Source organism: Saccostrea echinata, unplaced genomic scaffold (assembly GCF_033153115.1).
Source record: "Saccostrea echinata isolate AGI-Se365-2 ecotype Australia unplaced genomic scaffold, CSIRO_AGI_Sech_v1 ptg000012l, whole genome shotgun sequence".
Classification (NCBI taxonomy): Eukaryota; Metazoa; Mollusca; class Bivalvia; order Ostreida; family Ostreidae; genus Saccostrea; species Saccostrea echinata.
This window is the reverse complement of record NW_026889761.1, coordinates 21,635,565-21,757,143: the sequence shown is the minus strand read 5'-3', so window position 1 is coordinate 21,757,143 and position 121,579 is coordinate 21,635,565. Positions and strand designations below refer to the sequence as shown.

Here is a 121,579-nt window from a genome sequence, read left to right as displayed (position 1 = left end):
GAAAATAATGTCATAAAGAATACTTGTTGAAGAAGAGAAACTGGAGTACATTTCTACTGATATTATACAGTGGTGAAAACTGAAACGCAACATAACTTTTCTGTTTTACCATGTCTCCACGTCCTAGTCACTTCCTAGCCACATTTCCATGAATAATTTACCTTATCTCGCTGTAGTCTCGTTAATTCTCGTTAGAGCTACTGCGAACTCCTCGGGTATTATAATTTGCAGAACACCGAAAAATAAAAGGTTCAGAACACATTAGTAGGGGGTGACTAACAGCGTGACAGTTTGCTTGATGGGGCATGCTAAAAATTTGTATAATGATTTTCATTTTACTCATCGACTGGATATTTGATTTCAATGGAATCAATACTGTTTTACATATGAAACACAGAACCCAGCAATGCCACTGACAATACTGACCAATCGTATTGATTGATTGTTCACTAGTAAACAGTAAACAAGAATTACATGTGGACAGACAAAGCAAGTTTCACTTCCTATAATGATGATATCGATAGCTACATGTATATAGTACAACAGTAGCAGAATAGCCTTACCAATTCCATTCTTTATATTTTCTTATATGTATTTAAAACTCCATCCGGTCAAATCACAACAAATATGACACATGCTTTTTGAGAAAAGAAAACGGGCTTTGACTGACCACGTGTTGCTTCTGACTACAAATGTCGTACTAGTAAACCTTCATTCAATGTGATTGGCCAGTATTATCAGAGTATTGTTGTATTCTGAGTTTCATATGCAAATTATTATTGATTTCATTGAAATGAAACATCCAATCCATGAGTAAAATTATAATCAGCACACAAAATTTTAGCATGCCCCATCAAGCAAACTGTCACGCTGTTTGTAAAACGATAATAAAACTCCATCCGGTAAACAGAAAACGGGCTTTGACTGACCACGTGTTGCTGCGGACTACAATGCACTACTGGTAGAGAATCATTCAATGTGATTGGCCAGTATTATCAGGGTATTGTTCTATTCTGAGTTTCATATGCAAATATGTATTGATTTCATTGAAATCGAACATCCAATTTATGAGTAAAATGATAATCAGCATACAAAATTTTAGCACGTCCCATCAAGCAAACTGTCAGGCTGTTAGTAAAACGATAATATGGAGATAACGAATGGTATTCAAGCTCAATATGTCTTCATTTTTGGGGCAAAGTCTGTAGCGTGAATGTGTAAAATTTGTTCTAAAAATAGTAATTGAAATTCTACATTTAATATCCCTAGCATATAATGATAAGAAAAAATTCTCTGAGTAAAAATATATACGTCTAAAATTCTAAGATATTAAGTTAAACAAATTTGTAGTTTTAAAAAATCTTCTTTTAAATATCCTTAGCCGTCACGGTAGCTCCGTCGGTATAGCTCTCGCTCCGTGATCGGAAGGTCGTGTGTTCGAATCACGGCCGCGACTGACTTAAGTCGATAAAAATAGATAGCAGCTGTTCCTTCGGCCAAGCGCTCGGTACTTTGAAGTGAAAGTTGCGCAACAACTGTACAGTTTTAATCGCTTTTTCTCAGGAAAGCAGCTGAAAAGTTTGATGTACATAAATCTGCTCTGTATGACGGGGTGATAAAAAGACCTTCATACATGGACTATTGCTTCCAAACTTTTAAATTACAAGAAAACTTTACGAGCTTAGATATCTGAAACATAATCCTCCATCGTGTTCATGTTTTTCTTCACCCTAGAACTATAGTCCTGCTGGATACGTTATAACTGGTGACATAAATATAGTTAATTATGAGGAATATCACTTATATTAAGTCTTAATTTCATACATATGAATTCTGTGGAAGATTACGCCAGGCGATGGGCCAGACATGAAAAAGAAGATCTTGACATTTTGTCAGAAAGGATTAAGTGTATCATCTGTATGTTAAAATCTCGCATTAAGCAATTGAGGGGCAATATGAAAACCCATCTATCCTTCTGTGTTCAATAATTCAGAAATGAAAAAGAAGAATTAGATAGATTACACGATCAGTATGTACTTACTCCAGCTGACAAAGCAGGTAACTACATTGTCTTTGTTTGTCAGGGATATAAACAGCACTAAAGGAGAAATTACACGAGTACTGTGTAACAATATATTCGAGAAGTGGTGTAAATCAGATGTGGATTCTTAAAAATCCCAGGGAACGTTTGGAAAAATTGAAAAAACAAAATTTTACAAAAACGAATAACATCAAAATGTACGACTTTTCAACTCTATATACAACCATTCTCCACGAAAAATTAAAGCCCAGGCTTTTTGACATCATTGACAGCTGCTTTTTCAATAAAAGTGGAACTCGTAAATTTACTTACCTTGTCATTGGTCCTTTACAAAATCATTTTGTTAAAAAAAACATTCTGATTGTACACACAAGTTCTCTGAAAATAATATCAAGAAGATGCTTTAGTTTCTGGGGCCGATTTTACAAAATAACTTACGACTTAGACAAAATACTTTAGTTGATTGTAAAATTTTTCAAAATTAATTATGCTATTTAAAATTAATGGCATCAACGTATCTTTTTAAATTCTGTTCAAAACCATTAAAACCATTTTCAAATTAATGTTCCAAAGAAAGCAATAAGTGGAATTATATGTTGATACTAGTCGTAAGTTCTTTTATAAAACGGGCCCCTGATTGACAATATCTAGAGACCAGGTCTTCCAACAATCTGTTGGAATTCCCATGGGTACCAATTGCGCCCCGATATTAGCAGACCCATTTTTGTATTCATATGAAGCAGAATTTATTCACAATCTTATACATGAGAAGAAGAAAACACTTGCTGTGACCTTCAACTCGACATTTAGATATATCGACGACATCTGTTTCATATTTGGACATTTTACTAATAAAGTGACCTAATAGTAACTTAACAACTAAGCTTTATGATAAACGTGATGACATTAAGTTTTCAATCGTCAGCTTCACTCACTTATGTAGCAATATACCATTATCACCTGCATACGGCATGGCATCGAACTCGATGTTAAAATGAAAAACGAGGCGATTATCACTATATGAATATACTTTGATGTGAATGGGCATTGAATAATGGTAAACAAATGATAATACTAAAGTTGTATTTATATATTTATATCTTGAAAGACTATTAGTAATTTAAGTTTTACAGTAAAAATGTGTATATTCGCCACAGAGAGAGCACAACGTCAACGAACCGAGTACAATTTTACATACATTGTATTAATATTGTTCACATTTCACTAATGTGGTTAAAATTTGTTGTTTACAAAATACATTTCAGTGGGTTTTTCTGCATACAGTCTTTTGTATTAAATATTAGACCATACCTAAGGGGTGAAAAAATAATTTTCATCCCCCTAAAAAAATGTGCTGACAAATTCAGTAAAATATGCACATTCACTTCTTTAATACTTGATGGAAATGGAATCAGAGCACCCAAAGTACAATATGTAGAATATAATACAAAAGGCATCAATATAAAGTTGCTAACATGTAAAGAGAAAATACAATTGATGAAACTGATATTTTCAAGGTTGAAAACAGAAATAAAAGGCGGGGGGGGGGGGGGGGGCGTAGATCTACTTCAAACTGCTCCTAAACTAACTGCGGGATTCTGAACGAAGTGGTATTTCTACCTCTATAAGCCTGTAATTAATTGTCAGTAGAAACCAAGTAGTCCAAGATTAATAGAACATATTTCTCACCTTCAAATGCTCCAATTCAATGTTGTTTACAAGTTTACGATAAAAATAAAAGTTGGGTGACCTTGACATGCATAACACGAAACAGTAGATATAACCATTGTTTTTCTGGCACATATTTTGCAGTCTTTTCTTGCTTTGCAGTACAGTCGAGTTTGTCAAATTTTCGCTATACTCATACATGTATTTTTCATAAAGTGTCGCTTTATGATACATATATTTTAAGAAACGCATGATTTTGACACATCATATAACTTTAATTTAAATGAACCCATTTGTAATGTGTCTATTTCTAAAAATCATAACTTCGTTTGATTTACCAAAAAAATGAATTAGCAGTAAAACACAAGTCTGCTTAAGTTGGTTCAACTTGGGTATAATAACAATCGTGAACTTTTTATGCTTGCCCAGTCAAAATGTTAATTCTAGTAAAACATCTGACAATTGGTAGTTTCATAATAGGTTCATCACTAATATTAACAGGGTCAATTAATTATGGTAAAGTACTCTGTTGAATCCTGATATCTCTGACTATATAATTATGTCCAACTTTTCTGCACATGCGTACAATAAAGAGGAAGAAGTGAAGCAATATTTTTGTGTTGGGGCAAACAAAAATTATTTTTTCTTTTATTTTTCTCCAAAAAAGTATATTTTTTAGGTTCTGAAACCTGTAATTTTCTGAAACCTAATATCTTCAAGAATTGAATAAAATTTGCATGTGTCATCCAAAAATTCTACTTTTGTCAGTTTTCCCCTTTTTCCGTCACAGTGTCACTTTAAGATATTTGCTTTACTTAAAGCTTTGCTGAGGAAAATATTCACAATTTCGCATTTCCATCAAACATTTCACACTTCTTGCAGCCCCTAGACAGAACCAGGGGCTTTTCAACAAATCCTACAGAAGGATATGTTCCAAATTCTTTTCAGATTATCCGTGAAATATAATTAATAAATTGACTTTCAAAATGATTAAACTTTCTTTGGAAGCAACATTTACAAAGAATAACAATTTTGGTGGTTTCAGGGCATATGGGAGCTTCCCATATAATTCAAATGCCATTTTAAATTAGTCTCATTAGCCAAGTTTTGCATTTGATTATCCCCTCTCCCAAGATTTAATAAAGAAAATAAGATTCTTATCAATCATGCCCCTCCCAGGCAAAGTCGCTATCTAAAATTTCAGAACATGAGTGTAACGAAGTTTTGACAAATCCAACTGCGCTGTAAAGCAAGCAGGGTGTTCAAAATATGTGTCGGAAAAGCAAAGTTTGTATCTACCATAGGGGCTTGTCTTCCGGATTGTTAAATATAAAACAAATTTTAAAAAATTGGTGAAAAAAAAGGTGAATGTATGAGCCGATGGTAGAGAGTGGTATATAGGTGTGGTACGTCTTTTTTAAACGTGGTTTTTCTTGACTGAAAGTGTCAGAATCTCTATTTTATTAACTTTTAAGTGTATTTAAAGAAGATTCAAATTTTTTAAAATTTATTTTATATTTAACAATCCGGAAGACAAGTCCCTATGGTATCTACTGCATCTCTGTTATCGTGCATGTCAAGGTCAGGTGACTTTTATTTATATAGTGCTAAATGCGTAAACAACATTGAACTGGAGCATGCAAAGGTAAGGGATATCTTTTTCGAAGATTGTAACTAAATCCTTGGTCTACCGAAACTTGTTCAATTTTTCTGCGCACGCGTACAATAGGAAGGAAGTAGTGAAGCAATATTTTCGTTTTGGGTCAGACAAAGATAATTTTTCTCCATTAAGGGGGACCAAGCCTCTGATAAGAGATATAACTTTCCGAGTAAAAATCATAATATTACTCATAGTTTACTTCATCATAGTTTAATAATTAAGACCTTTCAATAGTCAATTCGTTTAAACCTGTCATATGATGGAAACACTAACTTCTATTTCTTTTCCCTTTACTTTTCAAATTGTTTTATTATATTTGACAAAAAACAACAAAACAAAACACACACACACACTCTCTCTCTCACACACACACACACACACACCAATTAAATCAGGTTATGAAGCCCTTACAAATTGTATAAGTTCTATCTTTTAACAGCCTGTCTCAGAGAAAAACATGCAAAATCTGAAATATCGTTCAGAAAGGTATATAGAACTTTTCATTTTGTCAAATATTTTTAAGATCTAGGTTATATCAGGATATAAAAATAAATTTAAAAAGTGTGTCATTTGCTTCTATTTTTAGTAACAAGCCACTTTCTATATTTAGCAATAATTGGCAAAAAATAGTAGGTGAAAACAGGGAAATTTGAGACCTAATAAAATCGCTGCATGCTGTTCAGCTAGCTGTTCATCTTTCTGAAACAAAAACTATAACTTTGGTCATAACCTCTAAATGACCTTCCATATGACAGTGATCTTATTAATTGTGTTACATTTTGCAAAGTAAAGAATAAACTGTGCTTAATATTTTCATCAAACGTCAAAACATACAACAAATAATAAAATAAAGTGGATTGCGGTATCCTTGCGGTGGAAAAATTATAAACTACTTTGTACTAAAGTTTACATTATTTTTATCATACCTAAGCCGCTATCAAATAGTAGTAAATATTACTGTCAGTGATGTAATGATAAAACCGACGTTCGCTCCTAATATAAAAATAACCTTCTAAAATGGTCACGTGATCAAAATGAACCAATGAATAATTGTCCTTTCTTGAGACCCTCAGAACTACATTACGTACATTTTGTGTAATACAAAGAAAATAATGTAGCTAAATATGCCCTTTCTACATGTAAGATAACAGCTATATATTCTAATTGATATGCTGTTGAGTCACGTTTTTTTTGTTGTGCCTAATAAAATAAGTTCAACAATCTGTAATAAAACGGACACATACAATCCACGGCGTTATAATACAGGATAATAATACATACACATCAGTCTAACGCCACACATTCAAGTTCCAAAATATTTCATCAAATAAAACATTATTAAATCACAATTCTGCAATAAAGTAACATTCAAGTATCAATATACATTTATTGATTGGGTTCTCGGGCAACATGCGTTTTGTCGGACCCAAGAACCAAACTGTTTGCCTGAGGCTGTTAGGCCGAAGACAAACGGTTTGGTTCGAAGGTCGACAAAACGCATGTTGCCCGAGAACACAATCAATAAATGTTTTGTTATACCTTTTTCACCCGCACTGTGGTTCTGTCGAACTCCAACGAACGCAAATAAGATATAGCTGATCCCGCTCACCCTGTGACGTAAGCGGTCCAGCGTCTCATCGACAGGTCCAACATCTCACTCTGCGGTCAAATATCGATTTTTTTTATGCCCGCTCAGTGAAATATTGGAAATGTTAGACTTTCTTTAGTAAAGAATTATAAAGGACACATTTTTAAAGGTATAACAATATATCTTCATCACCTGCATACGGGGTTTATATCTCTCAGTTGATTCCATACGCAAGTGCATGCTCTACGAATGAACAATTTCTAAAACGAGGTAAGTTATTGACAAACAATAAGCTGAAACCCACCCCCATATATAACATAGTACAGAATTAAGTCCTAAAATATTACAATATGTTCCAATAGTAAGTAATTTGTTTTTAACTCCATTGCATTATGAGATTATTAGTAAAGGTAATATTTCACTCTCGCTATTATTTATAGACCCATGTATCATCTCTTATTTTTTAAAAAAAGGACAGTTCCCGGCATATTCACGTAGACATGCACATTTCAACATTGGACAGTCTTTTTTCTAAAATTTTGCTTTTGTTTCCGGGGAAATACGGTGGTAAGCTTCAGAGTAAATGAAACAAATGAAATGTTCCAAAGGGAAGTAAATTGTGTTTAAAGTTTCTATTATATTATAAGATTATGCATGAAAGTAATATTTCAGTCTCGGTGTTATTTATAGATCCACATGTCCTCCCTTATTTTTAAAATAGGACAGTTTCCGGCATATTCACGTTGACATGCACAGGTCCATGCATCACGTATACTCATTTCAACATTGGACAGTCTTTTTTTCTAAAATTTCAGCCTTTGTTTCCGGGGAAATATGTTTATATGCTTCAGAGTAATTTAATGACATCAGAAAATCGTACTTTGTGATGATGTCAAAAAGGTTGCTACGGAGATCGTTAAGATGATAATCGTCTGCAATTGTCAACCATTCAATCAGATAATTAAGATCCTGACTTCTGTTGCCCCTCCACACGAAAGCATTTTCTTTACTTTTCTTTACAGATAGTCTTGATATCATCCAGGCTTCACAGTCTTTCACTATTTGTGCTGTTTCATACTCTCTTGCTAACGGAAGGATCCTTTTGACCTTGTCTTCAGTGAAATACATTATAAACGTATTTTAGAAGATTAAAAATTTTATGCATTAAATCAACCAAATAAATTGAATTCCACTTCGAGAGTTTTTCACTCACATATTGACTTCACCATACACCGGGGAAGGGCTTCAAATTTAGACACAGTGCCAATGCGAAGTGAGAGTTCTTTTTCGTGCCAACGCCTGTCGTGACACGAGGCCTCGGTTTTTAAAGTCTCATCCGAAAGACCCAAAACGTTCACTTCAAAGTGCCGAGCGCTTGGCGAAGGAACAGTTGCTACCTATATTTTTATCGATTATTTTCTTTAGAGGAATTTCTGGTAAATAACATATGACCATAAAAAATGTCGATGAAAAATTCTGTTGTTTATGTTTACGTAAACGTAATTTATTCGAAACAAAAGTATTTCCATTAGTATGATTATTTGGAAAATATCTTGAGTAATAGTAACGTAAAAGAAGCACACTAATATCTCACCATCCAGTTCTAAGTATTCCTTGTGGTGTAACTTCTTCAAAAACAACACGAAATCATCGTACTTTTTCTCTGGAAACTGTATCCTTTGTTCTGATTTTTCTCTAAATTTCGAGGTGAACATGGCCTTTAATACTGGAGAAACACTCATTAGGAAGGCTTTAATAGTGTGGATTTCTCTATCCTCCACGATAAGTGCTATGTCAGTAATCCCCGGCTCCTCGGGGAAAGGATCCTCCACAGCATTTTCATCCTCCTCCATTTCTTCTTCATATAAATTAAAACTTTTTATAAAATTCGTCCTTCTTACAGAAGACGAGAAAGTTGCTAGTTGTTACCTGAAATATACTGTTTATACACATAAACGCATATTGCTCGTTCTATGCGGTTTTGTTCGGATAATAGCAGATCTAAAGGACTCTGTTCAAAACCAAAGAACTGATTCAAAGATCTTTTAGATTAATAAACAATGGACATTGATCTAATCTTGTATACATTTTTATCTGTGTTGCCTTAGACTACCGCGGGTCTATTAACTGTTTTACTGTCTACTCTGTGTATGTGACATACTCTTAATATGGAGATAACGAACAGCAATCATGCTCAAAAGTCCATTTAAACAACAAAAATGAGAAGCTGAGAAAATATCACAGACTACGTCAGAAAACCGTCCCTGCTATCCTCACAAAGAGTACCCCGATTTTCACTAATCTTAACATTCACTAGACCCTAGTGATCGGCACCCCCACCCCATCCTTTGTGAAACAGTAGACTGAAATGTTAATAAATGCGTAGATTAAATATTATTTTAGGAATCTCTTCAATTCTTGAATTGTAATGTTTGTCAACGTTTGTGTAATGTTTGTCAACGTTTGTGGGAATTTCCTTTGTGTAATTAGTATTTCTATATGAGAAGAAAACACTTGCTGTGGCCTTCAATTCGACATTTCGAAATATCGACGAACAATTATCAATTAACAAAAGTTACTTCCATTTAAATGTCGACTCGATATATCCTAGAGAGCTTGAAATAAAAGACATCACAGAGTCTGATACATCTGTTTCATATTTTGATATATTACTAGCAAAAGACGTTGATGGTAACCTAACAACAAAGCATTATGATAAACGTGATGACTTCAACTTTTCAATCGTCAACTTATCTTACTCATGTAGCAATAAACCCTTATCACTTGCATATGGGGTTTATATCTCTCAGTTGATTCGATACGCAAGAACATGCCCTATGTTTGAACAAATTCTAAAAAGAGGCAAGTTTTTAACCAACAAGTTGATGAAACAAAGATATCAACAATCTCGTTTGAAGTCATCATTTTGCAAATTCTAGGGTCGATACAATGATAATGTCAGCAAATACGACCTATCAATAGGTCATATGCATACTGACGTTTTTCATATTAACTGTTAGGCCATTATTTACACACTGAAATTTCTACGGATTTTTCCGTTTACCAGTTTATTACAAGCAGCTCAAGACGGATTCGACCATTCGACAGGGGATGCTTACTCCTCCATGATACCTGATCCCACCTCTAATGTTTTTGGAGGTCCGTGTTTGCTCTGCTCCGGATTTGTATTGTTTAAATGGACTTTAAGCTTGAATACTGCTTGTTATTCCCATATCCCATTTTTGAAAATTCAAAACTTTTTATCAAATTTTGCATTTTTATTTCAATTTCTTTTTAGAATACGTAATTATATAATGATTGTTATATATATATATTATATGTGTTTGAAAGTTTTATCACGGTTTCATGTCTTATACCCTGTTCACTAATTTGTATTGTTTAAAAAGACTTTAATTTGAAATCGATCATTGTTTTATTTTTTTTTCATTCACGGCTCTGCAAAACTTAGGATTTCTTTGCGTAAGACTTTTACATAGGGAATGTTTTTAAGCTTTTTTCAGTAAAGTTTTGTATATACGTATAAAACCCATATATCACGTGCTTTATAATAACACATAATCACCACACCGACATTTTTAATGAACGTATGTGTAATTAACAAAAAATGAGATTTCTTACAAATGAATTGAATAACTACATTGTCAATTGTCATATTAAGGGAAAAATATATTATAACCACTATTATTACATTAAGTTAATTAACATATATATACTGTGATAAGTACAAGCTCCATTTCATTTTATCAGATATCATTTTTCAAGCACTAGAAAATACCGAATTTATATACAATGCAGAAATTTCGTTTTGTACAATGTCTTGTGTTCCTCATCCTACAAAATGTGTTTTTCGGTCTTTCTGTATTGACAGTTAATAACACAGAAACTGATGTTTCCTCTTTAAGCCCCACCAGAATGAAGGAGTCTGGAATTCTGCTGAATATATTGAATCAGGAGAGCGTGGTGAGATTTTCCATGGTCCAGAAAATGCAGGAGTTTACTATGGACGTGATTGAAATAAAGAAAAATAACGATTTATTGATAAGGAAACTTCAGGTTTTGACAGAGGAACAAATTACTTCAAAGGAGAAAATAACCGAATTAAGAAAAGAAAATGAAAATATGAAACAACAGTTAAGTGCCTTACAGAATGATGTGAATGGCATGAACATTACTTTGGAGAAAGTGAGTATTATTTGTGAGACACACGGGAAAGAAATAAGTGATCTGAAGCGAATACGTCTGAACCAGCGTAAAGATGTCACAGATATCAAAGCAAATCTTGCTGAAAATAAACAGGAGATGGATCACCAAAGAACAGACTTGAAAATTATGGAAGATGAACTCCAAACATGGTCCCTGTCAGTGAACTCAACAATACAGGAGATTATTAGGGATTTAAATGGATCTTATATAGATTACGTATCTATTCACGGAAAAGGTAGGATTCATATTGCATTTTTTATCCTGTAAGTAATAAACAGTACATGTGATATTTTTCATCATTTGATTCATAACAGGTGCGCGTGATATTGCAATTTCATTTTACATTATTCAATACATATATATAAATCAAAGTTAAAAAAAACCCACTTTTTTGTTTTTGTTTGATTCTTATTGTATAAAGAACGAGAGTGCTTTTGATTTGTTAGGAATTTGGACGCACTTGATTTCAAAGTGAAAATTTCATTGATGCGACACATGATACTTTTGCATTCTCTCAATTGGTTCGATACACAAGAGCATGCTCTACGTATGTACAATTTCTAAAACGAGGCAAATTATTGACAAACAAGTTGATGAAACAAGAATATCAGCAGTCTCGTTTAAAGTCATCATTTCGTAAGTTCTATTGTCGATACAATGACCTTGTCAGCAAATACAATTTATCATTATCGTTTTTCATACTTATTGTTAGGCCATTATTTACACACTGAATTGTCTACGGATTTTTCTGTTATTTCCCGATCATGACAAGGAGCACACGGCGGGTGTGACCGGTCGTCAGGGAATGCTCACTCCTCCATGGCACCTGATCCCACCTCTGATGTTTTGGAGGTCTGTGTTTGCTCTGCTCCTATTTTGTATTGTTTAATGGACTTTTGAGATTGAATACTGTTCGTTATCTCCATATATTTCATTGATGAATCGGGTTCTTGTGATATAGGAAAGAGAAATATTTTCCAGATATTTTGTTTTGATTTGCTTAAATGAATAGGCGAGACATAGGTGAGTTTGGTATAAAATATTACATTTTTACATAAACTATAAATCTGCTATCTCTGGGTCATCGCTCTGCGATTTTAAACCGTTTTTTGTGTGTGTGTGTGTGTGTGCAATTTTATTCAAACAAACATTTGCACGAAATGGAAAGAAGAACCAGAGAGCTTAAAAAAAGTAAGGTTTTCCAAAAAAAGAGTTGTCCTTCATTGTAGTTTTACAACTTTCTTCCGATGTGTAGCGATGTTAGGACAGTCGATTGTGTACATTACCTGTCCATCACGGCGAGGAATCAATATGCTTTGGTTTGATCTTCGCTTGGGGCTTTTGAAAAAAAGAAAATAAAAAACAAACAGTCTAGTCATTTGTCATTTTGATTTTTTACTGATTTTTTGAGAATTTTAAAATAAAGTTAAATTTTGATTCTGTCGCACCGAAATCAAAAGCAATTACATGTACTTATTCATGTATTCCGATCCACTTATTTTAATGCATTAATTTTGAATTTAACAATACCGTTTAATTTGAAAGCTGTTTATTAAAGGTGCTTGGACACAGATTTGAAGTTAATATTTTCTCAAATTTTCTGTATAATTTCATGACTTATATGTTGCTATAGCATTTCATACTAAAATACAATAAAAATCTTATTTCATGTCGAAGTTATTAAAACTTCGAATTTCTGGACGCATTGGATTGACACATCCTTGCGCTTTCACATATTTTAATTTTATTCTTAATACTTAAGAAAAGTAGCAATTTTGTTGTGTATTAATGAAAAATATTAAAACTATAACCCAGAAAATCCAGAGCAGAAATGTTCGAAAGCAAAACCCACTCACAGTATTGTAAGTCCGTGCTCAGTGGTGTGTGCAGAGTTTAACAATTGAACACACCCGGTGAATCGTAAACATTAACAATAACAGAGCTCGTGCCCTGTTTACAAAAACAGTTTACCTTTCACGGGTGTGTTCAATTCGTTAAACTCTGCACACATCACAGAGCAAGGACTGACCAATACTGGCGAGTTGGTTTTGCTTTCGAACATTTCTACTCTGAATTTTCTGGATTATAGATGTAATATTTTTCATTAATACGTAACAAAATCGCTTCTTTTCTTAAATATTAAGGATAAAGTTAAAATTTGTGTAAGTGCAAAGATGTGTTAATCAAACGCGTCCCGGAATTCGTAGTTCCAATAATTTACAGATAAAATAAGTTTTTAATTATATTTTCGAGTGAAATGCTATTGCAATATATAAGTCGTGATATTATACAGAAAATTTGAGAAAATATTAAGTTCAAATCTGTGTCTAAGCACCTTTAATTATATGATATGTTATATCTGTTATTGTAACAGTTAAGAAAGAATTAAATATGACATTTTTTTCATAGTATTTCATTATGTAATTAATATGTAACATTTTCCTATCTGCGTAGCTTTCGTATAGTCTGTCTAGATGTGGTCAGCCGAGCAAATCGTCTGGTTGACTTGGGCATTTAAACTATAAATGCTTCGTATATTTGATTCCTGCAGATTACACACCAAAAACGCCCATGTTCTTTGCATCCCCGGTTAATTTGGGGGGAAGGGGTCGTTCCACTATTTTGAAGAAATCGGTTTTCCTCTTTTTCCTATTGAAAACCGTTTGATTTTAAATCACACGCCACTTAAACCTGATGCAGATGTATCAGAATCTAAATCATAACGATAGTTTGCAGATAAGAAACGAAATAATGTGTTTATATTTCAGTGACGATGAACAGCAAAAATTTACAAGAACAGCGTTCCGAACTTGATGTTATCCACTCTGACCTCACAACAGTTCGAAGACAACTAGAGAAGTTCGACAGATTTAAAATAAAAAGTAATCTGATTGATCCCAGCGGAACTAAAATAGATGAAGGGGTTTCCCGCCGTGAATCCTTCAAAGAAACAGACAATTTATGGAATATCAGCGTCAGTAAAGGTAAAGGCAGTCCCTCCAACCGACAAGGAGTAGATAATTAAAACGTTTTGACATGGTATGTTTTTCTTTCCATCTGTCCGTCTGTTTGTTACAAAATCGTGTCCGAGCATTAACTATGTATGGATGAAAACTTGAGTGTGTTGTTGCTTTTTACCCATTGGTCTGTAGAGTGTGTCATGATCTTGATATATCAAGGTGGAAGTTCAAGTGGCTTATGGTCATAACTTCGGTACTCTTGATTGGCATTATTTCTTGCCCATAGCCTTCAGGAATGAAATGACCGATCATTACTGAGATGCTGAAAAGATAATATAAATTTGTAACATTGATAACTGTAACCATCTATTCATTCTTTGCATGCCTTGAAACATTTTATACTGATTCATAGACATTTAGCATTCTAGTGAATGCCAGGGGTGTTACTGGAGACAAGGGAGTTAGACTTCAGTATCGCATAAAAATACAAAGTATTGCAAAGACTTCAGTGTTATATAACGTTAACAAAGTTAGTATTGCAAAGACTTCAGTATTGCATAACTTTAACAAAGTAAGTATTGCAAAGACTTCAGTGTTGCATAACGTTAACAAAGTAAGTATTGTAAAAGACTTCAGTGTTACATAACGTTAACAAAGTAATTATTGTAAAAGAATTAAATCTTGCATACATGTAACGTTAACAATGTAAGTATTGCAAAGACTTCAGTCTTGCATAACGTTAACAAAGTAAATACTTCAGTTGCATAACGTTAACAAAGTAAGTATTGTAAAAGACTTCAGTGTTGCATAACGTTAACAAAGTAAGTATTGTAAAAGACTTCAGTGTTGCATAACGTTAACAAAGTAGGTATTGCAAAGACTTCAGTGTTGCTTAACGTTAACAAAGTAAGTATTGCAAAGACTTCAGTATTGCATAACGTTAACAAAGTAAGAATTGTAAAAGACTTCAGTCTTACTTTAAGATGCAAAGTTAGTTAAAAAAAACTTCATTATTATGTGAAGTCAAAGTTATTTCAACATATTTACATCGACTGATCAATGAAACATACTCTGAAGTACATATCAATAATACGATATTTAATGTACTTGAACCTTTTTTGAATGATTATTTATATAGACATAAATATAAAAAATAATTTGTCCCTTCTCGTAGATTACGCGGGCTACGTATTTTTCTTCAACAAATGCAACGTTAATTCCCGTACTAACAAATCCTTATTGACATATCTAGAGCAAAATTCCTATCTTCCAATATATATAGGATCTCCCATGGGCTGTGATATGATTTTTAATTAACTCGTTGTGTGTTTTCCATCACCAGGCCTTGGCGAGTTGGATACAAATCATATCCAACAACAAACCACGAGAAATTGATTTTATCATTTGCTTTACATAGCTATCGCATGTTTTACACTGTTTTATATGTATGAATCCACTTAATTGGTCCTCATTTCCACGTAAGATCTCAGTATGACGTCACAACTGTTTGATATTAAAACGAAATCATATGACCGATATCCAATATATAAAGGAGTAAACATGTGACAAAAGTTAATATCAGATATAACGTCACTTCTAAGCATCACTGATTTACAGATGGTGTTCGACTGGTTAATGGGGAGTCTTGGATGGAAGGCCGTGTTGAAATCTACGAAGGTGGACACTGGGGCACGATATGTGATCAGAACTGGAATACCAGGGATGCTAGCGTTGTTTGTAAAACGATAGGATTCTCCTACGGGTGACCCTCTCTCTCTCTTTCTCCCATTAAAACACAACCAAAGACACAAAATAGTTAATAATTACACAATTCCTAATATTTCTCAGGATTCCGGTTGTATCTGGACGCTTTGGATCAAGTATGGAACCTGTTGTGATGGGGAATGTTTCTTGTGATGGCTCGGAGATGAACATCCGAACTTGTCTACATAGTTCAGCTCAAATTTGTGAGAACAAGAACACAGCAGGAGTGGTTTGTACAGACAGTAAGCACGAAATAAGAAGACATGTATAGTACATGTATATTCAAAAAGAATTATATAACAGTATGTCTACATTATGTCAATAAACTGTAAACCACCTATATTTTTCGCGACAACTTTTATTCGCTTTTTGTCAGTCTGAAATCTATCCGCAAGGACTGATTTTCGCGACTGAGTAATTATTCATCAAAAACACATTGAAATAAGTAGTTTGCGGCGAGAAATATTCGCAAGCTAAATAATATTGCAAAACTCGCTGATATTTCTTGAATAAAGCTGGTTTACAATACCAAATTCTTTACAAAACGGCACATCAATGCAATGCAATTTTTAATGCTTTTACATAAGTGCTAATATTCTTTATGGTTTCATTAGATCCCCCAATCCGCTTGGTTAATGGACCATCTGAATTTGAAGGTCGAGTCGAAATATACACAGACTCAGATTGGGGAACCGTCTGCGACGAAGGCTGGGATAATAGGGAAGCGTCTGTTGTCTGTCGTATTCTGGGATACAAAGAGTACGTAATTATAATGTTTGTTCACATACGTTTCAATTCATATCACGAATAACATTCAAAGCAATGTTAGTCTATTATATAAGTTCTCTACTCCAAAAATATTGATGACGCCTCTTCTTCTTCTATGTAGGCATAATGCATTAGCTAGATTTGGAGGATATTTTGGTCTAGAAATTAGGCGTTCCTCTGTTTTTGGCATACACTGTGAGGGAACTGAAAACGACGTACAGAAATGTGGAAACAACACTCTAAATAAAGTCTCTTGCAGTAATGGAACGCATGCAGGAGTCAGTTGTAAGTACAACAAGCATTCTGAGAGTATTGCATTAGCAATAATAGTCCCCTACCGGCAAGTGTAGCCTGGTTCTTGTTAAAAATTTAAATTGCCATAATTCCGTCAAAAATCAATGATGCGGAACGAAATGCAAACATACCAAAAATCAGCTCAATATCCGCAAGCGTTTAGAAGAAAATTGCGGAAAACCCTCAAAAATTGAAAAGGCCATATTTCCGTCAAAAATCAATGAAGCGAAACGAAATGCATACTTGATCTGTAACTCATCAAGATACACTCACATACCAAAAATCAGCTCAATATCTGCAAGAGTTTAGGGAAAAAAGTGCAGAAAACCAAGTGGGACAGACTGACAGACAGACAGAGGGACAGACAGACAAACGGACAGCTAAACAGACAGACAGACGGATGGACAGACGCAGAGGAAACCTATAGTCCCCTTCCGGTTTCACCGGTAGGGGACTAATAACTTTAAAAGTGATTCTGCTAGTTATTCAGTGTATTTTTGACAATATGGTGTACATAAAAAGACGATTCCGGTTGATATAATTATTTTGTTGTTAACCAAGATTTGATTAATATTCATTATCGGAAGACCTAAGATTTCCAAATTAACATCTTTTCTACTTCTACAACTACTACTGTATGACCAAGCTTTTCTGTGGCGTAAAAAATGTTCTAAATCGTATTCATACCTTAATGAATTTATGTGTATAGTATTTTACTTTTATAACATGTATGGCTAGGAAATACGAGTGGTCGCTTAAATGTGTTTTAACTAATTTAATTTCCCTTTCCCATGTTACCCGAGTCGTTTCAATTCAATTTTTAAAAGTACATTTATAGCCCAGAAAACTTCCCCGAAAAGACATGCTAAATTCTCATCAAGTGAATTACCATTTTAATGAATATTAATATTATTTCTAAGATAAAAATGCAATTTATTCAAGTTTTTTTTTCAAATTCAATTTTCAATCTATGTTTTTTAAGTCTTTTACTATAATACAAAATTTTTCCTGCAATTTTTTTTTATTTCACTAAGAATAAACAAAGATAAAATTTAAACATAGTCCTTATGGAAAACTGATAACAAGACATAGTTTTTCACCTTTAGGTCTGCCAATTAGACTTGTGAATGGACGTGATACTACAGAAGGTCGAGTAGAAGTTTTAATTAACAATGAATGGGGGACAGTGTGTAACAATGGATGGGACGTTAACGACGCCAAAGTTGTCTGTCGTAATTTGGGACTCCCCAGGTTTATTTAACATACAAAAATTGGAAATGTCAACTTTGTCATGCAATATTTTAATAATAAATTAACATATACGAATGTATTAATACTTTTGAGGGATAAATTTTCTTGCAGTGCAAATGCTGTAGCTCGAAGTTCGTCATACTTTGGTCAAGGCGATGGTAAAATATGGTTTGACAATTTGGATTGCCTTGGTACGGAACATGAAGTACTGAATTGCAGTCATGGTGGAATCGGAGTTCACAACTGTACTCACGACAACGATGCCGGAGTCAGCTGTAATATTCTAGATATTTTTTTTTAATTACACCTTTACCATCGCAATAACATAGTTTGTTCTATGTTTACCCGATCGTGTTAAGGAGCAAACGGCGGTTGTGATCGGTCGACAGGGGATGCTTACTCCTCCAAGGCACCTGATCCCGCCTCTGATGTTTTTGGAGGTCCATATTTGTTCTGCTCCCGATTTGTAATGTTTAAATGGACTATGAGCTTGAATACTGTTCGTTGTCTCCATATTTCATTCTATTCTAATTCATTTGCCATCAAAATGAGTGAATAAAACATATATTTCTTGAAAACCAGCTTTATGTATGCTCCTAGTCGGGTTATAAGATACGATCAAAGACGCATCTGACATTCCATGTTTTTATACTAACACTATTATATTCCAAACTATAACAAAGTACTTAAATATTAACCCATGGATAACCCATACATGGAAGCATGTGTCATTGTATCGATATAATATTGAGCAATGATACAAAATATAGTTCTTCCTATGTTATAAGGCTTACATACCCGCCTGATGGGAGGACGCGATGAAACAGAGGGTCGAGTTGAGGTTTACATCAACGATGAATGGGGGACAGTCTGTGATGATGACTGGGATAACAGCGACGCTCAGGTTGTCTGCAGAAGTGTGGGATTCCCCAGGTATAAAATCAAAATTGTGACTGAATAGCATACAACAAATATCCTACCTCAACAGGGAATTACACGCAAAAATTTGAATCCATTGACCTAAATAAAGCCATTGAATTAATTCCACACAAAAAAATCAGGAACTAAATTATTATGAATTTTACATCCTATCACAATATGATTTTGGCTAGATACATAACAAAAACATAAGGATGGTTCTTTTAAATTAATATTTTTCGGAAAAGATAACTGGAGAACAATTCTTTACACTATTATGGAAATCATACAAAAACGTAATCCAGATATAGTATGTTGTCTAGAATGGATAGAATTCAATTTTATTTAAGAAAAAAACTTCCGTTTATAGCTATACGGGAGTAGCTATTGGGTCTGCCTCTTTTGGACAAGGTAGTGGGCGTATCTGGCTGGATAATGTTGGATGTACGGGACGGGAAGACGATATACGGAAGTGTCGTCATAGTAGCTTTGGAACAAGTGATTGTCATCACAGCGAAGATGCTGGCGTCAGATGTAAGCGAGAGCTTAAATATTCTAGTGATCTTCTTTATCTTTGACTACTCAAAACTGGTCCCTAATAGCCTAATAACTTAATCATTTTATGAAAGAAAATTTGTTTGTGTTTACTATCAAATAAATGTCTCAAGTAAAATTTAAATTTTAAAATTTTAAATTTTCTTCAAGATCATTTCAGGCACATTATTCTATTTTGTGAAAATAATGACCTTTTAGTGCAAGTCTATAATTTTTTTTTTTTAAAAAAGCTTGTTAAAGCTCTAAGTTCTATATTTATATGAATGAACCACATGTACATATATGTATGTGAATGCAGGTGTACCCCTGCGCCTGGTGAATGGATCTTCCAAGAGAGAAGGTCGAGTTGAGGTACACATTAACAACCAGTGGGGGACCGTCTGTGACACCGATTGGACCCAAAATGACGCCCAAGTTGTGTGCGAAACCTTGGGATACTCTGGGTTTGTAACAGTTATTTTTATACCAATTAAATCAGGATTGAATGCCATAACAATTAATCCACAAAATTCATTCATCTTATGTAACAGAGGTCGCCAAAATATCACAGGTACTTGTGGACAGGACCCCACCCCCTTCCCGATATTCCACCCCGGGGCTTGTTGGACATTTGTTTCACAAATTATATTTATTGCACTTATTTATCATGTGTACCATAGGAAATAGTCGTGATAACCCCAAAATAATTCTTTCTACACAAATAATATCCCACTATACATTGAGTCTCTTTATTATTATTTGTGTAGAAAGAATTATTTTGGGGTTTTCACGATTTTTTTCCTATGGTACACATGATGAATAAGTGTAATAAATATAATTTGTGAAAAAAATGTCCAACAAGCCCCGGGATTAAATATCGGGAAGGGGGGGGGGTCGGATCCTGTCCACAAGTACCTGTGCAAAATATATGTAAATGTGTCAGGTCTGCAAAAAATGGGATGGACGACCAGAAAGCTACAGATCAACCCACTGAAAAAGTGTACATCTTTTGCCTTTCTCGATTTATTTCTCGGTATAATTAAGTTGCCGTCTCTAAATATTACCAACAGTGTGTTCCTATCATATATCAACATTCCCTACAACTGTTCTTAATAGCCCTCCCAGGCCTGATATTGAGACCATCGAATATTTTGCCTATTTATACTACCATTTTGGGTGATAGGACACTCCAGTCTAACGTGCATCGTGCATGACTTGAACACACATTTTAACCGCCAAATATTGTTTACGTCTTTTGAGTCTATAAGTCTAATATTTTTCTCCTCTAAAGGAGTTAGACATGTTTATATTTTGTACAAAATGTTCGTATATATCTAATTCATGATTTGAACATTTTAAGATCAAATTGAGGGAATTTTGCACCAATCATGTACACATCGCTTTATTAGCTTAAATTTCTATTTAAGCGACGAAAAATAAATTAATTTCCTTATGATTAATTCAATTTTGATAACATTTGGCTGGTTAAAATTAAATGTTTTGCATCTGAAAAAAAATCACGCGGTAGAAGTCATTAAATGTAGAAATCGACTGTGGGTCGAATAATTGTTACCCATGATGATAGTAAAAATGGTCTGAATTTCAGGCCCAGGAGGGGCTTTAAGCAACGGTTTGGGAGAATATTTTGTATAGTCGAAGTAGTAAAAGAAAATATTAGGAACACACGATTAGTAATATTTTGAGACGGCAGCTTCAACATACAGAGAAATATATATATAAAAAAAAAGTGTGCACAATATACGCTATTTTTCAATGGGTGGATCTGGAGCTCTCTGGTCATCAACACCAAATATTTCAGACCAGCGAGCTACAGATCAGTAGCTATATGAAATATAGATAAATTATTAAAATAATAATATAGAGACCAGTCTTATAGACGCAAGTATCAAAAGTTTTAAAATTTATATGAAACTTAAAAGATGTTTCAAAACCAAAGTTTGGTCCGAAATACCACCGCTCCAGGAGATTAAAGAACATTATATACAGCGATAATGACAAAGCTGAAGCGTTAAATAACTATTTTGCTTTGATTTCGTCATCGCACGATGACGAACCTGCATTGCCAGGTTTTTCTTTATTCTGTAATGGTGCACTTAATAGTATCGAAATAGTTTAGGAAGACATGATTAATATGATTTCTATTTCCCCGGTAAACAAGGCCATAGGACCAGATAATATTAGCACAAAATATTCAAAGCTAACAATTTCAGCGTCTCAATTCCTTTGTGTATTTTGTCCAATAGATTTTTAAAAGAATGTGCATTTCCTAAACAGTGGAAGGTGACTTATGTAATTTCCTTATTTAGGGTATCGCATAGGAACAAAATGTCTAATTTTTAGTCCTTTATATTTTGGAGTCCCTCAAGGGTCTGTATTAGGACCTCTTTTATTTTTAATGTGTGTCAATGATGTTGCTGAAAATATGTCGAGATTGCACGCTGATGCTAACTCTCTGCAGAATCGTCTTGACAATATACATGATATCCATGGAATTAAGATTGAATAATGATTTACATCAACTTGAACGGTGGCCTAAACAGTGGCTATTGAAATTTAATCCTATCCTTCGAAAACCCAAAGCTATCTTTTTAGTACAAAGAAAAATGTAGATTTTCTATGTCTAAATTTCAAGACTGTAACTTAGATTTTTTATCATCACACATACATGTACACTTATAGATTTTTTTTCACACAACCTCACATGGTCAACGTTCATTGATTCTCTGGTGGTCAATGCTAATAAAAGATTAGGACTACTTAAAAATTACAGCTCAAGGTCAGTGTGAAAAGTATATCTCTTTTATATATTAGTTATAAAAAAATCAGTTCAGAATATGACTCTGAGGTATTGTGTATGTTTCAAGTCAAGATTCTGAAAAACTAGAAAAATTACAGTTAGCAGCAGCAAGAATAGTCACTGGTTTAACTTCATTGCCATCACGGGATTCTCTCTATTTCGAAACTGGATAGGAATTACTTATTGATAGAAGAATGTCCATGCTAGTTTAGAACAATTTTGTATAATTTTTTTCATAACATGGCACTCGAATAACTGAAAGAAATATTTCCAAACATTCGATCACAAGAGTCGCCCGCGTGGCGCAGTGGTTAGAGCGTTTGCTCTAGAGTCGTGGTGTAAGGAGTTGATCCTTACGTCGCAGGTTCGAATCCCACTGCGGGACGTGGAGGTCGGTCCTTCGGATGAGACCGTATAAACCGAGGTGCTGGCACGAAAAAGATCTTTTACTGCTCAATGGCCCAGAGTTCCGAGTATAGGTCAAAATTTACAACTCTCCACCGGCAAGTGGTAGCGTCTACATATGAGTGAAAAATTCTCGAGAGGTACGTTAAACAACAAACAAACAAACAAATCAATCTCAAGAATCAAAATGACTAGACAACCACAAAATTACTGGATCCCAAGAGTAGATTAAGCATTTACAAATCATCTTTTGTCATACAAGGGAATGGAACTATTTACCTCTTGAAACAAGACAATCCACTACTATGAGATCCTTCAAAAATTGTACATGTATATACTCTCCAAAAAAACAAACTCCATCCTTCTTTTCTTTTTATCCATTCTGACAAAGGGGCAAGGTCTTCTTTATCATATTTGGCCCATAATCTAAACATCTAAACAATCACTTATGTTCAAATGTTCAGTCTTGTTTTCTGTTTAAACTCTGTTGTAGCCACAATGTTGTAGAGCGTCATTCCGCATACTTCGGGGAGGGCAGTGGAGACATTTTATTGCACCAAGTGCATTGTACCGGAAAAGAGAGCAACCTACTTACGTGTAGTCATGGAAATGTGCCCACCAATAACTGTAGCCATAGTAAAGACGCAGGAGTCAGCTGTAATTATTCTTTTTTAATAATTCAAAACTTATACAAAACATCGAGTTACTGGAGTACTTGATAAGAGTTTGGCAATGGCAATCAGCATTATACTACTTTGTTTCATACTGAAGGCCCTGATAAAACTTCTCACATTTTAAACTCTTTCACCAAGTAGATAATTTTTACATTTGTTAATAACCTATTCTCTCACCCAGCAAATAATTTGATAGGTCAGTTTCACTTAGCTGTGCTTGGTACATATCGAACGTAAATTTTTCATCATTATAGGCCTTTCCGTTCGTCTGGTTGGAGGAAAAACTCGGATGGAAGGTCGTGTAGAGGTCTTGATAAGGAACGAGTGGGGGACAATTTGTGACACAAACTGGGACAAGAAAGATGCTGCAGTCATCTGTCGTACTTTAGGATTTGACGGGTGAGTAGAGTTTGTTTGACTTTTAAACATGTAATCAGAAAAAAAAAAATCTTGTATCAAGACACTGAAAAAAGATTTTGTAAATTCAACGAAACAGATATCTGTGATATGCAAATAATATTTCTATCGAAAGAAAACGAATGACCTTCTCAACCATCTTTCTGGTCGTTGATCTTTTATAACATGAATCCATACATCATTTAAGAATGCTTGACTAAATGACCACATTATGGCTTTACAGTTGCTTTATAATTAACCTTTTTAAAAGATTGATCTTGTCAGTACTGCTTGCAATGATCTGAAGAGATTAAATTTGATTTGTAAAATATGAAAACATTAAAGTGGCTGACCACTTGTATCTGTTCGTAAGTGCATTTGAGATAGTGCGTAATCTTGTATCAAACGATAACTTTCAGGGTTTAAGCAAGCCTCTATCCTAACTTCTTACCAAGATATACTTCTTTCTATGGGAGGCAGGCTACTGACAAATAAGTTGATGTTATCGGGTTTTCATATATGTTTAAAGTCATTATTTCGCAAATTCTATCCTACCAAAAATTGATTATAGTCAACTATAGTTTATTATAGTTACTTTGATTTACTTTGAAACTTTACTCTAGAACTTTTTAAAAAATTTTGAACCTCAAAGTCTCTTAAACTCAACACCCATAAGATAAAATTTGGAAATAGTATGTGCATATGTAAGCAGTATTTCCATTTAGTATCACAAACGTGCATCTGTGACTTTGAGAACATAAAATATAGTAATCTGAATTTCATAGAAAAAATAGTTGGATTAACTATAATAAAACTTTGATTTACTATTATAATAGTTAAAAATTTGATACTATTGTAAGCTATAGAAATTTTTTTTTAACTATAATAGTATTTTTTGTTAGGGTATTATGGTTGTGATGACCGTGTACACAAATACAACCATCGTTGGGTCGTATTTTAACTGATCAATTGTTAGGCAATTGTTTTACACCACGTTGAATACGAATTACTCCGTTTATCTGAATAATACGCAGGGGACACGTTGAATGTAACCTGTCGACAGGAGATGCTTATTCTTCCCGGGCACCAGATCCCACATCTGGTATTTTCAGAGGTCGGTTACTTTTGTCCTGTTCTTTGCGGATTCATGATATTGGTCACTGTTCGTTATCTTCACCTTTTACACTCTGACATTTAACAGTTTATTTATGCTACTAATAGAAATTGTTCTATCTAACGTATCCGTATACGTATCCGTACCCGTATACGGTTCCGTACCCGTATACGGTTCGAAGTATGAGAGATTTAACCGTTGGATAACATTTCCATCGTTTCTTGTTTGATATTAACCTCATTCATTGGAAAATAATATATATAGTAATATTTCTAATGAAACGTATCAAGTTGCTGTTCACACCTATCATTTTATGGAAGGATTTTAAAAAAAATAAAATTAGTAAAAAAAAAAAATACGTATATTTTTATTAAATTGTTAAAAAATAAAAAAAAAGGTTCAAAAAGGGACTTCTCTCTCTCTCTCTCTCTCTCAATATCAGGATATATCATTGTTTCATTCTAGAAGTAACCTTTACCAGTGCAAGACAGTGCTCGACTCGTCATCTCAAACTTGATTGGACCAATTAAAACTTCGATATATCCAAGGGTTTGAGTTAACAAAGTTTAACTGTACGAGGTGTCAGAGATCAAACATTCTAGATGAGTGTAAGTTTGTCTACATCAAGCAGACACTTAAAATTGACTAACAAAGTGGAGAAGGGCGAAGCTGGGCTGAAGCAGGGAGAAACTAAAAAATGACAAGTCACCTTATCAAAACTTTGACAATAAAAAGGTGACCATACTGCATACTCTCTGTGTGTGTTTGGGTGGGTGGGGGGGGGGGGGGGTTCACTGAAAATTTCCATCCTCATTTTCATTTTTATCTTTATCAACATTCTGTATATCATTTGATTATATTTGATGGACATATTTCTCCAGAAAAGCTTTGGAAAACTGGTAATTCTGGGGTGGTTTGAAGACTCTAAATTCCCTAAATTGTTAGGTGATAGCCGTATCCGAAATTCCAGAGAGCTTGAGAAAGGACTATGATTTCCGAAACTGATGCAATTACACGCAGTTTTTCTCGGGGATGAATTAACAATTGTCGATAAAAGGAGATAAACGGAGACATTTTTTTATGTCTTATACATTACTTTATATACATGTTGACTAAATTTACTTAAATGATTTATTTATTGAAATTAAGATGACTGTAATTCCTTGTGTACAAGCGGGATCAAAACTCTGAAAAATGCTGATATTTTATCAATCAAATGTTTTGTATAAACTTTATCCTTTATTCTGTGTTTTTTTTTTTATTTCTCTGCTACGTTGAAGCAGCCTCTTCTATTGAATTCTATGAACTGCGTGTTGAATTGACTCACACTTGTCCCAATCTGGGCCAAAATGCATAAATAAATAAATAAATAAAAATAAATAAAAATCAGCTGGATGGACGAGGTAGCATAGAAGAAATAGATATGTCTATTGTTTTGGCATTTTTTTAGCCTAATGTTCTTTTCTTTCTTATAAAAAGAGAGTTAAGATAATGAATACCGTATTCTGAAACAGTTTCTATATCAAACATGAATTATAATACACATGTACGACAACAAGAGAACTATAAAGAAAAATCAAATTTAACAATTGAATTTTCATTTCATTACGTATTTTTGTCGCCATGAAGTCTTTTCAAGTTATTACTGCTGAAAGGACAAAATATAAAACAAAATCTAGCCGTATAAGAATAGGCCCGAAAGTAGCAATTTCATTTGGGGAGGGGAAGGGGAGACATATAGGTATTTGTCAAATAGTTCATTGAAAAAAAAAGAATGAAGAAAGCCAACAGACGCTATGAAAGTGTGTGTGTTCCCGGGGGGGGGGGGAGGGGGGCTGGCATTTTTAAGCATATACTGGTAAGGGTCTGGAAGCAAATTCTCTTTAGAAAACTGCTACACGGTTTTATTGATCGTGTGGATATCAACGTCTTTTGCATTTAGTGTGTGAGTGAGGGGGTTAACTTTTACGTCATCTAATGTTATATAATTACAGAATCAATCAATAAAAATGTCCTGATGTTAAGAGGGAGAGGGGGGGATCCCGATAAATGTTTTTAAATAAAATTGCAATTAAAGTTTTAAACAACATAATGAAAACAAATACAAATTTATTGAATTTCATTATCTATTTTTTTTTTTAATTTTCCAGCAAAATAACAAACTTTTACAGCAGCTTAAAACATTTTTTATTAGAAAAAATACCATATGCTATTCTTAAATGAATGGGGCTGCTTTAAAACCAAACAAATAACGATGGAAATTATAGTAAATAGTTTAGACATCGGGATCGAGATGCCTCTCTCACCTCGATACGTATACGGATACGGATACGTCAGATAGAACAATCTCTATTGCCACCACTTAATGACAAATTAAGGTAAAAGCTATAAGGTGATCATTTAGTAAGAATCTAGAATGGGGTCTTTTAGGTAAACAACACCCTAAATGAAATATGAAGATAACCATAGTAATCATGGTCAAAAGTCCATTGAAATAGTTCAAATTGAGAGCATCTAGCAATATCATACCATTTACATGGAAAACATTTTTAAAAATCTTCTCAGGAGTACTGGGGCTAATGTGACTCAGATGAAAATTGTGACCCAATGTCACTTGTTTAGTCACTCGCTTGAGCTTTTTTGATCTAATTTGTGTTATATCTTTCTTGCAAGGAGCGTCAAACCTAAGACGTTAACATAGGTAGTGACTGTTCCTTCGCCAAGCGCCCGGCATTAGAAGTGAAAGTTCTTTTGGATGAGACCTTAAACACCCAATCTTAACTTAACGCCCCAAAAATCTTCGTTATTCAACATCAAAAATATACCGCCTGTCAATCAGATTATAATAAAACAATAGCTAATGATTTGACTGACAGTTTTGCTACCTATGGTACTTGATAATCTCAGTATGCATGTTTTGAAAACAATCACCTGGTCACGCATCAAATGCAATCATGTACAGCGTGAATAGTAGCTGCAGTAATGTAGCCCTCTCCGATTTATTATTTTTTGGGGTGAGGGGGCTACAACTCCTTAGGATTTCCGTAATGGTGCAAGTGCGGGAGTGATTCACTACCGCACAGATTTCGGCTCAAATTATCAGTAAGTGGGTATTTTATTAACATATCTTACCTGAACTCATAAAATGTAGTTATGCAAGACATGAATTGATCCAAAAATATACAGAACAATCCGTGTATCGGTTATTTTTCGTGTATGTCAACATCACAACTTGAATTTATCCGCCATGTTTTCTGACCTTGATCGATTTTATTTTGGGTCAACCAATTAGAATTCGGGATCTAGGGGAGCGGATCGTTTAGGATTTCCCTTATTTTAAGCATAAATAGCACTGTTTATGAAAAAAATATCCCATGGAATTCTTTTATTTATCGATGTTTAGTGATATCATACAACACAAACATTTATCAACACTGACATTTACTCTTTCAAGTGATTCTAAATTTCAAGCGCAAGTCTCAGACTGTCATGGCTGCTGAGGAGAACCACTGGTAAACATGCAGATTTATTTTACTTGGTTTTCGCGTATAAAGGGCTATGGTGTTGATAGGGAATAAAAAATCCGTCTCATCGGAAGTAAGTTGAATACAAAAACAAATTATTTTGCCTGCAGTCGCCCGTATCTAAAAAATATATTTGCACCATTACGGAGATGCAGTGGAATTGTAGCCCTCTCCTGAAAATATCAGATTAAAAAATCGGAGATGCTTACATTATTGCAGCTACGTGAATAGTCGCTTTGTATACTCTGGTGAAAAAAATCAAATCGCTATAATATTGTTTGGTAATTTTATTTCAAAAACATTGAGAGTAGATAATTAAATCTTGACTTCATGAATTATATTTTTTCAATCTTTACTGCTGTGGTACTTGTAAGCGTTATGACGTCCAAGATAACTAGCGGTTTTTCGAGCCCTATCCTCCAATGACTGGGACTGGGATCCGGTGAAAGAAGAAGAAGTTACTGTAAAATCACAGACTGATAACTCTTCCGAGCCGTGCCTCAAACTTATTGTCCAAATTTCCTCTTACGTCTATATTCGTAATGAAAAGGGTGAAGATAACGAACAATTACTTTGATCGATTTTTCAACAGTTATAAACCGTTCACGGTAGCTCAGTCGGTAGAGCGCTCGCTCCGTGATCGGGAGGTCGTGAGTTCGAATCTCGGCCGCGACAGACCCAGGTCGATAAAAAATGGGTAGCAACTGTCTCTTCGCCATGCGCTCGGCACTTTGAAGTGAAAGTTGCGGGTCCTTCGGATGAGACCTTAAAAACCGAGACCCCGTGTCACGGCAGGCGTTGGCACGATAAAAATCCCTCACTGCTCAATGGCCCTGAGTGCCGAGTAAAGGTCAAAATTTGAAGCCCTTCACCGGTATATGGTGACGTCTCTATATGAGTGAAAAATTCTCGAATGGGACGTAAAACAACATACATACAATCAATCAATCAATGTACTGTTCTTAAAAAAGTCTACAAACAAACACAGACCCCCGGAAATTGCAGAGGTGAATATTTTGGACTTTATTGTTGATCTGAGAAATAAATAATATTCCGATGATATATATCAACACAATAAATTGAATCTTTTTATTTCAATATATATACACTTATTTGATAATTATATCTTTTACCAACGATGAAAAAAATATTGATATGCAAGCTGTGAAGTTTTCACTCGTGCTTTTTTTTTTTAAATGATATTTCTTTTATTAATTATTTTATCCTATGATTAAAAGATATCGATTAAGACATTAAGTTGACCAATTTTATATTAAAGTATATAAATTATCTACAGTAGTTTCATTCAAAATTAGGACAAGAAACGCGTAACGTTGACCCTAGTTATCAAAGAGAGACTTCCTGTGTAATGCAATGTGTAAATGGATTTTCAGTGATATCTTGAGTATTGGGGCTCTCCAGGTAAATAACATCAGTACTACCAAGACCACTCCCCCTCCTCAGGCTAACGTACGGTAAAAAAAAAATGGGTCTTTAAAAACCTAGGTCCCGTGTCACGGCAGATGTTGGCCCTATAAAGAACCCTCACTGTTCAATGACCCTGATTACCGAGTAAAGGTCTAAATTTGAAGCCCTTCACCGATATCTGGTGACGTCTCTATATGACTGAAAAATTCTCGAATGGGAAGTGAAACAACATATAATCAATCATAATCAATCATGCAAGGACAGGACAGGGGTATAGCCCATTTCATTTCCCGTTTTGGCTTGGCCTACACTTTGATTGCTAATTTTGATTTAATTGTTGCTAAATATGTATGCAGACAGTTTAAATTGCAGAACATAAGATGAAATGTTTCAATTAACAAACATGTTTCACTATTTCACCTCTTTAAAATTATATTCGCTCACTAAATCAAAATTTCCCGATATTTTTATCCCGGAATTTTAGAGTACTTTACCGGGAAAGTTAATCAAAACTCTAATATAGAAAACAAGAGGCCCATGGGCCTTAACGGCCACCTGAGTATAATACAACAATTTAGAAGTTAAATACACTGATAGATAAAGCTTTGTTGCCCTAAAGCAAGAGAAGTAGGAAGATCAGGATCAACAAAATAATTAGTCTAGTATTCAGTATCAACTCATAAATTAAGTTCTAATCTGTCCCCCACTTAACACTATCACCATGCAGACTATAAACAAACTATTAGTGCTTCTGTACTATTTTTAAACCCATATTAAGACCTCTAGCATTGACCTCTCTTATGGTCTTTGAAGAACTTTTAATAAGATAAGTTATTTTTGTCTCATTTTTATTTATCTATTACTTACAGGTCTACCTGATTATTAAAACTAAGAAAATACTTTTTGAATTATATGATAAACATTCTTGCATAATTATCTTATTCTATTAACCTTTCAAATACATTATTTACAGTGATTAATTATATCAAAGGTGAATGGAAAAGGGGAATAACTTCTCTCAGTAAAATACAAATTAATAGAGCCCTGCCCAGGACTAGAATGCTTAGACAAATGGTCCAGATGTTCAAAAATCTGGTAGATACACGCTTACTTATATTATTTAAACTTTTACTCAGTTTTCTTCCAATATGTCCAGATGTAGAGAAGAATTTCACAGGTACAATGCATTTTCACTACAGATTCAACAAAGCCTTACCCTAACACCAGAACCCAAGACCAAAGTCAAGAAATTTACAAATTTGGAAGAGTTACCCTCATCATCATAACTATGGACTTCAAAGAATTAACACTTTTCCACTATATTATCAAAAGCCCCCCTCCCCCTCTTATGCCAGAACCCCTGACCCTAGGACCACAAGATTTAAAAATTCTGTTCGAAGTTCCCATTTTCATCATAGCTAAGCAATTTATTTATCAGCTCAATGCTAAGGAGCAGACAGGATTAATTAATGATTAATTAATAGAATTAATGCTTTTTCACTATATAATTAATAGAACCCCCCCCCCCCCTCTTCCTCAAGAACCCCAAAAACTGAGGCCATATATTTGAAAATTTTGGAAGAGGCATCCTTGCCTATCATAATCAAGTACTTGGTTTGTTTAAATAATCTCCAGTAGCAGAGAAGAAGATTTTCAAAGAATCATTGCATTTTCACTATATAATCAATAGAGCCCCGACCTAACACCAGAACCCCTGACCCTGGGGCCATGAAATTCACAATTTTTGAAAATGCATCCTTATGCATCATAACCATGCACTTAGTTTGTTTAAATAATACCCAGGAGCAGAGAAGAAGATTTTCAAAGAATTAATGCATTTTCACTATATAATCGATAGCCCCGCCCTAACATCAGAACCTCTGACCCAGGGGCCATGGCTTTCACAATTCTGGAAGAGGCTCTCTTGCTCATCATAACTATGTACTTAGTTTTTCACCTTAATGCCCAGGAGCAGAGGAGAAGATTTTCAAAGAATTAATGCATTTTCACTATATAGTCGATAGAGCCCAACCCTAACACCAGAACCCCTGACCCTGGGGCCATGAAATTCACAATTTTGGAAGAGATACTCTTGCTCATCATAACTATGTACTTAGTTACTTTATTAAATATCCAGGAACAGAGAAGAAGATTTTCAAAGAATTAATGCATTTTCACTATATAATCAATAGAGCCCCGCCCTTACACCAGAACCCCTGACCCTGGGGCCATGAATTTCACAATTTTGGAAGAGGCACTCTTGCTCTTCATAACTATGTACTTAGTTACTTTATTTAATACCCAGGAGCAGAGAATAAAATTTTCAAAGAAATAATGCACTTTCACTATATGATCTATATAGCCCCATGCTGGGGCCAGAACGCCTGACCCAGGGGCCATGAATTTCACAATTTTGGAAGAGTCACTCTTGCGCATCACAACTATGTACTTAGTTACTTTATTTAATATGCAGGAGCAGAGAAGAGGATTTTCAAAGAATTAATGCTTTTTCACTATATAATCAATGGAGCCCCGCCCTAACACCAGGGCGGGGCCCTGGGGCCATGAATTTCACTATTTTGGAAGAGGCACTCTTGCTCTTCATAACTATATTCTTAGATACTTTATTTAATACCCAGGAGCAGAAAAGAAGATTTTCAAAGAAATAATGCACTTTTACTATATGATCTATATAGCCCCACCCTGGGGCCAGAACCCCTGACCCAGGGGCCATGAATTTCACAATTTTGGTAGAGGGCTCAATGCTTATTACAATGATGCCAACAGTTTGACTGCTTGATGTCCTGGAGTAAAGAAGAAGATTTTTAAAGATCGCATTATTTTTGGTGGTTTTAGCCCCACCCCTCAGGCCCCAGGGGGGCAGGGACCATGAAATTCAAAATTTTTGTTCCCCTTCACCCATAGATGCTATATGCCAAATTTGGTTGAAATTGGTTAAGCGGTTTCAGAGAAGAAGCTAAAAATGTTCAAATGTTAACACACGACGCACGCCGACGGACGAGAACGGATAGCAATAGGTCACCTGAGTGACTCAGGTGACCTAAAAAAGTCCTCTTTGAAAACATGCTATATACAAAAGCTTAAAACATTCAAAGCAAAGCACAGTTTTCTCCTGATTTTCCTTTTTTGCAGGAAAAGGACGCTCTAAATATGATAAATATGTTTAGCTGTATGTTAGTTGTATGGATGATAATTTTTGACGACTCTTTGAAAAATACAAATGGTTTTTACTTTCATAATGACGTCATTCCTACATTTTTGAGTAAACAAAAAGACAAACAAACAAAACAAAAACAAAAACAATGCTACCATGAAATTGTCATCTCACTCTGCTATCTGAACTTTCATCTACAGGTATCACAGATTAATTAGCAATTCCCATAATTCATTATTTTCTTAAATTTTTTTCCTCGTATGCGAATAAGAATTAAATATTTGCTTTCCGCTTATGTTGATTGCAAGGAATTAATCAATTATAGAACTAATTTAAAAAACAAAACAAAATATTTTTTGCTTTAAAATTGGAAAATAATTGTGAATAACATTGAAAAATATTTTTGTATAAAAATTGATTGATAGTGACTAAATATTAGCTCCACAACCTTTATATTGTACAATACAGATTCTCGGGTGTAGCTCGTTCTTCTTCGTATTACGGAAAAGGAAGTGGGAGGATATGGCTGGACAATGTTGGTTGCCATGGTAATGAAATGGACATCTTTAAATGCAGAAATAAAGGAGTTGGAATTCATAACTGTCAACATTCAAATGACGCAGGAGTGAGTTGTAGGTGTCATAACAACATACAATCAATCAATCTTTTTTTCTTAAATTGATCTTACGTCATAATTCCATTTTAATATAAAGCCTTATCTTTTACCAAATACAATATGTCCAAAATAACAGGAACATTATCAACCAGTATTACAAAACATTTGTGGGATGTTTAATGAACTAAAGTCTTGTTGTAATATATCTTGTTGTATATATATACAGAAATAATTCATGCAAATAATCATTCGTATGACTACAGTTTTGTGAGGTTAAAATATGGCAAAGACCGAATAATCCACCGATCTCGACATTTACGGATTAAAAAAAATACTGAACTTGTACACACTTTTAAAAAAAAAAAGTTTTTGTTTGATATATATGGAGAGTTGAAGGGGATAAGTAACTGCTTGATTCACAGATGTGCTTATTGTACGGGATGCCCATGTGTTTTTCTTTATAAATTATAAAGAATTTCCTCGAAGGACCTAAAGAAAAGTACTCTTAAAAGGTGTCATTCTGGATGAAAACTACTATGAATGATGTGTTCTTAGTAAGCAAAAGATGATGTACAAATTTGTGCAATGAGATGCTAGGACTATTGCATCGATGCATTCAATATTTAAAAGAACAACTTATTTCAAAAAAGAATTTTTAATGATGAATTAATCTGCATATATACAATAATTTTAAACTACATTACCTTTTAACAAAGGCGTCCCAACTCGTCTCGTGGGAGGAAAAGCTGATTATGAGGGTCGAGTAGAGGTCTACATTAACAAAGAATGGGGTACAATATGTGATGATGGCTGGGACGATACTGATGCTGGCGTGGTCTGTCGTAGTCTGGGATATTTAGAGTAAGCTACGCTACTGATGTTACATCAGTGAATGATTCAAAAACTGAAGGAATCCTAAAATAAGATTTTCTTTTGCTGATATAGTGGTTCAAATCCGAACGTGTATTACATTATGATAAAAAAAAATGTGTTTACTGATAGGAATTTAGGAAAAGTCATCAATGCGTCGTCATTCAAACAAGGAAGTGAACAAATTTGGATGACCAATGTTGCATGTTTCGGATCTGAAAATGATGTCATTTCCTGTCGCCATGACAGTATGGACTCACGTGACTGCAGTCATGATAACAAAGCTGCTATTAGCTGTGAGCTACGAGAGTATAAAATTATTCGTTAATTTTTTTCAGTAATTTTATCATTTTCATTAACATCAGAGTTTCTATCGGTAATTTTCTCAAGACTTTGATTCTATTGAAATTTTTATCTTTTTAAGGCAGCAACAGAATTCGTTTGATGAATGGCCGTCGTTCTGGTGAGGGTCGTGTGGAGGTTTTCATTAACAACGAGTGGGGGACAGTTTGTGATGATGATTGGGACAATGATGATGCCAAAGTTGTCTGTCGTAGTCTGGGATTGCAAAGGTTAATGCAAAATTTACTTTTTTAATTTTTTTTTTCTAAAAATAAAAGTCATACATTCATTCTTATCCTCCTGATTTCAAAATATCTTAATTAATTTTATTGACTATTTCTGAGCATATTTGGAATTGCTGCATTTTTATACACCTATATTTCGACGTAATCATTGCTAATTTTCTTTTCTGATGTTAACATTTTTAATTAAATCATCCCCTCCCTTCCTAATAGCATATCCTTACTCTTCAATATTTTTAACAGCTTTCAGTTAACTCAAAATTTGCGTTGTATGTCATTTGTTGGAAAAGAAGACAGAAGGCACTATAACATTATATTGCCAGAAGGAAATATTTCTATGTTATGAATAAGCGCATTTTGAAAATTGTACGCACTACTCATGACTTTGTAGGCATATCTCGTAATATTGAACGTTAAAACATACATGCATTTTCTAAATGGCAAAATTATGAATAGATGGATGAATCACGGCATTTTTTGTGTGTGATTATCAAAATTCAATAAACAGTAATGCAGATTTAGTCATCTTGTTTCACCATCATTTACAAATCATAATTTGAAAATACTGTTCAAAATTCTATTCTTTTGTTTTAAAGAATACCTTAGGAGGTTGAATTCTGTTATCAAAAGAATTTTTTGTCAAGTATAGTTTTAATATCTACACACATAGCTTCATTTAAAAATCAGAACAAAAAATAGGGGTCAATGGGCTTCCTTTGGCGCCATGGTGCATTGAATGACCTTTTTTCACTGTAATTGTGTCTTACACTTAAATTACTTTGTCGAAGTTTTCCCTCTAATATTTCTTATCCAACTGAATTATGGGACTAAAAATAGTCTTGTGCTATCTTGAATAGACATATTAATTAAAAAAGAAAAAGTTTCAAATTCATGATCAAGTATTTGACCTTTCTGCACTCAAAAAATGCCATTTTTTTTCTGGCATTAAAAATTTAACAAGCAATAAAATTTTTAAAGAGTCTTAAGCTTTTACTAAATTTAAGCAGAGTGGTCAAAGTTATCATATATATTCAATAATAAAAATTAAAATTGGGGGTCTATGATGTACGTTTTAAGAGATTATTTTAAAAAATGTAATTTTTAAGCAAAAATTAGGGTTATTTTTTCTGTAGTGTGCAATATATTTGCTATATTTGTTTTAATATGATGATAGAATTCATAATAGTTAATTTAATATATATAATTCAGGACCGAAATAAAACATTTCAGTGCATAAAATAACTCTGTGTGCAGCCTGCATGGAAAAATAGAAATCCAAACTTTACACTACTGCAAATACTTCGAAAGAGAAAGATTGATGATTTTTTTTCTGAAAACCTTCCGCCACAAAATTTAGTTCTTATGCTTTTCTATGTTATTTAACAGTGGGTATTTAATGGAATATAGTTTAATTGGCATTGTAGAATCCAAATTAATTGTAAGAACGGAAATATTATGCAGAATTTTACAAATAGAGGTCCAGACAAAAATATGCTCAAATGCTCAGGATCAACCTTCCTTTATAATCTAAAAGATGTGTGTTTATACAGTGGTGTCTTTTGTACTCTTTGTAGTTCTAACGCAGTGGCTCGAATAGAATCATATTTTGGAGCAGGTTCAGGACAAATTCTTTTGGACAATGTACATTGTACCGGTTTTGAAAAGGATATAATGAACTGTCGCCACCCAGGGGTTGGTATTCACGACTGTGGAGCTAGCGAACATGCTGGAGTAACATGTGGATGATATTTACACATTTCCAGTTTAAATTCATGTCTGTATTACTATATCTATATTTGTTAAGTATGCTATAAATACGAAGTTATAAGAAAAACTACGATTTCCATTTATTAAAGTTTTTTAAAGATCATTTTATGTTATTTCGTCACAATTTTTACTAGATAAATATAGCATATTAGATGCTTGTTACACTACCTATACTGGATTCCTAAACTTCCTAAATTTATGTCTATGAATTCTTGGCCTAAGAGTTCAGAACTCTGCAGAACGCTGGGGTTTTATTTGGATAAATACTTTTTTTTTTAACATTGTATGTATATTTGGAATAGTTTAGCCCAGATTATCATTTGCACTAGTGCATACAAGGATTTGTGAAACTTTTATCAAATGGTCGTTTGTTTGTTTGTTTGTTTTTTACTTTGTTTACAAATCATGTGCTTTGTTCGATTCTTCCCTTGTGTATTTATTATCTGTGCTACAGAGCGGATAAGATGCCCCTGTTATCGAACTGTTTTGTGTTCTGGTCCGAATATTAGCCTGACATACATGTATCTAAAAGCGGAAGAGATTGTAAAATTTAAAATATCCAGATGCAAACTCAGCATTTTAAAGAGTCATTTTCGTTGATTATTAACTAATTAACCCTGAAAGAGAAAAAATAGGTTACGATTTGAAAAACTTCTGTTAAGTACAATGTTCAAAACATTTAAACCAAAATTCAGTTCTCTCCAGATTTACTGGCATTAAAGCACAAAAAATCGAGACCATATTCTTCATGACACATGTTACCTACTATATAGTGTGCCCCTTTTAGTATGATGTACGCATATACTTATTCGAGTTGGTTGTGGTATAATCATTACCATATATGAATTATGAATGGTTAAGACACCTGAATGTGAGATACAAGGATTCATTGTGACAGATGTATCTTCTCTGGAGATTCGAAATTACCAAATGCCATTTCTTCTGGCAGACAGTTTTCTTTATCTTATTTGTAAGGAGCATTTGAAGTATATTTTGCATATATATATATATATATATATATATATATATATATATATATATATATATATATATATATATATATATATATATATATATATATATATATATATTCCAAAAAAATAAAACGAAATGGATAGAGGATAAGATATAACGTGACATGCAGATATTGTTGGTTACATGCAGATATATTGTTGGTTACTATTTGTCCCCCGCTTTCACTGAAAGTGGGAGATATTAATTTGGGTCTGTCTGTCCGTCCGTCCCTCTGTATTTCTGTCTGTCTGAAACGCTTTCGTTTCCGTGCGATATCTCGAGAACCCTTTGAGCTTTCGCAATGAAATTTCGCATAGCAACTCCCTATGGCCTAAAGAAGAACCGTATTGATTTTGAGGTCAAAAAAGGTCAAAGGTCAAGGTCATAAATTCATACATTCTGTCTGTTTTAACAATTTCGTTTCCACGTGATATCTCGAGAATCCTTTGAGCTTTTGCTATGAAGTTTTACATAACAACTCCCTGTGGCCTAAGGAAGACCTCTATTGATTTTGTGGTCAAAACGTCAGAGTTCAAGGCCGTAAATTTATACATTCCGTCTTTGTGTAACACTTTTGTTTTCGGGCGATATCTCAAGAAGCTTTTGAGCTTTTGCAATGAAATTTTATACCATTACTCCCTAGGGCCTCTCTCACCCATCTCAAAGTGTCCCGCCCGTTTTTTAATTATTATTTACATGTATTAAAAGTCGCATGGCACTATTTTTAGCACAGGGGCTTGTGGAGAGTTATTACGTATAATACAGGTTGTCGGCGGACATTATATTCTTATTACATCTATTAGAACTGTTTAGTAAAGGCTAAATTAGACACCATGTATTGATTAAAATTTGGACAATATCAAACGTCAATATAAACATTATATGTGAGTTAATATTTGCGTTTAATTTGCTTTATGATCAAGTTCCTCCGTGATCTAGTGATATGTTGCTCACTTAGCAAGCGAGAGACCCGGGTTCAATTCCCGGACGATTCTCTTTTTTAGGTCACCTGAGTCACTCAGGTGACCTATTGCTATCTGTTTTCGTCCGTCGTCGTGCGTCGTGCGACGTGCGTTAACATTTGAACATTTTTAGCTTCTTCTCTGAAACCGCTTTACCAATTTCAACCAAATTTGGCATAAAGCATCTATGGGTAAAGTGGAACAAAAATTGTGAATTTCATGGTCCCTGCCCCCCGGGGCCTGAGGGATGGGGCTAAAACCACCAAAATTAATGCAATCTTTAAAAATCTTCTTCTTTACTCCTGGACATCAAGCAGTCAAACTGTTGGCATGATTGTAATTAGCATTGAGCCCTCTACCAAAATTGTGAAATTCATGGCCCCGGGGTCAGGGGTTTTGGTGCTAGGGCGGGGCTATATAGAGCATATAGTGAAAATGCATTATTATTTTGAAAATCTTCTTCTCTGCTCCTGGGTATCAAATAAACTAACTAAGTACATAGTTATGATGAGCAAGAGTGCCTCTTCCAAAATTGTGAATTTCATGGCCCCAGGGTCAGGAGTTCTGGTGAAAAAAAGAGGGGTCTATTGATTATAAATTGAAAATGCATTAATTCTTTGAAAATCTTCTTCTCTGTTCCTGGGTATCAAATAAAGTAACTAAGTACATAGTTATGATGAGCAAGAGTGCCTCTTCCAAAATTGTGAATTTCATGGCCCCAGGGTCAGGGGTTCTGGTGAAAAGGGGGGGGGGGTCTATTGATTATATAGTGAAAATGCACTAGTTCTTTGAAAATCTTCTTCTCTGTTTCTGGGTATTAAATAAACTAACCAAGTATATAGTTATGATGAGCAAGAGTATCTCTTCCAAAATTGTGAATTTTATGGCCCCTGGGTCAGGGGTTCTGGTGAAAAGGGGGGGGGCTCTATTTATTATATTGTGAAAATGCACTAATTCTATGGAAATCTTCTTCTCTGTTCCTGGGTATTAAATAAACTAACCAAGTATATAGTTATGATGAGCAAGAGTGCCTCTTCCAAAATTGTGAAATTCATGGCCCCAGGGTCAGGGGTTCTGGTGTTAGGGTGGGGCTCTATTGATTATCTAGTGAAAATGCACTAATTCTTTGAAAATCTTCTTCTCCGCTCCTGGGTATTAAATTAAGTAACTAAGTACATAGTTATGATGAACAAGAGTGCCTCTTCCAAAATTGTGAATTTCCTGGCCCCAGGGTCAGGGGTTCTGGTGAAAAGGGGGGGGGGTCTATTGATTATATAGTGAAAATGCATTAATTCTTTGAAAATCTTCTTCTCTGTTCCTGGGTATTAAATAAACTAACCAAGTATATAGTTATGATGAGCAAGAGTGCCTCTTCCAAAATTGTGAATTTCATGGCCCGTCAGGGGTTCTGGTGTTAGGGCGGAGCTCTGTTGATTATATAGTGAAAATGCACTAATTCTTTGAAAATCTTCTTCTCCGCTCTTGGGTATTAAATAAAGTAACTAAGTGCATAGTTATGATAAGCAAGAGTGTCTCCTTCAAAATTGTGAATTTTCTGGCCCCAGGGTCAGGTGTTCTGGTGAAAAGGGGGGGGGGGGGAGGCTCTATTGATTATATAGTGAAAATGCATTAATTCTTTGAAAATCTTCTTCTCTGCTCCTGGGTATTAAATAAAGTAACTAAGTACATAGTTATAATGAGCAAGAGTGCCTCTACCAAAATTGTGAAATTCATGTCCCCAGGGTCAGGGGTTCTGGTGTTAGGACAGGGCTATATAGATTTTATAGTGAAAGTGCATTATTATTTTGAAAATCTTCTTCTCTGTTACTGGGTATCAAATAAATTAACTAAGTACATAGTTATGATGAGCAAGAGAGCCTCTTCCAAAATTGTGAATTTCATGGCCCCAGGGTCAGGGGTTCTGGTGAAAAGGGGGGGGGGTCTATTGATTATATTGTGAAAATGCATTAATTCTTTGAAAATCTTCTTCTCTGCTCCTGGGTATTAAATAAAGTAACTAAGTACATAGTTATGATGAGCAAGAGTGCCTCTTCCAAAATTGTGAAAATCATGGCCCCAGGGTCAGGGGTTCTGGTGTTAGGGTGGGGCTCTATGGATTATATAGTGAAAATGCATTAATTCTTTGAAAATTTTCTTCTCCGCTCCTGGGTATTAAATAAAGTAACTAAGTACATAGTTATGATGAGCAAGAGTGCCTCTTCCAAAATTGTGAATTTCATGGCCCCAGGGTCAGGGGTTCTGGTGAAAAGGGGGGGTCTATTGATTATATAGTGAAAATGCACTAGTTCTTTGAAAATCTTCTTCTCCGCTCCTAGGTATTATTGAAACAAATTAAATACATAGTTATGATAAGCAAGAGTGACTCTACCAAAATTGTGAAATTCATAGCCCCAGGGTCAGGGGTTCTGGTGCTAGGGTGGGGCTATATAGATCATATAGTGAAAGTGCATTATTTTTTTTTTGAAAATCTTCTTCTCTACTCCTGGGTATTATTTAAACAAATTAAATACATAGTTTTGTTAAGCAAGAGTGACTCTACCAAAATTGTAAAATTCATAGCCTCAGGGTCAGGGGTTCTGGTGCTAGGGTGGGGCTATGTAGATCATATAGTGAAAGTGCATTATTTCTTTGAAAATCTTCTTCTCTACTCCTGGGTATTATTTAAACAAACTATGTACATTTTTATGATACTCAAGATTGCCTCTTCCAAAATTGTGATTTTCATGGCCCCAGGGTCAAGGATTCTGATAAGGGGGGGGGGGGCTCTATTGATTTTATTGTGAAAATGCATTAATTCTTTGAAAATCTTCTATGTTCCTGGGTATTAAATAAACTAAGTAAGTACATAGTTATAATGAGCAAGAGTGCCTCTTCCAAAATTGTGATTTTCATGGCCCCAGGGTCAGGGGTTCTGGTGTTAGGGCGGAGCTCTATTGTTTATATAGTGAAAATGCATTAATTCTGTTAAAAAATCCTGTCTGCTCCTTAGTGTTAATCAGATAAACAAAGTGATTACTTACATGTATGATGAGCAAACTTCTGGTCCCAGGGTGAGAGGCTCTGGTGTTTCTCGGTGGGGACGGGGGGCGGGGGGGGGGGGGCTCTATAGATAATATAGTGAATCTGTAGAAAAAAATGCATAATTTCTTTGAAAATCTTCTCTGCACCTGGGCATATCAGAGGCAAAAAGAGTAAAAGTTTTAATAAAGATTTTTGAACATCTGGACAATTTTGTCAAGCGTTCTGGTCCTGGCCAGGGCTCTGTTAATTTGTATGCTACTGAGAGGAGTTATTCCCCTTTGCCATTTGCTTTTGATAATTAGTCACTGTAAATAATGTACTTGAAAGGTTAATAGAATAAGAGAATTATGCAAGATTTTTTATCGTATAATACAAAAAGTACTTTCATAGTTTTTATGATCAGGTAGACTTGTAAGTAATAGATAAATAAAAATGAGACAAAAATAACTTGTGTTATTCAATGCTCATCAAAGACCAAGAGAGTCCAATGTAAGAGATTTCAACAAGGAATTAATATAGTACAGAAGCACTGATAAAACGTTTGTTAATATACTGTTTGGTGTTAGTGATAAATGGGGAACAGATCAGAACATAATTTATGAACTGATAATGAACACTAGACTAATTATTTTGTTGATCCTGATCACCCTATATTTCTTGCTTTTGGGCAACAAAGCTTCCCCTTTCAGTTCATTTTATACTCTATGGATCCTCTAAATTGTTGTATTATACTCAGGTGACCGTTAAGGCCCTCGGGCCTCTTGTTTTTTTTTATTTTTTTTTTTTATTTTTTTTTTTGGGGGGGGGGGGGGATTTACTAAATGATACTATTCAACATGTGAAATGAAAAAGTTATGATGTCTGGCGTGTACAAACTCATAAAATCATTATTACAGTGTGATAAATATTCTGTATATTAAAAATAATCTTCTATACACATATTAAAGAATAAGCAATGAAATCTTTATATCCATATTGGCATTTTTTTTTTAAATTTGCTTCAATATACATTTATACATTTAATAATTCTACAAATACAGGGGGCAGTGTGAACCCCCCCCCCCATGCTCTTCTTTTTTTCCCTAAGCGGAGGACACAAATTCTCTAAATTAGCTTGTTATATTATAAATGGGAGTATTCTAAAGTGATATTTCATAATGTTTTTTAAATTACTGAAGTGTGCTACAATTATTAACAAAGATCAGAGCAGTACGTACCCAGTTATAGGATGTTTTATGATAATGATGTTGTTGATGCTGTCCAGTATGGAATCCGGATAGGGCCATGCAGTTCACTATCGCATCATCGCACCATCGAGGTTTGAGTCGATAGTGCGATGACGCGATAATGCGATGACGATGAAGCGATGGTGCGATAACGATGAAGCGATGGTGCGATAGCGCGATGGCGATGATGCAATGGCACGACAATGCGATGACGATGATGCGATGGTACGATGAAGCGATAGCGCGATGGCACGATAGCGATGGTGCGATAGCGATGATGCGATGGCGCGATAGTGATGACGCGATGCTATATCGTGACATCGTTATTGCTTTATCGCACTATCGTCATCGTGTCATCGCACTATCGCTCTATCGACTAGTACTTTCTATAACCGGATAACATTCCCAGCAGTCATTGCACAACATGGCGTTTGTTGACGAAAAGATTCAAGAATATTTCTTCAACGGATACGATAATAAAGAAATCATATTCCTTCTTTGGAGTAATTATGGTGTGAAAATAAGGTAGGTATTATTAATTGTCAGAAGTTATGATAATATAAGTACCTGTATAGGCTAATATTTTCTCTAAGAGTAATAAAGGTACTATACATTAAATTTGTAGTCTCATTCAAAGATTGTTTATATGCGTGTTCTGCTTGTATGTATATATCTGTTATTTAGTGATTGAAGTTAAAATCTCCCATTTTAAGATACAGTATATTTTATGCATTATTTTTTTAAAATAATTAAGCTGTAGACATTTGAAAAGACGCATGACCAGACTTAATTTGAGAAGACGGAGATCATACAATGTGGATATGGCAATAAGGGCTATTCAGGTAATATTGCTTGTGTTTTATTTCATCTTTCTTTTTTGATAGATTGATCAAATCTAGAAAAATCGTCAGTAACATCTACATTTTGATGATAGCTCATTATTTTTAGTTAACTCATACAAATGTTCAAAATTTCATATGATTTACATATATTCTACTCAAAGGAAGAAATGATGTTCAGTGGACAGACTCTTGGGTGTCGTTCGATGAAACGAAGGCTTCTTCAGAAACATGGCATCTTTATAGGAAGGTATATTATCTTATTATGATTAATAAAGAGAATTCAAACGATGTGCCTATTGCTTATAATGAGTTTTATATAAATAAGATATTTATAATAATTTCATTGAATTTATTTTTTTTGTTAAAATGTAATGGTTAGATTTAAAATGGTTGATGATTAATTATATATATATATACTGTTCCAGGGATAACATGTGTTTATTGAGAATAATCGATCCTGATGGAGTTGATCTAAGAGCAAGTCACTGCTTGACAAGAAGAATGTATCTAAGCAATGGACCAAATTATCTTGCACATGTTGATGGGTACGACAAGTTGAAGCCATTTGGCTTCGCTATACATGGTGCAATGTGTGGGTAAGTTAATGTGCATCAGTTTTTAGTGTTCATTTGAGTCATGTAAGATTACAAGAATTTATGAAGTTATAGAATTTATGATTGTTATATACTGTTGTAGCTACATATCAGAAAACAATATCAACTATTAATCTAAATGATCAAATTCCTATCCTTTCAGATTTTCAAGACGAATACTATGGCTTAAAGTTGCAAAAACAAACAATGACTCTTTTGTTGTAGCATCATATTTCTTGAAATACCTGGAGGAAATAAATAGTTGAGTATATAATTTTTACAAATCAATGATAAATATATTCCTGAAACTGTAAATGCAGTTTAATTTTCACAAGTTAATTTTCTACTAAGTAACATTCTAAATACATTATTTTGTATTGATACAGAATAAATACACATAAAATGCATTATTTTGTAAAAAATATTTACTTGAACAAAGAAACCATATTTGTCTCAGTTCATGGTAGTATGAGTTTTCCAATACATAGGTGCTCCAAGGTGTGTCAGACTTGATGCTGGAACTGAGAATATATACATTGAGGGCATTCAAAAATCCTTCCGTTGGTACGATAATGATGACATGTGTGGAGAAAAGAGTTTATCAAAGGAAGATCAATGTCTAACCAGGTATGAATATGAAGTTTTTTTTTAAATAACAATATGATTTAGTAACTTATGTTGTATAAACAAATCAGATGAGTTTAATAACCTTCTAAAATCTGCACACCTAGGACTGAGTTCCAATTCCAGTTAACACTCCTGCAGTAGAAGTTAGAGTAATTTGCCCTTTGATTTGAAAATTGGGGGGGGGGGGGACTTGATCAAATCTGAATGGTCTACTACTCCAATCACAGTCAATTCAGTTAGTCCCAACTTAAGGACATACATAACGTAGTTTGAACTTTATTGTCTATTTCCCTGGAGTTGAAGAGTTATAATACTTAAAAGAACTGTGTGCTAAACTTTAATGTCCATATTTTCTGTTGTACACTTCTTCTTCAACAATTTTGGGTAAACAAAACATTTAGAATATATGTTTAGTTATTTTTGTATATTTTTCTTTGCATTATACAAGAATTTTCATCATTTGATAATATCTTTTTAAAACCCCTGGTAATGCATGCTAATTTTTTGTCTATGAACATCTGATGACACTATAATCTTAAATTAAGAATATCTTGAAAAATTATCAGTAGGTAAGGTATGTAGCGTATGTCCTTAATATAAGATAAAATAACTGAAGTAATTGAATACTTTAAAGATTTGTATGTGTAATCCTCATTTAAGTTTCTTTTCAAACTCTCTACTTTTCTGAACATTTTTCCTGAGGGAAAATAGATCAACTGATTATTTTCACTATTACTTTTCAAAGACCAAAATAATTCTTCATATTATTATCTTTCATAGGCGTCATTGTGTAATCTGATACCACAGATAATTTTAGAAATAATAAGTTTTGCAAACTTCATACTTTCATTATTTGCATCCGTTTCATTTAATAGAGTTCAAGGTGACACAGTTCTTTTTATAGTATTAGTTATACTACAGAGCCATCGGAGGGGGGGGGGGGGAGATGCAATTGCAACCCCTGAAAACACCAATATTTTGTTTAAAGTTTTGCTATTTATTTGTTTATTTCATATTTGAAAAAAAATGACCCCCAGAATGCAACAGACTTGTATGCATTTTTATTATAAATTTTCTGGCCCAGGGGAGGGATAACCCTCCCATACCCCTCTCCATATCCCTTTCTAGAAACCTGTTGTCAAATATTTGAAAATGAAGTCAGTTTAATGATTTAAAATATCTCTGCACATAATTTGATATACATATTATTGTTTCTGTATCATTATGAAATTAATATATGACTAATTTATGTGATTGTTTTATGCCCCTATGATTAAAGATTCGGGGTCCTTATCCATATAGCTTTGGGTCTGTCTGTATTTTTATCTGCAAAGACTTTAATGCACCAACATTTTTTGACGTAATGACCTTGACCATAGGGTTCGACCTACTTATGAAAAAACTTTAATTTTGGACATAACTTCTGAATGGTTGATGTTAGAGATTTCGTATTTCTCAAGTGTATTTCTTGTAAAAAAAAATCTGTCTTGGAGTTTAACCTACTTTTGTAAAACTTTGACCTTGGCCATAACTTTGAACGGTTGATCCTAGGGAAGTTGTGTATTCCTTGTGACAGTACCAACATTTGTACTCAATAACCTTGAAGTTTGACCTACTTTTGAAAAATCAGCCTTCAGTTTTTCAAAAACACATTTTGATTTAAGAGAATTGAACGCTGGTGGAGAACACTGAGAGAGATGGGCATCTCCTTCTGGATAGACTTGTTCAAAGACATGGAAGACCAAGGGATGTTCTCATCAGCAAATAACGAGCACATGTAAGAAGAGAAATAAATTCTTTATTTATACTTTAAAAAATTAAGAATTTACGCATTTATAACCTATTATGATATTTCTGCATGTTACCTAAATCCTTATGACTAAGACTAAACCAACCATTTATAAGTGTTTTTCTAATTAAAGAAATATTAAGAAATATAAACATTTTTTTACAGGAAAAATTTCACCCTGATTTTTTTTCTTGTTTTCAAAATTGACCTTTAAAATTTACCAATTTAGAGAATGCCTTCGCTTCTGTTTTATGAAAATCATCCAACAAGAACTTGATCAAATAAAAACAGAATGGAATAACCATTACATCAGAGCACAAAGACGCTATGATGATGATGGAAATCTCCCAGGAAAACCAGAAATGATGTTTTTCCACCCTCAAATTTTTGGTATTTTTCCTAGCAAAGATTTGTCTAATCACTAACTTTAATTTGAATATTTTTCTGTGTTTACCTTTCTCCTTCGATACCTTGGTTGTTTTTCAGTACTCAAATTTAAAACAGTATCAACACATCATGACTTCATTTTTTTATGTACAGGTGCAGTAGATTATAAATTTCCAGTGGATATTCATGACGTGCTAGAGTTTCAAAGACTATTTCCTAGTCCAAGCTCGACAGGATGTTGGGAGGACTATGCAGCATACTTTGATCATTTGCTTTTGGAGGGTGGGAGAATTGTTCCAAACACCACTGAGAAGGTCATGGAGGCTTTGAAGTACTTGGTTGAAAAGTTGTAAAATCCAAATTAAGATTAGAGAATAAATCATCACCTGATGTTTCACTTGACTTTTTTTCAATTTTCATGAAAAATATTGTACACTAATCATCAAAGTGTATGAATTAAAAGTCACAAACAGAAATTATTACTATGTTTATTGGGTCACCATACATGACACATTCATTAGAACAACTATTAATGAAAATTGCAAAATGAGGATATAAGGAAAGCAAACTGCTCTGAGAAAAACTTTTTTGGCATACAGATGCAACAATCTAGAATTTAAAATTCAAAAGCATGCTTACTACCACAAATACACCAAATATCAATTAATATTCCCATACAAAAATCAATGTCTTTTTGTATTATCTTTCCCTGAAGAAATACTCCTCATATGATTATCAATGTCCTTTAGTATTATCTTTCCCTTAAGAAATACTCTTATTCGTTAATATGACTATCATTGCCATTATTGAGTTTAAAAATTAATTGAATGAAAACTTTCAAAACATAGATATAGCATTGAATACATAAAGTTATTTTCTTAAGCAAGATGGAATCCCCCCCCCCCAAGTCATTGCCAACTACATTTTTCTGTGAAATTCCTCAGGGGGTTCTCCCCTAGATATTTCCAACAAAAGATCGCAGGTATGTGCACTTGGCAAACAGATAGGGTCTTCCACAAATTTAATTTCAAGCTTTTTGTGAAATCCTAGTGGAGGGATTGTTTCAGCTCCAGTCCAAAACGCCAAGAGCATGTTTAGATTAATTTTAGATGTACCTTCTGAAAGAAAAGGAAAATAAAGAGATGAGTTAGAAATACATGTCAAGTAGTATAGAAGTTGCAAATTTTGACTAAGAAAAGCATTATTGCCTCTTAAGGTCATCTTGCATTTACGTGTACCTTACCAACTATTTTCCAGGATATTCCTAATTTAAAATTATAGAGTCTCATCAGGTGTTTTAAGACAAAAAAAAAAACAGCATACATTACCAGGAGTTTTCAAAAGATGTAATATGATGAAAATCATTGTATTTTCTCAAAGAAAAAAATAACAAAAATATAGTGTTAGCTGGTATTTCCTCAACATTTGCTTCAGAGGAGGTAACGGCATTTACAGGCATCATTAAATTGTACAAAGGTTTTTCAATTATTGAACTCTTAATTAAATCAACAAGGGAATAAGAAAATAAAATTCCAACACTATGTTGTGTATGTCCTTAAGCTCATAAAAGTAATGTCAGCAAATATTCTGTATAATTGGCATTCTGGTGAAATTAAAGAAATAAAATTAATACTTTGAACAAGAAACCTGAATTCTGTTTATTAATCATAATAAGATAATATACCTTCCTATAAAGATGCCATGTTTCTGAAGAAGTCTTCGTTTCATCGAACGACACCCAAGAATCTGTCCACTGAACATCATTTCTTCCTTTGAGTAGAATATATGTAAATCATATGAAATTTTTAACATTTGTATGAGTTAACTAAAAATAATGAGCTATCATCAAAATGTAGATGATACTGACGATTTTTCTAGATTTGATCAATCTATCAAAAAAGAAAGATGAAATAAAACACAAGCAATATAACCTGAATAGCCCTTATTGCCATATCCACATTGTATGATCTCCGTCTTCTCAAATTAAGTCTGGTCATGCGCCTTTTCAAATGTCTACAGCTTAATTATTTTAAAAAATAATGCATAAAATATATCTTAAAATGGGAGATTTTAACTTCAATCACTATTTCTTAAATAACAGATATATACATACAAGTAGAACACGCACATAAACAATCTTTGAATGAGACTATAAATTTAATGTATAGTACCTTTATTACTCTTAGAGAAAATATTAGCCTATACAGGTACTTATATTATCATAACTTCTGACAATTAATAATACCTACCTTATTTTCACACCATAATTACTCCAAAGAAGGAATATGATTTCTTTATTATCTTTTCGTCAACAAACGCCATGTTGTGCAATGACTGCTGGGAATGTTATCCGGTTATAGAAAGTACTAGTCGATAGAGCGATGGTGCGATGACACGATGACGATAGTGCGATAAAGCAATAACGATGACACGATATAGCATTGCGTCATCACTATCGCGCCATCGCATCATCGCTATCGCACCATCGCATCATCGCTATCGTGCCATCGCGTCATCGCGCTATCGCTTCATCGTATCATCGTCATTGCATTGTCGTGCCATCGCATCATCGCCATCGCGCTATCGCACCATCGCTTCAACGTTATCGCACCATCGCTTCATCGTCATCGCATTATCGCGTCATCGCACTATCGACCCAAACCTCGATGGTGCGATGATGCGATAGTGAACTGCATGGCCCTATCCGGATTCCATAGTCCAGCGCGTCATATACATATATAGAATGATTCAGTGTATCACATTCCAATACATGATTTATATTCTGTAAATGGCGCGATACACAGTCCAGATTCTGTTATTGATGCTGTGATACACAGTCCAGATTCTGTTATTGATGTTGTGATACACAGTCCAGATTCTGTTATTGATGTTGTGATACACAGTCCAGATTACCTACATCTTGGTCCATTAGCGTACATATTTTTTATTTATGTTAAGTTATTTTTTACTCAGATAAATATGGAATCCTGATAGGGCCATGCAGTTCACTATCGCATCATCGTACCATCAAGGTTTGAGTCGATAGTGCGATGACGCGATAATGCGATGACGATGTAGCGATGGTGCGATAGCGCGATGACGATGATGCGATGGCATGACAATGCGATGACGATGATGCGATGGTACGATGAAACGATAGGCCGATGACGCGATGGCACGATAGGGATGACGCAATGGTGCGATAGCGATGATGCGATGGCGCGATAGTGATGGCGCGATGCTATATCGTGTCATCGTTATTGCTTTATCGCACTATCGTCACCGTGTCATCGCACCATCGCTCTATCGACTAGTACTTTCTATAACCGGATAACATTCCCAGCAGATATTGCACAACATCGCGTTTGTTGACGAAAAGATTCAAGAATATTTCTTTAACGGATACGATAATAAAGAAATCATATTCCTTCTTTGGAGTAATTATGGTGTGAAAATAAGGTAGGTATTACTAATTGTCATAAGTTATGATAATATAAGTACCTGCATAGGATAATATTTTCTCTAAGAGTAATAAAGTTACTATACATTATATTTATAGTCTCATTCAAAGATTGTTTATATGCGTGTTCTACTTGTATGTATATATCTGTTATTTAAGAAATAGTGATTGAAGTTAACATCTCCCATTTTAAGATATATTTTATGCATTATTTTTTTTAAATAATTTGAGAAGACGGAGATTGTACAATGTGGATATGGCAATAAGGGCTATTCAGGTAATATTGCTTGTGTTTTATTTCATCTTTCGTTTTTGATAGATTGATCAAATTTAGAAAAATCGTCAGTAACATCAACATTTTGATGATAGCTTATTATTTTTAGTTAACTCATACAAATGTTCAAAATTTCATATGATTTACATATATTCTACTCAAAGGAAGAAATGATGTTCAGTGGACAGACTCTTGGGTGTCGTTCGATGAAATGAAGACTTCTTCAGAAACATGGCATCTTTATAGGAAGGTATATTATCTTATTATGATTAATAAACAGAATTCAAACGATGTGCTTATTGCTTATAATGAGTTTTATATCAATATGATATTTATAATAATTTCATTGAATTCATTTTTTTTTTGTTAAAATGTAATGGTTAGATTTAAAATCGTTGATGATTAATTATATATATACTGTTCCAGGGATAACATGTTGTGTTTATTGAGAATAATCGATCCTGATGGAGTTGATCTAAGAGCAAGTCACTGCTTGATAAGAAGAATGTATCTAAACAATGGACCAAATTATCTTGCACATGTTGATGGGTACGACAAGTTGAAGCCATTTGGCTTCGCTACTCGGCTATGTTAAGGAAGGAAATGGAAAATTCGATCTTACGCACATACTTAATACGTATTATTTTTAAAAATCTTTGTAACAAAATAACTGTAAAAATGTAGGACAGGTAATATAGATATCCATAATGGATAGGTTTGTGGCTTACTCAGTACCAGTTACATCGCATGTATCAGCTGTGTGTCACGTGACTTGTATAAAAATAGAATTGTTCAGCTTAATGTAGAAAATGGAGCTAGTGCAAGGGCATACGCATGTTTTTAGAGAAAAAAATTGATACATATTAAAAAAGATTAACATTGGCTTCCCGAAAAGTGCTGGGAGCTAGTTTGAGCTGTTTCGGAAATACTCGTAATTTTGCCGAAAATGCGTTTAATAGCCCAGAATTACCACTTCGCTTAAATTCTGTCATGAATAAAAATAATGTTATGCCGACCAGAATCAGCTCCCAGCACTTTTCAAAATATACATGAAATAAGGAATTGATATTCCATATTTCAGCTCAAACAGTCTAGTCTATGCCCTTGCACTTTTGAGCTTAATCAGGTATACACTCATCGTGTTAGCGATATTCTTTACATACTTTGTCTTTGTGCAGCTCCATAGCACCTAGATATATTAATAATCTACATTATTGTTTTAAATAAATCATTTCCATTTAATTTTATTTATTAGATTTAAACATTAGCAACGGTTTAATATTTATTTAAGCATTTTTTTAATTATCAAACCAATGGATCCACGCCTCTAGATCACTTGTACTGCGTCAAGTCAAGGCTAGTGACGTCATTTATGAAGCAAGATTTGCTTCTAATAACTCGGCAGTATAGTTATCAGAGGTTGTGATTTTACATGCTATTATAATTAATTGATAAAATAAAAGAATGCAAGATGTTATTTACGCATTATCATGTGGTTAAATAGATTTTTATCGCTTGTTAAATTTTCAATGACGTCACAATGAAACTTCACATACAGTGCATCACAGATGTGAACTCAGACCTTCCTTAACATAGCTGAGTATACATGGTGCAATGTGTGGGTAAGTTAATGTGCATCAGTTTTTAGTGTTCATTTGAGTCATGTAAGATTACAAGAATTTATGAAGTTATAGAATTTATGATTGTTATTTAAGAAATAAGGTATCATTTTAAAAGTTTTATCGGGATGTATATACGGGTTGGTCATGTGATCAAATCCCATAAAGCCCGAAGGGCTATTTGATCACATGCCAACCCGTATTTACATCCCGATAAAACTTTTAAAATGATACCTTATTACTTATATTTACATTTGTGACTGATTTATAACAGATAGTAAGGTACTAAAGTTTTAAACCCATAAATGATTTATTTTTTTCAAAACTCAACGGTATAACTTGAATGTGTTTAACACGTCGATCACTTATGACGTCACTATGAAATTACGTAGATCGTTTATGACTAAACAATGAATTTATGGTCACATGACGAACGTGTTTTACACAGGTGTAAAAACGCCTTGTTCAAATAGTGTTATATAAGGGAAAACATTTGCAAATGTAAATATATACTGTTGTAGCTACATATCAGAAAACAATATTAATCATTAATCTAAATGATCAAATTCCTATTCTTTCAGATTTTCAAGACGAATACTATGGCTTAAAGTTGCAAGAACAGACAATGACTCCTTTGTTGTAGCATCATATTTCTTGAAATACCTGGAGGAAATAAATAGTTGAGTATATAATTTTTACAAATCATTGATAAATATATTCCTGAAAACTGTAAATGCAGTTTAATTTTCACAAGTTAATTTTCTACTAAGTAACATTCTAAATACATTATTTTGTATTGATACAGAATAAATACACATAAAATGCATTATTTTGTAAAAAATATTTACTTGAACAAAGAAACCATATTTGTCTCAGTTCATGGTAGTATGAGTTTTCCAATACATAGGTGCTCCAAGGTGTGTGATACTTGATGCTGGAACTGAGAATATATACATTGAGGACATTCAAAAATCCTTCCGTTGGTACGATAATGATGACATGTGTGGAGAAAAGAGTGTAATCAAAGGAAGATCAATGTCTAACCAGGTATGAATATGAAGTTTTTTTTTAAATAACAATATGATTCAGTAACTTATATTGTATAAACAAATCAGATGAGTTTAATAACCTTCTAAAATCTGCACACCTAGGATTGAGTTCCAATTCCAGTTAACACTCCTGCAGTAGAAGTGAGAGTAATTTGCCCTTTGATTTGAAAATGGGGGGGGGGGGGAGAGAGAGAGACTTGATCAAATATGAATAGTCTACTAATCACAGTCAATTCAGTAAGTCCCAACTACATGTAAATATAAGATCAAATAATTGAAGTAATTGAATACTTTAAAAATTCGTATGTGTAATCCTCATTTAAGTTTCTTTTCAAACTCTCTACTTTTCTGAACATTTTTCCTGAAGGAAAATAGATCAACTGATTATTTTCACTATTACTTTTCAAAGACCCAAAAAAAAAAATTCTTAATATTATTACCTTTCATAGGCGTCATTGTGTAATCTGATACCACAGATAATTTTAAAAATAATAAGTTTTGCAAACTTCATACTTTCATTATTTGCATCAGTTTCATTTAATAGAGTTCAAGGTGACACAGTTCTTTTTATAGTATTAGTTATACTACAGAGTCATTAAGGGGGGGGGGGGTGGGGCATGGATGCAATTGCAACCCCTGAAAACACCAATCTTTTGTTTAAAGTTTTGCTATGTATTTGTTTATTATATATTTGAAAAAAATGACCCCCTGAATGCAACAGACTTGTATGCATTTTTATTATAAATTTTCTGACCTAGGGGAGGGATAACCCTCCCATACCCCTCTCTGTACCCCTTTCAAGAAACCTGTTGTCAAATATTTGAAAATGAAGTCCGTTTAATGATTTAAAATATTTCTGCACATAATCTGATATACAAATTATTGTTTCTGTATCATTATGAATTTATATATGACATATTTATGTGATTGTTTTATGCCCCTATGATTCAAGATTCGGGGGCCTTATCCATATAGCTTTGGGACTGTCTGTATTTTTATCTGCAAAGACTTAAATGCACCAACATTTTTTGACGTAATGACCTTGACCATAGGGTTCGACCTTCTTGTGAAAAAACTTTAATTTTGGACATAACTTCTGAATGGTTGACGTTAGAGACTTCATATTTCTCAAGTGTATTTCTTGTAAAAAAAAAAATCTGTCTTTGAGTACCAACATTATAATAATTGACCTTGGAGTTTAACCTACTTTTGTAAAACTTTGACCTTGGCCATAACTTTGAACGGTTGATCCTAGGGAAGTTGTGTATTCCTTGTGACAGTACCAACATTTGTACTCAATAACCTTGAAGTTTGACCTACTTTTGAAAAATCAGCCTTCTGTTTTTCAAAAACACATTTTGATTTAAGAGAATTGAACGCTGGTGGAGAGCACTGAGAGAGATGGGCATCTCCTTCTGGATACACTTGTTCAAAAACATGGAAGACCAAGGGATGTTCTCATCAGCAAATAACGAGCACATGTAAGAAGAGAAATAAACTCTTTATTTATACTTTAAGAATTTATGCGATTATAACCTATTATGATATTTCTGCATGCAATTTAGAGAATGCATTCGCTTTTGTTTTATGAAAATCATCCAACAAGAACTTGATCAAATAAAAACAGAATGGAATAACCATTACATCAGAGCACAAAGACGCTATGATGATGATGGAAGTCTCCCAGGAAAACCAGAAATGATGTTTTTCCACCCTCAAATTTTTAGTATTTCTCCTAGCAAAGATTTGTTTAATCACTAACTTTTATTTGAATATTTTTCTGTGTTTACCTTTCTCCTTCGATACCTTGGTTGTTTTTCAGTGCTCAAATTTAAAACAGTATCAACACATTATGACTTCATTTTTTTATGTACAGGTGCAGTAGATTATAAATTTCCAGTGGATATTCATGACGTGCTAGAGTTTCAAAGATTATTTCCTAGTCCAAGCTCAACAGGATGTTGTGAGGACAATGCAGCATACTTTGATCATTTGCTTTTGGAGGGTGGGAGAACTGTTCCAAACACCACTGAGAAGGCCATGGAGGCTTTGAAGTACTTGGTTGGAAAGTTGTAAAATCCAAATCAAGATTAGAGAATAAATCATCACCTGATGTTTCACTTGACTTTTTTTCAATTTTCATGAAAAATGTTGTACACTAATCATCTAAGTGTATGAATTAAAAGTCACAAACAGAAATTATTACTATGTTTATTGGGTCACCATACATGCCATATTCATTAGAACAACTATTAATGAAAATTGCAAAATGAGGATATAAGGAAAGCAAACTGCTCTGAGAAAAACTTTTTTGGCATACAGATGCAACAATCTAGAATTTGAAATTCAAAAGCATGCTTACTACCACAAATACACCAAATATCAATTAATATTCCCATACAAAAATCAATGTCTTTTTGTATTATCTTTCCCTGAAGAAATGCTCCTCATATGATTATCAATATCCTTTATTATTACCTTTCCCTTAAGAAATACTCTTATTCCTTAAAATGACTATCACTGCCATTATTGAGTTCAAAAATTAATTGAATGAAAACTTTCAAAACATAGATATAGCATTGAATACATAAAGTTATTTTCTTAAGCAAGATGGAATCCCCCCCCCCCCCCCAAGTCATTGCCAACTACATTTTTCTGTGAAATTCCTCAGGGGGGTTCTCCCCTAGATATTTCCAACAAAAGATCGCAGGTATGTGCAACTGGCAAACAGGCAGGGTCTTCCACAAATTTAATTTCAAGCTTTTTGTGAAATCCTAGTGGAGGGATTGTGTCAGCTCCAGTCCAATACGCCAAGAGCATGTTTAGATTAATTTCAGACGTATCTTCTGAAAGAAAAGGAAACTAAAGGGTTGAGTTAGAAATACATGTCAAGTAGTATAGAAATTGCAAATTTTGACTAAGAAAAGCATTATTGCCTCTTAAGGTCATATGCAACTTGCATTTACATGTACCTTACCAACTATTTTCCAGGATATTCCTAATTTAAAATTATAGAATCTCAGCAGGTGTTTTAAGACCAAAAAAAAAAAGAAAAAAAAGAAAGAAAGAAAAAGAAAAAAAAAGCATACATTACCAGGTGTTTTTAAAAGATGTCAAATGATGAAAATCATTGTATTTTCTCAAAGAAAAAAATAACAAAAATATAGTTTTAGCTGGTATTTCCTCAACATTTGCTTCAGAGGAGGTAACGGCATTTACAGGCACCATTAAATTGTACAAAGGTTTTTCAATTATTGAACTCTTAATTAAATGAACAAGGGAATAAGAAAATAAAATTCCAACACTATGCTGTGTATGTCCTTAAGCTCATAAAAGTAATGTCAGCAAATATTCTGTATAATTGGCATTCTGCTGAATTAAAGAAATAAAATTAATACTTTGAACAAGAAACTTGAATTCTGTTTATTAATCATAATAAGATAATATACCTTCCTATAAAGATGCCATGTTTCTGAAGAAGTCTTCGTTTCATCGAACGACACCCAAGAGTCTGTCCACTGAACATCATTTCTTCCTTTGAGTAGAATATATGTAAATCATATGAAATTTTGAACATTTGTATGAGTTAACTAAAAAATAATAAGCTATCATCAAAATGTTGATGTTACTGACGATTTTTCTAAATTTGATCAATCTATCAAAAAAGAAAGATGAAATAAAACACAAGCAATATTACCTGAATAGCCCTTATTACCATATCCACATTGTACAATCTCCGTCTTCTCAAATTAAGTCTGGTCATGTGCCTTTTCAAATGTCTACAGCTTAATTATTTTAAAAAAAATAATGCATAAAATATATCTTAAAATGGGAGATGTTAACTTCAATCACTATTTCTTAAATAACAGATATATACATACAAGTAGAACACGCATATAAACAATCTTTGAATGAGACTATAAATATAATGTATAGTAACTTTATTACTCTTAGAGAAAATATTAGCCTATACAGGTACTTATATTATCATAACTTATGACAATTAATAATACCTACCTTATTTTCACACCATAATTACTCCAAAGAAGGAATATGATTTCTTTATTATCGTATCCGTTAAAGAAATATTCTTGAATCTTTTCGTCAACAAACGCGATGTTGTGCAATGACTGCTGGGAATGTTATCCGGTTATAGAAAGTATTAGTCGATAGAGCGATGGTACGATGACGATAGTGCGATAAAGCAATAACGATGACACGATATAGCATCGCGCCATCACTATCGCACCATTGCATCATCGCTATCGTGCCATCGCGTCATCGCGCTATCGCTTCATCGTACCATCGCATTGTCGTGCCATCGCATCATCGTCATCGCGCTATCGCACCATCGCTTCATCGTCATCGCACCATCGCTTCATCGTATTATCGCGTCATCGCACTATCGACTCAAACCTCGATGGTGCGATGATGCGATAGTGAACTGCATGGCCCTATCCGGATTCCATAGATAAAGTTTATCTTAACACTAGAAAAGCCTTCTTAGGCTATGAAATGTATTCTGCTCATTTGCCAATATATTTCACTAATATTTAGAAGTACATGTCCATTTGTTTATAAGTTTTATTAAAACATTTTTGTTCCAGATTTTATCTTATCAATGACAGTCTATACCCATAGTGCCACCAACTTAAGATAAAACTTAATGCTCATAAACGTATTCAAGAAATGTTTATCATATCAAATCATAAAAGTACTCAAGAAATGTTTTTCATATCAAATCATAAAAGTATTCAAGAAATGTTTATCATATCAAATCATAAAAGTACTCAAGAAATGTTTATCATATCAATATTATAAAAGAACTCATAACATGTCTACTGCTTCCAACTCAATAAATATCGAATAAAATATTCTAGAGTAAACAACATCTATTAGATGTCATTCATTTGATACTCTTTTAGAAGGACATTATTCACTGGGTGCATATAAACGTCTTTAATTGTCATCCCTATTATTGTGTTTAATAGGTGTTTTATATCTCTACTATTGTCACCCATGGTCACTAACTTACAGTGGAGCATCCTAGCACTGCATCTAGGACCATTTGAATTATCTTCTCTTGATTAACTACATTTGTTGATACTCTATCATATTTTACTCTTTTATTTGAATTAGTTCAAACAAACAAAATTCTAATATCCAAAGTTTATAATGTTGCATAATATAACAAAAACTCAAATAAAAAAAATATTTTGATTGTTGAGCCACGTTTAGAATCTCTCTGGTACCACAAATATCTTTTTGTTTACATTTAATATGTTTTTCCATTATAACAACTAACAAGGCCATAGCTAGACTCAAAAAGTGTTAGTAAGGCAGGGAATCTGGGGGCTACTTAAGTTTCAAGGGTAGTGTCCTGATGGGGGTTCCCGAAACCTGAGTTTTAGTAAATTAAAGACTTAATCTTTGAAATCTTTCAGGATTTGAATTTTTTTTTTTTAAATCCGTTTAAACTATAATGATGATCGATTTACAGAAATTGAAACAAAAGCTGAAAGTGTTAATTTAGTACAAAGACACACATAATTAATTGAAGTTCAAAGTAAAACGGTTTCACTTTTCGGAAAACTTTGAAATTTTAGTAAGGCATTTGCCTCACTTGCCTCAATTCTAGTTACGGTCTTGACTAATAAACTGTGAAGAAAACTTTACTATCATATGATGGCTTATGAATTTATTAAAGTAATCTTTTTGGTGTTTGGAGTGATAATCAAAACTCTGTACTTTCTTATTCAACTTAGTAAAACGAAAATTTAAGATGACAAAAGATATAAGACAACTCTTAATTCAAAATTAAAGCTCGCACAAAGGCTGTATTTTCACCAATAGCAGAAAGCAAAGCGGTAATTGTTTAACACCATTCCGGTTTTTCCATATATCAAAAAATGTTAATTCAATGGTAAAATAACATTGTTGCTAGTTCCAGTGCAATCACTTTACTAGCATTAACCTGCATTTTAGACAGCAAAAAAATATGACTAACATGGCTAAGCATAGCATATATAGCTAGCATTCAAATTAAACAAGAAATGTTAAGAGAAAATTATTATTAAGAAAATAAGTATAAGCTTCTAAAATTAACGGTTCTTATTATAGTCTTTCTTGGAAGTCGGTATACAGAGTTGAAGTACTTTACAGTCTTCGGACTTCGAACTTCCTTTTTTCTGCTATTAGTAGAAAAAACATGATGTGAAAATTTTCAATTATTTTATTGGTTGAAATGCTGTGCTAGGCAAGGGAGATAATTTTCTGGCGATTTAAGTTTTGTACAACTTAACAATTTTTCAAGATTTTTCAATCTTTAAAAAAAATCGACAAAACGAACAAAAGAAAATTGCAGTTAAGGAAAATGACACTTTAACTTTTCACAGCAACAATTAATAAACTTTGTCTATATTTTCATGATTCACAGAAAGTTCTTTTTCTGCATGCAAACATTGAAATGTGTGTTCATTCTCTTTTCCTCGTTTATATAGTACACACTGTATGGGTTATTTACGTAAAAAGCTGTTGAAGAAATGCAAAGCCAAGAACTACAGTGTCACTCAAAAGTAATACGGCCTTATAAGTGTATGTCAGTTTACAGCTTAAGGTTGTTGCCAAAGACGGCAAACTTGTTGAAAAAAGCTTTACTTGTACTAAATAAGACACCAAGAAAATGATAATGCATTTTGTAATCTTCTTATTGTAATTATTCTGTAAACCAGTTGGTAAGGTTGATCTGGTAAATCTCTGGAGAATCTCTCGGTATTAGCATCACAGTTAGTGTCAAATTTTGTTAGCAATTCACTAATATGTACATTAATTCCTACAAAAGAGTCAATCTTGTATAGTCCGATTACAAGCAAGCTAAAAATTAGTTTTTCACCAACTCAAGTACTCTTTCTTATTAATAGCTCTTCCCATGATTGATGTAAAAAAAAAAAAAGATGTATAATATATCAGAATTTTTATTCCGATTTACGCATCATTTCTTATTATTCAAACATTTATTACTGAAAGCAAGTCAGCTGCACAGAGCAATTCACACTGATTTCCTAATCATTCCGAAGTTACTCTTCTTACTGCATGTTTTCAATATGTTTGATATCTTGTGTACTTAGGATGTTGAGGATCTGAAACTCGTGTTTAAATTCAACTAAGAGATACAGAGTATCAAACTCTTCAATTTCCGAAAAAATATTAAAAAGCATTTTTTGTAAGCAAAATATTGTACATCACCCAAGAAAGCCGAGTTAATGTCATTTAATATATTCTTTCTTAGATTAATCTTATATTCTTTTTTGTCTCGGTTGCATATGGGTGTATAAGGACCACTTTGTGTCAAGGTTTTGTCTGGCTGACCGAGGAGTCACCATATCAAAATCTAGAATACCTGCTGGCGACAACTGTATTTCTTCACTCTCATTCAAGCCAAGATTCACCACTTAAAGCACCAGTGTAGGGATAATTGTCTACTGCTTTCAGAAAAGCGCCAGGACATTATATCTCATTCGTCCGTCCGTCTATCTGTATATTAGTCCGTTACAAAAAAATTTATTTCGGTCATAGTTTTGGAAGGAGAAAAGATAAATCATATATAACATTCAACATTACCTATTGTGTCTGCGAAAGATCTTGAGAATATTTTGATCTACAAAACTGATCGTCAAAAATGTACAAGAGATGATAAAAACGACAGATATGAAGATATTACTGAGAAGAAAGAGATGGAGATGGGTCGGCCTTCTTAAGGAAGCCAACAAATGATATAAAAAGAGTGGTACTCAGATGGACCCCTGAAAGAAAAAGAAGGAAAAGCCATGGAAAAAGAACAATGAATATTTGAACAAGAATTTGAGGACATGAAGCTTACCAGGGCAGAACGAAGAAAATAGCTAAGGATTTTGCCCTATCTGCCTCCGGTTGCAATAAGTGCTCGGTAGTTATTACCTGTGACAAGAAATTCCAGAAAATACTATCATTTTTTACTTCATGAACTTGACTTTGAAGTTTGACCTACTTTTCAAAAATTTTAACTTTGGTAATACATGTTACCTTTGTCAAAATTTTTCCAAGTGTACTATGATTTTTGACCCCCTAACCCTAACCTTGAAGTATGACCTTCTTTTAAAAAAATATCTTTTAACAAAGACTTTCTGAATGTGGTATGATTGTGACCTCATGACCTTGCAATGATTTACGGCATATATATTTTTACCGTCTTGTCTGTCTTGTCTTTTTTGTATATCAAGCTAAAAGAATTTTTCTATTTTCACCCGCAAATTCTAAATTCTCAGATTGCATGCATAATTTCTTCTTAATCCAGTAGGTTTTTAATTGTTTTACTCCTTATTCAAGTTTTTAAGTAATAAAAAATGCAGAAAGAATGCAGACATTCATTACTCCAATGTGTCCTTAAAATCATTTCAATTGTGTTTTAAAAAAATAATATTCTTTCTACTGTTCGAGTTAACTTTTACTGTTGTATCTAAAGAAAAAGACTTTATAGGTGACACAATCAATACCTGTAAAGGAATTATGAACAAGAAATTCCATTCTTGAAGTTTTAATGATATGTAAGGTCTACAATATATATATAAATATATATATATATATATATATATATATATATATATATATATATATATATATATATATATATATATATATATATATATATATATATATATATATATTAGGGATGGCAATCGAATACAGAATTGCTAATCAGTTAACCGCAAGACGTTCCGACCAATTAGTCGGTTAATCGTATCAAAATACACATTTTTTTTCAAGTAGCTTTTTTCATATACACAAGAAGACAAAAAAACATTAGACGTTTGAAACATTCTGTTTTTCTTGATTAGGAAACTACATTTATATATATATATTTTATTTTAATTTTAATAGACAATAAAAAATTAAGAAAAACATAAAACATGCATGCCTGTAAAATCTGACATTGATAATTTTCCAGTGCAAATGTCACACAAGTTCATTCTGTATTGTCACCATAATCAAAACTATGTCTGAACTTTCACTCAATTTACAATGCTTGTCTACTAATACAATTTAATAAATAACGGCAAAAGATAGACGTACTCATTCACAGTGCTCAACGGTGGTTAATATCATTTAAGAAGTGCAGGACATGGTGTTTTTAAAAATAGTAATTAACACTTCACAAACTGCCCCCGCGATCTCAATCTGGAGAGCCATAATTTCCTCCAAATAAGCTTTAAAAATGCTAAAATATCAACCTGTATGCAGAGGTTTCTTTTTTTAGAAATGAATTTTAAGAAAATTTCGTTCAAATTTACATAGATTTTATTCTTTCAAATTTTATATAATTATATATTATTATAACAGTAACTTGATCCGAAGAGTCGTATCACGTCGAGTTGACAGGCGCAGATCATCAGATCAAACTCGATGCTTCGCGTCTCGTTTGATCTGATGATCCGCGCCTATCAACTCGACGTGATACGACTCTTCGGATCAAGTTACTGTTATAATGATAAATTTATTATATACCTCCTTACAACTAACAAGATATAGTTTTAAAAACTTCTGAGATCAATTATTTAATATTTTTCCATTAAACAAAGCATTCTGTCAAGGGACTTTTTGATGCGCAAGAAAAATAACGTCATGTTTCTGTGTACTACGTCATCAATTTCAGAGAGGGCTGATATGGATTCAGAAAACCACAGTGTGGTGATCCGGAAAGTCGGATCACACCGTCACGTGATTGTACAAAATCTACAGTAAAATTGAGTGATACACTGTTGGGTATATAATAAATATATATTATTATAACAGTAACTTGATCCGAAGAGCCGTATCACGTCAAGTTGACAGGCGCGGATCATCAGATCAAACGAGACGCGAAGCGTCGAGTTTGATCTGATGATCCGCGCCTGTCAACGAGACGTGATACGGCTCTTCGGATCAAGTTACTGTTATAATGATAAATTTATTATATACCCCTTAACAACTAGCAAAATATGATAAAAGAAAAAAACTTTTTGGATCAATTACATAACTTTTATCCATTAAACAAACCATTTTATCGAGGAACTTTTTGATGCGCGAGAATAAAAACGTCATTTATCTGTGTACTACGTCATCAGTTTCAGAGAGGGGTGATATGGATTCAGAAAACCACAGTGTGGTGATCCGGAACGTCGGATCACATCGTCTCGTGATTGCGTAAATTCATCAGTAAAACTGAGTGACAAACAGTTGGGTATATAATAAAACCGATTACCATCGTTCCGACAGAGTAATCGGTTAACCGGTTACAACTTGTCATCCCTAAAATATATATATATATATATATATAGATGGATCACAATTTAGCTATTTCATAACGCGTGTAGACGGAACAAAAATTAACGTAAGAGGTTTTTAAACTTTACCTGCATTGCAGTAGATCAATACAAGATCTTTTCCTTATAATGTATAACGTTTACAAAACTTTATTCAGGAAAATCATTAGCGCATACGTTATGTAGCTTGAACCTTTTTGGTTTTAAGGAAATACAGCGACTCTTTCTCTCTTTATTTTTCTTTCCGCAGACAAACTAGTCATGTTAAAGTAGATAAAAATAAATGTTAACAAACTACCAGTGACCATAAAAATAAAACACAAATTGCTGGTAGAACATAATGGCCTTAGTTTGGAGTGAAACTTTTGCCTTTACGAGACAATGTCACTTATATTATGATTAAGTGTGCCCTTGAAAGTATTGATGCAAGCAATTCTATTAAAATGATCATCCACGGAAAAATTAACATTTAGAAAGATATGACTAGGTTTTGTGATATGTATTGCCATATGAGAGTTGTAAATGGTGAAGACAGCTGATTATGAGAAATGGATCCATTATGACAGTTGTATTATCAACTCTATCTCTGGGGATTCGAAATTACCAAAGTTCATTTCTGTTGGCAGACATTTTCCTTTCGTAATTTCGTTAAGAGGATTTGAAGTACATGTATATACCAAATCATATTGCGATCAACATATATATTCCATTTGTCAAAAAAGAAGAACAAAAGATTAGAAAACGTTAGTGACATTCTTAATCTTGAAAAAAAGTTCATTCTTGCATTCCACCAAATTTCAAGTTGAAGTTACACCCTGCATTTCCTATAGATATTCCCAAAATCTTGCTTCCAAACTTTCCATTTATAAACAAACCTTGAAATGGCTAGGCTATGAACATCTAAAACATAATCCTTCTTAGTATTCTTGCTTTTCCTCTTCTCTCATTTATAGCCCCGCCATCCTCAGAATGTCAGGTGTTTTTGTTTGTTTGTTTGTATGTTGTTTAACGTCCCTCTCGAGAATTTTTCACTCATTTCCGCGACGCCATTACTTGACGGTGGAGGGCTGCACATTTTAAATTGTGCTCGGCACTCAGGGTCATTGAGCAGTGAGGAATCTTTTTCGTGACAACACCTACTGCGACACGGGACCTCGGTTTATACGGTCTCATCCGAAGGAATGGTCTCCACGTCCCGCAGTGGATTCGAACCCGCGACGTAAGGATCAACTCCTTACTCCGCGACTCTAGAGCCACTGCGCCACACTGGTGACTAAAGTTGAAACTTATATGAAAGCTTCCTGACATGTGTAGATTCAAATATGTTCAAATCATGCCCCCCTGGGGTAGGATGGGACCACAGAAGAGGATCAAAGTTTACATAGAAATACATAGGATGTATAGGATCTTCTGAGTCCTCTCGTTGCTGCTGTACCCCTGACAAACTCCATTCGATATTCTACGGGCTGACTGCAGCGATGTCTTTCGAGGAAATTACAAATTTTGTTTTTCTTTTCTCTCGACAAAACACATTAAACCTTTCGGTGACAAACACGCTGTAACACGTGCATTTCAACTGCTTACTTTCTGTCTTTCGTTGTATATCAACCAATGAATGCCCCTATCTGATTGGTGCCTCTCAGTGATAGATGTTTGGTTCTTTAATGTCCCTTCGAGAATTTTCCACTCATGTTGAGAGGTAGAGGGCTGGAAATTTAGACATGTACTTGGCACTTACGGCCTTTGAGTAAGTGAGGGATCTTTTTCGTGCCAATACCTAACGCGACACGGGACTTCGGTGTATGCTGTTTCATTTGAAGGACCGGTCATCACGTCGCACTGTGGATACGAACCTGCGACGTAAGGATCAACTTCTTATGCCGCGACTCTAGAGCAAACACTCTAACCCTTCGCTACGCTGGCGATTCAATGAGAGAAGCAAGCCCGTAAAAATCGAACGAAATTTGTCAGGGGTCCAACGGCCACGAGTGGATTCAGGACTCCTGACGTTGTGAGAATGTAGTCCAACTGGACGTCATTGTTCATAAAGTTGAAATTGTCGACCTAAAAGCGATCATTTTAAAGGTCCTAAATGAAGGAAGCTCTGATCTTTCAATTGGTGGCAGAACTTCATTTCTATTATGAATTCTGTCAAAGATTATGCTTGATGGGTGAAATATGAAGGGGAAGGCCTGAACACTTTGTCAGAATGCATTATGTTAAAGTATATATAAAAGAATTGTGTTAGAAAGTTAAAAGGCAATGAACAGCATGTTATGGCTCCAGCAGACAAGGTTTGTACATAACAGCATCTTCTTTGTAAGACTCATTATTACAACTTTATTTTAGAAGAAATTGGTTTTAGTTCTACATCTGGAAATCCTACTGATACTCACAGTTCCCTTTCTGAGGATGAATTCTTCAAAATCACATTTCATTATTTAATATTTATAACATTCCAGTCAACGAAGGTGAGTTCGATCTACCCTACCTATAATGGATTCCTAAACTTCATAAAAATCTTTAAAAACAATTGCCGGATCCAGCAAATGTTCTACTAAGCCCCTATCTTTACTCTTCAATATTAACTGCTGTGAAGGAGAATCTTCAGACATTCTCTGATACACCACATTCTAGAAGTGGTGTAAATCAAATGTGAATTCTCAAAAACTCCAAAGGAACTTTTAGAAAATTTAAAATCACATTTTTTTTCAATAAACATGGAACTTAAAAATGTTCATATCATGTGATTGGTCCTCAACAAAATTGCTTTGTTAAAAATCACTCTGATTCTAAACACAATTACATGTACATAAGTTGATATTAAAAGGCTGCTGGTGTTCCATATTAACAACATTTATGTAGTCTTTGGACACCCCAAGGTCTTCCAACAATCTGTTGGATTTTCGATGGGCACTAATTATACTCCTTTATTAGATGATTCCTGTGAAGCAGAATTTATTCAAAAACTTCCAACGAGAAGAAACTTGTTGAGGCCTTCAGCTCGACATTCAGATATATCGACGACATTTTATCAATTAACAATATTTACTTCCATTCATATGTCGATTCGATATATCCCAGTGAACTTGAAATAAAAGACACCACAGAGTCTGCCACATTTGTTTTATATTTGGATGTTTACCCTTTGTTTAGACTATAGAGGGTACGAGCCAAGTAACAACTATATGACAAACGAGATGACTTCGTCATTTCCATCGTTAACTTTCCCTATTTTTATATAGTAATATTCCACTATCATCTGCTAATGGTGTTTATGTCTCCCCACTTATTCGATACTCAAGAGCATGCACTGAGTACGATCAACTTTTCAAACCGACGCAGGCTACAGACAGATAAGTTATGTTACAGGGATTTCAAAGACCTCGTTTAAAGCCAATATTTCGTAATTTCTATGGTCGTTATAATTATCTTGTCAGCAAATAATACCTATCATTGGGTCGTATTTTGACTAGCATATTTCATACCAATTGTTATTCCTTTGATTTATACTAATGGAACACTTCGTTATTATTGGAGTTTGGACCCATAGTGTCGGGATTGGTTTTAGTCTTTACGAAAAGTTTGTCGACTTGGTCAATGACCTTAGGCTACGTACATGTGCATGTACGAATTCGTTTTTCATAAATCATTTTATTTCAGTGTGAATAGATGCAGATATAGGAGGAACCTTTCCATAGACATACATTTAAACTATGAAGCATGATATTGTCAACGCAATTTTTTCTACATTTAAAAACACATTTCCATGTACATATTAAAAATGTTGTCATAATGTATACAAATTATATATAAATGAAATCCAAGGGAATGCAGTTACTGAAATGTATCCCAACTGTTTCAAACTTGAAATCTGAATTCAGAATTTAGAACATTGACTACAAATGTACATGTATGTAATTGTAATTATATTGAGCTTGAAAATAATACAAACAATTATACGTATATTTTCCAGCGCAATAACCCAGACAAGTACAAATACAGACGGAATAAAAGCAATTTATTACATTTTCAACAGTGAAATACTGTGATTTATTTATTGAATAAAAGTGATATTCTCTCAGAGTGTGAAAGGATACCAAAAATGATATTCTCTCACAATGTGAAAGGATATCAAAGTAAGTAAAAAATAATTTCTGGCCTGTCATAAGATAGAAATAGTAACTAAGCATCTTGATAGAGCTAAAACTGCAAATTTCTTCCCAAATATGTTGCTAAAATCCTTGCTATGTAATGTTTTCAATCACACAACTTCTAAGCTATGACGTCTCAACCGTTCAACTATGACGTCAAGCCTATGACACTGTGTTAGGAAAAGACTGAAGCAAAGGGAAAATCAAAGAAAATGTAATAAACAGAAAATTCAATGTTTTGTAGATGAATATGGAATTTATTTCACTCGTGAGACAGGATTTTTTGATATTTTCACTCGTGCTTCGCACTCGTGAAAATATCAAAAAATCCTGTCCCACTCGTGAAATAAATTCCATATTCATCTACAAAACATTGAATATCCTCTATGTAATACACTGAATTGATTAAATTCTAAGGAATTTATTTACAATAGAAATCCATCGCAGCTCATTGCAGACGAGAATACCTGTATCGAGTAACACAGAGTGAATAAGTCTTGTCCTCGAAGAAAGTGTGCTATACTGAGGTATAGTTCCGCCTGACTGTGTTTTAGTTACATTGGAATTTACTATTTAGTGTCTTTTATATCAAGAATGAAGATGCATAACTGATAGATAATTGAAGGTAAATACACAAGCTCCAATAAAAAAAAATTGAAATAGTCTTTGAAAAGGTGAGAATTTAAAACTATAAATTAAAGTGTGGCACCAGGTTGATTCGAAACATGACTCTAAAAAAAGTATCCGCTATGTTAATAGTCAGGTTTTTTTTTTTTAATCTTTTATAATAGTCAGATGTTATACCATTCGAGCTATTCAGGCTATGAAAATTGATGATGTAAATATGAACCAGGTTGTCAAAAACAGCTTTCCTTATTTTTGCACGATTTTTGTGAATGTTGACTCAGGGGCACGGTGGCCCTTAAAAAATCATACCTTGGCTTAAATTATTCCTTAGATCACAACCAATCAAAATTTTATGTAGGGGCAGGCCTGCCCTGAAGGACTTGTTTAATGTTTTAATTAATTTAATGTTTTCTTCATTTCTCAATATTACACTTTCACACGGAAGTTAAAGGTTCTCCAAACTTGATCCATTGAATATATTCTTTTATTTTTATTCATCTATTTTTTTTTATTATTATTAGATATTTTTGTCATTTTCTATTTATTTATATTTAAGTTTTAATATTTATTTATTTTTGTAATTCATGAAAATATTTGGGTTTTTAGACTATTTTATAGATTCTGTCTTATCAATGAAAGTTTATATCCAACATTGCCACCAACTGAAAATAGACCTAAATGCTCATAAAAGGAAGCATGCTAGAAATATTCATTAAATCAAGCTTAATTTATATTCATATTCCGGGGAAATAAACTACGTCTATTATATGTCATTCCCTTGATACTCTAGAAGGAAACTAAGTCATTATTCAGCGAGTGCATATAAACTTCTATGTCAGTCCTGATTCTTTTGGCGTTTTATATCTGTAATAACCAATTTAAGTTTCCCCACTCATGGTCAGTAACTTACAATGGAGCATCCTGGCACTGCATCTAGGACCATTTGATGTGTCTCATTTTGATTAATTGCATTTGTTGATATTCTATCTCATTTCACTCTAAATTTCGGATTAGGTATTCAGAAAAGGATTTCATAATTTGTAAACTGTCTATAAAGATGAATATCAAATATAAAAACAAAAACAAAAAAAGCAATAAAAATTTATTTTGATAGGTTCATCCAGGAAGCGTTACGAGAAATTCAGTAAGCATCATTGCAAATTAAAATGTTCTTATACTGAATAAGACACCCACAAAATACCGATGCTTTTCGTAATCTTTTTATTGTCAGTGAATCAGTTCGGCTAAGTTGATATGGTGGACGTGGAATCTAAACTCTCACGGTATCATCCTCACAATCGGTGTCTCATCTTGTTAGCAACTCACTGATGCGTTCATTAATTCTACAAAAAACAAAAAGCCAATCTTGTCTAATCAAAGAATTGTCTGCGAGTCGGCTTCTCCTGTAACTGGTCATTGTATCCAGCAGATAATTGGAAAACCATAAAACTTTAGCTAAACTAATAACCCCTCTTGGTTTGGAGAAGCGCTCGAGACGTGATTAGTAGCTGGCGGGGACTCGTTTGTGAACTATGGAGGCTATCTTCTGTAAAGTAGCACGGAAATAGATTTGCATGCTGGGAAACAAAACATATTTCAAGATCTGATCCCTTCGCAAATTAGAGTAACAGATAAATCTGATAAACTAATAATTGCTGGAATTGCAGACTTACTTTCAATCTCGATCTAAGAACCAAAAATACTTTTCTGGTTTTTTTTTTTCAAGTGAATTGTTGTTATCTTAATCGTAAAAATGGCAATTTGTGGTCATTAATAGAAAAGATCACAAATTTAACGAGTTATGGGTTTAGAGTATCAACATTGATATAATTATTTTTAAGAAATGTCTTCATGCCTTCTTGTGCAAGATAGTAAATACAGCAAATTGTCGCTAAGTAACAGGGTGTCCTTGGAGATTGACATTAACATGATTAAGAATCGTATAGTTAGAGCAAAGTAATTTGATGGGCAGATGTTTCTTTCGTGCGTGTATATCTGCCCCAGCTTTATTTATTCGGATTAATTCATGTACAATGGAAATTTAAGGAAAGAAAATGCAAGTTGTATATATTATGATATGCAACATTTTATATTGCCTTCAGCATAATTAGCATTATTGAAAATCTTACTTTTGATACCCAGGTGAAAAATAATTTTGGAAAAATGCATGTGCAAATGCATATGAATTTGACAAAGGATAAATTCTAACAATCAATATCAATGACTTTATCAAATCATTTTAAATATTTCACTCTACTAACACTACAGTAAAAAGTCAAATAAATAAGACAATGAGGTGAGAGGTCCAACAATTTTTATAATGATCCGGTCAAACATAAAAAGTAAAGCTTACGTCACAACTTATAAGTCCTTGATTTCCGGTGTGACAAAAGTAACAGAAGTGAATGCACACGATTGTTCTTTAACTGTTCCTGTAACATACCCGGTTTATTAGTTCTAATTTATAAATGGTATATTAGTCCTAGAATATGCCACGTTTTTTAAAATGTTGTTTTTATTTTTAAGTCCCCGTAATCAACGATTCAGGGGTATATATTTTTGTCCTGTCCATCCGTCTGTCTGTTTATCTGTTTGTTTGTCCGCAAAAACTTTTACATTGCCCATAACTTTTTATTGGTTTGAACTATGCCTCTCATATTTCACATGCGTAATTCTTGTGACAAGACATTTCTTTGGGTACCAACATATATTTGACCTCTTGACCTTGACCCAATTTTGCAAGAATTTACCCAACCTTAACCTTGGCCATAACTTTTGAACAGTTGGGGCTAGGAATTCCATACTTCACATGTGTATTCATTGTGATAAGACCTTTCCATGAATATGAATATTTTTGACCTTTTGACCTTGGAGTTTGACCCACTTTCAAAAACTTTAATATTGAACATAACTTTTGAACAGTTAGTACTAGGGCTTTCATATTTCACAGGTATATTCCATGAAATATGTGGAGATAACGAACAGTATTCGAGATCAGAAGTCCATTTTTAACATTACAAAATAGGAGCAGAACAAACACGGACCTCTAAGACATCAGAGGTGGGATCAGGTGCCTTGGAAGAGTGAGCATCCCCTGCCGACCGGTCACACCCGCAGTGTACTCCTTGTCATGACCGGGAAATAACGGAAAAATCCGTCGACAATTCAGTGTGTAAATAATGGCCTAACAATAAGTATGAAAAAAGTCAGTCAGCATTTGACTTAATGATAGATTGTATTTGCTGACAAGGTCATTGTATCGACCATAGAACTTACGAAATGATGACTTTAAACGAGACTGCTGATATTCTTGTTTCATCAACTTGTTTGTCAATAACTTACGTCGTTTTAGAAATTGTCATTACGTAGAGTATGTTCTGGTGTATCGAATCAACTGAGAGATATAAAACTCGTTTGCAGGTGATAATGGTATATTGCTGCATAAGTAAGGGAAATTGACGATTGAAAAGTTAAAGTCATCATGCTTATCAGAAAGCTTTGTTGTTAGATTACCATTAACGTCTTTTTCTAATAAAATATCCAAATATGAAACAGATGTGTCAGATTCTGTGGTATCTTTTATCTCAAGCTCACCGGGATATATCATGTCGACATAAGAATAGAAATAACCATTGTTAATTGACAATACGTCGTCGATATATCTAAATGTCGAGTTGAAGGCCACAGCAAGTGTTTTCTTCTTTTCGCGTAAAAGATTTTGAACAAATTCTGTTCATATGAATACAAAAATAGATCTGCTAATAACGGGGCGCAGTTGATACCCATGGAAATTCCAAGAGAATGTTGGAAGACCTGGTCTCCAAAAGCCACATCGATATTATCAATCAGAAACTCGAGCATCTTTTAAATGTCAAATTCAGAGTATTTGTATGTACAATCAGATTGTTTTTTAACAAACTTTAAGTAATTTTGCAAATGACAAGGTAAGTAAATTTACGAGTTCCATTTTTATTGAAAAAGGAGCTGTCAACGATGTCAGAAAGTCTGGAGTTTGATCTACTTTTGATAAAAAAAAGATTGGCCATAACTTTTGAACAGTTGGTGCCAGGGCTTTAATATTTCACATATGTATTTCTTATGACAGGGCCCTCCCCTGGCTACCATTAATTTGACCCTTTGACCTTGGTGTTTGACCCACATTTTAAAAAGTTTACCCTTGACCATAACTTTTTTATGGTTAGTGCTTGGGCTTTCATATTTCACAGGTATATTCATTGAGAACAAGTCCTTTCTTTGGGTAACAATATTTTTCATTCCTTGACCTTGGAGTTTGACTTGCATTTGAGAAACTTCAACCATCGCCAAAAGCTGTCATACGGGGGCATCAGTGTTTCACAAACACATCTTGTTTAATTTCAGATTTTGGAAGTAATGCTTAATGTTGTTTTCACACTTAGTCTTACACTGGGCTACAGCAAAGTTACACGCTATTTCAACTCCAGTAATCCCCACAAAAAGTCATGATTTAGCTCTTAGAAATTCATAATAAATACAAGGAAACCTTGGCCGTTTGTCTTTTACAATTATTATTCAGTCACGCGAATTATCCATATTCTGTTTAGTTATGGCATCTCGTTTACTTGCATGATTGCTCAAGGACAAAAGGCTTCATATATCAATAAATTAATAGTAGATTTATGGTTTTTCAGCATTATTCGTTGCAGATTTTGGACGTTTTGAGTCGTCTCTATTATTACATGGGCACCATTTCTTACGGCAATAACGGTCCATGACAGGTCGCGGAATTCTACGCCTGCTGGATCAATAATGGAGTAATCAAGAGTATTATCGGCTGCTTTTTTTACCCTAAAGATTAATCTCAGTTAGACCACTTCAAAGCTGGTCAATTTTAGAGAAAAAAGTGCAGGAAAATAATACGGCTGTAAGCAGTATACAGCTTTTTTAAAGCATTGTTCTTGTCCATGAATAACTATGGGCGTCGTTAAAGTCAATTAGAGTCTCGACATTTCATTTGAAGAGCGAATCCAATTTTCCACAGATTCATAGGAACTTCTCCTTTTGGATGAAATAATGTTGTGACAAATAGCACATTTGAGTATCTATTTCAAAATGCAAAGATCATGCAGGATATAAGCTCAAGAAAAACGCACACACGTTGTGGGACGTTCGCCAGCTGAAGAACACGTGCCTCCATGGGTTTACTCCAGATTCTCAAAATCATAAAAAAAAATTAAAGCTGCTGTGAAATTCGGCAGTGGTAAATAGGATAAATGGAAAAACCGACGCCGATTGTTTTTCCAAGCTGTTTTGTAGAGGTAAGTTGAGTAAATTTCTGTAAAACATATTGACAAAGTAAACAAGCCTTGTTTTCTGTAGATTAAGTAGGCTCTTGATTTTAGAAGATGTTACCACTATTCTGACAGGAAATCTCTCACACAGTGAGATACAGCGCTGTTAAAGCACCTGATTCTAGACCAACTTAAGAAGCAAAAGTATTCACTAATTATCAAAAGCACATTTCTATTTGAAGTCAGATGCTTTCATTTAATATTTGTAAGATCTTACGTAAAAGGTTTTTGGGGATGTTTTTAAGTAGTGTTTACTGGGTGATTTACACATCTGCTTGATTTTTTTTAACCCAATCGCGAATTTACATGAATCTGAATTTATGTTCTTATTCGAACAATCTCAAACGAACATAAAATATTTACCAGCCTTATTCAAAATCATAACAACACTGATTATGGGTATATGCTCCAAGATATGGGCATTGTTTCACATATAAAGTACTTAGAACACGCGAATATCTGCTTCGATTTCTTGAAATAGAACTCTATTACGTATATCTGCAATATAAAGACATTTAAAATTCATATTCAGTTCATTTAATAATGAACATATCAAAACCTGCTTAATTAAATAATATGCAAATAGAGGGTGGGTGGCCGGGCGTAAAGCGTGTGAAAAGCGCAAAATCTTGAGCTCGAATGAATAAAAAACACAGAGCATGCCAGTCATGCTCCACATATATCTGTCTAACAGGGGTGCGTTCAACACGGTAGCTGCTACGTAGCCGCTACCCTCTTGGACGGAGAGCTATAGCCTAGCCGCTACGTAAGGAAAGCTAGCATAAATATTTGATGCTAAGTACCAAATCCAAGATGGCCACCTTAGTTACAACTTCGCAGCGCACATGATTTTAACAAAAAGGGGAATTATTTTTTACACCTGAGCAAATTAAATGATAATTTACATACACATTTTCGCTTGAAATAAACTTTTTTGTTCCAAAAATAAGTTTATACTGATATATTTTTATTCGAAATCTAACATTTAGCGGCTAGGCTAACTTTCCGTTCAATATCCACCACCTAGCTGCTAGGTTAGCCGCCACGGTCTAGAACGCAGCCCAGGTATTACTACGCGCTACCTCTTACCCACTATGAGTAGCAACCGCGTGTTCGATAAAAACATGTTAGATTTATCAACGTGCAGTAAATATATTTTTATAATATCATATATTTACATGTACCATCAAGTATAAAATAAACAAAATGTCATTTTAAGAATGCCTCAAAGGATTCACAAAAAAAAAGTTTTCTATCGTGACAACAAATGGTATCTATTAAGAACATTCTCATACAGTGAAATTCTTATAGAAGTCTTGCATGTACGGGTAAATGAACTAAAGTGATGTCAGTCGGTGTAATAAAAACGCTTTATTTTTGTAACACCCAACAGACAAAACAACTGCCAAGGGGAAAACCTTTGTTAACACGGATTGGAGACCGCTTTACGGTTTTCCTGAGTGGGCTCAAACTGACAGGCAGCACGCAGTAGAGATGAAGTTTGGATTACGGAATTTCGTTGGACCTTTTCTACTTACGACATTCTTAGTGGCGGGATGGCTTACTTAAAGCTTGATTATAGGTTTTCCCCGTGCCATTACATTGCACGATAAATCATATTTCTTCCAATTAAGCCTTCAATGCTCCCGCTTTGGGAAACCTAAGGATGATAAATAATGGCTTTGGTATTATGGAGATTTAAAAATAGAATTAGGCTTATCTATAGAATTGGGCTTTTTTTATCTTTGTGTTTCTTTTCTATTGTCTCAAAAGCAACGTCTCCTTGTTTAGTTATAATTTCATGAAATGCAAATTCTTTAAAGTAGGTGTTCAAATGTTTCTTGAGTAGTTTACATTGGTTTATATGGTTACTCAAATATTCTGATTAATTCAAAAAAGCAAACTAGATTTTTATTTTTTTTTTTTTTTGGGGGGGGGGGGGTCCACTCTCGTTTCATCACTTTATACCTTATGTCATCAAGGACAACAGACTAAGTTTAAATTCAAATTAATTTCTTATAAGAGTTCTAAAGTTCTGGCCGGAGGGCCACATTTTACCTTGATACACTTTTTTGTCATGACCAACGGCCTACTTTAGGCCATCTTTGCTCTCTCTCTCTCTCTCTTCAAGATAAAAAATGGGTCGGTAGGTAGGTAGTAAAAAATATTCCAGAAAAATTCAAAATTAGTGCTGAATTTTCTAAATGTACTGAAAATGAAGTTGTTTTAAGTAATTGTTGACGGGATGAGAAAAATCCGGAATTGATTTAAAAAAAATAGTTTTTTATTAAAAAAAGTTTCTTATAGCTAGGTTTTTTTTTAGTTTTGCGTCGGGTCATTTTAGGTCAGTCGGTCGGCAGAGAATTTTGAAAGATGGCTTTTATTAGTTTGAATCCAATCCAGTCAAAGATTTGAAAGTTATTGTTGGAATATGACAGCTAAGCTAGAGTTATATGTGTTACATTAAAGTTTTAGAATTCAGAGAATTTAAAACTAACTGTAACAATCTCATACTTATAACATACTGAGCATTCCAAAAGCAATAGGTTTCCTCCCCCTGTGTGAACATTTTGAAATGGACTATCCTCTAAACTTTCTCGAATTTGCCAACAGAAAATAATCAGGAGGTTTTGATGGTCTTTCGAGTGTTTTGTAGGATATTGTTTTCAGATCTATAATCTGACCAACAAAAAATCTTTTAATTTATATGAATATGACTTCTAAATCCCCGGTCTTCGATGTAAAGTCTTTTCAGAAAAATTCAGCTACTCTTCATTTGATTTCCAGAGCTACATTTACAGAACTATGAACACAATTTATTCTGTAGCCTCCGATATCAGTGTCAGTGTTGTTACATGTTTTAAGATGTGCTCAGATCATGTTGAAGCTTTTGTAACATAGAAGCATATCATTAGATAAACCAACACTGTATTGTCTTCGGAGTGATCAGTCTCGGTGCCTAATGGAATTCTATGATTTCTATGTACAAAAATTAACGAAGCGAAACATAAAAGTCATTTGAAGATGTTTGTGAATTGTGTTTTTGTCGTATGATGTCTCCGTTAACACTTTCGTTTTAAGGATGTATTCTTCTGATAGTGCTAAGGTGCCATCTATTTTTACGGAACTTCTCTGATTTTATCCATCAAAATACTTTTTGCCCATAACCCCCTATTATTTATTCACATTTTGATTCTTTGTAGTTTGAAAAGTCTTCTCAAAAAATAAAAAGAAAAGTTTCATTCCAGAACGCAAAGTTTTCATTGTATATGAAAATCCCAGGAAGGTTGGTTTACCGTCATGTTTTTCAATGCCGTGCATCTTAAAAACATGCATCCTTATTCATATTTTTCTATTTTTGTTTTGTTCCTTGTAGTAAATACGTCGATTTTAAGGTACCAATCTTGAAAAGTTTAATGCAGGTTATCTCAGCAGAATATATTCTTAACAAGAATTTGTAGTCTATTCATTGATTGATGCTGGATAAACCGACTCTCGGGAGATCGAACAATTTGCCGAAAAGGAGTAAACAAGATAAAGCAATAAACGGGATTTTCATATTATATGTATCTATGATGCCACGGAAATGAATTAAGAAACTGTATAAGATACCGAAACGCTAAATTTCATATATGTCGACGAACTGTACACTAAACCAATTTTCAATTTTACTTATAAAAGTCCTTTTTTTAAGGAGATAAAAGCCATATATGTTTACGTAAAAATCACCTCCATTGAAGGAAACGTAGGTGGGTTGTGATTGACCTGTTAGTTATTGAGAAGACGTCGAAAAATTAAGACCGGACTTACATATATACAAACGTACATAGAGATATGTAAAATAAACATACATATTAAACCTCGAAGAATATTTGATCAGAAGAAAATCATTTAATCCTCATGCAGGGCTATGTGAACTATAAACTTACACTGATTGCGTCATTGTGTAAAGTTCTACAATCTAATCAGGATGACACTTCCTCTGGGAATAGGACCAATGAACGCTTGCCTCTGACTCAGATCAAGGGTAAAACTAGTATTTTCAATTCTAAACCCTGTTAATCTTCACAAACTTGTTACTTAAGAGGTCAGAAATCATCTCCATACAGAATTTGGAATAAATAATGATTATGTATTAATGTTCATTCATTCATTCATTTATGTTTCCTACATCTGATGAGAGATTGCAAAAATATAAAGCATAAAAATCTGAGTCGGATTTATATCGGGCAACCAATCATCGCAAAACTCTATCGTAGAAAGACGTGCACACAAAGTCTATTCTGTTTATTCACGCGAAAGTTCCCATAAAGTTTTAAATGAAGTCAAAAAGTTTTGAGATTTGTATTTTCTTGCATAAAAGAAATAACACTTGGAAAATATTAGTTGATACTTCAATAAAATTACAAATATGGACAAATCACACTCAGTTAAGGTTTACAGATGAAAATAAATTTCAGAATATGTTAGCTTGGTGCTAAAAGTGTAATATAATTTAATCTTTTAAAAAATATACCAAGCCAGGTGAATTTTATGTGGAAAAACAAAATGGTAAAAATCATACAGGCTGATTTTTACCATTTTGCTTTCCTCATAAAATTCAACTGTTATTTCTTTTATGCAAGAAAATACAACAGGTTATTGAGTAAATGTAATATCAGTTCACTCTGTGCTCCTTTAGAAAACATTTTTGAAGAAAAAAAAGAGGGTAAATGAATAAAGATTAAAAATTTTTACCATGATTACTCTAGTTGTGTACTCTCTAAGGGAAATATGGAAGGCATTTCATTCTACACGTCTAAGGAGAACAAAATCAAAGAATTATCCACTTTTCTAAAACTGTGACATGATATTAAGTTTCCTCCAAAGAGAAAAAATGTTTGTATCATCTGTCCTTAAAAGAAGAGGAAATTATTTCAAGCAATGGAAATGTCGTGTTTTCTTAGTCACGTCATGGGTCCCTATGTTGATTACTACTAACTTTTTAAGTTGGTGCCTTAAAAATAATTGTCTGGGCGACTAAAAATTTGAATTGGTAACTGAATTTTTTTGATAAGGCGCCAGCTAAATTTTAGACGCCTGCCTTCACCAGTAACTGAGTACCACATAGCACAAATTATACAATAAGCATTCCAAGACTATTTTTAGCATGAATTTGTTTCTTGATTTTATTATTTTACAGATAACTAAGGCCATCAATAAAAATATCTTTGTTTCCCCTAACCCGACCCTAAAATTTCAAGTTGAGTAGGTAGGTAGGTAAATTATTTTTTTTTTCTGACAGCAGTTTTGAAAATACATTCTGAAAATTGAATAATATCTGTATTAATAAGAAAAAACAAAAGAAAAGAAACCGATTTTTAAACCGAATATCATACAAATGAAATTTAACATGTATGGTAAATTAATTCACAAATATTTTTCATTTGAACTTAATTTTAAATTTATTGAAATTGAATTTTTACAAAAAGACAAGATTCGCAAATACTCAACCATCGGCCATCCGAGTATACTTTTTTAAACCTACCATCATCTTTGAGTGCTTACACAGATAAATTAAATGTCAAGGGCCTCGCGTGGCGCAGTAATTATAGTGTTTCGTTTTGGAGTCACGACGTAATTCAGGAGCTTATTCTAAGTCACAGGTCCCGAAGTGGGGCGTGGAAACTGGTCAGTCAAATGAGATCGCAAAAAACGTAGGGCAATGCAGTGTCACAGTATACATGTAGATGTTGGCACGATAAAGATCCCTTACTGATGCTTTTTATGTATGATCAATGGCCATAAGTGCCGAGAAAAAGTCTAAATTAGGAGCCCTCCACAAGGCAGCTGTTCAAATGTTGTCCACCCAGCAATTTTTAAAAGTATTTTAAAGCAAAGAAACAACCTATTTTCAAGGGTCCAACTAAAGAAAAGAAAAATACACTGGACTTCTCAGGAAGCCGTACCATAAGCCAACTTTAAAGATTATAACACTATTTGAAAAGAGAGTACCTGTATAAACAAAATTTAATTCAACCAAACCATATCTAAAATGATTAAAATTTCATATATCTAATGTTATAGTCACTAAGTTTACCCCATAAATAAAAGGAATGAAGAAACGACATACATTATATTTATAAAGATGAGATAATTATACAAAGATATATTTACAAATCCTATGGTCCTATATAATAAAAATAGAATCATACATGAAGTGTTTTTTTTTAGATCAAAACGAATGAAATGCAGTGAAATTTATTGATATGCATACACAAAGTGGGCCCCTCATCTGCTCATGAGGCAGGCTTTGTCGTGCTTACTACGTACGTTAAATTTAGAAGACACATTTGTAAATACCATCTTAACACTCCTTAGTCATGCTATATTTAATTCACGAAATGTTTGAAGAGTGTAGGATTGTGCTAATAAGTTAAAGATGTATATTAAGACTGATACATCGCCGTTGTTTTATAACACTAAATAACCCTCTGTGGCCATATGTTGTGGGCGCCAAATGAGAGTAGAACAAAAGCCGCCATTCTGATAAAAAACGAATTTTGATGAAATTATATTTTATAAAGTTGATCAACAATAAAAATAAATATTTGAATAATCTTTTTAAAAAACTTTTCAGTCGGCACGATTTAAGTGGGTCGGTCGCGTTAGGGGAAACAAACCTATTTTTTATTTTGGCCTAATGACATTAATTTTTGAAGTATTCAAAAGGTAAGGAATTTGAAAAATAAAGTGTATTACATATAAATATATTAAAATCTTAAAAATAATCTTCCCAGACGGGGAATCGAACCCCGGCCGCCGCGGTGAGAGCGCGGAATCCTAACCACTAGACTACCTGGGAATTACGACTTAGCCTGCTACCTAAATAAATCATTGTTACTGAATTCATTCAACACTGGGGTGTTTAAATCTCGCTATGATAAGGGCAGTAAAACTATGTCGGTTTTTGTTTGTAATAAAATCAGTAAATATATATTTCAGAAATGAACTGATGAAAGTATTTGGTATTAAAATAAATAAATAGATAAAACAAGTTTTATGAGGATACAATATACATGTGTATTAGATAATTATAAATCTATAAACATGGCCGTAGGAACCGGGGGGGGGGGGGGCGTGCCCCCCCAATAATTTTCCCGATATATTAGATTACTATAGTAAACATAGATACTATAAGCTTGTGCCCCCTCAATAAAAACGTCTGATGACCTTTTTTTTCTTTTCTTTTCTTTTTTTTTTGCTTGTCAGGAAATTTTTGGTAGTGCCCCCTCAAATGTTTGGTTGTGCCTCTCAAATTGCTTCCTACGGGCCTGATAAATATGTGTTATGAGTGCATTTGGCATGATTAATATTTTTATTTCGGGAGCATTTTACATTTAACTGATTTTTACTGTTTAAAGGTTACTGATTATTCAAAATTTCTCATGATTTATTAAACAACTTTTTGGATATTGTTTAATGAATTCAAAGAACCACAACTCCCATTGAATTCTTCGGTGATTGCTCTTTGGTTATACAAGGAATGTGTTTTATGGGTGACACAACAACATCTTGAAACCTCGTTATAAGTTTTCCTTGTCTAATTACATGTATCAGGGTATCAGGGACCTATATACAGATATAGGTCCCTGCATGTATAATTATCAGAAATAACTCAAATATATATTGTTGAATCAAAGCAGGGACCTACATGAATATAGACAGTAAACATACGTCCTAGATCAAAGAAAATTTATATGTAAGCTATTTGAAATATAGGAATAATATATTTTAAATAGTAAAGAATGAACGTGTTATATAAGTTTAATTGAATAAGCCCAGTGTTGCGCTATTACATGTACTAGTATATGAAATTTTGATTAAAAAAAATTGTGATTGTTGTGTGTTTTTTTTTTTTTAAGATAGACCACTGGACTAATTTTGTCGTGCTGTGTCCTGCCTGCTGGAGATAAAAAAGATCAATGGGTAATCATTATATAAAACACATGTGATCAATGAACTCGACCTGTCCGATCCCCGGGTGGGCCCCGGGCTTATCAACACGACTCCTTCCTCGGCTGTTGCTCCCCCGGGGGAAAGAATTCAATTTGACACACAGTTGGGTGTCTCCCCAATAAACCACGGTGACAGTCTGTCAGTGTATATATACACAGTCTTGGGGTGTTGATGTACAGTGGCGTCATTAGCATAAAAGTTTATTACCCAGTGTTTCTATAGATACGTACCATTTGTAAAGGAAAAGACTCTGCTCTTTAATTCCAGGATCATGAAACAGATCTAACTAAGACTTAAGTAAAATTTCAATCATCTGGAAGATTTTTGTTACTTGTGAACTGAAACTCGTAATTTCCATACAACAACTGTTTGATAATGCAAGATTGAAAATAGTTTTTATTTTGGAATGTTTGTCTTCTAAATCATTTCAGAGCAATATACATGCAGATTTTGTCTGAAGCTTAAGATGTTTAAATATGATTCCACGTCCTGATCCCAGTATTTTTTTTTAATTTCCACTTTCAATATTGCGCAATTTAATCAAATCATTATACCCGTCTATATTTTTCCTAGTGATACTGAGAAAAAATTTTGATTTCTGATTGCAGTTGTTTTACAGTGATCTGAAAACCATTTTTTCAGCATTGCACAATTCGATCGCATTGCATTTGCAATTTTACGTTTGTACAAAGTATCATATTTATTTTGATAAAATTACGTATTTGATACATATAGTGCTAAGCATTAATAAAGGTCAGGTATGCGTTGATGATTTATCAATTAAGCTACTCAATGGGTCTGGATTGTTAAATCTAATTAAAATCAGTTCTGTTCATTGTAATCAAACTTTATACAAACTCATCGGACAACATATCTACATAATAAAAAGTTTAAATCTCTTATTGTTGGGGATGTGTTACTAATACGATTATATTGGGGCAATATCGCCCCCAAATCAATGAACAATTGTGTACATTTATAACCTTAATTTTATTAAGATTAAACTTTGCATCATAAAAGTGATCGCTTCTTCGTTCTGCTATAGACATAATATATTTTGCTTTTTATTATCGAAATTGTCAAGGAACATAAGGCTGTTTCTTTGACAAACGATAAAGAACAAGATATTATCGTTTATAATGGGATGCCTGGATGCATTCCTATTGTGTAGTACACAGAAAACTCAAGTTATATTGAAGCGACATTATTTGCCCTGGAATCTCTAGCTGAATATCACCCTCCGTTTCGAATGACACCAGATTTTATGTATTGATCTGAATATAAATATAATTTCCTACATCGATACAAGATCTTCCCCGATAACGATTAGGACCACGTGAAATCCGACCCCTGCTGTCTTACGGGGGAACTTCGGAAGGCTTCTAGTTTATTCTGTTTTCAGCGGGAGCGCAATTTCATCGAAGGATTAATTTGATTTTAGTGCCGTTAACAAAATATTTGTGTAATTTTGAAATGAGTTCTGTTTGATTCAACAGCTCTTGGCGGATATCGCTACTGTTTACTAATCCTCGCCTTGCTGTTACACAGTGCATGGAATCCGCCTCCCGAACAAGAAGGAAAAATAACGGAAAACATTTGTATACGAGATTTAATATAATTTAAACTTGTAAGTTTACCACAAACATAAATTTGCTACTTTATTTTGACGCTTTAATTGACAGTAACTTTTAAAGCTCGGTTTTAAAATGTCACATGGATCTGTGAAGTTTTTTGGTGAAGTTTTATAATGTTTTCTTATTTTCAGATGCCAACGAGAAGAGGCGCCTTGTGAGATGAGCATTGTTTGTGAATTTTAATGACGCCACACTCGTGGCTTCTCATAGAGATCGTTAGCTCTGTATGGAGGAGGGGCCAGTCGGAGGGTAGGAGAAGAGCTGCACACCGTGTGTTCTGTGTGATAGTCTTCTTTCCTTGATTTGGAGATGTATAAGCACGGATGTGTACTTTTTCTGTCATTTGTGATATTCTATTTAATCAGTTTCTGTGAAACTCAGCAATACCCGAACACGATCAGAATTGGTGAGTACTCTTACACTTTCTATCAGTAACACAGGTTTGCTTTTTAGGTTTAGGATAATGAACGTCAAAACGTTTTTATATTTTTTTTATCATAAGATGAGAAACTCGCGTGTTGCTGATTACAGAGGCGACAAAGAGCTTAGTGCGGTTTACTGCGTTCATGTCGGAGATGGTTCTTGGATTATGATATTTAAGGTATAAACTGTCTTGGGAATTTTTTATTTGTAATCCCCAGTTTTCCATTTCGCCACTGACTTGTAGTTTACCTCCCCGAGTTTCGGTAGAGCTCGATATAACCCACTGCCATGTGTGAGGGGTCTGGTGTGGCGTTAACGAGAACTGATGTAAGTTTCACTGAGTCAATATTTACACACTCATCATCCCCTAACATAATGCCTATCCCCTGAAAACAAAGGAAATTTACCGTACTTCGATTCATTATAAACAATGACAATGAACTTTATTCTCATAACTGAAAAACAGTGTAGAGAAAATACAATTTTAACAAGGTGTACGTACAATATGATAAACATGAGATCATGTCTTTAAACTTGAAAATGTTTTCTACATTTCAGGGTTCCGGAATGTTAACGTTGCGAATAATTGATTGCACAATTACTAAGACCATTTACATATTGTGACCTTTAACTTCCTCAAATATTTTCAAATGTAAATCTTCATTTAAAACTCTTGAAATTATCAAATTATGTATACCAGAGCAGTGCCTAATTATTATATTGTCGTGGTTAATATTAATTAAGGGGGTAGCTATCCATTCATTCATTTAAAAATCTGTGTAAAAGCCAGACACAGGGGATTTAGAATTAGTATCGAGTAACACAGGACGAATATTAAAACAGAAATTGATCTCTGGCCAGATGCCGCCTCACTTTGTACATTATAAGTCATGACCGATGGAGATCGTTTTCTCGAGACTTCACGATCCCGATTTTAATTATCAAATGATTATAATTTGTGCGAGTCAGTAAATACAGCGGTGTTGCATTCAAATCTGGTTGTATACAGATGGAGGAATATCAATTAGAAATCAGAATCTCATTTGAATTTTAACACCCAGAACCTTCAAAATATTGAATTTTAATCATATTTAAATAGTGTGGTTGAATGGAAATTCTTTTATCAGATTTAAAGACATTTTACTGCCTATTAAAGTTCCTTTTCAATTTAAACCCATTTATTTAGCGTTGACAACTGAAATAATATCACAAAGATTGACAATGCTGTCGGAAAAACCGCCCAGCACAAAACTTTTTTTTATATATAAACATAGGTACTCGATGCTCTTTCCTCTTTGTGGCGTACATTATGAATTGTTGATATTAGATTTGTTAAATTGTATTTACCCTTAACAGTACTTAAAAGGCAATGTTTTTGGAGTACACACGATTTTCAATCGCTTTTCATACTGGAGAGGTAAAGTAAATGTTTATACATAACACCGAAAAATCCAAAAAGTGCTAAAAGAAATCACCGATTGCTACACTGTGGACAAAGTTTTTGCCAGCCAGAACTAAATGTACAAAGTTAAAAAATGTCAGCAAATGCAGATATTTATATATGTTATTTAAACAATGTATACACAGAACACATTCAATAAGATCTATCACAATTGCATATTTTTATTTTTAATTTACTAAAACAAAAACTAAAGCCTAATTCAATCAAACAATGCATTTGTTCAATTTAAGAATATTTTGCAAACACTAGACTTATGATGAATAATAATGTTCCGTCCTCTGCAGCAGATAATTTCTTTTCTTTAATAAGAAATATCGACTTTGAAAAAAAAAATACGAAACAAAAACACATGCATTCCTATTTTTTTTAAAAGACAATTTTCAAGAAAACCCAGAGAGCCGAGCAATCAATTCGAAGTTAATGGAGAAACTTAGGCTCATACCTCATTTTATTATTGCCGGAGGTGGGTTAGCATCCCGAAATTAACCATATTAAAACACAGAGACGACTTGTAATCTAATCAGAGTCTCAAATTAACGTTGTATCGACACTCAAAATTGAAAACAAAATCGGCCTTTGGGGAAACGATAACTCTGTAATTTATAACATTAAACTTTTTTAAAAAGACAATACCATGGAGAAATAATAACAGAGCAGTATAAGCTGAAATTTCAGCTGATGTTCCCTACACAACGATACTGGGGTGTCCATTCTCCCAGGGGCACGGGTTCAATGAGCTTAGGTTATAAAAAAGCTTCTCTTTCGACACGATGATAACCCTCAAATAAAATAAAAACAAATATTATAATAAGAGTGCATTATAGGACACCAGAAAAGGGTCAGAGTTCAGTGGTGAACCAACAAAGACGATTGATTTTGGCACTTACACAATAAAGCTATTACAACTTTGTAATTGAAAGTGATGTTTTTGTCTGGGTTTTTTTCTTTAAAAAGATCCTTTTTCTTCATACTATAACTACACTCATACTCTCATATGTCCAAAAGCAGGGTTTGACTTGATGGTTCAATGCAGAGTATGACCCTGACAGACAATGTATTAACAATATGTTAAATGACGGAGACTTTGTGTTCACGCTGTTTAGGTATTGAACAGTTACCTATCTCTTATATCAATCTGAAGTCAAACAAACGAACACAGACAAAGGCCAATGGAGTTACATAATCTCAGTAAGATTACAACTGTAATTAACATTTGGATTAGTCAAGAGCTAGTTGAAAACATTTTATACGCCATGTGGCGCACGTGTGTCTATTTTGCAGACCATTAATCTTCTACAGAAAAATGCCTTTTAAAAATGACAGATCTTAATTATAAATGTCTTTTTTGTTCTCATCATTCTTAACTTTTTTTTTTAATAAAAGTAACATATCATGTTTTATTAATTATAACACAAGAACAATAATGCCCGGTGAGACATTGTGTACAACAAGGAAGACAAAATTGTTCGGCCGGTTTTCAGTGGATTTATCCCAAATATTGTTTTGAACATGTGGAACCTCGTTAATCATGTTAATCCGGATACCAATTATTCGGACTTTCACCTTCCGTATGAAATCTGATGGGAACTTGATATACCAAGTATGTTTCATGATCAGTAATCCAGACCCTTTAATAATCCGGACAGTACATTCGGAAATATAGTTACACATGTAACGAGGCTCGACTGTAAATCAAAGTTCTTACAACTTACTGGCTCCTCTCCATAAATACGAGGGGTGATCAAAAAGTTCGCGAACTATCTCTATATTTACAAAACCATAGTTGAGATCAGAATGAAATTTGGCACACATATAGTCATACACATGTTCTATAAATAACAGATGTTATATAATGTTTTGCTCCGTGTTTGTGACGTCACAATGGGAAAATGACGTCAATATGTAGGTGACGTGACAAAAAATGGTTGACTCAGTCGGACTCGAGCAACGAACGGTTGTAAAGTTTAACGTATATCTTGGAAATTCCTTTGCAGTAGAATATGATAATTTGTACAAGGTTTATGAAGACGAAAGACTTACCAGAAGTTCAATCATTAATTGGATTGATTGTTTTAGTAAAGGCAAGGAGATGGTTAAAAATGATGTTTGTTCTGTTGCCCAGCGAAAGCAAGCTGGGGAAGAGATATGTCCTTAGTTGAGCAATTTGTTATGACAGATCGCCAAGTTACAATTAAAAAAATAGTTGAATATCTTAACAATAATATAATAATTAAATCCCTAAAATATCGTTTACTTTAGACTTTAAACATATGAGATATTATAGATAAAAAAGGTCGTCCATACTTTATCCACATGGGATAAACGACGCTCCCGAGACAGAGGACTCGGGTTTTGATGACCACCATGCTAAATCTTGGAAGGGATGTCCTTATCCACCCATCCTATTGCAGAGATTTGGCCATTTCTGACAGATAGACTGTTTTTGTTATAAAAAAATAACTTGCGTACGCATGGTAAGAAATATAAGACTCGGAAAAATCTTCTAGCTTCTGTGAACAGAACGCCACGGAGCGTGTCACGTGACCGCCTGGATCACGTGATTCGCGCATGGGCAGAACAATGGCTGATGTACATTATAATCGGAGAGGCCTACTTATATAATGAGCACTGAAACCTCATTTTATTTCTTTTAAGGAAGTAATTCAATTAGTTCGTGAACTTTCTGATCACCCCTCGTATAACAATATGTCATGCAAACTAATTCTTAGAACTGCAAGTACAAGAAATACAAGTGGAATTTCGTTATATAACATAGCAATTTAAAATCTGCAGGTTTTATCAATAAATATAAGGACAGCAGCAAAAATAGTGTTAAAAATAATCATGTCCTGGCAATCTTGCATGACCGTAATTGTTGTGATGTTCACGAATATTTTAGTGATCGACAGATAAGGTTGGATCTATATTAAACGAGCACATATTACTTTTTCTCTGTAAATACTAGCGCTTGGACTTGCAGTATGGAAACTTACTTTAACAACAGCTTCACAGTCGCATCTTCTCGTGACTTTCCAATGAGCATTATCGAGCAAACGGACAGCTTTTCAAACGACAAGAATTTCTTTTGAAGGAAACAAATGGGGAGTAAAAATAAGTTTATTTTTTCCCTTTCAACCTTTTAGGCACTGAAAAATAACCCTGAAGTTTCCATCTTAAAATTAGCGTAATGACGTTGACGTAAAATAAAAATTATCGAGTTATATTTTAAACTTCAAAAGTAAGCTAATTCTTGTGCACATATAAAATTATTTATCACATATTTACTCTTTTATACAGTTGATATAGCTCATAGGATATCGTTTTCATATCCACGGTTGTGACGTCACAATGATTTTTGCGTAAATGTGGATTTCCATATATAGACAGTGTAAAACAAGTGATAGCTTTGTGTAAAACATGTGATAAAATGCATCTCCGATGGTTTTGTGGTTAGATATGATTTTTTTATCCAACTCGTCTGTTTTATCCCCTTGCCAAGACTCGGGGATAAAACACACACAACTCGATGGATAAAAAATCATATCCTACCACAAACCTTGGGAGATCCTATACTTATTTTTTTTCCATCCAGTACGAAACATATATTGTAATAAAATAAATGTATGAAGCATGTTAAAATTCTATAAATAATGATACATGTATTAAGAAAGTTCTTAATGGGGTGATCTCTTCTTTTACTCATCTTTTACTCATCAAGAGGATATCACCCGGGAATATCCGAAGATGGCTGTTAAATAAAAAAAAGTTAAATATAACTTTGGTAAGGTAAATCTTAAATTTCTATATATGGTGGTGCGTCAGCAATTTTATATAGTGTACTTAATCATCATTTCAGTATTTCTGTATTAACTTTCTGTACCAGAATTAGAACACAAATCATTAAGTCGGATTTGATATGGAGCATGGTAACATTTGTTAATGATTTTATTTCTCCACAAAATTATTCTGACAAACCAGTGGTGTATCCATTGTGTGTTGTTGTGATTACATAAACTGGGTGGGAAATCTATAATTCCTATACAATTTACACGATAAACAGACAAATTTTACAGATTTACAAACAGAGAACATTATTAACAACTGAAAATCTAAAGCTATTCAGAATGAAGCTAGCAAGTTTTATATATAATAATTGTGTAATAATTACACTTTAGATGGATTTTTCGAGCCCGAACACAAGAGTGCAGAGCTGGCCTTCAAATGGACGATGCAGAAGGTTAACCTGAGAAATGACATTCTGAGCCAGGTCCTCGTAGCCTACATTGTGAAAGAAGTCACTCCGGACGACAGCTTCGACGTCTCCAAGAAAGGTAGCTATAGATCTACTCCAGCTGTTTTTATTCTGCTTTATACGAATTATGTGTACACATTGGTGATTTGTTTTGTCAGAAGATTGTTTTCCCTCTAGAAACAGGTTGATTTAGTGGAATCTTTTCAAATCTATGACAAAACGCACAAATATAAAATTAACTATTTTCTCTTAGTTTGAAAGTTTTGTTTTTAATTTATTATACATTACAATTTCATATTTTTTGCTTGTTTGTGGTTGTTTGTTTATTTTTTTTTTTTAAAATTCAAAACCAGAAGTTGGAGTTAGACTTATATACAATCAGTTCTGGACCGTAACGCAACTCCTTTCAGTGAATGATAACTCTAAAAACAAATTAGATCAAATGCTGTGCCCCAGATGTTTCAAAACGTCAATGGCTTAACCCATAATTTAAACCAAAAGTCTATGACGAGACTGTGGCTCTACTGTTGTGTATTTAATAATAAAGAAATATATATCTTAGTGTAGTCTACCTACGTAAAAAATCTAATCATACCAGAACTGAAGGAAGATTAGCGTTTTAAAAAAAATCAAAGAAATTTCTTTTTTAGCAACCATGGCAACATCGTTTGTAGACTCAAAAACCGACAAACAGAATTAAGTGTCTTAGTATAGTCTACTTGTGCACGAAATTGAAATTGAAATTGGACCAAAACTGAAAGAGAAGTAGCATTTTGAAAGAATGTTTTTAGTAACCATGGCAACACCGTTTGACAAAGTCAAAAACCGATAGAAAGAATTATGTATCTTAGTATATTCTACTTGCGCGCCAAGTCTTATTGGATCAAAACTGTACGAGGGGTAGCGTCTTGAAAAATTGTTTAGAGACAGAAAGTTGACGGAAGGACGACATGTATCTTACCTATTTATAAGCTCATCTGGTCTCTGACCAGAATAGTTTTAAAATCATGAATTATATTTTTTTCCTTTGCAAAATAAACAACTATAGTGCACACGTCCCTGGTGTGAAAGTACAGTAGCAGATACAGCGCCTCCTATCTGGAATAACAGGGTTATATCAGATAGCCAAGCGATGAATTCGAGATAATGGCTAGATGATTGAGTTGGCATCTGGATGTCATTAATTCCACATACACAACACACGAGCATTTGAAATACAACATTCGCCTTCTCTTTCATTTTACATTCTGTACATGTAAAAGCGAGTGTTCCAATGGGAATTTGCCTTTTGTTTTTTGTACTGATGGAACGTTATGACAGTCTTTTCCATGTTTCTGTGATGAACCGATATTTATAATTATCTTTCCAGTTGTTTATAGATAAATAACATCAGGTTTTTTTGGGTTGCTCAGTTATGATAAACAACGAAACTGTCAATTCTAGAAATGGGATTTTTCCTGCAAGTCCCCCTCATTCCGATAGATAATTCCCAGCTGTAGATTATGCAATACATTTATCTCAGCACATCTGAAGCGTTTACACGTGCTTCGATATTACTTAATTTTTTACCATCTAAAATTAATCAATGATTATTTTTCATCTTTCATACAATGTGAATGCGCCTCTAATTGTTTCATATATTGAACAAAAAGTAGTCACGTGTAAGTAATTATAAGTTCTTGTAAATCATGCCAGTCCTGATTAAGAATGCGCTTTTTCTTGACACGTTCAAGGCAGAACAGTTCGTCATGCTAGAAGAGGTCTAAATTTTCGTGGAAAACTGAAATTAATAGGGATTTGAGGGAAGAGGCTCTTGGTACAGGAGTTTAATGAAGAAAAAGTAACACATTTCATCTGGCAGTGATTTGCCCCGTTACACGTATCTTTGAACCACATTTACCAGTGAATGGGTAATATGCATAAACATTTGCTATTAAAATAAAGTTTAATTAAAAATATAAATAAATTAAAAAAAAATAAATGAATAAATTAATAAACAAACAATCAAATAAAAAACACAGTAATGAGAAAAATCCTCCACTACGGGCAATAAGGATTGTAAAGATGCTATTGCAATTTCTTTCAGTCTTAAAGAAAATTTGTCTATCAATGAGAAAATCCCCCCACTCAAAACAGGTTCACTGTACACTTATTAGAGGGTCTTAAGGAAGCTATAAACACTGCCTCCTAAAGAGCTGATTCCACGGTAGTTTTATGCAGCTAGGGTGATCTGCCCTTTGGGGTAAAACGGAATGAAATAAAATACAACTGTATACAGTAAATGACACAATATGAAATAGATAAAAGTATTCTTATCTTTATTTTAGATGAAAATAAAGTAATTGAATACTTTCTTTGCTTACATTTTCACAATGTATACTAATACATGTACTTATCTATGCTACTTTTATGCAGTTAGAGTGATCTGCCCTTAGAACAAAAAAAGTGCATTCAATTCTCAGTTTTTAATCGATTAGCATTCCGTTATATTAGGCCAAACCAAATTAAAAGAATATTTTATTCGCAATTATTTTCTACCAAAACAAACGTGATTTCTATCTATCAATACTTCGTTGAATTTATATATTTTGTCTGTGGCTTAATAGACAGGACCCCTATCCCCCACCCCCTACCCCTGTTATAAACCCAACCCTTTTCCCTTTTTTCATAAATTATCTTCATGTGATATATTGTGATATAATCCATGTCAACAATCCGAAAAATTACCCAAAACAAACAATTCATAATAAATTCCTATCCCATTCTATACACGTATATATGGTATAAAAAGATGATTAAAAATAGTTGAAAAGGCCCGAGGTCTATAACAGAGGTGGGGTTGTAAGGTCTTTGTGAGGGGTTAGATTGTTGGTAGTCTATGTTTTGAATGGAATATAAATAAACCCAGTAAGGGTTCTTAATGTAGTAGCTGTCCTTATTATGAAAAAAAGCATATACAGCACTTGCCATTAGAAAGACATCAAACTGCAGACAAAAGTTTCTAGATTCACATTTCTCCAGGATCTGGCTACCTTGTCAAGATTCTTTTGTTTTTAAAGAAAGATAAGTAATATACCTAAATCCAATATTTTTTATGTAACAGTATGTCGAGAAATTGCTGCTGGGTGTAAGGTTATTTTTGGACCTGGATCCCGTGTGTCATCCAGTCACGTGCAGTCCATATGTAAATTCCTGGCCATTCCTCACATCCAGGCGCATTGGGATCCCCGTGACGTCATCACAGATACCAGAGACCCGGATAAGGATCATTTCTCTATAAATTTGTATCCACACTACCTGTCTCTGAGCTCTGCCTTCCGAAATTTGATTGACTTCTGGAAATGGAAACAGTTTACCGTAATCTATGAGGACAATGACGGTAAGTTTTAAATTGTACACAATTACTTGATGTATTCGTATTCATTTGAATAAAGGTAGAGAGCTGGTTACCGATGAAGACATTGCTATGGTTGGATACTAATATGGAAACAAGTATATAAATTATTCAGTTCTAATGAAGATTTTGGTTGGATGACATAAATAAATCAGATAAGTAAGAGAGGAAGACTGAGGATATTGGGTGAATAATTGATGGGTAGAGTGAGTGAGGAAGACTGAGGATATTGGGTGAATAATTGATGAATAGAGTGAGTGAGGAAGACTGAGGATATTGGGTGAATAATTGATGGAAAGAGTGAGTGAGGAAGACTGAGGATATTGGGTGAATAATTGATGAATAGAGTGAGTGAGGAAGACTGAGGATATTGGGTGAATAATTGATGGAAAGAGTGAGCAAGGAAGATTGAGGATATTGGATGAATAATTGATGAATAGAGTGAGTGAGGAAGACTGAGGATATTGGGTAAATGACTAATGAATAAATCAAATGAGTGAGTGAGGAAGACTGAGGATATTGGGTGAATAATTGATTAATAGAGTGAGTGAGGAAGACTGAGGATATTGGATGAATAATTGATGGATAAAGTGAGTGAGGAAGACTGGGGATATTAGGTGAATGCTCTATGGATAGAGTGAGTGAGGAAGACTGGGGATATTGGGTAGTGAGTGCTGAAAATTGAGGATATTGGGTGGATGACTGATAAATAAATCAGATTAGTGAGTGAGGAAGATTGAGGATATTAGGTGAATGCTCTATGGATAGAGTGAGTGAGGAAGACAGGATATTGGGTAAATGACTGATAAATAAATCAGATTAGTAAGTGAGGAAGACTTAGGATATTAGGTGAATGCTCTATGGATAGAGTGAGTGAGGAAGACTGACAGAGGATATTGGGTAAATGACTGATGAATAAATCAGATGAGTTAGTGAGGAAATATGAGGATATTTGGTGGATGACTGACTAATAAATCAGATTAGTGAGTGAGGAAGACTTAGGATATTAGGTGAATGCTCTATGGATAGAGTGAGTGAGGAAGACTGAGGATATTGGGTAAATGACGGATGAATAAATCAGATGAGTAAGTGAGGAAAATTGAGGATATTGGGTGGATGACTGATATAGAGTGATTGCATGAGGAAGATCAGGATATTGGGTGGATGACATAAATTGATCAGAAGTGTAAATGAGGAAGATATTGGGTGTGACTGATATATTCATTGAGCGATTGAGTGATGAAAACGTTGTTTAGGTTATAAATGAAGACATCGTATTGGTAAGATGACTGCAGAATAGGCGTCGGAACCGAGTGGGGAGGGGGGGGGGGGCTAGAAGGATTTTCGGGTTTGGACAATTTTCAATTTTCCTTTTTTTCTTTTGTTTTTGTTTTTGTTTTTGTTTTTTTTTTGTTGTTTTTTTTTTTTTTTTGGGGGGGGGGGTTGTCAAGTTTTTTTCAGGTTTGATTTTTTTCTCTTTCAAGTAGCCCCCCCCCCCCACTTTCAATTTGCTTCCGACGCCTATGTGCAGAATATGATACGGTGAGAGAATCAGTAATAAAGACATTAGGTGGAGGACTGAGTGACTAAGTCCGCCCGTGGAATAAGGACATTGATATCATGTCAGACAATGAATACGATTCTATTTCATATATTTCTCAAGTTATGTTAAACTATTCTTCGGAACAGCTGAAAAAATCAGACCGAGCAATTTTACTGGACTTTCTCAATCTTAAACCATGCAGTACGTGTCTAAATGGATCTCTGTGTTAGGGGTTAGTTGATGTGATAGTTTCTTGTGGCAGTTATATTGCGTGTGATGAAAATGTCAGACAGGTTATGAATTTGCACTTCAGAAAGAAAGAAAACAAGCTGCAGAATCAAATAGAGATATCAGGGATAAGAATCGTAAATCATGTCATTTTTATTGTACATGTTTTTGATTTGTTGTGAAAGCTTTTGAGACTTTGTTGGTCATTCCTTTAGTATCAGCATAATTTATATCCTTTCTGTACTGATAAAGTATTTTGTTGCCATTTGATTTTTTTTCTTAGGTTTAATACGGCTACAGGAAGTTTTAAAAGCGTCCAATGTCCCAGAAACCAAAGTTACCGTCCGTAGAATCAATAACAATCCGGAAACGTACATCAGTTTATTTAAAGATCTTAAGGAAAAGGGGGAATACAGAATAATAATTGACTGCCATGTCTCCAGGGTCGGGATCATACTGGAAAAAGTGAGTGTCACAGCAGCTTTAGCAAGAGCGGATCCAAGAATTTTTCTTTAATGGGTCCATGGGATCATTTCTCGTCATTAAAAAATAACATCAAAAAAAATGTTTACTTGCGGGAAAAAGGGACAAAAAGATTGAAAGAAAAGAACACAAAAAGTTCGCAAAAACTCGAAATAAAAAACCTAGGATTGGGGGCATCTATCCCTATCAAAGACAAAATTGCATCCACTTCATTTACAATCTTATTTCAAACATCTTTCGAGGGGTTCATTTTTTTTCTAAAAAGGGTGGTTGGGTGTCTAAAGTCATATATGTTAATTACACTGAAAATGCGGGGGGGGGGGGGGGGGGGACCTGGACACCCCTCATCTCTCTGCTGGATTAACCCTGTTTGAAATATTTTAACATTAAGCACCATATTTGTGTGTTTATTCTTTCTCTAATTATTTCATATTAAATGTGAAAAACGCAAACAGAAACCACCCAATAAAGATTTTTATTGTCATAAAATTATTCAACATATTTGGTCTAATATTTGGTGATAGCTCGGTCTTTTATCATTGTAGGCCCTTCAAGTCAATGCCGCATCGGAATATTTTCATTATTTGTTTACTACGCTGGTAAGTAACTGTAATTCGTCCCTTTGATATTTACCGTTTTGAGTAAAATGAGATTCTTGATCCTACTGACACATTTATGAAAGCCCAAGAATGGGAACATTTCTTGATCAGTACTGAAGATTTTTATCTCCATTACTCGATGAAAAGATTTTTAAATGTCATGATATAGGCATTCTATACAAGATTTTGAAGAAATAAATTTATAGAAGAATCTGTTTAGATTACATAATTGACTTATCTTATCAGGATCTTGGATTGGTTGATTTGGAGCAATTTAAGCACGCAGGTGCAAACATCACTGGCATGCGATTGGTGGATCCTGATCGCCCACTGGTGACGGCGGTAACTGGCGAATGGAAGTACGAGATGTTCAGCAGCAGTTCAAAGACGTCACCCCTCGTGGACCAATCAGGAATTCCTGTAAGAATGATTTCTATTGTATGAAAAGAATGTATGAATAAGGAAAGCCAGCTCTAAATACTAACCTGAATAATAAAATTGAATGTTTTTAAACTATATGTGTTTATAATCTGTAAGTAATGAAATTTCCTAGGGTAGTGTGTTTATTAACTTTTTCTTCCTTTTTATAACTTACGATGCTTCCTTTTTGGAAAGAAGGCAAATGATTTTTATCCACGAAATGATTCATATCTACCATTGGTAGGTTATAGTTTTTGTTGAGTATACTACAATTTCTGTTGTCATTCCATTAATTTTTTTAAGCGATTATATTATTTGAGAGGGTGTACACAATATGCATGATTACCTGTAATCTACATTTCTCACATTTTCTTCCAAAACGCTAATTCTTCCTTGGCGAAGGATATTAATTTTTTTTCATAAATTTTGCTTTATGCACACATAAGGAAAGATGAAATATTAAAGCACCTGTTTAATAATAAATATTTCAAACTTTGTTGGATAATAAAAAAAAAAAATATTTACAAAAAAAATAATTTTTATCATATGAAATCTGATAAAATTTAATCAGGAATAGTCTAACCTGTTTTTATTTACTATTGAATAAATTTTGTGTGTTTTGCTACACGTATTTTCATTTAAAACTTTTCATAAGATTTTGTAATTTGCTATTATTTTTCTTAGAATTTTTATCTTATTTCAGAATGTTTTGCTTTGTACAATCTGTTGTGCGTTTGCTATTACTCACTTATTTGACGTGTAGTCAATGTCTGTATTCTGAACGAAAAGAATGCGTATTTGAGCTTTAAGTCGCACAATTTTCTGCACTTTGGAATGACAAGATTCATGTACAATGAATTTGAAATATTTTTTGTTAAAAAAAAGCATCTTGTCAAGGAAGAACCACAGCGTAAAACTTCCATTTTTTTCAGACGGAGACGGCGCTGATTTATGACGCGGTCTATCTGTTTGCACGTGGTCTTGACGGGGTTCAGAAGGCCAAGAACATGAACTTCCGGCAAAACATCCGGTGTAACTCATCCGTGTCTTGGGAGGACGGTCTAAGTCTGCTCAATTACATGAAAACGGTCAGCTCAAAAACAATCAAAAAGTCAACTCTCTCTCATCAATTTCAATAAATATTGTATTTGATTATGCTTTCTGACAAATACATGCAAAAATTAAAAATATCCATCAAATGTTTTCTAATTATATTATCTATTTGTAAAACATAAATACTCCTTTCCGTATTTGCACACAATAATATTCATTTGTTTTTGGTACAGATGGATTTCGAGGGACTTACAGGAAGAATTCACTTCGGAAAATATGGCGAACGGAGTGACTTTACACTAGATATAACTAAACTCGACAAAATGGGGCTCAAAAAGGTATAAATGTAGTTCAATACATTTAAAAAAATTACCTTCTTATAAGAACAATCTATAGATTTTGTGATATTTTGTTTTGGTCAGATTGGTACCTGGGATCCTAAAAATTTGGTGAATATTACTGAGGATGTCAAAGAAAACACAAAGAAGATGAGTGACCAGTTAGCCAACAAGACCCTCGTAGTCACCACCGTTCTCGTATGTATATCAGTTAGCCAACATGACCCTTATAGTCACCACTCGTATGTATATCAGTTAGCCATGAAGACCCTTATAGTCACCACCGCTCTCGTATATATATCAGTTAGCCAACAAGACCTTTGCAGTCACCACCGTTCTCGTATGTACATGTATATCAGTTAGCCAAAAAGACCCTCGTAGTCACCACTGTTCTCGTACATATATCAGTTAGCCAACAAGACTCTTATAGTCACCACTATTCTCATATGTTTATCAGATAGAGACCCTTATAGTCACCGTTATCAACAAATCTGTATTAGTTTTCTGAGTTCATCATATAACAAAATATAGTTTGCTAAGAAAACTTTTCATAACCACAACCAAAGTGAATTTGTCTTGGAAATAGAATATCTTAGTGGTCACATGACACTCTTTAACCAATCTTGTCGAAATATTACGTCAAAGCAGCGTATAAGACAAAAACATTCAACTTCTTTTAACAAAAAAGTCTTAATTTATTTATAGGATGCTCCTTACGTCTTCCAAAAAGTAGATGAGAACGGAATCGTGACGTATGAAGGCTTCTGTATAGACCTCCTTAACGAGATCTCCCAAAACCTAGGCTTCAAGTACGAGATACAGGTGTCTCCCAAAAACGAGTACGGCAACTGTGATGAACACGGGGTCTGCAATGGGATGGTCAAAGAACTCGTGGAGAGGGTAAGATTTTAAAACAAAAATGGGTTTTAAACTAGTATATTTGGATGTGTGAAGATCGTAGAAAAATTGGCTGTTATATTCGTTAAAAAATGAACAAAGTTTAATTTGTATTTTGCAAAGGCTGATTTGGGAAAGCTTTCATGACAATGATAATGAAGAAATGTACCATTTTTTAGTGTGATTAATAGAACATAAAAAAAGAAACCACAAGGATTTAAATGCAGGTGCTTTATGAAGAAATGCGTCTATCAAATTGACATCAGCTTGATAAATATGGCTGCCATTTATTGTAGTGTTAGCATCGGATGTATAGGGAGCATCAGAAGATTTAAAAAAGAATTCCATGTGTACATGTCATGACATTGTAACATTAGTCTGCAGCGTAATGATGATCTTTGTATCATTATAAAGTCCAACTTGTCTTTAGTTGAGTTGTCAAAGAAGAAAAAAAATGAGATTGTTAAAATCCGTATTATGATGATTCCCTACCGATCAGACGTCAGAAAAATTAAGTATTTCTTTTTCTTTTTTCCCTAGCGAGCTGATTTGGCTGTAGCGGGTATGACAATAACATATGAGAGAGAAAGAGTGATAGACTTCACTAAACCATTCTGGAATATCGGAATCACTATCCTATTCCGGAAGCCTAAGCCAGAACCTCCCGAGTTGTTTTCGTTCCTGTCGCCCCTGGATACACAGGTGTGGATATACGTCATTGCTGTTTACCTGTGTGTTAGTTTCATGATGTTCGTCATTGCGCGATTTACGCCTTATGAATGGTGTAATCCGCACCCATGTGATCCCAACACGGACGTGGTGGAGAACCAGTTTTCTGTACTCAACAGTCTTTGGTTTACGATTGGGGCTTTCATGCAGCAAGGTAATTTACAGTTAGTAACACTTAACTGCAAATTGTTTGATTTTAATTTTGTTCTATTCTTGCAGATTCCTATAGTTTGCTGAAACTGACAAACATCCCAAACAGTTTTTTAGACTTATTGTGTCATTTTGATAACATTGTTGCAGTAGATGTTGAACGTATTACATTCCAGGTTGTGAGATCGCCCCTCGGGCTGTGTCCACCAGAATGGTGGCCGGAGTGTGGTGGTTTTTCACTCTCATCATCATCTCCTCATATACAGCTAATCTAGCGGCATTCCTAACCATCGAGAAAATGGTGTCCCCGATAGAGGGCGCTGAAGATCTCTCCAAACAGACCAAAATTAAATACGGAAGTCTCGGGTCTGGAAGCACAAAGTCATTCTTTGAGGTTCGAAAATTTAACATAAAATGATATTTGTTAGCTCTCTGCGGCGTTTGAGAAAAAAGAATTGAATAAAGCGTACTTGATTTATGGAACTGCAAATTCAAAAAATGTATTTTCAAGAGGTTTTAAATTGCAAAATTACATTTGTGCAGCTGGATGATAAGTTTATTTCATTAATAATACAAGAAACAGCGCGGGGTTGTTCAGTTCACATAAAGATGAAATGTCTTAATTGTAGTTTTTAAGGAAAAAATGTCAATTGAATGTAAATATATTTCCATAAACAACAATGCATACACTTATTATTTTCCATTGGAAATCCTTAATGTACCTGAAAATTTCGTAGGTATCTCACATGTAAATGACAAAGTTTTCCCTGGTTTTTCCAGCGTTCCAAATTCCCCACATACCAGAGGATGTGGGGGTTTATGAAGTCGGCCACGCCCTCTGTGTTTGTCGCCAGTAACAAGGACGGAGAAACACGTGTCCTGGAAGGGGACTACGCTTACTTCGCGGAGTCTTCCACTATAGAGTACATGGTGGAACGTAACTGTGATTTGATGCAAGTGGGCCAATGGCTCGATTCCAAGGGTTATGGAATTGGTCTTCCTCAAGGTGATTACGCATGCGTGTTGGGAATAGAGAAGAATTTTTTGAGTAAAATAATGTTTGTGTTGGATGTTTTATTTTTGTACAAAAAAAAAACATTTTGTAACTCACTGAATTTAGTGTACCTTAGAAAGTTGAATCCTTTAGGACAATTGAGTTGTGTGTAATCTAATGAAGCGTGAATGAAGTAATACATGTATGTGTAAAAGTACAATTACCGTATAGAAACCTGATTCAGTACATGTTTCATATCTCTCTTCAGATTCGCCATACAGAGACAAAATTTCTAGTGTCATTTTAAAATTACAAGAAGATCAGATGATTCAGAAATTTTACAACACGTGGTGGAAGGAAAAGAATAAAGACGGGGAGTGCATAGACTCCACCCAGAAAAAGACTAACGCCCTCACTATAAGAAATGTGGGCGGTATATTTGTGGTGCTGATAGCAGGCACAATGGCGGGAGCTGTAGTGGCCTTCTTTGAATTTCTGTGGAAAGCACGGAAAAACGCCAAAGTAGATAAGGTTAGTATACTTAAGGCAGGCTGGTGATTTATCCTTAATTTTAATTTTTATTGCAATGTGAAAAACAGGTGGACAATTTTAAAGTATTTGTGTGGCGAATCTGGGGAAGATTTTCGGAGGCGGGATTGTTACGCCTTTCTTTACGATGCAGAATCCAATCTGATATGAAATTTGACTCTTTTTATCATATTAGAAAGATTTCCCATCCTTCCAAGGGAGATTTCGTGAACTCGCTAAAAGCAAGATGAGCTGGAATCCTTTTTATTTCCAGTCACTGGTATCTGGTTCAAATCCAAACAAATGGGGCATAACATAATTATCAAGATACAATAATTTCGAAAAAGTTCTTGGATTGCGTGTTTTGATTTTCAGTTGATCATTATTCATTAATATATTTTTTTTCTGAAGCAGTCCCTAATGTTTTCTTGAAGAAGACTGTAAATGCCCATTACTTCAATTAATCTAATTAATCTCTGCATGTTCTTTTTAAAAAAATGACATAATGGGTTAAATGTTTTAATATTATATGTTTGCATGTTTACAATGTGTGCTGCTATCATGATGGAATCTAATTGTGTCTACACGAGTTTTTATCTAATAAATCATACATAATTTGTTAGTTATGTTAAGGGGTAGAAGATATCTTCTGTAATCAAACGCCAAAAGATAGCAGTCAATCTACTCTGATTTTTGCCCTTTTGATCGATTACGTAACAATAACCAATTCCGTATACTGTTTTTCAAAAAACTCTATAGAATTAAGTAACGAATTCTCGGTGGAGATACTTAATTTATCATTTGTTATTAATCCTCAATGTAGTGGAATTTATGTTTCCATTCTTCTATAGATACAAATAACTAGTACATGTATTTACGTTCAAATATTCGAACTTTATTACAAATTCAAATTTGCGATAAGGATAGCTTTAAAACGACATCTGTTTAAAGTTGGTCAATAAAACTCGTAAAACTACATTTCACTTGATGACGGTGGCCTCTTCTGTTCTGAATTTGAATATATATATATATATATATATATATATATATATATATATATATATATATATATATATATATATATATATATATATATATATATATATATTTAAGAAATGAAGCCGATTTGAATTATATTGTATAACTTTCGCCTAAATACATAGTTTATCATGTTTCCTGTATTTCTCAGAAAGGGCCCGCTACGTAAGCATTTAAATATTCAAGAAGCTTGTAAAAAGGGTAAATGGATCTTTTTTTTATACACTTACTTTCCGTCATTTTGAAAATCACACTAAAATGTATGGAACTATTTTGCTCAAATTTCTAATATAGCTATATATGTGATGCTGTGAATACTTTGCAAAACATAACAGAGGTAAGTGAAGCATCTGAAGCGCGCCCTCTGGTGAGAGATTGAGATATCCTTTGATTTTTGTGAAGCCATCAATTTCAACATTGATGTGAAGATTGGTAAGACGTGATCTCTTCTTCAATTATGTCACAGTCCATAATATATTGTATGATTACATTTTACAGCAATCCCTGTGTTCGGAAATTGGCGAGGAACTCAGATTTGCAGTTCGATGTTTTGACTCTGCTTCCAAACCCGTGCACCGGAAACCCAGTTCTGACGTCACAGACAATGGTTTACAGAGCATGCCTCTTAACAGTTATAAAAACAATGGACGCCAAGATGTATACTCGTAGCCATTAATGTTTGAACGTTTTGTGTAAAACCATCACGTAGACAATCATTTAGAAGGGGATTTTATACTTTTTGTTTAATATGATAATTTACACGAGTACATCATTTACAATGATTATACATGTACATATATATACATTGTATGAGAGTATGGATTCGGTTTCATTATATATCAATTCATGTTTTACATTTCTGCCTACATATTTTTTTTTTAACAAAGAAAACATGTGCATCAAAAGTGAATGTCAACATTATCTGTTGTATTTGAAAACTTTGAAGAATTATGACCTAATTGAATGTCAAAAGTGCCTTACTACTTCATTTGCATATATAAACATCTAATTTGTGTGCAATGTGACATTCCGATCTAGATATTTAGAGATATTTTTTCATACAATTTGTCTCATAATTTATACCATGTACATACATTTTAGCACATATACATAAACAAGCAGATATATATGTCTCTAATGTTCTGTTTCGACCCTATTATTTGTGTTCTTATGTGCATGGTTTTTTTAACTATTAATTCGACTATGCACGCGAGTTTACTTGAGAAGTTCTTCAAGATTAACTTCTATGCATACTGATAATTGTATAATACAAATGTATGGATTCTTAGACAGAGTTTATAATACAAATTTACTACATTTTGATCTATAGTTTGGATTTTCAAATTGCCTGCCTTTGCAGAGCTGTCAAGATAGGGGTGTGCTGCACATTTTGATACAGAGAAAGCTGAAAGGAAATGTAAATTCCCAGATTTTGGTCGATGCATAATGTACTGTAACAGCGTTTCGATGATTAATAGTTTAGGGCTACGTCTTTTTTTTCTTTGTTAACAACACCTATAGGTCAAAATACCATGAAAATTGCACAAAATTCAATTATTTTTAATTTTTTTTCTCGAAACAGACTTTTTAAGAATTGATAATGCCGATCATTTTATTTCTTCTAATTTGTACCCTTTTCTTGAAATTTCTTTTGAGAGAAGTGAGTTTTGTGCTATAGTAGCTATATGCCAATAAATTAATTTTGTATTGTAGAATCTGTTGTCGTTATATGTATTATATAGTGTACAAGTGGCAGTTACTTTTATGGTCAAGGTCTATTTACAATAAAGTTGGAGTGTAGTAATACAAGTTTGATGGAACTTTGATTAGATATGGAGGGGCTTTGTGTTAAACAATTCAAAATGCTTTCTTTAGTTGTTAGTATAGGAATTAATGTTGCAGAAAAAGTACGTGGGTTTGTATTTTTTCTGCTTTAGCTGCAACGTTAACAAAGAAAGACATTTTATTGGTTATATTAGTATTCATATATAATAGGATCGAGTAGTTGTTGTACTGTTATCTCCCCCCCCCCCCCCGCAAATGAAGTTTAGAGGTGTACATTGGAATGAACATGTCCGACTGTCTGTAGACTTGATTTCTTGGAGACTACTGCATGGATCTGTCTGAATTTTTCCACGCGTATCATTCACCACATAAAGTTGTGCACGTAGTTTTTCATCCTGATTGGATAATTTTTCTTCAGATTACAGTTTTTTTTTTTCAATTTTATAGAGAGTCATTTTGGGTTCATGTAGACTTGAGACATACAATCAAGAAGTTGCTAGTTGGTACACTTATAGAAAAAACGCCAATTGCAAAACCAAATCATTAACCTTAAAAAAAATCACCAAGTATCACAGTTTAATCTCTACAAATTTAAAGGAGTTATGCAGTAACCTTTTAAAAAATGTTTCATCAGGATTAGTTATTTTCATTTAAACAGCTTTATATCAAAATTTTATTATTATTTTTTTTAAATCTCAACAAACAAATTTCAGAGAGCCATGTCTCTCAAATATAACAGATGGTTGCAATCAAATTTTTCAATCTAATAAAAAAAAATACATAATTATTATTAGTATTTTAATGTTTTATTAGGCTGTACTTGATTAGTCCACCATTCAGGAAATTTTAATTAGATTTCATTTAACTTGTGACTGTCAGTGTTAAAAAATTTTGAAGACCTCTTGACTAGATCTATGAAATACTTTTAGTGACTTGATACCACTTTTGAAAAAACAAAACAAAAAAAACAACTCCTCCCCCCCCCCAAAAAAAAAAACAAACAAACAAACAAAAACAGCGGGGGTATTTGTCCACTTTGGACAGTTCTAGTGAAACCTCTTATTTTATTGTTTGAAAAAAATAATAGTATAGTTATAGCTATATGTAAGTTATACTTTTAATACCAGGTATCAAACAAACAAACAAACAAAAAAATCATACCACCATCAGTAAAATGTACACTTTTTGGCAGGTTTAAGGGTCCTACTTCTGTAAGTAATGATTGGGTAAGAGTTATAACTCGTACAGTAACGCACTGATAGTTGCCAAGTATCTCAATAAAGAAGATAAATTTTACTTGTCTGAAGCCAGTTTTAAGCAATTCTTATATTTCAATTCAATTTCAATTTTTTATTCTCTCAGGGACTATAATATATATCAGGTAAGGATAAGAAACGATTTCAAAAATGCAATCACGGCAATTCTTTCGAGTTGAAATGTGCATTTTAGTTTGGACTTTGGAGGTTGCTAACAATCAATAAAATCATATGATCTTCGCTGGAGACACATTCTAAGGATAGATTAAACTCGATACAAAAATCGAAGAAAAAATTATCATTATCGAATTTATTGTCATAGATAATTGACAAATATATTTTTTATGCCCCCTGTAATCGTCAATTCGGGGTATTTGGTCTCTCCTTCCGTCTCTCAGTCTAACTGTTCAGAAACTTAACCTTGCCCATAACTTTTGAATGGTTGGTGCAAAGGCTTTCGTATTTCACATGCGTTTTCCTTGTGATGAGACCTTTCTTTCAGTACCAACATATTTGACCTATTCATCTCGGAGTTTGACCTTCTTTTGCAAAAAATTACTAAACTTTAACCTTCTCCATAACTTTTGAATGGTTGGTACTAGGACTTTCATATTTCACAGATGTATTTCTTATGACAAAACACTTCTTCGGGAACCAAAGTTTTGACCTTTCGACCTTGACCCTTGTGTTTGACCTACTTTTGAAAAACTATAACCTTGACATGCCCATAACGTTAGGCGGTGCACATGGGTGTTAGGGCTATGATATTTCACTTACGTATTCCTTTGTTTGGGTGCCAATATTTTTTTTCCTCATGACCTTGACCTTTTAGTTTGACCTAAATTTGGAAAAAAAAACTAACCTTGCCTATATAACTTTTGAACAGTTTGTACTAGGACTTTTACATTTCATGATCACTTATGCATTCCTTTTGACAAGATCTTTCCGTAGGTAACATTATTTTTTGACCTTATATCATCGTCCTTGGAGTATGACCTACTTTTTGAAAAAAAATTAATCTTGGCGATATAAATGGTTGGTACTAGGGTTATTATGTTTGACATGTGTATTCCATGTGACAAGACCTTTCTCTGGATATCAACATTTTTTAAACTCTTGACATTGAAGTTTGACCTACAGTTGAAAAACTTTGAACTTGGCCTTCAGCTGCCATACGGGGGCATCAGTGTTTCACAAACACATCTCGTTTTTTATAATTGATATCTCTTGTTTATAAAAATAGATTAAGCACATCTGTGTTTGCCATAAAGTTGAGGTGGTTATTTATTGATTATGTCTTGTAAAAATAAACCTTTTGGTTATTAACCTAATACTGTATTTATAAATTTACATTTGGTAGTGCTTTGTCAGTAATAAACAGACTAAAAAACTAAAGGCCGTATGTTCATAACGATTTTGCATCACGTGTGACCTCTGAACTATATTTCCTTGTTTGCTATTACGTCAAAAGACGTACTTAATATAAAAGTTACAATGTCCAGAGAAAGTTAAATGGAAAAACACGAAGTATTTGTTCTGTGAAGAAAGTATGCGAGATTAAATTGAGGATTAATTGTGTTTTTATTATTTTTTTTTAAACTTTTTAATTTATTTTTAAATTTATTTATTTATTTTGTGAGGATGGTAATAAGAAAAAAATTACAACAACATTAACTTTTAATAATTAATTTATATTTATAGTAAATGATTACATTTGTTGAAAACTGACACTATTTTGCACCTTAACATCAGGTAGAAGTATCAATGCTAAAAATAAATTTGTAAGTGCAACTGTTGGATAAGTAGGAAACGATGTTTTGTTGTATATGATTTATCAATGTCTATGCTAATGACTGCACATCTGTAACCAGTAAACAACTACCATACCGAACACGCTCATCGGCAGAGAAAATCCTGGAGAGGTCCCAAAACACAGTCTTTAAAGAACGGGGATCTAACTGCGTGTGATATCTTGTTTTTAATTCTTATTTCTAATCCGATTATTTAAAGATCGGGGTTGATAGTGATTTACCAGACTGATGAATGTTTTTGAGATGTTTGATATTATGATAAATGAGTGATGTTTATGTGAAGTATGCCTGTAACACGCTTGTATTCTCTGTCTTGTTTATGACGATAAACACCAGGATGTACAGAATTGTGTTGCTGATTTTTATTTCTTTGTCCACAGTAGTCACCGGGATTAACACTATACAGCAATTCAGAGTGGGTAGGTATAATCATTGAATTTAATTGATTAAAACCTTATATGCCCCTCACTCTTAAACACTGGATATTATTTTCATAGTTCATTCGAACGCTTCAGATAAAATGCGTGCCTTTGCAATACTTTAAAATAAATAGATAAACCTAATAATCCGCTTTAAAATGCTTTATCAGCGAGAGTTAATTCCTACATAATCAGGAACTAAAGTCATCTAGGTGGTTTAAATCATTAGTTTTAAGAATTACAAAGACATTTCTTTTTCTTCTCTATGTAAACTGGGAATCAAAATATATCTGTCCATCTTTCTGTATCCCAAGGAAGGAGTCGTACTGATATAAAATATACACATTATTTTTGTAGCTACAATACCTGCTTACATTGATACAATAACTATGATTTCTGTATGGCGCACATGATATGTGCTCTTTCTCTACTGGAGATCCACTAATGACTTATGTATATGGGTAATGCACGTGTTTCGTCTTACAGTCAATAGGCACCAGCAACATGTGTTGTTTAACCCTCAGCACGAAAACCCTGCTGCAGCTATCTTTTATATTATGTGTGTTATCCATCAGGAATCAGCTGGTGAAAATTGGAAATCGATTTTTCAGCTGTTTAAAAACGTGCATTATTTTATCATTTATATACAAACAATAAAACAAAATAGTTCCAAAATAAAGATGGATGACGTTCTTAAAGTATCATCTGTTCGGCATTATTGTATAAGGACAGTGTCACAGTGTATAAAAGGGATGTGATAAATGTCATTTGGAAAGAAATGAAAATTTATGGAAAATATACAAACATTGAAATTATTTGCTGCATATGATAAATGCATTATAAAAAAACTGTTTACTACCTATATGATGAAACTCCTCATTTATAGATCATTTATACATGATTCTTAGTGAAATGCAAACATAGTGTCTCACCCAGAGATAAATCCCCAAGCATTTATCAAATAAAAAGACATATCATTTTGAAATAGTTAATGACAAACGAATTAATGAAAACATATCATATTGCGCCAACAACTTCCCATGTTCATCAATTTATTTTGTACACTCACCTCCCATACATGGGATTTCCGGCGTCATGATATGATTATTTTTATGCTTAATTAACAACCAGAATTCAAATTTGTCAAATAAACAAATTATAATAAATTCAACTGTTCTTAGGTTTTTCTTTTAGATTTTATTTATATGCTACAAAAAATATAAAATAAAAATTTTTAACCTAAACACCAATATTACATTATTTTTCACTTCATAAAACATAAAGACTACATTGTAAAACCCTTCGGTCTGCTGTTTCATAATTTGCCGGGCCTGCGGGAAGCTTTCCCCTGCATACGGGGACACGCATTATACATTAACATGCAAGAAAAGACAAACATTTTAAATACAGCACCAAGATCAGGATTGGATCCTATTCCACCTGGGGGTGAATGTAAAGGGATGGGGTGGGTGGATTCAACATCTGTCTATGCTTTTACCCAACAATGCAACAAAACAAAATTACACATTGTCAAAATTAAATATAGGGAAACCATTGTATAAGACATTGTAAATTGTGTAGAGACTCTTGGTGCTCTGAGTTCTCATACAAATGTACATTATACCGGGATTGATGGTTATCCCATTCCCTCCTCCCTTCATGATTGTGCTTTGGAGAAAAAATCCTCTAAATATGTTTCATTTGCATTCCATTGTCTCACATGTATGTGTTGTTTTCTTTCTGTCAGATGGGTTCTTCGGAGACTACAGTATCGGTGCCATTAATATGTTCAAATGGGCGATGAAGGAACTAAATATGGACAGCTTAAAGAACCCGGGGGTGCCCACGGCGAACTTCCTGTCTCAATCAGTGGTTGGCGATGATCCATTTGAGTCGGGAAGGCAAGGTTAAATACATGTACACAGAATGAAATAACATTAACAATTTGTGATTTTCTTTTTGCTTCATTATAATCAGATATAAACACAGTTGTTTTACACATTAAGGTTTATTTATCATACGACTCTACCAATTTGTTTGAACAAAGCTTTTCAAAGTTTTAAAAACAAAATTTTTACTTTGTTTTCAGTATGTGAATCTATACAGAACGGTAGTCGAGTAATCTTTGGTCCATTCAGTAGGGCTTCAGCCAATCACGTTCAGTCAATAGGGCGTAGTCTCCAGATACCAGTAATACAGGCCCACTGGGACCCCCGGGACTTGATTACGAATTCCTTCTCCAGAGATAAAATCCCCTCCTATGTCAATTTGTACCCCAGTTACGCCAACCTTAGTCAGGGGTACCGGTATATCGTCCGGGAATTCCACTGGAAAAATCTTACATTACTCTATGAGGACGACAACGGTGAGAATTTATTAATTGATTGATTATTTGATTGATAGATGGATTCATTCCAGAAAGTGTTCGTTGCGTTAATAATGCAAATGAATGTAAGCAACTATTTATCCTTTCATTATCAACCTACAGTAAACCCAGGTAGGAAAGATCACTATCTTTAAAGGAAACAAGATGTGTTTTTGAAACACTGATGCCCCCGTATGGCAATTTATAGCAAAGGTTAGACTTTCTCAAATGCAAATCAAATATGTTGGTACCCAAAGTAAGGTCTTGTCTCGAGGAATAAACCTGTGAAATATGAAAGCCCTAGCAGCAACCATTGAATAGATATGGAAAAGGTTGAAAAAAAAATTGAAAAGTATGTCAAACATCAAGGTCAGATGGTCAAAATCCATGGTGCCCAAGGAAAGGCCTATTCCCAAGAAATACACAGGTGAAATATGAAAGCTGAAGCACCAATCGTTCAAAAGTTATGACCAAGGTCAAAGTTTTCCAAATGACAGGTCAAACTCCAAGGTCCAAGATGAAAGCCCTACCACCAACCGTTCAAAAGTTATGGCCAAGGTTAAAGTTTTCTAGAAGTAGGTCAAACTCCAAGGTCAAAGGGTCAAAGTTGTTGGTATCCAAAGGAAGGTCTTGTCACAAGGATTAAACATGTGAAGTATGAAAGCCCTAGTATCAATTTTTCAAAAGTTATGGCCAATGTTAAAGTTTGGTAAAATTTTGCAAAACTGGGTAAAACTCCAAGGTCAAGGTCAAAAGGTCAAACATGGTGGTACCCAAAGAAAGGTCTTGTCACAAGGAATACACATGTGAAATATGAAAGCCATAGCTCCAACCAATCAAAAGTTATGGGCAAGTGTAAAGTTTTTGCGGACAAACAGACAGACAGACAGACGGACGGACAGGACAAAAACTATATACCCCTGAATCTTCGATACGGGGGCATAACTAGCAACTTTCAGATTGGAAAGGGGTACCTTTACCACCTTATCAATTTTCACCAAACAGTTTTCAAAATTTCGAACAATTTTGGTTAAAATAAATGTTAAATATACTTGAAGAGGGCTTACTTTGGACAAAGAGCGTACCAAGACAGACAACACATAATTATATATCAACTTCATACTTCAGAAGCGGGTTAAAAACTGACTGAAATGTCACAGTGTTGCGACCACGACAGCAATCGGCAGCCAGCTCGTTTTCTGACAATAGTTTTTAGTCTAATATTTTATTAGTAAAATTGTTGCACGTCTAGAATAAAATTAAAGCATGCTTCTTTTTAACACTAATATATTAAGATCAGATTATTAAGAAGAATGAATATAAAACTTAAGACTATCATTAGCTTTAGAAGTAAATTGCTTTCATCAATGTGCAACCAAAACAAGTATAAACATCTTTGCCATAAAAGATAACCCTCAAATGCCAGAGAGTATAAAAGTGATAATGAAATCTAAGGATAAAATATTACAGGATTAATCCGAGCACAAGAAATAATGAAGTTAGAACCAACAACAGAAGTGTATCTCCGGAAGTTAGAGGATAATCCAGAAAGTTTGTACAGCATGTTTACAGAAATGAAGGACAAAGAAGAGTATAGAGTTGTCCTCGACTGCAAAACCTCCAGCATTGTATCTATATTACATAGGGTAAGATCTCCAATGTCATACCTATATTACACAGGGTAAGATCTCCAATATCATACCTATATTACACGGAGTAAGATCATCTCCAATATCATACCTATATTACACAGGGTAAGATCTCCAATATCATACCTATATTACACAGGGTAAGATCTCCAATATCATACCTATATTACACTGAGTAAGATCTCCAATATCATACCTCTATTACACAGGGTAAGATCTCCAATATCATACCTATATTCCACGGGGTAAGATCTCCAATATCATACCTATATTACACAGCGTAAGATCTCCAATATCATACCTATATTAAACAGCGTAAGATCTCCAATATCATCTTCAGTACCTGTAGAATACAGGGTAACATCTCCAGTTTTATACCTAATAGATTATACAGGGTAACTTCTCCAGTATTGTACCTAAATTATACAGAGTAACATCTTCAGTACCTATAGAATACAGGGTAACATCTCCAGTATTGTACCTATATTACACAGGGTAACATCTCCAGTATTGTACCTATATTACTCAGGGTAACATCTCCAGTATCGTACCTAAATTACTCAGGGTAACATCTCCAGTATCCGACTTCCGTACATATATTACTCAGGGTAACATTTCCAGTATTGTACCTATTACACAGGGCAACATCTCTATTATCCGACTATCGTACCTATATAACATAGGGTAATTAAGATCTACTGTATCGTACCTATATTACACAGGGTAACATCTCCAGTATCTTACCTATATTATACAGGGTAACACCTCCAGTATCGTACCTATATTATACAGGGTAACACCTCCAGTATCTTACCTATATTATACAGGGTAACACCTCCAGTATCGTACCTATAATATACAGGGTAACACCTCCAGTATCGTACCTATATTATACAGGGTAACATCCCCAGTATCTTACCTATATTATACAGGGTAACACCTCCAGTATCGTACCTATATTATACAGGGTAACACCTCCAGTATCGTACCTATATTATACAGGGTAACACCTCCAGTATCGTACCTATATTATACAGGGTAACACCTCCAGTATCGTACCTATATTATACAGGGTAACACCTCCAGTATCGTACCTATATTATACAGGGTAACATCCCCAGTATCTTACCTATATTATACAGGGTAACACCTCCAGTATCGTACCTATATTATACAGGGTAACATCCCCAGTATCTTACCTATATTATACAGGGTAACACCTCCAGTATCGTACCTATATTATACAGGGTAACATCCCCAGTATCTTACCTATATTATACAGGGTAACATCTCCAGTATCTTACCTATATTATACAGGGTAACACCTCCAGTATCGTACCTATATTATACAGGGTAACATCCCCAGTATCTTACCTATATTATACAGGGTAACACCTCCAGTATCGTACCTATATTATACAGGGTAACATCCCCAGTATCTTACCTATATTATACAGGGTAACATCTCCAGTATCTTACCTATATTATACAGGGTAACACCTCCAGTATCGTACCTATATTATACAGGGTAACATCCCCAGTATCTTACCTATATTATACAGGGTAACACCTCCAGTATCGTACCTATATTATACAGGGTAACATCCCCAGTATCTTACCTATATTATACAGGGTAACATCCCCAGTATCGTACCTATATTATACAGGGTAACATCTCCAGTATCGTACCTATAATATACAGGGTGATATCTCCAGTACCTATATAACACAGGGTACCATCTCCAATATCGTTACACAGGGTTAGATATTCAGTATCACACCAGGAAAAATCCCTAGTATTATATCCATATTTCATAGGGTAAGATCTACAGTATCGTACAGGTCTATATTATATAGGGTAAGATCTATTGTATTGTACCTATATCACACATTGAAGATCATAAAAATGGCGAGCGCAAACACCAGAGGTGTAGCTCATATTGTAGGAATTTGAACCACAGAGAATAATTCAGGATCTAGATTAAGTGTTATTTATTCAAGTGTCTGTTTTCAGCATATTTACTCTGTTTGCAGGCATTGCAGTGTAACGCACTGACAGAGAATTTTCACTACTTCATTACAAATTTAGTAAGTATATTTCAATATCCTAAAAGCAACACATAAATAAAGATGAAATGGGTGGAAAACATGTTGAAACATGAATACTGTACATTTTCACTGTAGGACCTCCATATGGTGGACTTGTCACCATTTAAGTATTCAGGAGCCAACATTACCGGGGTTAGTCTTATCAACGTAAATAGTCCAGTTCTTGCGGAAGTCAAGTCTAAATTATTGACGTCATTTCCGGGTAATAAGGATCCCTACTCTCCTTTTTATAATGGACCTCAACAGATCTCAGTGAGTTTTTTTTTAATTGGACAGTGTGTGCCTATTTAAGTAGGCTCTGAACTGGAATTCAATTTTTATCCATATATTTTCGAAGTCGAGAAAGGCAAAAAAAAAACAAAAAAAAAAACAAAAAACAAAAAAAAACAAAAAAAAAAAACAGCGCTATTGAATTCTAATTTGCCTTTTTTCATAGATAAATTATATATACAACGATGTATATACAGTGTAAATTATAAATGTATTTTAAGAGAGACTTGGCTCTAACATACGACAATGTACTTGTATATCTGTTGGAAGTACTGTTTATTTCTAATTTGGTTTTTCAGACAGAGCTAGCTTTTATATACGACAGTGTGCTGTTATTGAGAGAGGCCCTGAACGTGACTCTATCCAGCAAAAAACATTTGAATTTCAGTCAGAGCGTGCGTTGTGACAGGGCGACGCCATGGGAAGATGGACGAGACTTCTATGATTATATCAGATCGGTAGGCCTGGTTAAACACGATAGATTGAAAAGAAATAAAAAAATTCACTTCTTCTTTAGTCCTTAAAGTTTTGAGAATGTTGATCAATTTTACCCTAATAGCACCGTTAAAAAGAGCAAGTGAGATGCTTATATATGAATATATTGGGTACATGCACGTAATTTTCAGGTCCTTAAAGATAACTTAGGAAACTTAGATATAAACCTCTAGGTCCAAGTGTCTCTTGGTACTTTTCTCTCACTATTGTTTATTTTTCAAGACCCTAATTTTCAAAGTTTCGAACAAAATCTCTTTTTCAGATCACACTATTTGACGGTCTAACTGGAATGGTACAATTTGGTCGGTTTGGAGAAAGAAACATGTTTATGCTGAATGTATATCAACTCACCAGGAGTCAACTTAAACGTGTAAGACTTCTCACGTTATAAATAATTTTACAGGATAACTCTTCATATGTAACAGTTTGATAAGTATAGTTGAGAGAAGCTTTTATTTTTCTTATTTTTTTATTTGTTCATTTTTCTTGTATACAATGACGATCTTTCGCCCATTTGCAGTGTTGTTCTATTTCATGACTTGTAAAATTTTGAGTTGATTGCAAATAAGTTAATTAAAAAAATTACAGATCGAAACTAGAAACAGTAGATTTGAGAATGAATTTGGTACAAATATACAGACTTGAAATATTTTTTCATTCCCCCGCAATAGATTTTTTTTTATTAAAAAAAGTGACACGATTTTTTTTGCATATTTCAAAAGTTCTTGAATTTTTTGAAAACTTGTATTTCTGATATATGCAACATAAATGGCTTTTTGGTTTTAAAACTGATTTTAGATCGGGTCCTGGGATCCTGTACAATCCGTTAATATGAAGCTGATACACAGGAACGAAACCCGAATACGAGGCGTCAAGACCTATAAAGTGGCAGTTGTGGTGGTGAGTAGTATAAAGTGATGGTGGTGGAGAGTAGTATAAAGTGGCAGTTGTGGTGGTGAGTAGTATAAAGTGGCAATTGTGGTGGTGAGTAATATAGAGTGATGGTGGTGGTGAGTAGTATAAAGTGGCAGTTGTGGTGGTGAGTAGTATAAAGTGGCAGTTGTGGTGGTGAGTAGTATAGAGTGATGGTGGTGGTGAGTAGTATAAAGGGATGGTGGTGGTGAGTAGTATAAAGTGATGGTGGTGGTGAGTAGTATCAAGTGGCAGTGGTGGTGTGAGTAGTATACAGTGGCAGTGGTCATGAGTAAATTAAAGTGGCATTTATAGTAGTGAGTAGTAGAAAATGGCAGTGGTGGTGGTGAGTACTATAAAGTGACAGTGGTGGCAGTGAGGACTGTAAAGTGATGGTGGTGGCAGTGAGTACTATAAAGTGACAGTGGTGGCAGTGAGGACTATAAAGTGATGGTGGTGGCAGTGAGTACTATAAAGTGACAGTGGTGGTTGTTAGTAGTAAAAAATGGCAATTCTTTTCAGATAATGCGCTCAAACATATCACATATTGTAAACAAACGATAACTACAAGTCATTTAGAGAATATAAACCTTTAATTATGAAAATCTGATATTACGAACTAGATTTTTCTCATTAATTTATGCCCCTGCAATCATTTCTTACTGGATTTCCCAAGCAAATCTAGGTGGTTCGTCTTTGACTCTCCCCCTTCTCCTTTACTAACCTTTTTCAAACTTTATTGAAATTTGTTGATCATATTTTGAGATGTCGTGTGGACAAATAGTCAGGAGTGTAAAGTATAACCTCCATGTATCTTTTTTTTGTAGAGGTAACCAAAGTTACCAAAGCTGTATGACCTCATATAAGCTTGAAAGATTTTTTTCTGTTATAAATGTGCTTCTGTAGTAATAGTTTTACTAATTAGCTGGTTTACTGTAAAGCAAATCAAGCTCCGCATTTCGTGCCGTCTAGATGTAATCTTTATAACTGGATATGATGATTTTCCAGGTAAAGCCCTATGTCATTTTAAAAGACGGTGAATATGAGGGATTTTGTATCGACATAATGGACGCCCTGGCGGAACGACTGAATTTTAAGTACGAGGTCGTTCAACCCCCGGACGGGGAATACGGGAACTGTGAAGAGCTGGCTAATGGTACAATCAAGTGCTGGGGAATGGTCAAGATGTTAGTTGAGAACGTAAGTAAGCAGCGTTAGGACTTTCAAACAGTACATAGGGAGTGTGAAAGGTGCTAGTATGAGGCATATATTAAAAGGCAGAATTTCACCACTTACATTCTTTCCTTCTGCTCAATTTGATACATTAAATGAAACAATATATGATTTATAAATGTATAGATATTAAATTTGATTATTTGAATGTTTTATGACGTTAGAAAGTGGATATGGCAATCACTGGATTTACAATAACACACACAAGAGCGAGATACATAGACTTTACTAAACCGTTTATGAATTTGGGGATCACAGTTCTGTTCCGGAAGCCAAAACCCGACCCTCCGGAACTCATGTCCTTCTTAGCTCCCCTTGACAACACAGTGTGGGCAGGGATTATATCGGTGTTTCTCGGGGTTAGTTTGGTGCTTCTTATTACGGCTCGATTCACGCCCTATGAATGGATTAATCCGCACCCATGTGATCCAACAACAGAGGAAGTGGAAAACCAGTTCACTCCCCTTAGTTCCCTGTGGTACGTGATAGCGGCGCTTATGCAACAGGGTAGGTATTACCAGCATACATTATATTAGAAAAATGCGATCTTTTATTCTTAAACGGAATTTATTTGAAATGATCCTGTTCGATTGGTTTTCTAATTTTGATTTTTAGGTTGTGAGTTGGCCCCTGTGGCGATTTCTACCCGGACATTGGCAGCATGTTGGTGGTTCTTTACACTGATCCTGATCTCGTCCTACACTGCCAATCTAGCTGCCTTTCTGACAGTGGAGAATGTAGTCTCACCAATCGAGAGTGCCGAAGATCTTGCCAGACAGTCTAAGATCAAATACGGAACCACCGAAGGAGGAAGTACGTTAGAGTTCTTCAAGGTCGGTCAGATTACAAAACGTATAGTGAATAGATGTGAAATAATATTAGCTTAAAGATTTATAAAGCAGAAAAGACGAGGATTCTTCCTTTGCTTTCAATGCTTCAGACGTGCAAATGTAACACTCTTGTTTGACAGTTTGATGTGACACGAGTATGAAGCATGTCACTGCTCATTAAAAACCCCAAAAATATTGATGAAATTGAAAGAAAATCTTATAAATTTGTACTTTTCACAGACTTCTAGCAATCCTACATACGTCCAAATGTATAACGTTATGGAGAGTGCAGATCCCCCAGTGTGGGCCAAAATAGAGGAGGGGGAGAGACGAGTCCTACAAGGGGACTACGCCTACTTATCAGAATCATCCTCCATCGAATACCGTGTGGAACGTAACTGTGATTTGATGCAGGTCGGGAACTGGCTGGATTCCAAAGGATACGGGATCGGCCTTCCAAAGGGTGTCGTACAAAATTTTTATTTTAGCTCTTAATTGTTGTCCTATGGGCGATTCCTTGGAAAAATAATTGTTACGTGAAAGATAATTTCATCGTTTTATGTAAAAAGTATTACCGAGAGAGTCAGTGCATGCAATTTATAGATTTTTAAATCCCATTTCCAGGTTCAGAATTAACAGACAGAGTATCAAGGGAGATAATAAAACTCCAAGAAGAGCAGAAAATTCAAAGTATGTATGACAAGTGGTGGAAACAGAAGAAAGCTGTAGATTGCTCAGGGGGGACGACGAAAACGACAAATCCACTTACCATGGAGAACGTTGGTGGGATATTCCTCGTGCTGATTATAGGAACGTTTTGTGGACTGATTGTAGCCCTTGGAGAATTCCTGTGGATAGCACGGCAAAATGCCAGGAAATACAATGTAATTTTAAATCACTGTTTTCTGAGGCATATATATAAGCACATTATCAAAAATTAAGTAATAATATTTCAAATTTAATTATTCCAAATAATTTTTTTTAACATAAATGCACTAATATCCTACTGAATTGTTCTTAAACAGAGTATAATGAATTAAGGTAAAGATCTTTTACAGTCTCCATGGCGGTCGGAAATTTGTAAGGAGTTTCGATTTGAATGGAAATGTGGACGGGCTTTCCATAAGTCTGACTCTAGTGTGGCAGAAAATGGACTCCAAAGCATCCCACTTACTAAGAGCTACCCAAAAGCAAATGGTGGGCAAGATATTGCATATGACAGAGGGAAAGGCGAAGACGTCACGTGACGTCAGTAAAAAGACATCTCATCTAACAACACTCATTGGATATCTTGCATGTCATTCATATTTCATCGTTTTTTAAAATTTATTAATTGTGTAAAGGGTTGATTTTTTTATCGTTAATTTATTGTTCAATATTATGTGATGTATGAATGTTGATTGACTAATTGAAATATTTTGAATTGAAAATTACAATTTTGTTTTTGTTTGGTTCAATGAGTAGTAAGTACCACTTGCATTTTCGCCGTATGCTTCTACAAAATGAAACTATTTTTCATTTCTTTAAAGTTTCATTGCACACCGTTTATAAGTTTTTGAGATATATTTCGGAAATGTATTGGATTTTTAAATAAAACCGAAAATTTTCAGCATTCAATGCGTTATCCAGATCTGACTCGGTATATTTATTTTTTCTCTTTTCTCGACTAAAGCTCATTAAAATCTCATCACAATTCACTTAAAAGGTAAAACAAACAGACAGACACGGGTAAAAATCGCTATAACCTCCCTGTTTGAGTTTAAAAATAGAAATAAAAAAAAAAATAAACGAAAATGGCATTCGTATCGTGTATCCTGGATCCCACTCCAATTTTATTATTATTTATAAAGCTCATTCAGATATGTTAAAAAAAAATAATTAATTAATATTACAACAATTTATAAATAAATTACTGTCAGGTACAAGTAATAGACAGATAAAGATGAAAAAATAATTTTCTTTTAACTTTTTGTACAGTATTAAAATAAAGTTTAAAATAAATTAAACGTTGTAGATATCCAAATTACATAATACATATACATAAATTTAACTAAATGAATAAAAAAAATATGAAGCTCTCACTTAAAAAAAAAACATGCAGAATTTCTATTCATAAATAAATGTAGTTGAAATAGATCGGACAAGAAGAGAAAAGTAAAGGGAAATTCCACCTCTGTAAATCACATGTATCGAATTCCATAGGAAGATATTCAAGTGATTTTTTGTTTTCTGTTCAGAAGCTTTTTTTCTTTTATACGGAAATTGCCTTGTCGTGTAATTACTGACAGAAAGATAAGCCTTTGTAAAGAATTTTGAAACAGCTCATGTATTGGTTTCCATTGAAAGGAATTCATTATAATGTATTCTGTCGAAACAATCGTTGAGTGTTGATAAATACAGTGACGAATCACAATTAAAAAATGTTCCATAGCCAATAACAATTAAGATAATAATCATACCTATATATTCTAAAGAAACTGAAACAATGTCCCGATTTACGTCACATAACAGTAATTAGAATATGAACAAACTTTTTAATTTACAATTGAAGGAAAAAGTAGACGGAAGTCTTTTGGATATAAAACTTCCGATGCCATTTTATGTCGCCATTTTTACCGATTGCGCACATAAGATAAAAAGTGTGAAGAGAATGGCACATAGCTTAAATTGAAATCATTTTATACAATGAAAAATTTAGTAGTTGCAGTCATTCTACAGATTTTTTTCACTTTTTCCGGAGCAAATGTTCCGTATTTTCATAGCTGGAAGTCGGAATATGGACCCGAAAAGCCAAACGTTCTCTGTCCAGATTTTTGCTTCCTCCAAGATAAACAGGAATATGACCATTGCTGTGCATGTAAGGGAGAACCGATCTGGCAACTTGACTCGAATCGTAGTTATCTTCCGTTGTTTGTTGAGTACGTGAATTCGTTTGGAAGATCACGCATTGCTGGAAATGACTCGTCCTCTTCATTCCATTGACTGGTTCATGAATATGGTATAATGAGCTGGTTACCAGTCAACTTGTGTGAATATAGCAACACCCTGGTTACTCTTAAGCTGAAAGGAAATAGAATACAAAGTATTGAAGGAATTAATTGCATGAATTTTCTTGACTTATTAGATTTAAGTGAGAATTCAATTTCAGCCATATCCAATGAAACATTTTCTGGTATGCCTAACCTGCGTATTCTGCTTCTGACTAATACGAACATAAAAACTATCGAATCAACCACTTTCAACACCGATGGTACAGAGATTTTTGTCACAGATTTATCAAACAATACTTTCTTATCTTATGATGTATCTAATGCCTACTTTAAGCGTAGGGCATTTTGTAACATAACATTGGCAGGGTGTGATATAACATTTGTGAAAAAAGAAGAAATACATTTACAAACAGGGGTACAATATGGCGGAGGAGAGGTAGTATGTGATAATTGTGCCATTAATCAACATCCAGTTCAGTTACTGTTTGGATCTAGTGTAAGTTCGCTTCGAAATATGTATAAGTATGATTTCATTGGCTTGTTTAAGTTTGATGAGCTTAACCTTCCTTGTGATTGTAATTTAGGAGCTCTACTGTTAGGAGATATGGAGGTCTTCAAAACGTTTTATTACATACCACACGACGGCTTGTATACATGTTCATCTCCGGAGCATCTGAAGAATTTCAATGTTTTGAATGTATTTAATGACTCGTCGTTATTGGACATGTTCGTTTGCCATAAAGAAAAATTTTGTCCGTCTTCCTGTTCGTGTATAGAACAACCTAGTCGATATCGGATGATTGTGGACTGTTCGAATCAAAATCTCACAAGTCTTCCATCATATCTTCCTGAAACTATTTACAACATAGAACTGAACTGCAGCAACAACGCGATTAAAGAAGTAGAGCCCGTCAACTAT

The 121,579-nt window shown here is 33.9% G+C and overlaps 7 protein-coding genes, 1 long non-coding RNA gene and 1 other non-coding gene across 10 annotated transcripts in view; 6 read left to right on the top strand and 3 right to left on the bottom strand.

The window, feature by feature from the left end:
• Positions 1-7,737: 7,737 nt before the first annotated feature.
• On the bottom strand, positions 7,738-8,810 carry LOC133185131 (kelch-like protein 28). Its single transcript, XM_061320189.1, has 2 exons — positions 8,552-8,810; positions 7,738-8,069 (listed from the first exon to the last, which is right to left on the bottom strand). Exons 1-2 carry the CDS (start codon positions 8,808-8,810, stop codon positions 7,738-7,740), a joined length of 591 nt encoding a protein of 196 aa, XP_061176173.1.
• Positions 8,811-10,761: 1,951 nt separating this feature from the next.
• Positions 10,762-37,144, top strand: LOC133185534 (deleted in malignant brain tumors 1 protein-like). The gene is made up of 18 exons (XM_061320829.1): positions 10,762-11,416; positions 13,950-14,165; positions 15,759-15,903; positions 15,990-16,147; positions 16,520-16,664; positions 16,795-16,958; positions 18,074-18,218; positions 18,330-18,493; positions 19,007-19,151; positions 19,507-19,670; positions 19,990-20,134; positions 23,387-23,550; positions 23,822-23,966; positions 33,673-33,836; positions 34,537-34,681; positions 34,823-34,986; positions 35,115-35,262; positions 36,849-37,144. Exons 1-18 carry the CDS (start codon positions 10,768-10,770, stop codon positions 37,018-37,020), a joined length of 3,342 nt encoding a protein of 1,113 aa, XP_061176813.1. The 5' UTR covers positions 10,762-10,767; the 3' UTR covers positions 37,021-37,144.
• Positions 37,145-43,709: 6,565 nt separating this feature from the next.
• Positions 43,710-55,410, top strand: LOC133185130 (uncharacterized). The gene is made up of 5 exons (XM_061320188.1): positions 43,710-43,810; positions 44,553-44,723; positions 53,458-53,555; positions 53,784-53,923; positions 55,294-55,410. The coding sequence occupies exons 1-5, from the start codon at positions 43,710-43,712 to the stop codon at positions 55,408-55,410; spliced, it is 627 nt and encodes a 208-aa protein (XP_061176172.1).
• Positions 49,210-50,232, bottom strand: LOC133186120 (uncharacterized). The gene is made up of 3 exons (XR_009721005.1): positions 49,773-50,232; positions 49,455-49,542; positions 49,210-49,293 (listed from the first exon to the last, which is right to left on the bottom strand). It is a non-coding gene; the product is annotated as an uncharacterized LOC133186120 (long non-coding RNA).
• Positions 55,411-55,496: 86 nt separating the features above from the next.
• On the top strand, positions 55,497-56,008 carry LOC133186119 (uncharacterized). The gene is made up of 2 exons (XM_061321393.1): positions 55,497-55,651; positions 55,802-56,008. Exons 1-2 carry the CDS (start codon positions 55,513-55,515, stop codon positions 55,999-56,001), a joined length of 339 nt encoding a protein of 112 aa, XP_061177377.1. The 5' UTR covers positions 55,497-55,512; the 3' UTR covers positions 56,002-56,008.
• Positions 56,009-74,227: 18,219 nt separating this feature from the next.
• Positions 74,228-104,251, top strand: LOC133185532 (glutamate receptor ionotropic, kainate 2-like). 2 transcript variants are annotated; one of them, XM_061320828.1, is made up of 16 exons: positions 74,228-74,340; positions 84,137-84,411; positions 90,066-90,221; positions 93,246-93,521; positions 95,591-95,772; positions 96,336-96,389; positions 96,636-96,809; positions 97,742-97,897; positions 98,096-98,200; positions 98,285-98,398; positions 98,906-99,100; positions 99,638-99,980; positions 100,153-100,370; positions 100,757-100,982; positions 101,239-101,501; positions 103,035-104,251. In XM_061320828.1, exons 2-16 carry the CDS (start codon positions 84,315-84,317, stop codon positions 103,203-103,205), a joined length of 2,730 nt encoding a protein of 909 aa, XP_061176812.1. In that variant the 5' UTR covers positions 74,228-74,340; positions 84,137-84,314; the 3' UTR covers positions 103,206-104,251. The 2 variants fall into 2 exon arrangements, with proteins under 2 accessions (XP_061176812.1, XP_061176811.1); XM_061320827.1 differs by lacking the exon at positions 74,228-74,340 and adding an exon at positions 83,513-83,998.
• Trnae-cuc (transfer RNA glutamic acid (anticodon CUC)) lies at positions 81,146-81,217 on the bottom strand. Its single transcript has one exon. It is a non-coding gene; the product is annotated as a tRNA-Glu (tRNA).
• A 3,254-nt stretch (positions 104,252-107,505) lies between the features above and the next one.
• On the top strand, positions 107,506-119,100 carry LOC133185531 (glutamate receptor ionotropic, kainate 2-like). The gene is made up of 15 exons (XM_061320826.1): positions 107,506-107,807; positions 109,555-109,713; positions 109,897-110,172; positions 111,643-111,818; positions 113,856-113,909; positions 114,006-114,182; positions 114,500-114,658; positions 114,958-115,065; positions 115,494-115,595; positions 116,616-116,807; positions 117,005-117,347; positions 117,456-117,673; positions 117,911-118,133; positions 118,295-118,554; positions 118,729-119,100. The coding sequence occupies exons 1-15, from the start codon at positions 107,651-107,653 to the stop codon at positions 118,915-118,917; spliced, it is 2,793 nt and encodes a 930-aa protein (XP_061176810.1). The 5' UTR covers positions 107,506-107,650; the 3' UTR covers positions 118,918-119,100.
• Positions 119,101-119,746: 646 nt separating this feature from the next.
• The window catches only part of LOC133186118 (uncharacterized), a 5,005-nt gene continuing 3,172 nt past the window's right edge, over positions 119,747-121,579 (top strand). The window contains exon 1 of the mRNA XM_061321391.1: positions 119,747-121,579. This exon is cut by the window's right edge and continues 3,172 nt beyond it. Coding sequence (XP_061177375.1) covers positions 120,674-121,579 — 906 coding nt within the window. The 5' untranslated portion in view covers positions 119,747-120,673.

Bases quoted from the DNA above. Each gene is read 5' to 3' on its own strand.
- LOC133185534 (XM_061320829.1), top strand. From the start codon at position 10,768: ATGCAGAAATTTCGTTTTGTACAATGTCTTGTGTTCCTCATCCTACAA. The intron at 15,904-15,989 runs GTGACCCTCTCT...AATATTTCTCAG, and splicing joins ACGATAGGATTCTCCTACGG to GATTCCGGTTGTATCTGGAC. The intron at 35,263-36,848 runs GTTAATGCAAAA...TACTCTTTGTAG, and splicing joins CGTAGTCTGGGATTGCAAAG to TTCTAACGCAGTGGCTCGAA.
- LOC133185531 (XM_061320826.1), top strand. From the start codon at position 107,651: ATGAGTGATGTTTATGTGAAGTATGCCTGTAACACGCTTGTATTCTCT. The intron at 114,659-114,957 runs GTAGGCCTGGTT...TCTCTTTTTCAG, and splicing joins TCTATGATTATATCAGATCG to ATCACACTATTTGACGGTCT. The intron at 117,674-117,910 runs GTCGGTCAGATT...TACTTTTCACAG, and splicing joins GTACGTTAGAGTTCTTCAAG to ACTTCTAGCAATCCTACATA.
- LOC133185131 (XM_061320189.1), bottom strand. From the start codon at position 8,810: ATGGAGGAGGATGAAAATGCTGTGGAGGATCCTTTCCCCGAGGAGCCG. The intron at 8,070-8,551 runs GTGAGATATTAG...ATTTCACTGAAG, and splicing joins GGAATACTTAGAACTGGATG to ACAAGGTCAAAAGGATCCTT.
- LOC133185532 (XM_061320828.1), top strand. From the start codon at position 84,315: ATGTATAAGCACGGATGTGTACTTTTTCTGTCATTTGTGATATTCTAT. The intron at 84,412-90,065 runs GTGAGTACTCTT...ATTACACTTTAG, and splicing joins CCCGAACACGATCAGAATTG to ATGGATTTTTCGAGCCCGAA. The intron at 99,101-99,637 runs GTAAGATTTTAA...TTTTTTCCCTAG, and splicing joins TCAAAGAACTCGTGGAGAGG to CGAGCTGATTTGGCTGTAGC.
- LOC133185130 (XM_061320188.1), top strand. From the start codon at position 43,710: ATGGCGTTTGTTGACGAAAAGATTCAAGAATATTTCTTCAACGGATAC. The intron at 43,811-44,552 runs GTAGGTATTATT...ATACTGTTCCAG, and splicing joins AATTATGGTGTGAAAATAAG to GGATAACATGTGTTTATTGA. The intron at 53,556-53,783 runs GTTGAGTATATA...TCCAATACATAG, and splicing joins ATACCTGGAGGAAATAAATA to GTGCTCCAAGGTGTGTGATA.
- LOC133186119 (XM_061321393.1), top strand. From the start codon at position 55,513: ATGAAAATCATCCAACAAGAACTTGATCAAATAAAAACAGAATGGAAT. The intron at 55,652-55,801 runs GTATTTCTCCTA...TTTTATGTACAG, and splicing joins TTTCCACCCTCAAATTTTTA to GTGCAGTAGATTATAAATTT.